Source organism: Meriones unguiculatus, chromosome 9, assembly GCF_030254825.1.
Source record: "Meriones unguiculatus strain TT.TT164.6M chromosome 9, Bangor_MerUng_6.1, whole genome shotgun sequence".
Taxonomy (NCBI): domain Eukaryota; kingdom Metazoa; phylum Chordata; class Mammalia; order Rodentia; family Muridae; genus Meriones; species Meriones unguiculatus.
In genome coordinates this window covers 47,741,228-47,885,406 of record NC_083357.1, presented here as the reverse complement: position 1 = coordinate 47,885,406, position 144,179 = coordinate 47,741,228, and the positions used below count along the sequence as shown (strand labels likewise).

The 144,179-nt window shown below is 42.4% G+C and overlaps 3 protein-coding genes across 8 annotated transcripts; 1 reads left to right on the top strand and 2 right to left on the bottom strand.

Annotated features, from left to right (window-relative positions):
• Window positions 1-31,696: 31,696 nt before the first annotated feature.
• LOC110540329 (uncharacterized) lies at window positions 31,697-47,645 on the bottom strand. Its single transcript, XM_060390625.1, has 4 exons — window positions 47,179-47,645; window positions 44,757-44,891; window positions 33,107-33,187; window positions 31,697-32,316 (listed from the first exon to the last, which is right to left on the bottom strand). The coding sequence occupies exons 1-4, from the start codon at window positions 47,643-47,645 to the stop codon at window positions 32,295-32,297; spliced, it is 705 nt and encodes a 234-aa protein (XP_060246608.1). The 3' UTR covers window positions 31,697-32,294.
• Window positions 47,646-81,975: 34,330 nt separating this feature from the next.
• Window positions 81,976-117,469, top strand: Rcbtb1 (RCC1 and BTB domain containing protein 1). 5 transcript variants are annotated; one of them, XM_060391102.1, is made up of 13 exons: window positions 81,976-81,999; window positions 91,051-91,111; window positions 91,229-91,395; window positions 91,737-91,887; window positions 97,069-97,235; window positions 100,171-100,329; window positions 104,639-104,746; window positions 105,130-105,272; window positions 106,542-106,732; window positions 108,458-108,584; window positions 109,997-110,148; window positions 110,540-110,670; window positions 115,479-117,469. In XM_060391102.1, the coding sequence occupies exons 3-13, from the start codon at window positions 91,270-91,272 to the stop codon at window positions 115,617-115,619; spliced, it is 1,596 nt and encodes a 531-aa protein (XP_060247085.1). In that variant the 5' UTR covers window positions 81,976-81,999; window positions 91,051-91,111; window positions 91,229-91,269; the 3' UTR covers window positions 115,620-117,469. The 5 variants fall into 5 exon arrangements, with proteins under 5 accessions (XP_060247085.1, XP_021482795.1, XP_021482794.1 ...); XM_021627120.2 differs by lacking the exon at window positions 81,976-81,999 and adding an exon at window positions 82,244-82,376; XM_021627119.2 differs by lacking the exon at window positions 81,976-81,999 and adding an exon at window positions 82,483-82,605.
• A 2,262-nt stretch (window positions 117,470-119,731) lies between these two features.
• LOC110541819 (PHD finger protein 11-like) lies at window positions 119,732-141,787 on the bottom strand. 2 transcript variants are annotated; one of them, XM_060391110.1, is made up of 10 exons: window positions 141,552-141,779; window positions 137,764-137,885; window positions 132,760-132,867; window positions 127,400-127,533; window positions 126,611-126,660; window positions 125,315-125,382; window positions 124,325-124,388; window positions 123,644-123,775; window positions 122,190-122,261; window positions 119,732-120,378 (listed from the first exon to the last, which is right to left on the bottom strand). In XM_060391110.1, exons 1-10 carry the CDS (start codon window positions 141,592-141,594, stop codon window positions 120,167-120,169), a joined length of 1,005 nt encoding a protein of 334 aa, XP_060247093.1. In that variant the 5' UTR covers window positions 141,595-141,779; the 3' UTR covers window positions 119,732-120,166. The 2 variants fall into 2 exon arrangements, with proteins under 2 accessions (XP_060247093.1, XP_060247094.1); XM_060391111.1 differs by lacking the exon at window positions 132,760-132,867 and having other exon boundaries at window positions 141,552-141,787.
• Window positions 141,788-144,179: the final 2,392 nt, after the last annotated feature.

Genomic DNA, 144,179 nt, shown 5'->3' with positions numbered 1-144,179 from the left:
AGGACAGGTCAACTAAACAGAAATTAAACAAAGAAACAATATCTCTAACAGAGGTCATGAATCAAATGGACCTAACAGACATTTACAGAACCTTACACCCAAACACAAAAGAATTTACCTTCTTCTCAGCACCTCATGGAACCTTCTCCAAAATAGACCACATAGTTGGTCACAAAACAAGCCTCAACAAATACAAGAAGATTGAAATAATCCCTTGTATCCTGTCTGATCATCATGGAATAAAGCTGGACCTCAGTAACAACAGAAATAGCAAAAAGCCTACACATACATGGGAACTGAACAACTTGCTACTAAATGACAGCTGGGTCAGGGAAGAAATAAAGAAAGAAATTAAAGTCTTCCTAGAACTCAATGAAAATGAAGACACAACATACCCAAACTTGTGGGACACAATGAAAGCAGTGCTAAGAGGAAAGTTCATAGCACTAAGTGCCTTCAAGAAGAAATTTGAGACAGCGCATTCAAGCAACTTAATGGCTCACTTAAAAACCCTAGAAAAGAAGCAGACACACCAAGAAGGAGCAGACGGCTGGAAATAAACTCAGGGCTGAAATCAATCAATTAGAAACAAATAAAACAATTCAAAGAATCAATGAAACCAAGAGCTGGTTCTTTGAGAAAATCAACAAGATAGACAAACCCTTAGCCAAGCTAACTAAAAGGCAGTGAGACACCATCCAAATCAACAAAATCAGAAATGAAAAGGGGACATAACTACAGACACTGAGGAAATCCAAGCAATCATTAGGACTTACTTCAAAAGTCTATACGGAACAAAATTTGAAAATTTAAATGAAATGGATAATTTTCTTGATTGATTCCACTTACCAAAGCTAAATGAGGACCAGGTAAATCAATTAAATAGTCCTATATCACCCAAGGAAATAGAAGCAGTCATCGAAAGTCTCCCATCCAAAAAAAGCCCAGGACCTGATGGTTTCAGCGCAGAATTCTACCAGACATTCAAAAAAGAGCTAACTCCAGTTCTCTTCAAACTATTCCACAAAATCGAAACAGAAGCAACATTACCAAAGTCATTCTATGAAGCCACAGTCACCTTGGTACCTAAACCTCACAAAGACCCAAACAAAAAAAAGAACTTCAGGCCAATCTCCCTTATGAACATTGATGCAAAAATACTCAACAAAATACTCGCAAACCGTATACAAGAACACATCAAAGATATCATCCACCATGACCAAGTAGGCTTCATCCCAGGTATGCAGGGGTGGTTCAATATACAGAAATCCATCAATGTGATCCACCATATTAACAAATTGAAAGAAAAAAACCACATGATAATCTCCCTAGATGCTGAAAAAGCCTTTGACAAAATCCAACATCCATTCATGTTTAAAGTATTGGAGAGATCAGGGATACAAGGCACATATCTAAACATAGTAAAGACAATATACAGCAAACCTATAGCCAACATCAAACTGAACGGAGAGAAACTTAAAGCAATCCCACTGAAATCAGGGACAAGACAAGGCTGCCCACTCTCTCCATATCTCTTCAACATAGTTCTGGAAGTCCTTGCTAGAGCAATAAGACAGTTGAAGGAGATCAAGGGGATATAGATTGGAAAGGAAGAAGTCAAACTATTTGTAGATGCTATGATAGTATATGTGAGTGACCCCAAAAACTCTACCAGGGAACTCCTACAGCTGATAAAGACCTTCAGCAAAGTGGCTGGATACAAAATGAACTCAAAAAAATCAGTAGCCCTCTTCTATACAAAAGACAAAAGGGCTGAGAAAGAAATTTGGGAAACAATACCCTTCACAATAGCCACAAATGATGTAAGGTACCTTGGTGTGACCCTAACCAAGCAAGTCAAAGAATTGTATGAAAAAAATTTCAAATCTCTGAAGAAAGAACTAGAAGAAGATATGAGAAGATGGAAAGATCTCCCATGCTCATGGCTTGGCAGGATTAACATAGTAAAAATGGCCATCTTACCAAAAGCAATCTACAGATTCAATGCAATTCCCATCAAATTACCACCACAATTCTTTACAGACCTGGAAAGAAAAATTCTCAACTTCATATGGAATAACAAGAAACCCAGAATTGCTAAAACAATCCTCTACAATAAAAGATCTTCTGGAGGTATCTCCATTCCTGATCTCAAGCTGTACTATAGAGCAACAGTTTTAAAAACTGCATGGTACTGGCATAGAAACAGAATGGTGGATCAATGGAACCGAACAGAGGACCCAGAAATAAACCCACACACTTATGGACACCTGATATTTGACAAAGACGCCAAAACCATAAAATGGAAAAAATGATAGCATCTTCAACAAATGGTGCTGGTCCAACTGGATGTCTACATGTAGAAAAATGAAAATAGATCCATACTTATCACCCTGCACAAACTGAAGTCCAAGTGGATCAAAGACCTCAACATAAAACCAGACACATTAAATCGGCTTGAAAAAAAAAAGTGGGGAATACCCTAGAACTCATTGGTACAGGGGAAAACTTCCTGAACAGAACACCAACAGCACAGGCTCTAAGAGCAACAATCAATAAATGGGACCTCATGAAACTGAAAAGCTTCTGTAAAGCAAAGGACACAGTCATCAAAACAAAGCGACTGCCTAAAGATAGGAAAAGAATCTTCACCAACCCTTTATCTGACAGAGGACTCATATCCAGTATATATAAAGAACTAATGAAGCTGAAAAGCAGCAAACCACGTAATCCACTTAAAAAATGGGGAACAGAGCTAAACAGAGAATTCTCTGGAGAGGAATACCGAATGGCAGAGAAGCACTTAAAGAAATGCTCAACCTCACTAGCCATTAGGGAAATGCAAATCAAAACAACCCTGAGATTTCACCTTACACCCATCAGAATGGCCAAGATCAAAAACTCAAGTGACAACACATGCTGGAGAGGTTGTGGAGAAAGGGGAACAAGGCCTTCTCCACTGCTGGTGGGAATGTAAACTTGTACAACGACTCTGGAAATCAATCGGGTGTTTTCTCAGACAACTAGGAATAGTGCTTCCCCATGATCCAGCCATACCACTCCTAGGCATATATCCAAAAGAGGCTCAAGCACACAAAAAGAAAATTTGCTCAACCATGTTTGTAGCAGCTTTATTTGTAACAGCCAGAAGCTGGAAAAAGCCCCTCAACTGAAGAATGGATGCAGAAATTGTGGTACATCTACACAATGGAATATTACTCAGCAATGAAAAGCAAGGAAATCATGAAATTTGCAGGTAAATGGTGGGATCTGGAAAGGATCATCCTGAGTGAGTTGTCCCAGAAGCAAAAAGACACACATGGTATATACTGACTCCTATAGACATACAATATAGGACAAACCCACTAAAACCTGTGCATCTAAAGAATCTAAGCAAGAGAGAGGACCCTAACTAAAATGTCCAACCCCCATCCTGAAAGTCAAAGAGGATGGACATCAGAAGAAAAAGAAAACAGGAAACAACCTAGGAACCTACCACAGAGGGCCTCTGAAAGCCTCTGCCTTACAGACTATCAAAGCAGATGCTGAGCCTGATAGGCAACTGTCGGGCAGAGTGAATGGAATTTTATGTAAGAACTGGGAAATAGTAAGAGCTGGAGAGGACAGGGTCTCCACAAGGAGAGGAACAGAACAAGAAAATTTGAACACAGGGAACTTCCCAGAGACTCATACTCCATCCAAGGTCTATTCATAGAGATAACCCAGAACCCCTGCACAGATGTAGCCCAGGGCAGTTCAGAGTCCAATTGGGTTACATAGTAATGTGAAGAGGGACTGCCTCTGACATAATCTGATTGGCCTGCTCTTTAATCACCTCCCCCTGGGGGGAGCAGCCTTACCAGGCCATAGTAGAGGACAATGCAGCCACTTTTGATGTGAACTGATGGACTAAGATCAGAAAGGAGAGGAGAACCTCCCCTATCAGTGGACTTGGAGAGTGGCATGCATGCAGAGGGAGGAGGGAGGGTGGGACTAGGAGGGGTGGAGGGAGGGGCTTATGGGGGGATGCAGAATGAATAAAGTGTAATTGATGAAAAATTAAAAAAAAAAAGGGAAAAAATAATTTAAGAACCTTAAATGACTTTCCAAAGTGGAGGAAAACATGGAGTTAGTCAATTTACATGGAGCACGTCTCGCCCCTGGGGGCAATGGTCTCCTGAACCTACTCAGACCTCGGACACCACCACTGCTAGTTCTAGAATTGATGCAGGATGTTCCAACGAGGGGGTTAAGGCTTCCCATAATATTTCCTATAAGCCCACACCTGTTTGTTTATATCCCCCATTTTTATTCATTATTAGCCAGATAGAGCCAAGTAATTGTGGTAATGATACTTGCTTTTTTGCCCAATGCTGCAATGCTAGTAAATTTACTAGCTGGTTACTCGCATGCCTCGCTGGGTGCCTGTGCCCGTTGATGCCCCTCACGCTATGACTCTCTTCAGACAGAAAAGGGATCTTGGAATTATAGCCGCCATTGTTACTGCCATCTCATTGGCGGCTGTTGGAGCTACCACCGTGGCATTAGCCATGAGTCATACTGTGCAGACTGCTCAGACCCCGAATAATCTTTTAGCCAATGTAGCTCATGCCTTAGATGTACAAAAAGAAATTAATGCTCAACTAAAAGGAGGCTTGATGGTGTTCAATCAGAGGATTGACCTCGTGCAGGAGCAAATTGATACCCTATGGCAAATCGCTCAACTTGGCTGCCAATGAAAGTATGCTGGACTTTGAGTCACTAGCATACAACATGAGAATTTTTCCTGTGCTGCAAATCTGTCTAAACAATTGTCTAGCTATATTTTAGGTAATTGGATTGGAGAATTCAGTACTACGATGGAGCAGCTGAGAGTGGCCATTGTCATGGTAAATTCTACCAAAGTGGATGCAGGACTAGCCACAGGATTATCATCATGGATTGCTGCAGCCATGAATCATCTGAAGGAATGGGCGGGCATGGGAGCGTCAGCAGGCCTTCTGGTGTTGGTCTCCTTGGTTTTCCTTTGGTATATATGAATGATAAGAGTCTCAAAACAGCGTAATGCAGCCATGACCATTCAGGCCTTTACAGCCATTGAAGCAGGACAGTCTCCCCAAGCATGGTTGGCTACCATAAAAAGCTAAAATGTTACGCTCAGGATGCGAGGCTAAGCACTGCACTCAGGGTCAGCCACTTTGGACCCAGAGAAGAGCATGTCTGATTGCATGCGGGTTGATGCCCCAGGTCCCGCCTCTGAGAAAAAGGTATCGGACGGGTCTGATGCTTTTTGGGTGGATGACACCTAAATGAACATCAGTACAAAGTCCCAATTTATTTCTAATATCAGAGATCAGACCTCTACTCTTGCCTGATGCATCTAAAACAAAAAAGGGGAACTGCAGAGAGCTGCATAATGCCGCGCCTTAAAGATGGAGCTGGTTTCTGCCTTCTACCTTCCCGATGGTGAGTGCTCTCTGTCATGAACAACTCCACATTTGGCTAAGGCCAAGGATCTGGCTTGCTTCCATGTATGTGGACCTATCTGCATTGCCCACATGGCACGCTGGGGTTGGCTACCCAGAGGCTATTTAAGCTGTGGGCTGGCTTTCCCCAGGGTCAGATAATTGTTCAATGTTCCTGAATAAACTGCATTAAAAAAAATAAAAAGAAAAAAAAAAAGAAAATAACCCCAAACACCTAAGATAGCCCAATGGGTAGAGGCCAGCGTAAAAGCTCAACCAACAAAAGACAGAGCAATATGGTATCTCCAGAACCCAATTGCCCAGGGGCAGGTAGCCCTGGACACCCCATCATAACTGAAATCCAAGAAGATGACCTAACAACTATGCTCATGAAGATGATAACAGAGGAAACAAATAAGATACGTAAAGACATAGAGGAAGATAAACTAGAATAAACAGATAAACTAGATAAAACAGAATATTGCCATCCATAAAGAAATAGAGGAAGTTGCAGCCAAACAGTTTGTGGCCTTTAGAAAGGAAATGCTTAAAGCACTGAATGAAATAAAAGAAACAGAGGTTGGTTCAAACAAACAGCTGAAAGAAGTGATGGAAAAACAGGAAAATACAGTCAGACCGGTGAAGGAAATCAACAAAATGGCTCAAGATCTGAAGATAGAATTGGAAAAATTAAAGAAAACACAAATGGAGGAAATTGCAGAGAGAAAGAACTTAGGGAAGAAAACAGGAACTACAGAGGTTAGCATAACCAATAGACTACGAGAAATGGAAGAAAGAATCTCATGTGTGGAAGATACAAAGAAAGAAACCGATGTATCTGTCAAAGAAAATGTTAAATCCAAACAATTCTTAACACAGACCATCCAAGAAATCCAAGACAATATGAAAAGACAAAACCTAAGAATAATAGGTATAGAGGAAAAAGAAGACTCACTTCTCCAAGGCCCAGAAAATATTTTCAACAAAATCATTGAAGAAAATTTCCCCAACTTAAAGGAGATGCCAGTAATAATACATGAGGACTACAGAACACCCAACAAATTTGAACAGAAAAGAAAATCCTCCCGCCACATAATAATCAAAACAGTAAGTATACAGAACAAAGAAAAAATACTAAAAGCTGCGAGGGAAAAAGGCCATTAACATATAATAGCAAACCCATTAGAATCACACCTGACTTTTCAACAGAGACTATGAAAGCCAGAAGGGCCTGGACAGATATCATGCAGACCCTAAGAAAACACAGATGTCAGCCCAGGCTACTATACCCTGCAAAACTCTCAGTCCTCGTAGATGGAGAAAACAAGATATTCAATGACAAAAACAAATTTCAACAATACCTACACACAAATCCAGCATTACAGAAGACACTGGAAGGGAAAATACAACCCAAGAAAATTAGCTTCTTTCAAGAAAACACAGAAAATAATTAACCCTACTACAGTAAAACAAAAAGCAACCAAGCACACAACCTTATGACCACAGCCAACATCAAAATCAGAGGATCTAACAGCCACTGGTCATTAATCTCTCTCAACATCAATGGACTCAACTCTCCAGTAAAAAGACACAGATTAACAAAATGGATACATAAACAAAACCCAGCAATCTGTTGCATACAAGAAACACACCTAAGTCACAAAGATAGACATTACCTGAGGGTAAAAGGTTGGAAGACAACTTTCCAAGCAAATGGACCCAAGAAACAAGCAGGAATACCCTTCTAATATCTGATAAAATAGACTTTCAACCAAAATTAATCAAAAGAGATGGGGAAGGACACTTCACACTCATCAAGAAAAAATTCCACCAGGAAGACATCATAAGCCTGAACATCTATGCCCCAAATACAAGAGCACCCACATTTGTTAAAGAAACATTGATAAAATTTAAACCATATATAGATCCCCACACATTAATAGTGGGAGACTTCAACAAAGGACAGGTCAACTAAACAGAAATTAAACAAAGAAACAATGTTTCTAACAGAGGTCATGAATCAAATGGACCTAACAGACATTTACAGAACTTTACACCCAAACACAAAAGATTTTACCTTCTTCTTAGCAACTCATAGAACCTTCTCCAAAATAGACCACATAGTTGGTCACAAAACAAGCCTCAACAGATACAAGAAGATTGAAATAATCCCTTGTATCTTGTCTGATCACCATGGAATAAAGCTGGACCTCAATAACAACGGGAAAAGCAAAAAGCCTACACATACATGGGAACTGAACAACTTGTTACTAAATGACAGCTGGGTCAGGGAAGAAATAAAGAAAGAAATTAAAGTCTTCCTAGAACTCAATGAAAATGAAGACACAACATATCCAAACTTGTGGGACACAATGAAAGCAGTGCTAAGAGGAAAGTTCATAGCACTAAGTGCCTTCAAGAAGAAATTTGAGACAGCGCATTCAAGCAACTTAATGGCTCACTTAAAAACCCTAGAAAAAGAAGAAGCAGACACACCAAGAAGGAGTAGATGGCTGGAAATAATCAAACTCAGGGCTGAAATCAATCAATTAGAAACAAATAAAACAATTCAAAGAATCAATGAAACCAAGAGCTGGTTCTTTGAGAAAATCAACAAGATAGACAAACCCTTAGCCAAGCTAACTAAAAGGCAGAGAGACACCACCCAAATCAACAAAATCAGAAATGAAAAGGGGGACATAACTACAGACACTGAGGAAATCCAAGCAATCATTAGGACTTACTTCAAAAGACTATATGCCACAAAATTTGAAAATCTAAATGAAATGGACAATTTTCTTGATCGATTTCACTTACCAAAGCTGAATCAGGACCAGGTAAATAAACTAAATAGTCCTATGTCCCCCAAAGAAATAGAAGCGGTCATCAAAAGTCTCCCATCCAAAAAAAGCCCAGGACCAGATGGCTTCAGCGCAGAATTCTACCAGACCTTCAAAGAAGAGCTAACTCCAATTCTCTTCAAACTATTCCACAAAATAGAAACAGAAGAAACATTAACAAATTCATTCTATGAAGCCACAGTCACCTTGGTACCTAAACCTCACAAAGACTCAACAAAGAAAGAGAATTTCAGGCCAATCTCCCTTATGACCATTGATGAAAAAATACTTAACAAAATACTCACAAACCGAATACAAGAACACATCAAAGATATTATCCACTATGACCAAGTAGGCTTCATCCCAGGTATGCAGGGGTGGTTCAATATACAGAAATCCATCAATGTGATCCACCATATTAACAAATTGAAAGAAACAAAAAACACATGATAATCTCCCTAGACCCTGAAAAAGCATTTGACAAAATCCAACATCCATTCATGTTTAAAGTATTGGAGAGATCAGGGATACAAGGCACATAACTAAACATAGTAAAGGTGATATACAGCAAGCCTATAGCCAACATCAAACTGAACGGAGAGAAACTTAAAGCAATCCCACTGAAATCAGGGACAAGACAAGGCTGCCCACTCTCTTCATATCTCTTCAACATACTGCTGGAAGTCCTTGCTAGAGCAATAAGACAGTTGAAGGAGATCAAGGGGATATAGATTGGAAAGGAAGAAGTCAAAGTATCACTATTTGCAGATGATATGATAGTATATGTGAGTGACCCCAAAAACTCTACCAGGGAACTCCTACAGCTGATAAAGACCTTCAGCAAAGTGGCTGGATACAAAATGAACTCAAAAAAATCAGTAGCACTCCTGTATACAAAAGACAAAAGGGCTGAGAAAGAAATTTGGGAAACAACACCTTTCACAATAGCCACAAATGACATAAGGTACCTTGGTGTAACCCTAACCAAGCAAGTCAAAGACTTGTATGAAAAAAATTTCAAATCTCTGAAGAAAGAACTAGAAGAAGATATGAGAAGATGGAAAGATCTCCCATGCTCATGGCTTGGCAGGATTAACATAGTAAAAATGGCCATCTTACCAAAAGCAATCTACAGATTTAATGCAATTCCCATCAAATTGCCAACACAATTCTTTACAGACCTGGAAAGAAAAATTCTCAACTTTGTATGGAATAACAAGAAACCGAGAATTGCTAAAACAATCCTCTACAATAAAAGATCTTCTGGAGGTATCTCCATTCCTGATCTCAAGCTGTACTATAGAGCAACAGTTTTAAAAACTGCATGGTACTGGCATAGAAACAGAATGGTGGATCAATGGAACCGAACAGAAGACCCAGAAATAAACCCACACACTTATGGACACCTGATCTTTGACAAAGATGCCAAAACCATACAATGGAAAATAGATAGCATCTTCAACAAATGGTGCTGGTCCAACTGGATGTCTACATGTAGAAAAATGAAAATAGATCCATACTTATCACCCTGCACAAAACTGAAGTCCAAGTGGATCAAAGACCTCAACATAAAACCAGACACATTAAATCGGCTAGAAAAAAAAGTGGGGAATACCCTAGAACTCATTGGTACAGGAGAAAACTTCCTGAACAGAACACCAACAGCACAGGCTCTAAGAGCAACAATCAATACATGGGACTTCATGAAATCGAAAAGCTTCTGTAAAAAGCAAAGGACACAGTCATCAAAACAAAGCGACTGCCTACAGATTGGAAAAGAATCATCACCAACCCTTTATTTGACAGAGGACTCATATCCAGTGTATATAAAGAACTAAAGAAGCTTAAAAGCAGCAAACCAAGTAATCCACTTAAAAAATGGGGAACAGAGCTAAACTCTCTGTAGAGGAATACCGAATGGCAGAGAAGCACTTAAAGAAATGCTCAACCTCATTAGCCATTAGGGAAATGCAAATCATAACATCCCTGAGATTTCACCTTACACCCATCAGAATGGCCAAGATCAAAAACTCAAGTGACAACACATGCTGGAGAGGTTGTGGAGAAAGGGGAACAAGGCCTTCTCCACTGCTGGTGGGAATGTAAATTTGTACAACCACTCTGGAAATCAATCTGGTGCTTTCTCAGACAACTAGGAATAGCGCTTCCTCAAGATCCAGCCATACCACACCTAGGCATATACCCAAAAGGGGCTCAAGTACACAAAAAGGACATTTGCTCAACCGTGTTTGTAGCAACTTTATTTGAAATAGCCAGAAGCTGGAAACAGCCCAGATGCCCCTCAACTGAAGAATGGATGCAGAAACTGTGGTACATCTATACAATGGAGTATTACTCAGCAATGAAAAATAAGGAAATCATGAAATCTTCAGGTAAATGGTGGGACCTGGAAAGGATCATCCTGAGGGAGTTGTCCCAGAAGCAAAAAGACACACATGTCATATACTCACTCATATAAACATACAACATAGAATAAACCCACTAAAATCTGTACATCTAATCATACTAAGCAAAATAGAGGAGCCTAAATAAAATTCTCAATCCCCATCCTGAAAGTCAAAGAGGATAGACATCAGAAGAAGAAGAAAACAAGAAATAACCTAGGAACCTGCCACAGAGGGCCTCTGAAAGCCTCTGCCCTGCAGACTATCAAAGCAGATGCTGAGCCTGATGGCCAACTGTCGGGCAGAGTAATGGAATTTTATGTAATAAGTGGGAAATAGCAAGAGCTGTAGAGGACAGGAACTCCACAAGGAGAGCAACAGAACAAGAAAATTTGAACACAAGGAACTTCCCAGAGACTCATACTCCAACCAAGGACTATTCATGGAGATAACCTAGAACCCCTGCACAGATGTAGCCCATGGCAGTTCAGTGTCCAAGTGGGTTACATAGTAATGGGAAGATGGACTGCCTCTGACATAATCTGATTGGCCTGCTCTTTGATCAACTCCCCCTGAGGGGGAAGCAGCCTTACCAGGGCACAGAAGATGACAATGCAGCAACTTCTGATGAGAACTGATAGACTAAGATCAGAAAGAAGGAGAGATGGACCTCCCCTATCAGTGTACTTGGGGAGGGGCATGCATGCAGAAAGGGGAGGGAGGGGCTTATGGGGGGATACAAAATGAATAAAATGTAATTAATAAAAGTTAAATAAAAAATTTGAAAAAATGGGGAACAGAGCTAAACAGAGAATTCTCAATAGAGGAATATCGAATGGCAGAGAAACACTTAAAGAAATGCTCAACCTCATTAGCCATCAGAGAAATGCAAATCAAAACGACCCTAAGATCAAGAGACAACACATCCTTGAGAGGTTGTGGAGAAAGGGAAACCCTCATCCACTGCTGGTGGGAATGTAAACTTGTACAACCACTCTGGAAAGCAATCTGGCACTTTCTCAGATAACTAGGAATAGCACTTCCTCAAGGTCCAGCTATACCACTCCTAGGCATATACCCAAAAGAGTCTCAAGTACACAATAAGGACATTTGCTCAACCATGTTTGTAGCAGCCTTATATGTAATAGCCAGAAGCTGGAAACATCCCACATGCCCCTCAGTGGAGGAATGGATGCACAAATTGTGGTATATCTACACAATGGAATATTACTCAGCAATAAAAAACAAGGAAATCATGAAATTTGCAGGTAAATGGTGGGGTCTGGAAAAGATCATCCTGAGTGAGCTATCCCAGAAGCAGAAAGATACACACGGTAGGTATATACTCACTCATATAGACATATAATATAGGATAAACCTACTAAAATCTGTACACCTAAAGAAACTAATCAAGAGGGAGGACTCTTGCAAAAATGCTCAATTCCTATCCAGAAAGGCAAAGAGGATGGACATCAGAAGAAGGAGAAAAGAGGGAACAAGTCAGGAGCCTGACACAGAGGACCTCTGAAAGGCTCTGCCCTGCAGACTATTAATGCAGATGCTGAGACTTATAGGCAACCTTTGGGCAGAGTGCAGGTAATCTTTGGAAAGAAGTGGGAAACAGTAAGATCTGGAAAGGACAGGAACTCCACAAGGAGAGCGACAGAACCAAAAAATCTGTGCACAGGGGTCTTTCCTGAGACTGATACTCCAACCAAGGACTATGCATGGAGATAACCTAAGACCCCCTGCACAGATGTAGCCCATGGAAGTTCAGTATCCAAGTGGGTTCCATTATAATAGGAACAGGGACTGCTTCTGACATGAACTGATTGGCCTACTCTTTAATTACCTCCCCTTGAGGGGGAAGTAGCATTACCAGGCCACAGAAGAAGATAAGGCAGCCACTCCTGATGAGACCTAATTGACTAGGATCAGAAGGAAGGAAAAGAAGACCTCCCCTATCAGTGGACTTGGGGAAGGACATACATGCAGAGGTTGGAGGAAGGGAGGGATTGGGAAAGGAGGAGGGAGGGAACCACAGGGGGGATACAAAATGAATAAAATGTAATTAATAAGCAAATTTAAAAAAGAAGCTAAGCAAGAAGGAGGATCCTGCATAAGATGCTCAATCCTCACTCAGAAAGGCAAACAGGATGGACATCAGAAGAGGGAGAAAACAGAGAACAGGACAGGAGCCTATCACAGAGGACCTCTGAAAGACTCTACCCATCAGGGTATTAACACAGATGCTGAGACTCAGCCAAACTTTGGGCAGAGTGCAGGGAATCTTATGAAAGAAGGGGAGATAGAAAAACCTGGAGGGGACAGGAGTTCCACAAGGAGAACAACAGAATCAAAATATCTGGGCCCAGGGGTCTTTTCTAAGACTGATACTCCAACCAAGGACCATTCATGGAGATAACCTAGAACCCCTGCACAGACGTAGCCCATGGCAGCTCAGTGTCTAGGTGGGTTTCCTATTAGGGAACAGGAACTGTCTCTGACATAAACTCAATAGTTGGCTTTTTGATCACCTCCCCCTGAAGTGGGTCAGCCTTACCAGGCCACAGAGGGAGACAATGCAGCCAGTCCTGAGGAGACTAGTGTCAGGGTAGGGGTCAGATGGAAGAGGAACTGTCAGTGAACTGGGGAAGGGTCATGGGAAGAGCTGAGGGAGGGAGGGCAGGATAGGGTAGGGACAAGGGAGGGGTACATCTGGGATGAGAAGTGAATAAAGCGTAATAAAAATAATATTTAAAAAACAATTTCCACTGCTTAAGGAGGCATAATTACATCAAAACTCAACTTGAAGTACATATGATTTCTTCCAAGAAGATGGGCTTTAGAGATAGGCTACCTGTGTTATCTGCATGGCCTAAGGAAGAATCCGGTGTGGTCGTGGTCATATAGATAGCATAGACATCATTTGGGCTATTAGTCATCTCTGGTCCTGGTTGTGGAGTTTGACATGGCCTGGCCCAACAGACAACACAGATCACAAGGCTGTGAATCACCTCCAAGCCCCAGCCTTCTAGGTGGAAAAACAGGTTATAAATCCTTCCCTTTGAGAGGACAGTCTTGTGTGCTTAACATTGCTAGTCCCTGGAGACCTGGGGGGCAGGGTGTAAGGACTTTCACCCTCCCAACAGAGATGAAACTTCTCCAATTTCACTTCTCCATGACATAAGCAAGTAGTGTCTTCAACAATAAGGACTTATAATCTGGTTGTGGCTAGCAAACATTAGCCTTGGAAGTTGCCTGTGATGTCTGGGGAATGGGTTTCAGAGGATCTCTTTGGTCAATTACTCAACTTCATGTAACCCATTCCTGGCACTGGATGTTGTAGTGGGTAGCATAAGATACCTAGGTGGAGCACCGTCTCCCATTTTTAAGTTGTTTACACAGATGTATATATTTTAGGAAGCCTCTACAGTAGTAGGTTTGCCTAAGACTTTTAAAGGGTCTTTAGTGTTAATTGCCCCCCGATTCCCTCCTTTACCTTGCTTTTCATCCCCTTCCTTATTAATGCCTCTCATTCTGTTTTATTTCTTTATAACACTATATTCTATTTCCCCCTTCTCAGAAGATCCTTTACTCCTCCAAGTCCTTTGCTAGCTTCCTAACCTCTGTGTCTCTTCTGCCTGAAACACACAGCTCTAAAGTCTGAAGATTTTACCTCTGCGCATAAGAGAAAGCCTCTTTTGGCATCTGGGTCACCTCCCTCAGGATAACTGTTTCTACCTCTACCTATTTCCCTGAAATGTTCATTTTTTCCTGAAAACATGAATAATATTCCATTATGTAAATATATCACATTTTCATTATCCAGTCATTATTTGGCAGGCATCTAGGCTGTTTAAAATTTCTGGCTATAATGGATAGAGCAGCAGTGAACATGTATAAGTATCTGTAGTGAGATGTAGAGTTCTTCAGGTATAAGCCCGAGAGTGTTACAGCTGGACCTTGTGCTAGATTGATGTTAAGCTTTTTGAGGAACTTCCACAGTAGCTGTACCAGTTTGTACCCACATCAGCAATGAGTAAGTGTTCCCCTTTCCCTGCCTGTGTTCCCCTTTCTCCTAGACAGCGTGTTGCCATTTGTTTTATTATCCTTGGCCATTCTTACTGGGGTAAGATGAAATCTCAAGGTAGTTATAATTTGCATTCCCTGATGACTAAGGATATTGAATATTGAAATGTTTCTTGGCTATTTGTTCTCATCTTTTTATATCTCTTAATTTAGTTCTACACCCCATCTTTAAATTGAGTTGTTTCCTTGATTTTTTTAAGTTCTTTGCATATTCTAGATACTATGTCATATAGTTTGTGAAGATTTTTTTCCCCATTCTATAGGCTGCCATTGTGCCATTGTGAGGAAATGTTTTAGTTTTACACGATCCTATTTACTAATTGCTGTCAGTGTTCTGTCCAAAGTCCTTTTATGTGCCAATGGGTTCAAGCCCAACTCCAGTTTTCTTTTCTATCAGATTCATGGTGTTTGGTCTTGTGCTGAGGTCCTTGGTCCATTTGGAGATGAGTTTTGTGCATGGTGGTATATATGATGACAGATGCTGTCTTTTCTCTAGTGTCTATTTTTTACTTCCTTATCAAAAGTCAGTGTCCATAGGCGTGTGGAGTCTTCAGTCCTCTTTCATTTATCAGTGTGTCCAGCTTATTATGCAATACCATAATGTTTTTATTACTATAGTTCCATGATAAAATTTGACATCAGGGATAGTGATACCTCCAGCAATGCTTTTATTATTCAGGATTGTTTTAGATACCCCAAGCAGTATTTCCACATGAAGTTGATTTTTTAAAATTTATGTGAAGAATTATGTTGAAATTCTGATGGAGAGTGCATTGAATCAATAGATTGCTTTTAGTATGATGGCCATTTTTACAATATTAATCCTATCAACCCATGGGGCATCCTTTCCATCTTCTGATGTCTTCAATTTCTTCTATATTTTTAAGTTTTTGTTATACAAGTCTTTCACTTGCTTGGTTAGTTATCCCAAGATATATTTGAGACCATTATAACAGGTCACATTTGTCTGACTTCTCTGTCTATCATTTATATATAGGAAGACTACTGATTTGTGTGTGTGTGTGTGTGTGTGTGTGTGTGTGTGTGTGTGTGCTAGTCCTATATCCTGTTACTTTGTGGAAAGTATTATCATCTGTAGAAGATTCCTGGGAAGTCTTTAGGATCTTTTAGATTAAAAAAATAATTCTTATCATCTGCAAATAAAGATACTGGATCTTCTTCACTTTCTATTTGTGTCCCTTTGATCTCCTTCAGATGTCTTTTTGTTCTAGCTAAGACTGCAAGTACAATATGGAATAGATATAGAGTGGGCATCCTTAGCTTGTTTCTTATTTCAGAGGAAATTCTTGCACCATCTCTCAGTTTAGAATGATCGCTGGCTGTGGACTCACTGTAAATGACCTTTATTATATTGAGGTGTGTCCGTTGTATGCTTAGTCTCTCCAGGACTTTAAAACTTAATTTTCATTTAAATTTTGATCTTTTTCACATCAGTAGCACCCTATTGCCACATAGAGGTGGTAAATTGCTTGAGTTAACCACTGCTTTTCACAGTTTGTTTGTTTGTTTTTTCATTTTGTGAAAACAAAATCACATTTGGTAGTCTCACATCCATGGATACTTTGTCCTAATGAATGTAAGATTTCTATTCCCTTCTCCTGAGATTGTCCTGCCTTGGCTGAGCAGGGTCTTCACTTCAGCAAAACAGTAAGGGAACAGGTTGGCTTCAGATAGACCTCTGTCTACTTCTTTGGTCTCATCTTTTACACACACACACACACACACACACACACACACACCTCTTGCAGTCTTCTGTACTCATTCTCTTCCGTTTAGTTCTTCCATCTTGTTCTTCCCTCATTTGCAGCCCTGTACAGGATGTCCCTGCCATGTCTGTAACTTTAGTCCAACTCACTGTCACATCTTCAGAGATGTTCATTCCAGTCAGTTTATAAAGCATGCTTCTTCCTGACACTCCCGTCTCAACCACTGTTTACCAGATAACTTGGTTATCTGCACATCTGCCAGAAGTAGCTTTTTGTTGTTGTTAGTTTTGTTTTTCAGCTCCCTCCAGTGGAAAACAGTTCCATGCAAATAGGTTTTCTACAGCCACATGGTGGCGCTACCCATCTCTTAACACCCACTGCCTGGACCATAGTCTACTTACATCAGAAGAATCAGTGATGAAACACCTATGTACTCATTCCCAGACTGCTTTCTTTATGATAAGAGCTTGGGGGGAGGGGCATTTAGCTCTGAGTAAATCCTAAAAATCAGAAATCAGAATCACCGTCATCCTTGAGAAAGCCAAAGCATGGTTTATTACATTATGGATGGAAAATGTTCCCACACAGACTCATAGGCTTGAACATTTGTTTGTGACATTTTGAAAAAAAAAAATGCCTTGAAGTGGCTTAAATGTGCTTATATCAGAAGCACAGGTAAACAGGTTTATATCTTTCCCAATGTTAGAATGCTCTGAACAACGTAAATTCATAAGGCTTGGTGATAGCACTGGCAGGTATTTGCCAGATAGACTCAGTCTCCTGATAATGGTGACTGGGCAAACATAGGCCCTTCTGTTATCATCTTAATTACTAAGATTAGCTCTCAGAATCATGCATTACATATCACTTATTATATTTGTGGGCACGAGAATGTGAACATGCCTCTGTGTGTATGTGTGCATGAGAGTGTGTGTGCAAATTACAGAGTGAAAGCAGAGTTTTCTTAAAAAGCAAAAGCTTTATTCCCAATTATCTGAGAAAGAGCCAGATTGATTTCCAAAGTGGTTATACAAGTTTGCACTCCTACTAGCAATGGAGGAGGGTTCTCCTTTCTCCACATCCTCTCCAGCATGTGTTATCACTTGAGTTTTTGATCTTAGTCATTCTGGTGAGTGTAAGGTTGAGTCATTTTGATTTGCATTATGATGGCTAAGGACATTGAGCATTTCTCTTAAGTGTTCCTCTGCCATTCCATAGTCCTCTGTTGAGATTCTCTGCTTAGCCCTGTACCCATTTTTTAAATTGCATTATTTGGTTTGTTGGTGTCTAATTTTTGGAGTTCATTATATATTCTGGATATTAGCCCTCTGTCAGATGTAGGGTTGGTGAAGATCCTTTCCCAGGCTGTAGGCTGTTGTCTGCCTCAAGATCCAGCCATACCACTCCTGGAAATATACGAAAAAGATGCCACACGTTCAACAAGGACATTTGCTCAACTATATTCATAGTAGCTTTATTTGTAATATCCAGAATCTGGAAACATACTAGATGTCTCTTAATGGAGGAATGGATGCAGAAATTGTGGCATAGTTACACAATGGAATTCTACTCTGTTTTAAAAACAAGAAAATCATGAAATTTGCAGGCAAATGGATGGAACTAGAAGAGATTGTCCTGAGTGAGATAAGCCAGAAACAGAAAGACAGTCATGGTATACACTCACTAATAAGAGGATATTAGCAATATAAGACAGGACAGCCATCTACAGACCTTAAGAAGCTAAACACTAGGGCAGACCCTAGGAAGGATGCTTAAATCTCATTCTGAATGGTAAACAGGATAGATCCCAAAAGTGGTGGAAAAGAGGAAACAGGATGGGAGCCTACTATAGAGGAGCCTCTGAAAGGATTCACCCTTCAGGGGATCAAAGCAGATGTTAAGACTCAGGGCCAAACTTTGGGCAGAGCACAGAGAGTCTTATGGAGAAAGAAGGGGGTGGAATTAGGGGAACATGGAGGGGACAGGAGCCCCACAAGGAGACCGACAAAACTAAAAAATCTGAGCCCAGAGGGTCCTGCAGAGACTGATTCACCAATGGAGGACCATGCATGGAGAAGACGTAGACCCCCTGCTCAGATGTGGCAAATTGGCAGCTCAGTCTCCATGTGGCTCTCTGAGAGGAGGGAGGCAGGGGCTGCCTCTATCATGAACCTAGTTGACTGCTTTCTGATCACTCTCCCCTGATGATGCAGCCTTACCAGGCCATGGAGGAAGAGGATTCAAGCAGTCCTGATGAGACTTAACAAGCTATGGGCAGATGGCAATAGTGGAGAACTCCCCTTTTCAGTGGACCAGGGAAAGGGGATGAGAGGAAGAGGAATGAGGCTTCAATCAGGATATATAATGAATAAGTTGTGAAAAAGATAAAAATTTAAAAAGCAAGAGTTAAAAAAAAGAATGAGACACAAAAGCTGGAAAACCCAGTAGAGATGAGTTGGTAGGGAGGAAGCCACTATGAGTCTCAGGTTCTAAAGGGAAGGTGCAGAGTTCGGTCCAGCTACAGAGGGAAGAGAACAGCCGGTCCAGATGGGCAGAAAGGAGGACAAACAGACAATAGTTAAGGAACCCACATGGACAGCAGGGGTGGAGCAGAGCTGAAGATCTCAGGACACTGGGTAGCCTTCTCCCACGGGCCCTGGACATGCACAGTGGTTCAGTGGCAGCTGCCACCATCACAGCACTGGGGGATCACCACCCCACGGAGTTTAGATGAGTTACACCCTTTCCTGGATTTGCCGGGTCCGTTAAGTTTTCGGCTCTGGCTTCTCCGATAAGATTTGATCACAGGTATGCACACTTATGTTCTCAGTTCACCCTGGTAAATTAGTAGAGGAGCACCCTTCTGCTTCTGGGACTTACGGTAGTGTCCACCCTGGTAAATTAGTAGAGGAGCACCCTTCTGCTTCTGGGACTTACGGTAGTGTCCACCCTGGTAAATTAGTAGAGGAGCACCCTTCTGCTTCTGGGACTTACGGTAGTGTCCACAAATAAGAATTGTAAAAACGTGTATGCTAAAGACAAAGCATTCCAAATTATTAAAGCTAGTCACACCACGTGAGATTATAGCTGTAAGATCAAATGGGAAAAAAAACGTAAAATTAAAAGCATTAAAGATAATAGCCTCCCTCAAATAATCCAAATATGAAACAAAATATCTCATAGAATACAAATAATTGTAAATAATGGGAGAAATACATAGTCAACCTAGTTTTAAAATATTATCATTTTTACTTGTGATATATGTGTCTCCTTTTATCTGCTAACTTCACTAAACCAGACAGTGTTGTTATTTTAATGTTAGATATAATTTCATATTTCATGTTATGTCTAATGCAAATCATCAACAAAAATCAGACCAGGATCATGACAACTGATTTGATATGACCCAGGAGGCTCTTCCTTAATAGCCTTACTAGCTGTTCCTTATTCCTGAAACAGATTTTCTGCCTACTCAGCCTGATCTATATCAGATCCTAGGAAGCAAATCCTGGCAACATAGGCCATCAGCGATATTTAATGAGTAATTATTTAATAAGTAAATATTTAATAATAAGCAATATTTAATTAGTAATAAGTAGCATCAACAAGGCTCTTAGCTATCTAATGTTGTGAAGAGACAGCAAGACCAAGGCAACTCTTACAAAAGAAAGCCTTTAATTGGGGCTGGCTTACAGTTTCAACTAGTTAGTCCAGTGCCATCATGGTGAGAGGTAGACAGGCGTGGTGCTGGAGCAATAGCTGATGGCTTCACACCCCGATCCGATGGCAGCAGGTAGAGAGTGACACTGGGGCTGGTGAGGGCTTTTGAAGCCCCAAAGCATACTCCCAGTGGCACACCTTCTCCAACACAGCCATCCCTCCTAATCCTTCCGAGACAGCTCCACTAAGTGTCAAGCATTCAAACACACAAGCCTGTGGTGTCATTCTAATTGAAAGCATCACAAAGCCTGACTGGTTAGAATTCAGTGATTGTCAAGAGGCTGAAAGATGGTAGGTACAAACTCTAATGATAACCTATCTTGTACACCCCCTTAGCCATTTTCCAACCTCTCTGTCTGACTTAACAATCTTACGATCTTGTCAGAAATGCACTAACTTCACAAACCACCAACTTCCATCATCCAAAGACGAGGGGCGCCCTCAGAGAACATGTGAGGCCTACAATACAGACTCACTTCGCTTCGCTGCTGCCAGCTGCCTTCTGTTTCTCCTGCTTCAATAAATACCTGAGATAAACACTTTTCAAGGAGAAAGTACGTGTCTTGGTTCATATTTTTGGAGGTTTAGTTCCATGGTCAGGAGACCCATTGTTTTGGAGCATGGTGAGTCAGCATAGCATGGCAGGAGCACATGATACAGGAAGAAGCCATTATGTCACTGCAGCCAGGAAGCAGAGGACAGACAGGAAGGGGCAGGGTCTCCATATCCCTTCAAGGACATACCCTTTGTTCTAACTTCCTCTCACCAGGTCTCATTTCCTACAGGTTCCACTACCTCCCGATATCTGCGCAGAATGGCTACCAAGCACTTAATACGCAGACCTTAGAGAGATGCTGTCATAGTTAGGGATTTCTATTGATGTGATGAAACACCATGACCTAAAAGCAAGTTGGGAGGAAAGAATTTATTTATCTTACACTTCCACAGTGGAGTTCATCATTGAAGGAAGTCAGGACAGGAACCCAAACAGGGCAGGAATCTGGAGGCAGAAGGTAATGCAGAGGGGATGGAGGGGTGCTGCTTACTGGCTTGCTCCACGTGGCTTGATCAGCTTGTTTTCTTATAGAACCCAAGACCACCAGCCCAGGGTGACCCCACCCACCATGGGCTGGGCTCTCCACCATCAATCACTAATTATGAAAATACCTTACAGCTGGATATTACGGAGGCATTTTCTCAACTGAGGCTCCTTCCTCTCTGATGACGCCAGCTTGTGTTGAGTTGACACAAAACCAGCCAGTACAGATGCTCCAGATTAAACCTGTGGCATGGCCCAAAGATAAGTCTGTGCTTCATTAGGACAACCGCTTTGCGTATTTCCTGAGGCACAAGTGGACAATGGGAACTCTAAGGTGCACATGTTCCCTCTGTGACTCAGATAATTTTAACACAAAAAAAAATTTAAGTGGGTTGGATTATATTTGGTGCTTTAGCTTAACTTTTGTTTTACATTTTAAAATTTAGATTGTCTCTTTCTTTGTGAGTGTGTGTGTGTTTGTGTGTGTGTCACAGCATGTGAAAGTCAGAGGACAGCTTGCCAGAATTGATTCTCTTCCTACATCTTATATATTCCAGAGATTAAACACAGGTCATCAGGGTTGGCCGCAACATCCTTATCTATTGAGCCATTTTGCCAGCATAGATTTAATAAATGGTTCTTACCATCCTCCAGATAACTCTGACAATTTGGCTGGATTTAATACAGAAAATATTAAAGCAGAGAAAATACATTAAATATTACAGTGTTGGGATTGTATCTTATATTAATTTTTCTTCACACCTTATTTTTCAACATTTCTGCAGTATGTGTATCACAATCATAAATATTGAACCATTATAAAGATCCAAAAAAAGAGACATCATCACATTTCAAAGTGAAGGGATGTTACATTCAAAAGAAAAAAAAATCATCAGATGTGTGAGGTGTATTCTTGACCAAAATACTTTGGCCATTTTTCAGAAGAAAAAAAAATCACAAATAACAAAGAAGAATCCCCCAAAGGCCAAGTTTATGGCCAGTGGCGACAGCCGCATCTCACCGCTTGGAGCCTGTGGTTTCGGAGGCACCGTTCACAGCAGGACACCTATCATTGAGACCTTCTGGCACCTTTTAATCTTATTAATCAGTTAATACAAATCCAGGAAAAATTCCAGGGAGCTGCCTCGTGTCCTCTGGAGTTCAACACAGAAAGCTGTCCAAAGAGCAAAGGAAGCAGGCAAGGGGACTCGGGGACGCCTGCAGAAAAACAGTGTCGACACTCATTCAGTTTGGTGTTGTCTGGGCCACAGATAAAGTTGCATAATAAGTGCAAAGTTGCCTTTGTTTTAGGAAACCTTGACAGAATTTTAAAGGTGGACAACAAAGCCCTTGTACCTGAGTTCTGAACATCAGGAGGATTTTTTTTAACATGGCAGTGATTACAGTAGTGTGCTTTTATTCATGCACACGCCCAATCACGTAGCAAAAATCTCTGCCTAGTATGTGCCAGTCTGCGATGAGACTGGTGGTTCTCCACAGGTTTTAGAAGCAAAGGCAGAGGGGATAGGCCAGCTTGCACAGGGAATATGATCCCAAAGGCACATGTTAAGATTCAGTCCCCAGCTTGGCAACTCACTGTTTGGAGGTTGCGGAGCCTAAGGAGAGGTCTTCAGGTCTCTGATCACTAGAACACCCTAGAAGGCAGCCGCAGGGCTTTTGCCTTTCCCAATGTTGCTCTTGTCCTGGCCTTGAGGTGAGTAGTTTCATGCCTGCACCCACTCCCACCAAAATAGAATGTTCCCGCCTTTCCCACAGGCCCAAAGCAATGGAAGCCAACTGCCCACAAACTGAAGCCTACAAAATCATGAGCCAAAACAACCTTTTACTTGTTATAAAACAATCACCACAAAAATATGCTGGAGTGGCACAAAGCTGGCACGGGAGAACAGTCAGCACACGGAGCCACAACACGTATTGGTGATAAGAATGGAAACTGAGTGTCTGGTCTTTGTTCCTAGATTCCTGGGACACAGCGCTTCAAGCCCTTGGACCTCTCCAGAGGGGGAAGATGGGATCTGATGTGCAGACTAGGTCATCAGTGCCTAGACTGTTTCAAGATGAGGACAATTTACCAGAGAGCTTAAAAGAATGATAGGAGCTTTCAGCTTCAAACCCCAACGTCCTCAGAGAGCAGAGAAACAGAGACTGGTGCCCTCAAGGAGCCTATCAATAATAGCTCAAGTGATGAAGCCTCCATAAAAGCCCTTAGCCAACAAGGGTCAGAGAGTTTTTGTGTCAGTGAGCACACTCATGGGATGGAGAGAGTGTGCTCTCCCCTCTCACGGGAGACGTTTCCTTTGCTTGGGATCCCCTGAGATACCACTCTGTGCCTCACTTGTATGTTTGAGTCTTTCATGACTTTCTTCCTCATGAGCAAGAAGTTGAGAACCTAGGACTCTCCCAAGTTTAGTGAGCTATCAAATTTGAGGAGATCGTGGGAGCCTCTGACTTGGAAACTGAATGGAGAAAAAAAAATATGCGCACTCTGGAGACCTGATACTTGCAAAGGCATCTGAAGGAGCTGAGGGTTAGGAGGAGATGGGCTATGGGAAGGTGTTAGCTAATGGAGATGGTGGATGGAGGTGCTGGTTGGCAGGGGCTGGGAGAACAAGGAGGTCGATTAGCAGAGCTAGAGTGGCAGTAGCATACATTAGTTGCCAGAAACCTTGTGGTAGGAATGTTAGTGTCCTGGGACTTTGTGTGGAGATGTTGTTTATCAGGGCTTGTTGGAGAGAGATGCTGTTTACAAAGGCCTAGATAAGAGATATGGGTCAGGGTTATTTTTGTTTACCAAGGAGTGGGTGGAGGGGGTTGGTGGCCAGGGATCAGATGGGGCAAGCGGTCAGTTGCCAGATACTAGATATGGGAGGGGTGGTTTTGGTTGCCAAGGACTTGTGAGGAGGCTTGTTTACCAGGTCATGGGTCAGGGGAGATTTTCATGACCAGGTATTGCTTGTCAGGACAGGTTGGTCACCAGTGACTGGGTAAGGGGACATTGATTCCTAGGTCCTGGATTAGAGCAAATCTTGCACACTAGGATCTGGGTGGATGGTACTCCTGGTTTCTGAGGACCAGTTTTATAGGGTAATTGAACAAAGGATTGAGTCCAAGTTGGGATGAAAAGGTGGAGAGATATTTGATGAGAGTTAATACTATGTGCAGTGTGCTTTCATATTGCGGGGAGTAGGTTCTGAGTGGGCTTAGCACACACCAACAGTGCCTCCACGTGGGGTAGTTCAGACGTTCAGTAAATTAACTTAGTTATTCTTCCATATAGGGATGAATATACATTCTTCCCTATATGGATGAATATTTTTCCATATGTGGATGAATACATGGATGTTTCACTTTGTATACGATAAACTTGAAGGCTTTGTGATTTAAAACAAACAAACAGGAAAGGAAGCTGGGGAAATGGCTCGGTCAATGCAGTGCCTGCCATACAAGTGTGAGGCCTCCATGCCGAAGACAGGCATGGCAGTGTTGGCCCACAAGCCCAGTGTTGGGAGGGAGAAAGGAGGGAGACACGTGGCTCCCTGAAGCTTATTGGCCAGCCAGTACAGTCAGAGAGAGCTCTAAGGTGGGTGGTCCTATAGACAAGCCTCAGCAATGAAAACGTTAGAGAATTAAGGCAGTACTCAAGAAGAGACGCATCGATGCAAAGTACGACCAAACCACAGACCTGATCACCACCATGGCTGTGTCGAGGCTAGAACGGAGCCCAGAGAGAGAGCGTGTCTCAGGGACTTGTAGAGGGAGTTGTTGGTCAACAAGTCAATCTGGTGTGGATGTTTGGCTACCAGAACAGTCTGTACACCAAAGAGGGAGGGAAAGTACCTCTTTGTGCCCTGTGCCGCCTGGTCACTAGGAAAAAAACTTCTCAGAGGCAGAGGTCCTTTGGACTGAGTCTTAACGGAGGAGCAGAAGTTTCGGGGGTTGGGGGAAGGGACTTAAGGAAAATATGGAGAACCCAGGAAGAAGAGAACAAAGTGTGGTCGGTTAGCTGGGTGATGTGTGGAGAAGTGCTCGTGGAAAAGTTCCACTAACATGCATCGAATGAAGGAAGGAGCACATGGAAAGGACATTCAGTAGCAGAGCAGTAACCTTATATGGCCAGCAAGTGAAGTATAGCTTAATTTTACAGCCAACCACTTCCCGAGAGGTGTGCAGTGAGCAGGGGTGCACACAGGCGGTCCAATATCCTTGCTTGGTGGATTGCTTGCTTGCTTGCTTGCTTGTTTCGAAAGGCTTTTGTACTCATATATGTTAAGAAATGTTGTGTGTGGTCACAAATATTACTATTGTATAGATAGTTCCTAATCCAATTAAGAACAAAAATAAAAAAAAATAAGATGTAGTGACCAAGGAAGATGCCTGACATCACCCTATGTCCTACACATATACAGCATGTGTGTGCTAGCCAGCATGCAACATATGTACAGAAATATGTAACACATGCAACACAAAGAGTGGTTAGAGAGAGAGAACAAAAAAGTAAGTAAAAAATAAGTAAGAAACACCAGCAACAATGGGGTTCATAGTACTAGTTTACAGTTTCTAGAAGTAGCAAGAATTTGCCTGTGAATGCATAAAACTATAGGCAGTGGTGATTGCAATTTGGAAATGAAGCTGTGGCTTTCTTTTTAGTTGTCAGCACAACAAACTCTTTTATTTTCACTCCACCCAGCCCAAGGCTGTAAATTGACAGCATGTGCCAGAAGTGTGCATGCAGATCTTAACAAACTTGTGAAATGACTCTGGTAGCTCTGGGGCCTTTAAAACTGATCTCAGTGTATTGAATAAAAAAAGGCCTTTGTTGTCAGTTCCTAACCTAGTAGCTGCACAAATATATTTTTATCATACTGTAACTTAACGCATTAAAATATGGATGATTAAAGGGTTTCATTTCTTGTAGGAGTTTGGAGCATGCAGCCTTCTTCTCGCTGTCTTAGGATTTGGACGCTGGGTGGCGCTGTTTGCAGACGTTTTTAGGACGTGCAGGAGGTGGCGCTCTCTAGAGGAAGTGAGTCCTTGTGGAGCCAACCTGGAGTTTCTCAAGCGGAAGTGAATGCAAAACTCCCTCTCCGCTAACATTGCCTTCCCTTCCATCCAGGTCCAGTGCTCTCTACCTTCTGCTAAGTCTTCTATGATGGAATGAGTCTTTAGAAACGTAAGCAAGAAATAAATGCTTTCTTCCTTAAGTTTCATGTTATCAAGGACTAGGAGAAAGAAAATCGCAGTAACAGCTGAATGTGTGCTTCAGTCAGCTTACTGGGGATATATTGTGGGCAGACCACGTTGTGGGAGATGGTACTGTCTAGGATCTAGATGGATGGAGAGGTTCGTTACCAGGCTCGAGACTGAGGAGTTGTTGGTTGCCAGGAATGGATGGGGGCTAGAACGGAGCCCAGAGAGACAGCGTGTCTCAGGGACTTGTAGAGGGAGTTGTTGGTCAACAAGTCAATGTGGTGCGGATGTTTGGCTACCAGAACCTCCAAAAGGAGATATCGGTTGCTAACAGCTTGGTTGGGGGAGATCTTGGTGACCAAGAGCTAGTTAGGAGGGTGACACATGTGATCAGGAAGAACCAGGTTGTAAGAGCCTGGTGAGGAGGGAGGTTGTTAAATGAGATTGAGTGGAGAAAGATGCTGGTAACCCAGAAGAGTATGCATGGAGGCACGTGAGGGTCATCAGAAACTGAGTGAGCAAGTTCTTGGTTACCAGGACCTGGAGGTGGGAGACTGGTTTCTAAGGGCAGGGTAGCAGGAGCCGTGTTGGGTGAGAAGAGATGTTTAGCATGGTTTGGGATAGTAAACATCTGACTAAGCAGGAACTGACTGCTGGGAGATGCTGGTGACGAGAACACCTGGGAAGCACATGGTGGTCACTGAGGGTTTAGGGAGTGCAAATGCTGTTACCAGTGACCAGGTAGGGGATGGTGGCCACTAAGGGCAGGGTGATGGGAGATGTTGGTTACCAGGTGCTCTAGTTTGCTTTCTGTTGCTGTGATAAAACACTGGCCAGATTCAACTTGGGAAGGAAAAGGATCATTAGCCTAATAGTCCATCATCAAGGGAAGCCAAGGCGTGAACCTAGAGACAGGAACTGAAGCAGAGACCACAAAGGACCACGACTTCCTGGTTTGCCACCTTTTGCTTGCTCAGCTGGCTTTTACACAGCCCAGGCCCACGTGTCTAAGGACATACCATCACAGTGAGGGGCCTCTAACATCAATTAGTAATCAAGGAAATGCCTTCTAGCCAGGAGGTGGTGGCACACAATCCCAGCCCTCCAGATACAGAGGCAGGCATGTCTCTGAGTATGAAGCCAGACAGAGTTCCAGGACAGCCAAGGATACACAAAGAAACCTTGTCTCTCAAAGAGAGGGTGAAGAGGAAGAGGAGGTGGTGGCAGCAGCAGTGGCAGTGGCAGGGGAGGGGGCGAGGAAGAGGAGGAAAAGCAGCAGCAGCAGCAAGCAGGAGAAGAAGCTGCCAGACACACACTGGGGCAGTCTGGGGGAAACAGTTCTTCAACTGAGATTCTCTCTTTTCAGATGTGTCAAACTTGTGTCAAGTTGACAGAAACCAACCAGTATGCTAGTGATAGGATAAAGGGAGACGGACAGGAAGATGTTGTTTCCCAGGGAGTGTTGATGGAGAAATGTTGATTACTAGGGATTGTTTGAAGAGAGGCCTTGGGTCAGAGAAGGCTGGAGGCCAGGTTTCAGGTCAGGGGAGATTTTACTTACCAGGAAGTGGTTGGTAGAAATGTTGATAGAAACTGGCTCAAGAAAGATCTTGATTCCAAGAGGTAACTAGGAGAATGATACAGGTGACCAGGGACTACATGAGGAGCTCCGGGTTGCAAGGGGCTGGGGGGAAGGAGAGGACACTCAGTAGACACTGAGTGCTGGCAGATGTTGCTTCTGGGGCAATGTCGGAGGCACATGATAGGCATCGGGGCATGAGTGGGTGAGTTCTTAGTTACTGAGGACGAGATGGAGATAACAATTGGTTCCCAGGGTTGGAGATGTAGCGACAGGTATCTCTGCGGATTCATCAGTCCCTGCTCAAATATGGTCAGTTGGGTTTTTTGTTTTGTTTTAATCTTTCTTTATAACATAGCTGTGATCCAACAGCCCAGAAGAAACAACGAGGAGAGAAGAGGGATTGGCTTAGCTCACAGTTTGAGAAGATACAGTCCATCACTCTAGCTGAGGCATAAAACCTGAGTTATTGGCAACTGCTTGTTATGCTACACTCACCAGGAAGCCAGGCACTCATATGAAGCTAGGGCAGGTGTGAGGCCTCTAACCGTGCCTAACTTTATGGGCCAGTTGGGTTCTAAGGACAAACACATCTAACGCTTTCTAATTTTAGCACCAAACATTAAAATATAGCCTGGACAGAGTTTTTCAAATTCAAACCACATCATTTTATCCCTCACCTCCACAAGCTCCTGATACTGCAAAATGCATTCATTCTAACTCACGTTGCCGTATACTTACAGCTTGGATCTGCTTAGGATAGAGGTAAAAGGAAGTTCTGAGACATTATAGAATGGTACAGAGTAACCATTCCCACTCAGTACCGGAGAGAGAGAGAGAGAGAGAGAGAGAGAGAGAGAGAGAGAGAGAGAGAGAATGTGTGTGTGTGTGTGTGTGTGTGGCCAGGCAACCTAAGTATGACACGTACTACTACCAAGGAAGGAATGCACACAGTAAGCTGTGTAGCTCCATCTCACTTTTGGAGCTCTTAGAAGCATCCTGTTTCCAGCACACACAACCTCTTTTTTTTAGTACAACACAACTCAGTACCTATAGTTTTTTCAGAGCAATATCTCATGTTCCTGGCATCCGCAGCATCCTAGCATTGCCGTGGGCATGCAGACTTTCCCTTCACTTCTTCACGCGTAGCCCAATCAGGAGCTCTTTGCAGAGAACCCACGTGTTCCACATACATGCTGGCCCTGGTCATTTTCCACAGCTATAACCAAATTATATCTTCCCAATTTTCTTTATGAATTACTTTTCTCTTACCTGTGGCCAAATAGGTTTTTGACAAGCAACTCAAGATAATAATATTTTAATTTGGTCCAGGGGAACTAGATACATGCTTTATAGATGAGAAGGCATGGTCATAAGAAGAGCTTCTGGGTGTGGGAGCAGTAGACTAGGACCTGCTCATGACATAGTGACAACCAGGAAGCAGCACGTGGAACCTGACTTGACCAGACATGTAAGATATTGACCAATATAGAGATTGGCCAATATTTGCTGGTTGCTCTACCCTGATTATAAGGCTTTGAGGGAAGTTGCTACACCAAGAAATGCCAATTTTCAGACTTAGGCCATCTTTACTATTGAGTCAACCAGGATCTTTTCCTTCTGTGTAACTTTTAGATTGGTTCTCTGTACCCACAAAAGAAACTGCGGATGCCTCTTTCATCCTGAGGCTTTGAGGCTTGGCACAGAGGCACTGTGGACACGTTCTCAGCACAGGTTTTATGCAGCTGGTAACCACTGCTGCACTTAACCACCAAACCATCTCTCCATCCAAGGAATTTTTATTATTTAAGAGTTAACGGCAAAAAACAAACAAAACAACAACAACAACAAAAAAAAACTTAGGTTGATGGGAGCTTTTGGTTTTTCAAGACAGGGTTTCTCTGTGTAGCCTTGGCTGTTCTGGACTCACTTGGTAGATCAGGCTGGCTTCAAACCCACCAAGATCTACCTGCCTCTGCCTCCCCAAGCGCTGAGATTATAGCCATGCACCAGGGTGACCGGCTTGGTGGGAGCTTTTCTATAGCATATGTTTATTATTTTTTAATTTTTATTTCTTTAATTATAGTTTATTCACCTTGTATCCCAGCTGTAGCCCTGTCCCTCTTCCCCTCCCAAATGTACCCTCCCTCCCTCTCTCATCTCCTTCCATGTCCCTCTCCCAGTCTACTGATAGGGGAGGTCCTCCTCCCCTTCCCTCTGACCCTAGCCTATCAGGTCTCATCAGGACTGGCTGCATTGTCTCCCTCTGTGGCCTGGCAAGGCTGCTCCCTCCCCCTCAGGGGGAGATGATCAAAGAGCCAGACACTGAGTTCATGTCTGAGACAGTCCCTGTTCCCCTTACTAGGAAACCCACTTGGACACTAAGCTGTCATGGGCTACATCTGTGCAGGGGTTCTAGGTTATCACCATGCATGGTCCTTGGTTGAAGTATCAGTCTCAGAAAAGACCCCTGTGTCCAGATTCTTTTTTCATTCCTTATGGAGCTCCTGTCCCCTCCAGGTCTTTCTATCTCCCCCTTCTTTCATAAGACTCCCTGCACTCTGCACAAAGTTTGGCTATGAGTCTCAGCATCTGCTTTGATACCCTGCTGGGTAGAGTCTTTCAGAGGCCCTCTGTGGTAGGATTCTGTCCTGTTCCCCATTTTCTTGCTCTTCCAATGTCCGTTTTGCTTGCCATTCTGAGTGAGGATTGAGCATCTTACCCAGGGTCGTCCTTCTTCCTTAGCTTCCTTAGGTATACAGATTTTAGCATGACTACCCTATACTATATATCTGATATCCACTTATAAGTGACTATATACACAATGTGGGTCTTTCTGCTTCTGGGATACCTCACTCAGGATGATCTTTTCTAGTTCTCACCATTTGCCTGAAAATTTCATGATTTCTTTGTTTTTAATTGCTGAGTAGTATTCCATTGTGGAAATGTACCACAATTTCTGTATCCATTCCTCCGTTGCGGGACATCTGGGTTGTTTCCAGGTTCTGGCTATTACGAATAAAGCTGCTACAAACATTGTTGAGCAAATGTCCTTGTATACTTGAGCATATTTTGCATATATGCCTAGGAGTGGTATTACTGGATCTTGAAGCACTATTCCTAATTGTTGGAGAAAGTGCCAGATTGATTTCCAAAGTGGTTGTACAAGTTTACATTCCCATCAGCAATGGAGAAGGGTTCCCCTTTCTCCACATCCTCTCCAGCATGTGTTATCAAATGAGTTTTTTATCTTAGCCATTCTGATGGGTCTCAGGGTCATTTTTAATTGCGTTTCCCTGATGACTAAGGACATTGAGCATTTCTAAGTGTTTCTCTGCCATTTGATATTCCTCTATTGAGAATTCTCTGTTTAGCTTTATACCCCGTTTTTTTAAATTGGATTACTTCATTTGTTGCTGTTCAACTTCTTGAGTTCTTTATATACTCTGGATATTAGCCCTCTGTCAGATACAGGGTTGGTGGAGACAACTTCCTGAACAGAACACCAACAGCACAGGCTCCAAGATCAACAATCAATAAATGGGACCTCATAAAACTGAAAAGCTTCTGTAAAGCAAAGGACACTGTCATTAGAACAAAACGACAGCTTACAGACTGGGAAAGGATCTTTACATATGTTTATTCTTATGCCCAAGAAGAGAACAAAAAACAAAAAGAAGTGATTAAAACAATGAAAGTATAAATGTTTACTATCTATGCAATATTTTTAAAAACAAAATAAAACAATTCAAAGTGATACCAGAATGATTAGAACTCTAGGATACACTCTTACGTTTCTTGGCTTCCAGAGAGTGATCTAAGTAAACCATGTCTAAGTAAACCAGAGCTGTGTGTATGAGAAATTATGTCTCCTGAAAAAAAATGTCTGTGCCTTGCTTTGCCTGTTACCAACTGAGTTGTTTGTTCCTTCACTTTTAGCTCAAGCTTCTTGCTATATCTTAAGTGGGTCCTTTGTCGTATCTGTGAATTGAGTATTTTACCACTGCCCACAGTTGTTTCATGCTCATGATAGCGAGCAGGTATGCAGCATGTATGGACACTTTCTGAGCTGCAGGACTGCAGTTTTCACACGGGGCATGCAGAAGGTCTGAGCCATGTTGCTGTTGAAGTGGCCACTGCTGTGCTTCCTGTGGTATGGAAAGCTGTTGTCAGCTTTGCCGGAAGGTCAGGGATTCCTCCGTCTGCACCATTTCTTCTTCTATACACCAGGCCAACTTTCCCTAGGGAAAGGAGGTAGGGCGAGTTAAATAACTTACAGTGACTGTATTTGCCTGAGTTTCTAGTTAGTGCCTTTATTTCTATCTCCCAGCCTTCCTTCCCTTCTAGTCCTCCTCTTCCATGACCAAGATGATATCATTGGGAAAAAAAATCTGCATAGGTTGTCTCCAGCTGAATTCCAGCTGAGACTGACTGAGGAATTTCATGTTCATCTCAGCATTGTGCAGTTTTAGCACCAGTTCCTCCCAAGTCAAGTCAGCTAAGCCTTCCCCCAGTAACCCTCCAGGTATGGAGCACTTTCCATGACTGTGTATTTTATTTTACATCCTGACCACAGTTCCCCCTGCTTCCCAGTGCCTTCCCCCATCTCTTCTCTCCCCCACCCCCGTCTGCTACTCTTTCAGTTCTCTTCAGAAAAGGGCCAGCCTCTTACGGATACCAACCAGCCACACATAGCATATCAAGTTTCAGTAAGACTAGATACCCCCTCTCCTATTAAGGCTGGAGGAGGCAAACCCAGTAGGAGGAGAGAGTTCCAAAGGAAAATAAAAAGACTCACAGACAGCCCTGCTCCCACTGTTAGGAGTCCCACAAAAAGACCAAAGTGAACAACTGTACCATATGTTCAGAGGGCCTAGGTCACTGCCATGTAGGCTCCCTGGTTGGTTAAGTCTCTGTGAGCCCTTATGAGCCCAGGGTAGTTGACTCTGTGGGTTTTATTGTGGTGTCCTTGACCCCTCTGGCTCCTGAAATCCTTCCTTCCACATTTTTGGAGGATTCCCCGAGCTCTACCTAATGTTTGGCTGTGGATCTCTACATCTGTTTCCATCTTCTGGGTGAAGCCTCCTGATGACAACTGGGCTGGACACCCATCTATGAGTATAACAGAATATCATTAGGAATCATTTCATTGACTTTTTTTTTCTTTTTACATTATAGTGCTCTCTTGGGTGACTCTGCAAAGTAGCTTGTTAGGGACACTAGTTTCTCGCAGACAAATTGGGCTCTTAGTGATGGCCTGATAGAGCAGCACAGGAGAGAAGTGAGTGTCGAAAGGCTCAAGGCTGAGGACTATTTCATCACCCCTGTCTTCCCTGGATCCATCAGGTTAGGCTGCTGCGAGCCCACCATCCTGAAAACTATGCTCTATACCCTTTCCAACTGAGTCTCCCCAGAATGAAATTTGCACCTACCCAGTGTGGCCGTCAGTATCTGCCTTTGTCGTGGGCTTGAGATAAAATCTATGACTTCAGTAGGGCTGTTGGGAGGCGTTAGGGGACCAGGAGAGTTAAGGGAAGGGGAATAAACAATAGGACACCTAGTGGGAATCATGTCTATAGAAGAGGAGGAAGGCATGTGGACCATCAGGGTGGGGAAGATGGAAGTATGCCTTATAGGAGGGAAATAGGTAGGGCGGTAAACAGAAAGGGAATTAATCTTCGCAGCAGATCTAGGGGAAACAACTGACATAGGTAGGAAATGGTAGGAAGTTAGATGAACTGAGGGAGGACAAGGTGGAGGAGGTGGCTTTCGTAGAGAACCCAGAGGTCTACGAAGCTTTTTGGTCATCTTCTCAGAAGACACTTTAAAACACTTGTGAACAACTGAGCTTGTGCCAAACACTATGGTGATTATCTCCTAGGTAGCCAATGACCTCAGGCATGACATAGTGCACATTGTGATGCGTGCATTCTTCTGTGGTACAGTGCACCATTCTAGCCAAACCTGGGTCTAGACAGGCATGGAATGCCAACAATGAGTCTGCTCCTGGGATCACATGGAGATTGGCAATCTGTTTGCCAGGACAGGCATGTCCATGCACTTGGGGCCTTGGGAGCTTTCCTGGACCTTGCAAGCCCCGGAACTGTACAAGCCAGTACCCCACTTTGACTCTGCATTTTTCCAGGGCCTTCTACCTTTTTTGTCATTTGGAAATATGGAAATGTAAGAGGATTTCAGAGGAATTACTTTGTCCATCATGTTAACAGTGCATGCCAGGAGGGAATGATAATAGGCAGGCCTGTTCATAATTTTATCTGATTAATGTATATTCATAAACTTTAGTTCTTATGCCTGTCTCTTTTTATTGAGGATTTCATACTTGAATACACTCTACTTTTATCTTTTCCAACCCTTCTCCATGTCCAGCTTCTCCCTGGTCCCCAAACCACCCCTCTCAAATTCATTACTTCTTATAATTTTATATAAACATACATGCACACATATAATATACTGACTCTAACTCTTATTTAGAGCCAGCCCTTTGGGATCAGAGCTTCTTCCCAGAAAGAGAATGAAAGGAAGAAGGGAAGTGAAAGAGAGAGCGACAGACAGAAAAGCTGGTTCTCCCTCAGTTACTCTTGACTTCCTGTAGATCTTCATCTAGGTGTTGGGCCTTTTGAGATTTTCCTCTGTCCACGTTGGCATGGCACTTGTCTTATTTGGGCAACCATATTCTGAATAGTTGATGGGAGCAACCACTCTGTCCTGTCCAGAAGAAACTGTTACTCAGTAGTCATCTGGTCCTCAGGCTTGTAAAATCTTCTGCTCCCTCTTCATGTTTCCTGAACCTTAGGTGTAGGGTTGTGTTTCATATGTCTCATTTGGACCCAGGCACCCTACAATCACTTATTTCTCTACATTTTGACTCCTCATGGATCACCCTAATAGTGTTCATCTGCTACAAAAGGAAGCACTTTGATGAAAGGTGATATCCACTTTACTCACCTGTGGGTAGGAGAATGAATATTCAAAAAGCAGTTGAAAACCGTAATACTTGAGTAATATGGTGGTACTAGATTACCTCCAAGACCTTTGAACTCTCTAACCATAGGATCTTACCTAGATTTACAATACTATGTGTGAGTTTCTCCCAGTTGACTGGGCTTCAGGTCCAGTGAGGCAGCTAGTGGTTGCCAACTACTGCTGCCCCTGCGATACAAGGGCCACTCGTACACCACTAGGAGATATGTGCATGGGGGTAGTGTCATCTACTGGAGCATGGGAAACCCACCAGTGGTCGCAGCCTCAAAAAAGAGTCTCCAACAGTTATCACCCACCAGTAGCTTCTCAGGAAGGGGCAGGACCTGACAACTACCTTCTCCTCCTATTTTAGCTGGCTTTATCTTGTACAGGTTTATGCAGATTATCACAGCTGGTAGGCATTTATGTTTGGGGGGGGGGCTTGTCTGGAAGACAGCCTCCCACGGCTCTCCTCCACCTTCCAGCTCTTGCATTCTTTTTCCTTTGCCTTGCTGGATGCTCCCTGAGCCTTGGTGGGGCAGAGGCAAGGTGGTGTTGATAGAGCTATCTAATTTAGGGTTTAGGTTAAATCCTTACTTGTTGTACATCTCTGCATTGATCACTACCCATACTGAAAAGACATTCTTCTGACCAGAGTTGAGAACAGCCCAAGTTTATAGGCATAAGCATAATATTTATAGAAAAATTTGACAGCATCACCTCTTGACAAAGGAACATTAGCATATTCTTCTCTAGGGCGTAGGGCTTTGAAAGCCCTGGCTTCTAACCAGGATTACATACAGTACCAGGTGTGAAATTCTCTCCTGTCAAGCAAAATCTGATCACAGGGGTCTTCCTTGAGACTGATACTCCAACTAAGTAGCATGCATGGAGATAACCCAGAACCCCTGCACAGATGTAGCCCATGGCAGTTCAGTCTCCTAGTGGGTTCCATAGTAATGGGAACAGGGTCTGTCTCTGACATGAACTGATTGGCCTGCTCTTTGATCACCTTCCCCTGAAGGGGGAGCAGGCTTACCAGGCCACAGAGGAAGACAATGCAGCCATTCCTGATGAGACCTAACAGAGTAGGGTCAGAAGGAAGGAAAAGAAGACCATCCCTACCAGTGGACTTGGGGAGGGTCATTCGTGGAGGAGGGAAGGAGGGGTTAGGAGGGGAGGAGGGAGGGAACTACAGGGGGGAATACAAAGTAAATAAAGTGTAATTAATTAAAAAATAAAAATAATTCTCTCCAGTCAATCTGCCTTTAAATCCAATTAGAAAGCACTTAGTCCATTATTCTGCTTAATAGTCCTTGCTCCTTGCATTAGTGAGAAGATCTTGACATATGGTGTTCAGCACTGTGTAAGACAATTGCTGTCCTTTCTCCTCCTATGCAGTGTGCATAGCACATTTTGGCACTATGAAATTTAGCCAGCAAGGAAGAGGGGTTCTGGTCAGCTTGAGATTGATTTATCTATGTTGTGTAGCCAAAGTAGGGTCTTACCCTGTAGCTGCGGTGGGTGACTGAGAGAAGTGACCACAGCCTGGGCTGTGTTGGAGGCCTCTGGCTTCCCTGACCAATAACTCATGTTGTGTACTGTGATTTCTTCTGGAGTATTGCTGTTCACCTGAACTACCTGCAAGGTAGTTCTATTCAAACTCTCTTTTAAATGATACTGTGAAATTAGCTTACTAACTAGTTGGTACCCACCAGGCTTTGTCAAACACTCTTAGTTCTGATGAATCCACCCACTACTCCTTCTGTCCCTTCTTCCTACCCTTGACCCCATTTAGTATATTAACCCATGACTGCCCCCTTTCTTTCATATTATTCCTCCAATTATACTTTTTCTTTTATTATTATTATTATTTATTATAATTTATTCAATTTTATCTTGGCTGTGGCCCCCTCCCTCATCTTCTCCCAATACCACCCTTCCTCCCTCTTCTCCCCCTATGCCCCTCCCATAGTCCACTGATAGGGGAGGTCTTCCTCCCTTTCCCTCTGAACCTAGCCTATAAGGTCTCGTCAGGACTGGCTGCATTGTCTTCCTCTGTGGCCTGGCAAGGCTGCTCCTCCCAGGGGGAGGTGATCAGAGAGCCTGCCACTGAGTTCATGCCAGAGACAGCCAATTGTATTTTCATTTGGGTTGTGAGATATTGAGCTTCAGGTGGCTTTTCACATGTTCTTCCTTTGTGTTAGTCCTCCTTCCCATCCCGATTTCCCCCATACTCCCAGCCCTCCTTGTTTAGCCTGTCCACGCCCGGTATTCCACCTTTCCACCTGTCCACTTTTATTTACCTTGTATCTACTCCCTTTCTCCCTTATTGTGCCTTTCTAGCTTCGGGCTCCTACCTGTGCTCAAACTTAAAAACAAACTATTTTAAGGTAGGCTCTCCACATATAAGAGAGCACATGCTTTCTGTCTAGGCCTGAGTTGCCTCACTCAGTATAATATTTTTTCAGTTCCAACATTTATTATAATTTTCATGACTTCATTTTTCTTTACAATGGAGCAATAGTCCATTATGTACATGTACATCCTTTTTTCTTATTCACTCATCTGCTGATGGCCATCTAGAATGATTCCACCTCACAGCTACCAGGAAAACAATGACAAGGAACTGTGCAAGTGTCCGTGAAGAGGACATAGAGTCCTTTGAATATATTCCCACAAGTGGACCATGTGTCAATTCTATTCCTAGTCTTCTGAGAGCCCTCCAAACTGATTTCCAAAGTGTCTGCTCTGGTTTATACTTTGTGAACAGTGTGTAAGAGGTCTCTCTCCCCGAAACCATGCTAGCATTTGTTGACACTTGTATTCCTGGTGATGGCCATTCTGACTGCAGTAAGATGGTCATACATTCTAGTCATCAACCCTCTACCAGATGAGCAGCTGGAAAATGTGTTCTCCCATTCCGTGGACTGCCTGTCTCCTCACTTCTTTTGCTATTCCTCTGCTGTTTAGCTTCATGGGATACCATGTATCCATTGTTGGTCTTGCCACTTGTGCTTCGTCTTGAAGAGCACCCTACTTTTTCCTCTGGTTGTTTTGGATTATCAGGTTTTATGTTAATCCATATGGAGTTGAATTTTGTGCAGGTGCAAGGCAGGGCTCTAGTTTCACTGTCCTACATACTGAAGTCCAGTTTTCCCTGCACCATTTGTTGAAAATGTCCTTTCTTCAGTGTTTATTTTTGGCATCTTTGCCAAAATCAGGTGACTGTCATTACACAGTCTCATATCTGGGTTCTCAATCCTAATCCAATCTATGTGTCAGTTTTTGTGCTATTACCATGCTTACCCCTGAGGAGAGGGCAACCTTACTGGGCCACAGAGGAAGACAACCAGCCAGTCCTGATGAGAACAGATAAACTAGGGTCAGATGGAAGGGGAGGAGGGCCTCCCCTCAGTGGACTGGGGGAGGGGCATGGGAGGAGATGAGGGAGGGAAGGTGGGATCAGGTGGGAACCAGGGAAGGGGCTACAGCTGGGATAAAAAGTGAATAAACTGTAACTAATAAAACAATAAATAAATTTTAAGAGATAATTTATCATTTAATAGTGCTTACCTGGTGTTAAGCTTACCTGCAACCTTCTGATCTTCATGACACCGTTGTTTCTGAGCCTACCTCAGTTTAGAGGAGATTCTTACCCACTATTGCCTCAAGTATTATGCTCATTCCCTTGTCTGGCATTCTCCTGCACTTACACAGGTGTTTTCTAGTTTTCTGATTGATTGTTCTTTGCTATTGTTTTGATTTTTTTCCTGCTAATTCTTCCTCAAACATCGAATTTGGACATTTCATGTAACTTTTTCAGTCTCAGAGAATTTGTCTAATCCATGTGCTGTTTACTCATTGACCCATGAAAAGTTCCTTTCATTTCTAATACGATAGTTGGAAGTTACTTGTGGTGGTTTGTATTATAGAGTTGACAGGATCTAGAATCCCCCATGATACAAAGCCTCTGGGCATATGTATGGGGCATTATCTAGACCTGGGTTAACCTCTACTCATGCCTGTGAAAGAACATGTAATGTAGATTAGGTTAGCTTGTGGACAGACCTAAGTCAAATATTTGGCACGTGCTTTCCAACTGCATTATACACTGAATCCAGATAGTTGATTTATTTTAATATATGCACATTGATAAATAGTGTCCCTTGTGTAATTTTTTCCTAATTTTGTCTTTTCAGAAATAGCTTGTTTTTATATTTATGTTGGCTTAGAGTTAGGCAAATTATTTTTGATAGTCCCTTGTTTTTCTCATTTTTTTCTTAGTTTAGCTAGAAGCCTGTTGGTATGACTAATATTTTCATGTAACTGGCCTGAGTATGTTATTTTTTTCTCTGGCTAAAATTTCATTGGCTACAACTATAATTTGACTTCCTTCTGTTTACTTTCAATTTAATTTATTTTGTAGTATCTTTGGATTTTAATATAAAAGCATAATTGTTTTCCTTTTGTCTACATTACATGTATTAGTTTTCCTCTATGGAATGATTATGCTACACACAAATTCAAATTTCTAATTTAATTTCCTATGGCTTTAGAGCAGCTCTATTTTCAGTTTTTTACGATGTGTTTTGACCTTGACTTTGGCCTGTTTTGTGACCTTGAGAATAATGCATGACCTGCTGTTGCTACAGGAAGTAAATGATTTGGTAGAGCTGTATCCTTGCTGAATTTTGCTATCAACTTCATTCCATCTCTCATAAAGGGAGGGAGTTTGAAATGTCCAACAAAAATAGGAGACACTGCTATTTCTTCATAGTTTTCCCTCAAATTTTTTTGACATATTGTGTTCTTTGAATACAGGTAAAAGGTTAGGCTTTCTTCCTTCAGTACTGACCACCCCAACCCTGCACCAACAGTATAAAATAACTTTCTTCCTCTTAACTTGTTTAAAAATATTTATTCTAAAATTAATTCAATTAGTATCCACTTCATTTTATACATGGGATGGCTATACAAAAAGCATGCCACTTCTGATGACCACCTTGTCCTGGGTGTCATATTTAAGCTTGGTGTAGGCAGTAGCATCATTTTTAGTCCTGGAGTTACTTAGGAATCTTGAGATTCTGCCAGGTTTTCCCTGGAGAGAAGAAAACAGAATCAGATAGAAGCTCATAAGAAGCAAGGATGGTCTAGGTATGAATGATTTGGACCTGGATATGATGGTCTGGATATGATGGTCTGGGCCTGTTTTAAACTGTATCCTTGATCTTTTCTTACTGAATGTTATGGCATCAGAAGTGTAATGAAGTTGAAGGAGAATGTGCTGTGCATACTTGAGTTTCCGTACCTTCCAAATAGAGAGCTAGCTAACTTCAAGAGCAAACCTGAGGGTTCTCTAAGTTGTTAAGAGTTACCTGACACACATGTCTAGGGAATCTAGTGTTATTAGTAATCAATGTCCAGACCGGATGCTTCCAGGTTCTAGGCCAGTTAGTCAAGGAGTTGAAATAACGGTACATACATATTGCAAAAGTAGCAAGGAGACACTGAAAGCAAAATCATAGAACAGGCCAGAAAACACTGCAAGTGAGCCAAGGGCCACAGAGTAAAGTTACGTGGACTTTTGGTGGGCACTTTCTGTGAGATTTGAGAGAAGGTGGCATGTGGCTACTTCATTTGCAATTGGTGGCAGTTAATGGAGAAAATCGTAACTGCTCAAAGTGGCACTTGTAAGAAACCGTGGGGCTCATCTGCAGCATCTATAATTGATTTCCCTTTATCCCAAGAGCAGGAACACTGTGGAAGAGGGTGCAGAAAGAATGGGAGAGCTAAACAGGAGGAGAACTGCCCTACATTTAAGCTGTCCTACATCTAAACTTGGCTGTTTCCTGCATTAACTCAGAGCTGCTATGGTTCCTACACAGACCTTTACAAGACCAAGCAGTCAACACTCCAGCATGAACTGCTGAAGGGCCCCTTTGGCCCCGCCGTTAGTACAGGGTTTCCTAGCTGTTGATGGCTGCTGAGGGAGGGAGAATACCTCTCATTTGGAGGGCATGGCTGCTATTGGCTTGCCCGTGCCACAGGGAGTAGACTCTGCTCTTGGCAACGATTGACTAGCTTGCTCCAGATTCCCGTCTTGACTTTCTTACAATGAAGGAGTGGAACTTACTTGTAAGCCAAATAAACCCACTCTCACTCAGCTGCATTTGCTGGACTATTTATCACACAACAGAATGATCAGGGAATAAAGTGGTGCCAAGGTACCAAGACCGTGTTGTTTTCTAGTAACATGGAAAAGATTCAAACTTCAGGCTACAGAAACCATATTGTACATAGAGCATAATGCCTTTCCAGTGGGAGCTTGGAGTGTAAGAACTCTGAGAGAAATGTGGACAGTAGTGGCCCATCTTATGACATTTCAGAGGCAACAAGACCTCCATGGAGAATTAGCATAGGAGAATTAGGGTAGGGGCAGTTTGTGTAATGTTTTGTCCAAAAATCTGGCTTATTTTCTGCCTGTGTCCTGAGAACCTAAGTGAGGTTGAACTGAGAGAACATTTCATGTCAAGTGCATTCAGGCTGCACTGAGAAGGGGTTGTATTTGCTAAAGAAATCAGTCCGACTGCAGTGATACCTTCCGTGCCACTTTTGGGACAGTAAGTAAGTGTTTCCCCAGGATGGGCACACAGAAGCTAGCAGCATAACTTGGCAGTTTTATAAGCATCATATTACTAGTTTTGGTGACAAAGTTGCAAGATTGAGGGGTTTACATTGGCAGCTAAGGCCAGACACAATATGGTGGTAGGGTTAGAGCCCCTTCAGAGAGCCCCTGAAAGGCCAATACAATAAGCTACAAAGGTGAAACCACCATTGAAATGGAGCCCCCAGGATATTTGCACTGCCAGGATTGTGGCAATGCATTATGTCCTAAGAGTGATGCTCTAGACTACCCAGCCAGCGTGAGTAGTACACCATTGAAGTCACGACTGCCATCCTACTTCTCAGCTTGTTTGTTTAACCTGTCTTTTAGAGAACAATGTAACAATTGACCTTATTTGCCTTAGATTTCCCATATAATTAATGTTTGCAACCTAAGCTAATGCTTGGCTGCAATCTTAACTCTTCCACGCCCTGACCCAGGACAATGCATATGTATCATTTGCTGAAAGCAGCAAATACAGAGGTTGGAAGCAACCCTCTAAAACATAACAAAGGTTTATGAATATTGGTTGATAAACAGTGAAGTTCATTGTCTGGGTCAGTTGGGATGAATTGCAGCCAGTGACGTTATCCTCTGTAAAATTCTGTTAAAGATTTCTGCAATGGATCCCATTCCTCCCCCCCCACACACACACACATGATGCTTTCTGTGCTGTTCAGTAAACACAGAGCAAAACCCTTTGTTAAGGACAGACACAACAGACAGACATACAGGACAGGGACAGACACAAGGACAGATTCACAAGACAGACTTCAGGCAGGCACAGATTAAGCTTTTATACAGCAAATAGAAGTCATGGAACATGTAGTAGAACATTCAAATCTGGACTTGTTTTTTGATAAACAGATCCAAGGGGAAGCACTTTTATTTCTTTCCTTCATGGACACCAGTGCATTACAGGTAACTTCAAGTTAATCACCAATTTGTTTAATCCATGAACCAGGACCATAGAACATATGCTACAAAAAGCTACATATGTAGCATGGAGTGAGTCTACGTCTGGAAGAGATGCCTTATGTGCTGCAGGTAAAGGAGCTGGAGGGAAGAGACCCAGGTCGTCCCCACTAGTGGATGTGGGGTTTGAAGACTTGGTGCTTGCTCTGATGGATTTTGGTTTCATTCTGATCAGGTTGTTCCTTGTGATGCCCCAACTCTGTGCCGTTGTATATGGTGGAAGTATGAAAGTTGATTTTTATTTTATAGGAACTCAGAGTTAACAGACTTTGGATTTTTTTTAAATCATTAAAATTTTTAAAGACTATGGAGCTTTTAAAGTCGGACTGTATTTTACCAGATTGTATCAGGGGCCTTGAGGATGTAGAAGGTTATGGCTAACAGTGATGGGTTTGTGTGTCAACTTGATATGGAGTGGTGAATAATTTTAATTGTTGACAATATGATCTAGAATCAACTGGGGGATTATCTAGATCAGGTTTGCCTGGTGCCACATCTATAGGAAATTAATTGTCTTGATTACTCTAATTTTATGTGCTAAGAGTCTGCTTAAGAGTGGGTGGCACCATTCCATTCCCCGGGATTAGATTCTGACATGTATAAATGATGGTAAACAAGCACGTATACATGCATTAATTTTCTTCTCTTCTTGACTGTGTGTATAATATGCCTGTGAAAGGCATATTTCAGTTTCTGCTTTGGCTTTCCATAATGATGGATTTATAATCTGGATTATTAATTCAAATAAACCTTATCTTTCTTTAGTTGCTCTTCATCAGGGTGTTTTATAACAAAAGAAATGCAACTAGAATGGGGATTCTCCCTAAAATTTTACTTGAGATTACAGTTTTGCTTTACTATACATACACCCCAAACCAGTTCAAGCTAGATTATCCCTGCTACCTTTGAAGGGAAATGTATCCGGGATACATATGACTGGGAACTTTCAACTTCAACAGTCTTTAAGGAGAGGAGGAACTTAATCCACCGTGACAGAATGGCATCTGCCCACACAGTACATGTTGATAAGGGTCTCAGGTGCTAAGTACATTATTAGAAGAGGGCTGTGTGCACAGCCCAAACCGAGTAGACTCCCAGGCAACTGAGCTCTTCTTTCTGACATGAGGCAGAGTTTCCCATTGAGTGCGACTTTCTCTTTCCCTATATTGAAGAATCTAAGGGCAAAGAATCCCATGTTGGGGATAGTCAAGTCTCTTTTGGCAATAGCCACATCATTCTGGAACTCCAGATTAATTACTTCTTAAAGGTCTAGAGCACTTGGACCTACTCTCTCTAGGGGAAGGATGCTCACTAACATGAGCATTGTCCCCAGTTTCATAGTGATGAACAAGCATGTGGAATCTGTTGATCATCTGTAGCTGGAAAGAGGGTAGCCTCTGATCTAAAAGGTGCACAAGTGGCTGAGCTATGTTCCCAGCCAGGACAGCTGCCCCAGTGGTCCTAGTCTTGATGAATTTGCTATGGAATGCCCTGGCAGATCCAAGTTGCAGCCCTTTGACAGGCTAGTCTCTATCTGTGCACACCAGATTATTTTCTGTGAAAGGGAAAGGAGTGTGAGGGTCTATGTTTCCTGACTTACTAATGGGGTGAGCTTTTTTTTTCAATCTTATCCTCTCTTCTCCATCCCAAAACTGTTATTTGATAAAACTTGTGTTATTGACTAAAGACAATTCGCTATCCTGAGTTTTCAAACAGACCTGATTTTTTTCAGACTTTCATCTTTATCTTTATATAAACCGATATTAGTCATGTAAACTCCAATCCTCAAGCACAAGCCTACATTTCCTGAGGCCTTCTATTATGATGGGCACACTTGAGAGAAATCACCAAGGCTACTTATTTGCCCCTCTTAATCTGCTCCAAACTGCTGTCAAGTCACCAGTTCTGATAGGATTGCTGAGTCATCACACTGGTTCACAGCCAAACCAACATCACCAAGTGGTAAACTGAGTCCAAATTCAAACCCCAGCAAGATTGGATCTCTGCCCTGTCTTTTTAGGTGGTCCCTCCATTGCTGTTGTACTTGCCAATACTTACTCAATGATGGAGCTAAGCTTAACCAGGACTTGAGCATTTTTCACTTCAAAGTTCCTAGTCTGTGCCTCTGGCTGCTTCTTCCCTGGTACCTGAGGAAACAGTGAATGAGATTCATGGCCAGTTCTAAACCACTCAGTTTATCAGGGAAGAGCTAGACCACTATCCTGACAGGTGGCAGTAAAATCTCTAGTTCCACTCCTGTCTCTGGGATGTTTTTCAGGAATGTCCAGATAGAGAGAAGAGGCCACTGAGGAAATGGATTCACTGAGTAAAGTGATGCTCCAGGCAGCATGCCAACTATGTCACCTTCCCCCCATGCACACCAGGTCAGTCTGTTTGGAAAGCACAGCTCTGGCACTACTGAACTGCAGGTGTGGCAGGTAAACCTTCCCACGGAGGAAGAGCGGCTCCTTCATTTTGATGGAGGGCAGCTGGCTTTGTGCTGGGGATAAGAGAATAGAGGACCTTGAACTGAAATATTAGGAGAAGTTGGGTCCAGTTGTGAAGGGGACAATGTGAACAGGGTGCTCAGAGAAAAGTCTGGAAAAGAAGAAGAGCCAGGCATGAAGATATGGTGGGATAATGGAGAAAGTGTGGATCAGAGTGGGGAGGGAAGGACAGAAAAAAAGGACAGAATAGGCTGAGGAACAGGCTGCAGGCTCCAGAGCTGACCAAACAGGACAGGGGTAAAGGCAGGTAGAATAAGTACAGAGAGAAAGAGTGGAAGTGGGAAATTGAATTTAATATTAAAAATGCTAGAAGCCCTTTTGTCTTTTCAGAAGGCTCTTCAGTAAAAGCAGAGAGTGACCTTGTGTGTACTGGCTCAGCTGAGGCAGCCCCTCCCAGGTCACCTCATGACCTTGTGTGTACTGGCCCAGCTGAGGCAGCCCCTCCCAGGTCACCTCTTCCTGTCAGGACTGACAGGCACTGTAAAGCACCATTGTGTCTCCCTCTTGGCCCAGTGCCTCAGCCCGAGCAACCAGGCAACGGGCGCCTACATCTAGTTGGCACGTAGCAAATAAAGGAATAGAGCTGTACCATTCATGTGTGCTTCTGTGACAACACAGGCATCTTCCCTTCAGATGGCAAGAGCATGGGACAGAGGCAGCTTGCTGGAACCTCGGGAGCTTGCCTGAACCAGGCTAGGAAAAGAGTCAGTGCCACATGAGTGCATCTTGCAAGGGCCACTCACACCATTACAGCACTTGTGGCATGTGGCAATTTAGAAGAAATGCTTCTTCCTTCTTGTCAAGCAGGAGGAATTTGTGGACCAGCCCAGGAGGACAGGCTCCTCAGAAGGCACCAGCCTTTTATTTTAAACATAAATGTGTCTCTAATCAAACAGGTTTTCCCAGGGATAAGCAATAAGTGTCTTATTATTATTTTTTTTGTTCCAGGAGGCCATTTCAGTCATTTGACTGATGAATACAAATATGTCATGTAACTTTTGGATTCTTGTCTGCCATCCATGACATTGTTTACCGTTTTGTTCCTATGATGTGAAGAGCTCTTGTCAACAGAGGCTGTTTCCCAGATCTACGCGAGTGTTTGATATGAAGCATTTTTCTCCCCTAGCAATTATGCCTCCTTTGTAAACTTTTTTCAGGTTGCCTTAGATCTATAATCCTGATACACTACATTACATGTAGCATTACATTCCTCTTGAGACAACATAGGATAACTGCAAAATGTTGTTCTGATTGAAAGTTTTACATCATTAACTTATGTGACAGTAAAGCTTGTCTCTGTAACCTGTGTGTGATGTATTGTGTGCGTGTGAGGTACGTGTGTGCGTCAAGTGCTCTAATTTAATACTTACTCCCTCATTGCCTGGCTTTTCCTTTCCCTCTTGTGAACTCTTCTAAGCACTTACTCATGTCCTCTCACAATTGCTAGCACTTGTTCTTACATCCCTGACCACTGTGAAAAAGGATTTACTTCACAGCATCTCCATTTCATGGTAAGAAAGCTGAGTCATAAAACAACTTAAGAATATTCTCTATTCCTAAACCAAACCCATGGTCCAGACTCGGGCCAGGCTAGCTCCTGTTCTGCCCAGTTGTCACCTACAGCGCTGCTGAGCTTCCTGGTGCTCACTAAGCCATGCTTACCAAGGGTGTGAGGTCACATCTGTTTCTACCAATTTCAGGCTCCTTGTCTGGAGAATTCTTCCTCAGTCCCTGAAAGATATGCTGAAGTACATTCAGAAACCACAAATAAAGGCTTTCTGGTGACTGTGAATACCTTCTTAGGGCACTCATTTCTCTACAATCTCTAGGCTGCTTTTCAGTTGCAGCCAGATTCAGTGAGAGGAGAGGAGAGCAGAGGAGAGGGGAGGGGAGGGGAGGAGAGGATAGAAACCCAGGGATAATGAGCTCCAGACTGTCTGTTGGCTCCATCAACCTGTGTTTCCTGTGTTCACCACATTAGGTGGCTAGGAAAACAATCATGGCATTTCTGAAGTAAACCCTCTGCAAGAATTTCTTGTTTAAGGTTTTTACTTACCCAGGCTGTCCGAAGGTATTTAGCTTCCTGGTGGGAAAGGGAGTCTAGGCAACTATCCAGTGATGTTGCTTGAGCAGAGGTGCTCATGAGGGTAGAGCAACAGGAATTAGGAGTTAAAAAAGAAGGGGACTTAGAGCAGAGTTTGTCTATACAGGAGGAACTGGGCATAGCAACCATTAAGGTGGGGAAGTAGGAAGTGTTCTTCAGAGGAGGAAAAGAGGTAGGATAGAAAACAGAGAGAGGGTTGGTAGGAGAAGAAGGCTGAGGGGATAATGACTGAGATGGGAAGAGGTGAGTGCCATTTGGACACATAGAAGGCGGAGAAGTCTGAGGGGGAAGAGGATTACGAAGACTTCCCAAAATTCTTGGCTGCTTTCTTCCCATCTTCCCAGAACCCTGCAGAGTCCTCACTTTCCTAATAGCACTCAGTGACTGAGCTTGGCCAGACCTGCTGTGGGCAGTTATGTCACAGGTCAGCCCTCACCTCATTCCATGACAGAATGCCCATTGTGAAGTACACATACTATCCCTCTGTTCCAGACTCACCAACCAGAGAAATGGGCTCACACTCTATTTGAGGTACCCTTCTGGTTGAGGTTGCAGTTCTTGCCTGGACCAAGGCAGAACTCCCTCCCCTTGGTGCTGTCACCTGCTCTCTGCCTGACTTCATCTGGAGAGTGTCTTTAGACACAGACTCCCCACTTGAAGTACGGCCTAGACAAAGCGCCCTACTAACTTTCCCCTCCCTGTGTCTATATGTTAATTAGGTACTGAGACGCTATTCCTATGATAGAAAACTGCTGTATAATGCAAATCAAGCATCCTTGAACTGCCTAGTTCTAACCAATTATGTACACCTAATTTTGGAACCTCCCCCCATTCCCCTAAAGTTATATAACCTTTGTTCTCTGGAATTAAAGTCAGCAAGTCAGCTGCTGTACGGTTCTCTCCTGCCATTCCAGGCTTGCTTGCCCCTCCTGACTTCATGGCCTGCTGGGTGGCAGCTCCCAGGCAGGAGGAGAATCAACAAGGCTCTAGGGTGTAAGAGTGACCATGGCAATGAGCACTGAGCAGTGGGGCTGTCACATGAGCGTCTGCCATTGGATAAAGCTTTCCTTTCATTGATGAAGACTGGTCAGACATGGCTAGGTCCATGTGCTGTCCTGGGGCAGCAGCCCTAACACAGGAACTGGGGAAATGTGTGGAAGTCAGCTTAAGTGCCTTTTTCAAGGGTTTTCATGTTACATAGCAGGACAGTGATCATGACTGGAGATATTGTAGGCTCTTCGTGTAGTCCCTCTGTCATGGCAGCAGCAATCACAGCAACCAGGCGGCCTGCTGGTTTGACAGCTGCCTTGACAGCCAAGAATCAGAGGGCCCCACTGCCCACCCCAGTCATAGCAGCCATAGTGGCTCGCTGGTTCTCCAGCCACAACACCTTTAGCTCTTGAGCAGCGGGCCACTAAAGCTGCCAGCCCCTCCTCCAGCCCTGGAGCTCTGGAAACAGGAGCTCACGCCAGCTGCTCAGCAGGAGCTGTCCATGGTAACTTTTCCTGCCTCAGCCTACTGCTGTAATGGGAGCACATTTCTTTCCTGCCTCAGAACGCCTTCTGCGGCCATGGAGCTGTCCATGATGATAACCTTTCCTACTTCAGCCTGCTGCCTTCATTAGAGCTGCCACAATGGCAGCACCTCTGCTCCAGTCTCTTTCAGCTATTCATGCTGCGGAGAAAGGCTTCCCTGCTGTGGACTCTGTATATTTTGTATACTTTGTAAACTTTATAACCCCTCAAGGCAGAAAAGTGGCCAGACCCCTGCCTGAGAAAGCTCTGGGTCTCTGCATCTGTTCCCATCAGTTGCTGGGATGAAGCCTCTCTGGTGATGATTATTCTAGGCTCCCGTTTACAAGTAGTGTAGCAGAATATGACTAGGAATCATTTCCTTTTTTCTTTTCCTGTTATGTTTGTAGGCTCTACCCTAGGTCTCTGGGATATCCAGGCTCTGGTTTCTGGCACTCAAGGCAGTGTCAAGGGGTGGCCTCCCTCTCATGGCATGAGTATCAAGATGGACCAGTCATTGGTTGGCTACTCTCACTATTTCTGCACCACCTTTATTATAGCACACCTTGTAGTCAGTACAAATTATAGGTCGAAGGTTTTGTGGCATGGTTTGTATCCAAGTTCCTCCACTGGAAGACTTGTCTGGTCACAGGAGATGACTTGTTCAGGCTCTGTGTCCTCCATTACGAGGAGTCTTAGCTAGGGTCACCCTATTAGATTCCCAGGAGTTTCCATTACACTAGGGTTCTAACCTGCCCCTGAAATATCCCCCAGCTCCACTAGTCTTTCCCAGTACTCTCTCCTTCCATCTTCCCCCACATCCTTACCTCTGCCTAGTCCACCTACAATAACTATTCTAGTTCTCCTTCCCAGGAAAATTCATTTCCCCTCGCCCCGACCCTGTTTACTTAGATTCTCTGGGTCTGTGGATTGTAGTATGGTTATCCTTTATTTTACAGCTTATATCCACTTATAAATACATACCAAGTTTGTCTTTCTGGGTCTGTGTTACCTTACTCGGGATGATTGTTTTTTCTAGTTCTATCCATTTGCCTGCAAATTTCATGATGTTTTTTTTTGAAAGTCAAGTAATACATTGTGTAAATGTGCCACACGTTGTTTCACCATTCCTCTGTTGAGGGACATGTGATTGTTTCCAGTTTCTGGCTCTTATGCCTAAAGCTGCTATAAAAATAGCTGAGCAAGTGTCTCTGTGGTAGGATGGAGTATCCTTTGGGTATATACTGAAAAGTGATATATTCCTAGCTTTTCTCTTACCAGGATTCCCTTAGTTTGTGTTTTCCCTATGACTTTTACTTCTGTTTTCAGGTCTTGAACAGTTTTATTCTTTTCTTTCAGTGAGGCAACCCAGAAAGGCATGCATGGTATGTATTCATTTATAATTGGATATTAGTCATAGAGTACAAGATAACCAATCCACAGACCCAAAGAAGCCAAGGAGGACCCAAGGGAAGATGCTTGAATCTCACTCAGAGGGGAAATAAAATAGACATCTGAAGTAGATGGAGGCAGGGAACTGGGTGGGAGAGGGGGTGGAAATCAGGTGTGCACAGAGCTGTGGTACAAGTGGGGGGCCAGGAAAGAGGATGGAAATCAGTAGGGGAAAGCAGCTTTGGGAAAGGGGAGGTTCCTAGGAGTCTGTGGGAGTAACCCTAGCTGAGACTCCTATATGGAGTCTGAAATGGCCACCTTCTATAGCCAGATGGGGCTTAGAGTGGAAGGAGGGGGACACCAATCCATCTATAAAACCTTCAACCCCAAATTTGCCTTGCCTACAAGAAGTGTAGGAATACAAATGGAGCAGAGATTGGGGGAATGCCAAATCAATGACTGGCCCAACTTAAGTCCCACCCCATGGGAGAAAGCCCACCACTGACTCTACTAAGGATACTCTGCCATGCTTGCATACAGGAGCCTAGCATAACTGTCTTCTGAGAGACTTCTTCCAGCAGTTGATAGAAACCACAAACCACCGCCAAACAATAGGCTGATCTCTGAGAGTCTTGTGGAAAAAAATGGGAGGAAAGATTGAGGGAGCCAGAGGGGTCAAGAACACCACAAGAAGACCTACAGAGTAAACCAACCTGGGCCCATGGGGGCTCATGGAGTCTGAACCACCAACCAAAGGACATGCATAGGCTGGACCTAGACTCCCTGCACATGTGTAGAAGATGTGCTACTTGGTCAACATATGGGTCCCCTAAAAATGGGAGTATGGGCTGTTTATGACTCTATTTCCTGCCTTTGGATTTCTTTCCCCAAAATGGGCTGCCTTGTCTGGCCTAAGTAGGAGAGGGTGCACTGAGTCCTATGGGACTTGGGGTGCCAGGGTGGGTTGGTACCCCTTGGGAGCCTCTCCTTCTATGAGAAGAAGAAGAAACAGGGCCTGGGGGAGAGGGATTTGAGGGAGGATAGGAGGGAAGGAGCTGGGATCAGGCTGTAAATGACTAAATAAGTAAATAAATAAAAATGGGGGAGGACAGCAGTAACTCGGCATTAACACTGCTTTCATAATACCAACTACCATGCAACAGCAGCTTCTTCCCAGGTTTATGAATCGTACATAAGAACTGGGAAATAGTAAGAGCTGGAGAGGACAGGGTCTCCACAAGGAGAGCAACAGAACAAGAAAATTTGAACACAGGGAACTTCCCAGAGACTCATACTCCAACCAAGGACTATTCATGGAGATAACCCAGAACCCCTGCACAGATGTAGCCCAGGGCAGTTCAGAGTCCAATTGGGTTACATAGTAATGTGAAGAGGGACTGCCTCTGACATAATCTGATTGGCCTGCTCTTTGATCACCTCCCCCTGGGGGGGAGCAGCCTTACCAGGCCATAGTAGAGGACAATGCAGCCACTTTTGATGTGAACTGATGGACTAAGATCAGAAAGGAGAGGAGAACCTCCCCTATTAGTGGACTTGGGGAGTGGCATGCAAGCAGAGGGAGGAGGGAGGGTGGGTTTGGGAGGGGAAGAGGGAGGGGCTTATGGGGGGAATGAATAAAGTGTAATTGATGGAAAAAAATATCAAAAAAAAAAAGAACCAACTGAGTCTGAAAGACTCCCAAGAGCCTATCTAGACGGGGAGACCCCGCTTCCCAAGGAACAGCGAGACCAGCCTTCGGATGCAAGCCGCAAGAGGTTTATTTTGATACACGGGTACCTGGGGCGACCAAGCCTATCGGAGGACTTGCGCGCCTCTTGGTTGGGGTGACGGGTTTTTATAGGGCTCGGGAGCAGGAGGCGCGGTTAGAGAAGCGAGAAGCATAGTTACAGGGGTCTGATTGGGTGGTTTGAACAAAGCTGTAGTTAAGTCACGTACCCGGAACCGGGAAGGCGGGAAGGCAGATTGTGAGCCAAGTCACGTACCCACCTGGAACCGGGAAGGTGGGAAAGAATGCAGGAAAGAATGCAGCGAGGTAGCTCTCCCCTCAGGGAACTTACTGCTATACCGCGCCTACTCTACATAGTGTTAACAATCGCTGCTTATCTTTTGGTCTCTCAAGTCTATTTGAGGTAAATTTTAATTTTGCTTGTTGACAAACATCGTATCACGACTGTGTATTTTTCTATGTCTCTCAGGTATTATTCCAGGCTAGTGAGACTACGGTTCTTAGCAGAGGACCTACTACCACCACGGTACTAGACTAATAGAATCCTAACTAATCTAAATATTTACTCTTACTCTTACAAATAAGGATAGGTATTTCTCCTGTCACCCCACATCAAAGAAGCTCCTTTCCCCCTCCACCCCCCTAGAAAATGGAGAGCATTACATAAAGGCACACTTGATGGTTAGACGCCCAGCCTCAAATGACACATTTACTACACAAACCCCCACACCTAAAGCTTGGGGAACATATAGGAAGAGAGGGACAGGAAGTCTGTGAAGTTTCATCCATGATACCCAAACAATATGGCCACCTAAAGACCTGAACAGTTACATCACCATTAGACACACCAAAATGGAAGGGGAAACTTAATGGGGCTCCACCTCTAGAAAATGAGCGATGGATGAAAAATGACTGATGAGAGAGGAAACATTAGCTTTCCCCAAAGATGAGCACCCCCATTGGTGCTCTGAAATCACATACATACCGGCAACACCAAAACAGATTCAGCAGGTTAGACTCATATTTATTTTATATATGACACATTGAAAATTAAAGAAAATGAAGCCATTAATTTGAGAAGAGAAGGCATTGGAGGGGTTGGAGAGAGGAAAAGGAAGGGGAAAGATTTTTTTTAAGTGTTAATCCCTTTCTTTTTTTAAATTTTTTATTAATTACACTTTATTCATTTTGTATACCCCCATAAGCCCCTCCCTCCTCCCCTTTCTGCATGCATGCCCCTCCCCAAGTCCACTGCTAGGGGAGGTTCTCTTCTTCTTTCTGATCTTAGTCTATCAGTTCTCATCAAAAATGGCTGCATTATTCTCTACTGTGGCCTGGTAAGGCTGCTCCCTCCTCAGGGGGAGGTGATCAAAGAGCAGGCCAATCAGATTATGTCAGAGGCAGTTCCTCTTCCCATTACTATGTAACCCACTTGGACACTGAACTGCCTTGGGCTACATCTGTGAAAGAGATTGTTTGAGAAATTCAAATTCATGACTTCATTGGTCCACACGTTTGCTTATCTTAAGAAAGGTATTACTCATTTCAGAAGTAAATTCATAGTTCCTCATTATTGAAATTCCACAAGAAACAATATTATAATCCTTTCAAAAATTTTTACTTAAAAATTTACTACACCCTTTTAAGCAAATTTAAAGCAATATGAAATCAGCTTGTTTTCTTATTTTTAGATTTTAATCAAGAATTTTGTATTTTATACTTCCAAAACTTTTTATAAATTTGATATTTCTTCATTGCTATGTGATTATTTAAAATGACTTTGCCACATAGTTCTTTTATGATTAACTATTCCTTGGTGAATATTGGTGATTTAGAGAGCACAAACAGTAAATAATATAAGAATGGAAAAATAAACACAAAATGAGCTCCGTGAAGATAACTAACGTTGATCCTCTCAGCCCTATCTGTAGAAATGCATTACAGTTATGCACGTATAATCTTGATTTTAATGTCAACTTACCACAAATCTGAATCACCTGAGAAGAAAGCCTCACAGGAAGAACTGTCCTGATTGCCTTCTGTGGGAAGATCCAGCCTTGCTGTGAGCGCCACCTTCTCCTGGTAGCAGCCTGATGTTGGCTTTAGTGGGAATGTTTGAATGCTTCATCCACAGTTGACCATGGGGCTTTTGAAGTTGGACTAAGTGCATTCTGCATTAAGATACCAACACAAGCCTATGGTACCAGAAAGTGGAATGTGGTCATTTGAATGATAATGCCCACATAGGCTCATATGTCTGAATACTTTGTTCCAAGTTGGTGGCATTGTTTGGGAAGGATTAGGAAGTGTCTATTGGAGGACATGTGTGACTTGACATGGGCTCTGAGGTTTCGAATGACTTAAATACGAGTTGTCCGCTGCTGTACTTTTGCTCTGCTGTCATGGACTCTTCACTGTCTGAAACTGTAAGCTCAATTAAAAGTTTTCGAAAGGTGTTTTTGGTCATGGTGTTTTGTTGAAACAATAGAAAACTAACTATGATATGTCCAGATAAAAAGGAGTACATCAAAAGGAAGATGCTCTTCTTTATTTGATTGGCTTTTGCTTTTGCCACTGAATATTTTTCTCTGTTGTAGTTACTGTTGCTGATTGAACCAGCATTTCCAAGCATTTATCATGGACTAGGACCCTCCTGGAAGCTTATAACATTCAGGTGCCATATTAGTTCTACTGAGGAAGCCCTCTTTTGGATTATGTAACTACCTTCTGTTCAGGTATGCCGCCTCAAGGACCAGACTAAGTAATCACGGGGTTCTGAGTTTCTCAGGTGTGATTCAGCTATTGTTACTATTTTGTAGCTGACTTAATAAAATTATATATATTATATATGAATATATGTATATATTCAGATTTTAAGTCAGCTATAGTATACACTATGATATATAACTTATATATTGTATTATATATTAATAATTCTATATAACCTACATAGTATCTATATTATATAAGCATATATATTACATATATTATTTATATAACAAATAATTATATATTTATATGTGTGATATACACATTGTATATATATTTATGAATATACATATTCAGATTTTATTAATAAAATTTATAATATATATATGATCTTAATCCTTGTCTTAGTTTACTTTTTTTTTTAGCTGTGAAGAGACACCATGACCAAGTCAACTTCTAAAAAAAATTATTCAATTGAGGCCTTGCTTATAATTTCTTTCTTTTCTTTTTCTTTTTCTTTTTTTGGTCTTTTGGGTTTCCCTTTTTTATTTTATTTATATATTTATTTATTACAATTTATTCACTTTGTATCTCCACTGCAGCCCCCTCCCTTGTCTCCTCTCAGTCCCACACAGCCTCCCTCTTCTTCCCATATGCCCTTTCCCTAGTCCGCTCGAAGACCTCCTCCCCCTTCTATCTACCCTAGCTTATCAGGTCTCATCAAGGCTGGCTGCATCATCTTCCTCTGTGGCCTGGCAAGGCTGCACCCCCCAGGGCTAGGTGATCAAAGAGCCAACCACTGAGTTCATGTCAGAGACAGCCCCTGTATCCCTTACTAGGGAACCCCCTTGAGAACTGAGCAGCCAGTAGGCTTGTCTTAGTTTACTTTTTTTTTTTTTTTGGTTGGTTGGTTAGTTGGTTTTGCTGTGAAAAGACACCATGACCAAGGCAACTTCTAAAAGAAATTATTTAATTGAGGCTTTGTTTATATTTTCAGAGAACAAGTCCATGACTTTGATGACAGGAACAATGGTAGCAGATAGACAGACACTACACTGAAATGGTAGCTGAGAACTCACATTCTGAATTGAAAGTGCCTTTGAAAACCTGAAAGCCCACCCCTAATGACACTCTTCTGATAAGACCACACTTCTTAATCTTTCCTAAACAGTTCTACCAACCTAATATAAAATAGTGGTTGAATGAGCCTTTGGGAACCATTAATCATTCAAACTACTACAATCCTATCGGTTCTGTTTCTCTAGAGAACTATGATTAAAACAGTAAGGTGTTTCTGAACTTCATAATTACATAAGGAGAACAAAACTAAGAGTCTAAAATTTGACAGCATCCATTTATGCAAAACAAGTAATAAACAAAACAGTACAAGATGGTTTTTATTGATTCTGAGTAACACAAATGTGATCTGAAGACTTATTTACCAAGGCCTGAGTTGTGACAGATTTTGGATGCCAGGTGGATGGTAATCTTGGTTACCAGGGACTTATTTGGCAGGGTTGTTGGTCAAAGGATTTGGTTTGAGCTGGGATGAATAAAGGCCAGAGATCTCTCATTACTACTTAACAACATGGGATTGTATGCTTTCTTTCATAAAGCCAGGGTGGATTACAAGTGTTCTTACTACACATCAAAAACAACAGCTATGTGAAGCAATTCTTATGTTGGCTAAGGCAACAGAGCTATTTTCTTAACTTTTATTTATGTTATGTATATGGGTGTTCTGCCTGCATGTATGTCTGTGAGGGCACTGGATCCCCTGGGAATGGAATTACAGATGGTGATGACCCACCCAGAAGATGCTGGGTTGAACCTGGGCCTTCTGAAGGAGCAGCAAATGCTCTTAACCACTGAGCCTTCTCTCAAGCCCATTGAGATGTTATCTTGAGAGAGACACATTTCAAAACATCATCTTATATGTGACAAATACTCAATTGTATTAAATAAAATTTGAGTGTGGCCTAGGGAGGTGGCTCAGTGTGTAGATCATTTGCCACACAGGATAAAGAGCCTTGGTTCCAATCCCCAGCCCCCATTCAAGTCAGGCAAGACTGTGCTCATCTACAAGTTCGGTGCTGTGAATGACAAGGAAACAAGACAAAAGGATTCCTAGATCATGGTGGCCAGCCAGTGTAGACAAGTTGAGTTCCTGCTTCCGTGGGAGATTTTTGTCTCAAAAATAAGAACAATTGCAGAAGATACCAGGTATCAACACTTGTCCTCTACACACGTGTGCACGTGCAAACTCATACATACCCACAGAAGCACATACACCACACACAAAAATGAAAACATGATCCAAAAACACAGCGTACACAGAGCTGCTGCAGGGCTTCTCCAGAAATAAAAGACTTTACTTCTTATTTTACTTGAGAACATTACAGAAAATGGGGATTGAGATTTAGACACGAAGTTGACATTTTATTTCAGTTTTCAGTACAAGAAACCCCTTGATTTTCACTCCATGGCTATATAAATAACTTTGTCAGCTTGTAGGTAAATGATGGCTTCATTCTCACAGTAGCAGCATGGGGTTATAAAAACAACAATGTATGGCATCTTAATAATTATTGTGATGTCATCAGTCCATAACTTTAAAACCCATGTCAATGTTGAACAAAAATCTTACTGCCAGTTGCAATATATTAGCTAACCTAACAGGTTTTTTAGAACACTGCAACCTAAGTGCTAAACATTTCTATGATAAAAGGGTTGAATTCTTTCAGAGAACTGGGTAGTATAGCTTTTTTTCCTCTATTAGAACACTTGGTGGTGCTGTTTGAAAAACAAAAATTGGAACCTTTAGCAAGTGGCTCCTGGATGGAAAAAGTGAGTTTTGAGGTGGCCCTTGACACTTTACAGTCCCAGTCTTCTAGCTGTTTACTCTCTGCTACTGAAGTGGACATGCCAGGGAGGCTGCAGCACCTCCTACCATGCTAACACTCCTTTCCTGCCAGCTGCATCTTAGGTTGTTGCCAGATCTTCCATACAGTGGTGGAATGATCTCCTGAAAGGGTCAGAGAGTAAATGCTTCCCTTCCTTGAAGTGTTTAAGATGTCAAGGAACAGGTGGGGAAAATCATGGATGCAGAGATGGTAGGGTACCCAGTTTATCCCATGTTGGCGAAGATATTGGTTTCCAGGAATGAAATAGATGTAGATGCTAGATGTCATGGAAGAGGTTTTGGGGAAGGAAATATTGGTTGTTAAGGATTGGGTAGGGGAGGGTGTTATGGATATAAGCATATTTTTCTTTTAATCCCAGGTGTGAGATGTGGGACTGATTCAGATGGTTCATAGCAGCAAATTATTTGCCTCAGGCCATTTCTGAGAGGGGCTCTTTGCCAGCTGCAGATAGTTTAAATCTAAGGAGTCTGTTTTTTTTGTTTTGTTTTTGTTTTTTTTGTTTGTTTGTTTTTTTTTTTTCAATGCAGTTTATTCAGGAACCTTGAACCATCTTCTGACCCTGGGGAAAGCCAGCCCACAGCTTAAATAGCCTCTGGGTAGCCAACCCCAGCGTGCCACGTGGGCAATGCAGATAGGTCCACATAAATGGAAGCAAGCCAGATCCTCAGCCTTAGCCAAATATGGAGTTTGTGACAGAGAGCACTCACCATCGGGAAGGTGGAAGGCGGAAACCAGCTCCATCTTTAAGGCGCGGCATTACGCAGCTCTCTACAGTTCCCCCTTTTTGTTTTAGACACATCAGGCAAGAGTAGAGGTCTGGAGAGGGAATAAATACCAGAACCCAGAGAGTGTTGGGGAGCTCCAAAAAGAACAAGGCTGCTGCTGCTTCTCCCCTGTATCTCCTGTTGCTGTTGTGAGAGCTTCTGAAATGAAGATTGGGCTGGCTCCAAGGAACCCAATGACCCCAGCCAGCAGGAAGCAGCCAAGAGAACTGCGCACCCTCACCCACTAACTCATTCTCTCTCCTACCTAGTGTTGGAATGTTTGGGAGAGATTGGGGCGGAGTAGGGTAAAAGGAATATGAAAAATATAAATAAGAGTTTTGTTGTTGGGTTTTATTTTGTTTTTTAGCATGACAACAGGAAGGTGTTATATGCTAGAGACTCAGTGTGGAGACTCTAGACAGGTTGAAGTGAATAAAATTATTTTATTCCTGTCAGCATAGATGTGCTTTTCATTTGTTTATTTGAAATGAACTATTGCTCTCCTGGGCCATGTATCTTTTGGGTACTCCATAGAAGGTCTCTGCCTCAATGCTGCTTAAGACTGTCACCAACCATCTCTATATTTTAGCTTTATATTCAGGGTGTCATGGACTTCTTTATCTAGAGATGCCTGCTAAGTGAAGCACGAGAAACCGTCCTGTAGGGTTGGCCAGGTGGCTGATCTGGTTAAGGTGCTTGTGCTGAAGTCTGTGACCAGAGTTCGATCCAGGAGACCCCAGCTGGTGAAGAGTGAATGGGGTCTCATAAATTATCTTCAGATCTCACGCACACATGGTTTCCTGCATGAAAAGACACATGCATGTACATATGCACAAATACACACACACACTTGAACACACACAGACACACACAGTTGAAATCACTTGTAAAAATTTTTAAATTAATTTATTCACTTTACATCCTGATTGTAGCCCTCTCCCTCCTCTCCTCCCAGTTCCACCTTCCTTTCCCCATACCCCTCCTTTGTTCCTCAGAAAAAGGGGAGCCACCCATCCAGCCCAGCTCATCAAGCCACATGAGGACTGAGTTTGTTGATTAATAAATGGGACCTCTTGATATTGAAAAGCTTCTGTAAGGCAAAGGACAAAACTGAAGTCTACAGATTGGGAAAAGATCTTCAGCAATTCTATACTTGACAAAGGGTTAATATCCAAAATATATAAAGAAAAACACCAACAAACAAAATAACTCAATAAAAAAAAAATAGGGCACAGAGCTAAACAGAGAATTCTCAACAGAGGAATCGCAAATAGCCAAGAAGCACTTAAAAAAGAAATGGCCAATTGTTGGTATAATGTTCTTTTGGAATGTATACACTTTACCCTTGTTCATTCAAATCCTGATTTCTCTCCCCCACTCTCTGGTTTCAATCCGGACATTGCATTGTGATACTTATTCTAATCATCACCTGTCTCAACTTTGTGTAAACATGCCAAAATAAAGCAACCAGCCAATGTTAAGCAATGGAAAGGAAGTAGGATGAGAGGGAGGAGCCAGAGGAGAGGAAAGTGTGGGAGGAGAGGAGGAGAGAAGGGAAGGAGAGAGCTGGGAGAGCAAAGCTGGAGGGATGTCTTAGAATGACACATAGAGTGAACCAGACCTAAGATTTCACAAAAAGCAAGTATAATGGGTGAATCTAAATGTTAGGAAACTATGAGGGCTTGGAGGTTTAGGATGGAGTAACTATTGCCCAGCATTGTGTTCTAGGTTAACTAAATAAATCATAGTCTCTGTGTGGTGATTTCAGTATACAGCTGTTTAGGATTAATCACAGCTTTACTAATATATATATATATATATATATATATATATATATATATATATAATCTTAAATATTAATGATCTAAATACAATAGTTAATGTAAAAACTTTTGTGAAAGAAAGAAGCTAGTATCTTGTAGGGAGATTAGAAGAGCTGGGTTTCAATATTTGGGACTTGGCTTTAAATCAAGCCAGAGCAGTTGTTTCTCCTTGCCCCACCTTGCTGAAGAGACTGAGATGCCAGGATGAAATGGCATCTAAAGTGTGAGGAAGGGAGTATGGTAGGACCCTACATGGAGGGAAGTGCATCATCAGCCTAATTGGAACCCTAGACAAGGACAAAATCGGTTCATACTGGACAATCATATGTTTCTTAATTCTGGGTAACTTCCATTATTCCAACCCTCATTCCCTCTCAAAACTCTGCTGTGGAAGGCTCTCTTGTGTCTGTACGGAAAGTATCACATGTCAATATGAAGCTAATGTCCTATTAGATGAGTCAGGGAAAAAGGAGGTGGGAGTTCTAGAGAGAGAGGAACTCTAAGAGATAGAGGTGAAAAGATTTGCCCCATGGACTCTGAGAAGGAAGGATGCATGAAACTGAGGAAAGGTAACCAACCATGTGGCACACATAGTACAGAACAAATGGTTAATTTAAGTTAAAAGTTAGTCAGGGAGCGAGCCAAAGTATATGGCCCAGGCATTTATTCATAAGTAACGAAGTCTCAGAGTCATTATTTTGGGAACTGGGTGTGGGAGGAACACCATGTTGTTACACTTTGCATTTATTGCTTTGAAATATTTTCTAACTGACATTAGAAATTTAGTGTTCACCTCTGCATTATCCAATTTCAGTATGTACCTTTTTAAGTCAGGTAAGTCTGCCCATCCCCCACAAAGTCTAGCACTTTTGAGCACTTTCCATATGACAAAGTATTTTAAAAATTTTTTACTGAACACTGGAAGAAATGGTGATGGTCGAACTGAATGTCAGCATACAGAAGGATCCAAGTAGATTCATACTTATCCTGCACAAAACTCAACTTCAAATGGGTCAAAGATCTCAACATTACTCTAGATGCTATGAACCTGATAGAAGAGAAAGTGGGGAATTTGCACAGGAAAATATTTTCTGAACACAACACTAATAGCACAGGCGTTGAGATCAACAAATAATTAACAGGACCTCATGAAACTGAAAAGCTTCTGCAAGGCAAAGGACAATATCATTTGAACAAAATCACAGTCTACAGAATGAGAAAAGTTTTTTACTAAACATGCATCTCTTAAAGGGCTAATATACAAAATATATAAAGAACTCAAGAAACTAGATATCAAGAAAACAATGCAATTAAAAATTGGGATACAGGTCTAAATAGAGAATTCTCAGTAAGGGAAACTCAAATGGCTGAGAAACACTTAAAGCAATGTTCACCATCCTTAGCAACAGGGAAATGCAAATCAAAACTACTTTGAGATTTTATCTTACATCTGTCATAATGGCTAACATGAATAAAACAAGTGACAGCTGATACTGGCGAGGATATGATGCAAGGGGAGCACTCCTCCATTGCTAATCTGAGTGAAAACTTGTACAGCCATTTTGGAAATCATTGTTGTATTTCCTCAGGAAGATGGAAACTGATATACCTTAAGATCCAGCTATACTATTCTTGAGCATATATCCAAAGGTTGCTTCGTCCTACCACAAAGACACTTTCCTCAACCATGTACACTGCTACTCTTTTCATAATAACTAGAAATTGGAAAAATTATAAACCTAGTTCTCCCTTAGCAGAAGGGATAAAGAAAACGTGGTACATTTACACAATGGAATGTTATTGAACTGTTTAAAAACTATCATCATGAAATTTGCTGGTAAGTAGATGGAACTAGAAAAAAAAATCCATTCTGAATAAGGTAAGCCAGACCCAGAAAGACAAATATAGTTTTTCACTTAAATGTAGATATTAGTTGTTATGTCAATGATACAATGATACCACAGATGTTAGGTATAGAATAAGGGACTAGGTGGAGACAAATAGATCTCCCTAGGAAAGAAAAATAGAATAGTTCTGGATGGAGGTAGGTTGTAATGGGAGAATCCAGTGGGGAGAAAGAAGGAAGAGGGGAAGAAAGGAGGGAGTTCAGGGAAAGAAGCTAAAATTAAGGGCTTTTGAGAGGTAGTATGAAAACCTAATACAATAGAAACTTTGTAAAATATATACATACATGTATGAAAACAATATAAATGAAATTGTCAAATAATGGGGAAAACAGAGCCCCAAATGTCCATCTCTTGTCACTAAATGAAGCTTCTAGTCCCAGGACTGGGTTACATCTAATTGAGTTGTTGGCTAGAGGAGTCCCATGGGAATGTCTGAACAACCCAGACTGTTGCCAAGACTATAGGTTGTTCTCCACAAACTGTCAACAAGGCAATATTACTGAAGACAACACTTACAGAACTCAATGAACATGGTGAAGTTGGACAGCTGCCTACAGAGAGACTTCACCCCTTATGAGCCAGCATTTTTGGTGCAGGAAGGTGCTCTGCATGCTACCAAAGAAGGAAAGTAAACACCAACCCAACTACAAACTCTTTGATCAGCAATAGTGTCCTGTTGCAATATGCTAATGAAATGGTGGCACAAAGCTTGTGAGTATAACCAACCACTATCTGATTTGACTTAGAGCCCATTTCCTGAGATGAAACCTGTATCTGACACTGCTTGGATGACCAAGAACCTGAAACTAGATATCCCAGGAACCTAGAGAAAAACCAAGTACTACTGTTCTGAAAATGAAACAAAAAAGTAGCAATAAAATTACTCCTAATGGCATTTTGCTATACTCATATATCAGCGGCTTGCTCAGCTATTATTAGAGAAGCTTCCTTCTGCAGCAGATAGGGACGAATACAGGGACCCACATTAAGGAAAGAGTGAGACACCTTGGAACACTCAGCCCTAAATGGTATGTCTCCATTAAATCTCTTCCCTCAGGGCTCAGGGAACCTCACTGAAAGAGGTGGAAAGAATATAAGACTCAGCAAGCATGGAGACCAAGCAAACAGATTCCTCCAAATCAACATGATCAAAGCATATATAAACCCAGAGACTGAGTTCTGAGTCTGCATGTGTCTGCCTCAGTTGGGGACTAGAGCTGAAAGGAGAAGTGGACACATGCCCACATCCCTAACGCAGAAGCCATCACCAATTGATAACCACTTGCAAATGAAATTTTATTTTTCTCCAAGGGATTCCAACTGGAGAAACAAACTTTCTTAAGGGTAGGTTGCGCGTCCAGTTGGTGACGGCCAACAGAACATGAACTCAAAGGCATCTTTGGAGGATCCTGGCCTCATAATGTCATGTCAGGACTACTCCTTTTTCATTTTATCCTGTTTTTAATTTTTATTTTATTCATGTTTTTCTTCTCTCTTTTTTACCTTACCTTTGTGTATGTATCATGGCTTCCAGTTTAGTGTTTTTATGGATTCCTGACTGCAAAATAGTGGAATTCGCTGGGCCTCTTATTCTTCTGTTTGTTTTGTCCAATCCCACTCTGTTAGTTTTTATCTTTTATATTATATATCATATTATTTTATATTGTATTACTGTCTTCCCATAGAAGCTCATTTGTTTTAAGGCAGGGCCCAGATGGGAGAGGAAGTTGGGGTAACAGTAATCAAAGTATGCCAATGTGAAGGGGAAATTTTTCTATTTTACATAAAAGGAAAAATTTTATGCAATACATTCTGATCACATTTTCCCCTTCCTCACCTCTTCCCAGACCTTCCTTGGCCTCCCCATTCACCTAACTTCATGCCTTCTTTCTCTTCCTCTTTAGAAAACAAGCAGACAAATAAAAACAAACCGAAATAATAATAGTAGTAATAATAATATAATGGCATAAGAAACATACAGACATACACAAAAGCAAAATCCATTAAAACACAAAATTGGAAACCATAACATACAAGCAAAATTGCTACTAATATAAAAAATACCCAATGTAATATGAAACAAAAAAATCTACAAAAACACCATTGAGTTCATTTTGTGACACAGCATTTTAAGTACACTGCCTTTCTGACCTCATTTACTCCAACACATGATACTTGTCTTAAGCAAAATCCCTTGAAGGACAACTGGGGAAGGTGGTGGGAGTCAGTGCCCAGTATGAGAGAGTGCATTTCTCAAAGGCCTTGCCCCTCATGTCTATCACCCAGGCAGAGGTGGTCAGAGTTGATCTTTCAACAGCACTGCACCATGGGAGGGAGACTGGCAAGAGCAGCCCATCCTTTTATACTAAATGCAATAGTGGTGATGTTTAAACTTTGATATTCATAGACAACAAAATCAAAATTTCTGTTGTACCTTCCTATGGCATTCCTTTTGTGGGTAATTTTAAAAGTGAATTTAAGGTAATCACTGCTCTTACATGGATGTATGACAATGCAATTTTATGTAACAGTGGGCCCAGTAGTCTTTAAATTTTAATTATCAGATGCTTTTAATCTCCAGGGAGATAAGTTTCCTTGTAACACATCCTTTGACCCTCTTCCCTGACTTATAAAGTATTCTTAACTTGCCTCCTTCCTGCTACAGTGTCATTCTCATCTCCTTGAGCTTCCATTTGTATGCTTATCCTCATTTTTTTTCAATTACTGCATTCATAGGCATGTAGAAGAAATATTTTTTTGGCTACTGTTTGGGACAAAATTTTTATGAGATCTAATTTTTGAACTGTATTTCACTCATTTATTATCTTGTCATTTTTTTTGTCATTCTGAAATTTTGAATTGCATCATCTTTATTGTAACATTTCTTACTCAACTCATTGAAGAGCAGTGAATGCAGGTACTCATGGCTGATCAGCCCTCAATGGGATCTCTCTCTTTCTCTCTCTCTCTCACACACACACACCTTTTTAAGGCTTGTGGAAAAATCAGAAAGAATTAAGTGGAAAACAAGGGAGAAGAATCCTGAAATGCTGTCTTCCAAGGGAAACACACAGCTCGTCAAAACATGCTCTTACAGCACCTGAGATTGTCTGCATTAGACCTGTACAAGACTGAGCCTGTCTACAGCCAATCACATGTTTGAATCCAGGGCAGGCTCCTGGTGTTCTCCTGTCTGCTAAATTGTGCACTACTGATGGATTCTAGGGGAGAAACAGCTGTATACCCAACAGTGAGCCTACCAGTCACTTCCAAATCCCTGCTTACACACATGGCCCTGGTTAAAATCACTGCAATACAAAACAAAACAGAACAACCATGAATATTGGAAAGGGGCTTCTACAAGAAGGAAAGGTGAGATAAGATTGTTTATTCAAGCAGTGAGAACACATTATGTTCATATATGAAACTGTCCAAGAACAAAATCATTTTTTAATCATGAGAAGACTCAGCCATTAAAAAAGTGTGTGTGGTTGGGTTTGTAACAAAAGCACTTTTCATCGATGAAAAAGGACAGTCTTAAGAACCATAAGATTGTTGTATGAAAATTCCAGAACCAATCTGGGCTACTTCCCTGTAGGTTGTCAGCCAAAGAGACTCCCTCAGTCTCAAAAAGTATTTCTACTGCTATTGTTTGTAAATGCAAACTCTGTGCCAGTTTTGTTGAAGATGCTGCAGCTGTGGTTTCAGAGTGTGGAGAAGCAAAACTGAGAGGTAAATGTGAAGCTTCCCCTCTGCTGGCCACCTTCAGTGTCAGTAGCAGGACACTTGTCTGGGGCAGTTCTTTATCCTGGAGCTGCAGAATACCACACTGTCATACACACTGAAATCCCCGGTCGCCCGCAAATTAATCTCTCCTGGGAACACCCCACAACAAATGAATGTGGGTTGTTTTATAAATATCCTACTTTTCAACTCCTGGGTGAGGTAAGTAAAATGTCCTCTCCTTTAGTGGAAACAAACTTTTCCAGGTAATGACTGACATAATTCCATTAACCTACATAGATCTATTCAAAGTGTTTCTTATTTTGTGTAAATTTACCTAGTTTAATTACTTCAGAAATTGTCTAATTTTTATCTTAAAATCCAGACAAATTTATACAATTTTTTTGCTTTAACAAATTCTCTACATGTATGTGTGTGTCCCTGGATGTATATATGTGAGACATGCCCAGGAGGACAGAAGAAGGCATCAGATCCCCTGGAACCGACTTACCAGATAGCTGTGAGCTGTGGGTGCTGGGAACTGAACTCGTGTCCTCTGCAAGAGCTAAGCCACTTCTCTAGCCCACAATCTTTAATGGCATTTGCTTTAAATGTCATTTTTCCCAATTATGTTAATTAAATTCCTCTTAATTCTTTTTTTTCTCCTTTATCCTACATAGAAGAATTCACCTCTAAGTACTGAGTAAATTCTTATCTCTTGGTGCTGATTTCTAGTTTAATACCTAAATGGACTGAGAGCTGAAACTTTGATTTCTATTCTTTTCAACTTTTAAAAGATGTGCTTTGATACCTGCCACTATGCGGCACAGACATACTGAAGATACCCAGATGCGCCACTACTGTAGGCAAATGTGTGGTGAAAAGATGTGAGGGAAAGAGAAGGGAACAATGTGTACACTATGAAGAGGTAGAACTGGAGATGCCAGGTTGCTGAGGATCAAGCCTGATGCAAGTAGTCAGCACTGCCATCTGAGGCCATGGTGAAGCCCTGGCCCATACTGCTACTGAACCATGCCTGAGTCCATGGCCCCGCAACGGTGGGGGTCTGTGATGATGCCCATGCCCATGTTACCAGCACAGGTTATGCAGACACCCTGGTCTAGGCTGCCTCCTGTAGCCATTGTTTGGCAGCTGCTCAGAGTTGGCTCCACCCTTTGCCACCTGCAACAGGTGGGAGAACTGACCCTATCCCCTTGCCTGGGCAGCTTGGGAGAGATGACCGAGAGCCTGAGAGTGAGAGAGCTAGCCCCACCCCTCACCAGCTCTGCACTGTGACTGGGCAACAGAGTAGAGCTTGCCTTAATGGTGTGGGATAGCACCAAGGGTATGAAAGCAGGAGAGCTGGCCCTGCTACCTACCTGAGTAACGTGGGAGAGCTTGCCCTGGTGACATGGGCTCAGGAGAGCTGGTGGGCTGAACAACAGAGCTACCACCCCGGCTCAGATTCAGGGCTTTGAGTTGGCCTACCCCAACATCTACCACATTTATGAACTTTTGGGGCATAAAAAGAGGCCAGTCCTATAGATCCAAAGCTGCAAAATCTCCATGACACAGGACAACAATAAGATATCCAAAAGGAGTTCTGGTGAGGATCCAGTATTGATAGTGTAGCAGAAGCCAGAGCAATGAACATTTCCAAGTAGCTGTTTGAGCAAAAGGGTATACAGTGTGACAAAGCAAGATTGGATCTCTGCCCTGTCTTTTTAGGTGGTCCCTCCATTGCTGTTGTACTTGCCAGTACTTACTCAATGATGGAGCTAAGCTTAACCAGGACTTGAGCATTTTTCACTTCAAAGTTCCTAGTCTGTGCCTCTGGCTGCTTCTTCCCTGGTACCTGAGGAAACAGTGAATGAGATTCATGGCCAGTTCTAAACCACTCAGTTTATCAGGGAAGAGCTAGACCACTATCCTGACAGGTGGCAGTAAAATCTTTAGGGCTCTAGTTCCACTCCTGTCTCTGGGATGTTTTTCAGGAATGTCCAGATAGAGAGAAGAGGCCAATGAGGAAATGGATTCACTGAGTAAAGTGATGCTCCAGGCAGCATGCCAACTATGTCACCTTCCCCCCATGCACACCAGGTCAGTCTGTTTGGAAAGCACAGCTCTGGCACTACTGAACTGCAGGTGTGGCAGGTAAACCTTCCCACGGAGGAAGAGCGGCTCCTTCATTTTGATGGAGGGCAGCTGGCTTTGTGCTGGGGATAAGAGAATAGAGGACCCTGAACTGAAATATTAGGAGAAGTTGGGTCCAGTTGTGAAGGGGACAATGTGAACAGGGTGCTCAGAGAAAAGTCTGGAAAAGAGGAAGAGCCAGGCATGAAGATATGGTGGGATAATGGGGAAAGTGTGGATCAGAGTGGGGAGGGAAGGACAGAAAAAAAGGACAGAATAGGCTGAGGAACAGGCTGCAAACAAATGATCCAATTTAAAATGGGGTACAGATATAAACAGAATTCTCAATAGAGGGAACGCAAATGACTGAGAAACACTTAAAGATATGCTAGGCACCCTTAGCTATCAGGGAAATGGAAATCTAATCTAATTTGGTATTTCATCTTACACCTGTCAGAATAGCTAACATCAATAAAACAAATGATAGCTCATGCTGGTGAGGATGTGGAGCAAAAGGAAAACCCATTTATTGCTGGTGGGAATGCAGACTTTTATAGCCACTATGGAAATTTTGTGGCAGTTCTTCAAAAGATGAGGTTCCATATTCCTCTTGGTCCAGCTATACTATTCTTGGGAATATACCCAAAGGTCACTTCATCCTACCGCAGAGACACTTCCTCAACAATGTTCATTGGTGCTTTATTTATAATAGCCAGAAATTGGAAGCATCCTAGATGTTCTTCAACAGAAGAATGAACAAAGAAAATGTGGATTGCTGAAGTCATGAAATTCACAAATAAATGGCTGGAACTAGAAAAAAATGTGAATGACTCACCCAAAACCAGAAAGAAAAATCTGTTAGGTTTTCATGTATATGTGACTATTAGTTGTTAAGTCAATGATAAACAATTTGTAGAACCTAATATACAGAGTTGCTATATATTACGTACAGTGTGAGGGACTAGAAGGGAGAGATAGATATACCTAGGAACAGGAAATAGGTTATATATTTATGGATGGAATGAGGGATAGGGACCAGCAATATCAACTGGAAAGGGAGAAGAAAGAATGGGAGTAGGGAGGGAATATGGGGAGAATAACAAAAATCAAGGGTCATGTGAGAGACAGTATAGAAACCTAACACAGTAGAAGCTTCCTAATATATATGCATATATGAAGGTGATCTAAAGTAAATTGCCAAATAATGGGGAAGACTGAGCCCCAACTGTCCATCTCTTATCACCAAATGAAGCTTCCAGTTCTAGGAAGCTTGAATATAATTGAGTTGTTGGCCAGAGGGGTCTCCCTGGGAACCCCCAAACCACCCAGCCTGTTTCCAAGACTTATAGTTTGCTCTCCACAAACTGACAATAAGGCCCCATTGCTGAAGACAACACTTTCACTACTCAACATGGAGAAGTCCAGCTGGTGCCTACATCCAGTCTTCACTCCTTTGTGCTAGTGCTAGTACCTAACTTTGGTACAGTTAGGTACTGTGCATGCTGACAAAGGAGAAACAAACACCAGCCTCGCCACAAACTCTTTGATCTACAGTGAAGTCCTGCCTTCAAGACCTGCTAGGGCAATGGTGACACAAAGTCTGTGGGAGGAACCAACCAGTATCATATTTGATTGAAGGCCCACTCCATGAGATGGAACCCGTACCTAACACTGCTTGGGTGACCCAGAACTTGAGACTAGATAGTCCAGGAACTTAGGGGAGAATCAAATGCTGCGGTCTAGAAAAAGAAAAAAGACAGTAATAAAATAACTCCTACTGAGTTACACTCATTCATCAGTGGCTTGCTCAGCCATCATCGGAGAAGCTTCCTCCTTCTCTGATGGAAACACATACAGACTTGTGCACAGCAAGACTTTATACAGACAATAAGAGATCTGAGAACACTCATCCCTAAATACAATGTCTCCAACAAATACTCCTTCAGGACTCTGGGAACCTCATGAAAGAGGCGGTGAAAAGACTGTAAGAGCCAGAGGGGATGGAAGACACCAAGAAAACCAGTCCTTCTAAGCCAACATGCGTGAACTCACAGAGGCCTCAGTAGCATGCATAGGCCTAGTCTGCAGGAGACGGGGACCTAGAGCTGAAAGGAATGAACATGTGCCCCCATCCCTATCCCAGAGCAATCTCCAGTTGCTAACCAATTGAAATGAAAATTTAATTTCCTCCAAGGGGGGGGCATCACTGGGAAAACAAACCACCTTTAAGGGTAGGCCAGATACCCAGCAGTAGTTGACAGAAAATGAATTCAAAGACATCTTTAGAGGTTCCTTGTCTCATGATGTCATGTCCAGTTCTTTTTAAAATTTGTAGTTTTTACCCTATTGGTTTGTTTTCTCTCTTCACCCTACCTCCCTCTGTGTGTTTGTGTCTACCTGGCTTCCAGTTTAGTATTTTTATGGAATTCCTGAGCGTGTAAATGAAGTGGGTCTCTGTTTCTTCTGCCTACTCTTGGGCTCTTTTCCTTCTGTTTGTTTTGTCCAATTCCAATGTATTAGTTTTGTTTTATCTCATATTTTATTTTATTAATGTCACATATGAGCCCATTTCCTTTCTAGTGAGAGAAAGAAAAGGTGTGGGTATGCATGGGGGAGGGGCATGTGGAGATGAACAGGTAGAGTAGAGGGAGGAGATACTGTACAGGATATTATATGAGGGAAAGGAGGAAAAAAGAATTTCCACACAATTTAACCTACTCCTAAGATGAACCCAGAACCCTACTTGGGCCAGGCTGGCTCTTAGTCCACTGAGCTGTCATCAGCATCACTGCTGTGTTTCCTGGTGCTCACTAAGCCATGTGTACTAAGGGTGTGAGGTCACATCTGTTTCTACCAATTTCAGGCTCTGTGTCTAGAGAATTCTTCAGAAGCCAGATGTGAATCCTACCTCCCCTTGCCCCCAAAAGGCTTTCTGGTTCTGACTTCTTTTCTATCTTTTCTCAGCTAGAGCCAGGATCAGCCAGAGAAAAGATCATGGGAGAAGTGAAGCATCTTCAACGAAGCCACTCCTTGTTTGAGGTTTTAGACTTACCAGAAGGCAGCTAGCTTCCTGGTGGAAAGGAGGGACTAGGCATCTATCTGGTGGCACTCTCTGAGGAGAGGCTGTCATGAGGGCAGACAAATAGGAATGGGGGGTGAAAAAAGCAGGGCGCTTGGAGGAAACTTTGGATAGACAAGAGGAGCTGGGCATGGCCATCATTAAGGTGGGGAAGTAGGAAGTGTTCCTCAGAGGAGTGAAAGTGGTAGGGTAGAAAACGGAAAGGGGATGGACATAAACAGCAGGATGAAGGCTGGAAGGCTGAGAAGGGAGGAGGTGAACACTGGCAGGAAAAAAATACAGAGGAGATGTCTGAGGGAGAAGAGGATTGCGTAGACTTCCCAAAATTCTTGGCTGCTTTCTTCCCATCTTCCCAGAACCCTGCAGAGCCCTTGCTTTCCTAATGGCAGTTAGTGACTGAGCTTGGCTAGACCTGCTGTGGCAGTTATGTCACAGGTCAGCCCTCACCTCATTCCATGACAGAATGTTCACTGTGGAGTGCACACACCCTCCCTCTTCTCCAGACTCACCTCCCAGAGAAATGGGCTCAGGCTCTAGGTGTAAGAGTGACCATGGCAATGAGCACTGAGCAGAGGGGCTGTCACATGAGTGTCTGCCATTGGATAAAGCTTTCCTTTTATTGATGGAGACTGGTCAGACATGGCTAGGTCCATGTGCCTGTTCCTGGGGCAGCAGCCCTAAAACAGGAACTGGGGAAATGCTTGGAAGTCAGCTTAAGTGCCCATTTCAAGGGTTTTCATGTTACCTAGAGGGATAAAGATTGGACATCTTTTAATTTTTTTAATCTCTTTTTAAAGCATACTTCTGCTTCTGCCTCATGTCTGTGGTTTAGATGTAGGCTCCTAGCTACTGCTCCAGCATCATGTCTGCCTGCCTGATGCCATGCTACCCACCATGATGGTCATGGACTCAACCTCTGGCACTATACACTCATTAACCTCTTTCTGCTGTAAGTGGCCTTTCTCATGGAGTCTTTTACCAGTAAATTAAACAGAGATTATTACCATAGAGAGCTGGTGGCAGGCCTGAGCATGCTGGGTTTTGGAACAATAAGAAGACTTTAGGAAATAGGTACTTTCAGAAAAAGGTTATGCATTGTAATTAGGGCTTAAAGGCCATCCTAGTAGGAACTTGGAAGACAATATTGCTGAGTAGTATGGACTATAGAGCTCAAGAGGTTTCAGAGGGAAACACATTTGCAACAGGGCCAGAGACCACTCTTGTGATATTTTGACAAAGAATGTGGCTGCTATCTCCCCTTGTCCTGCAACTCTACCTAAGGCTAAATTGAAGAGCTTTAGACTCATTTCTTTGGTAGAGAATATTCTAATATTGACCGTGGAATGCGGATATTAGTGATAATCCTTATGCAGATCTATAGTGAAAAATAATAAATGGGAAAAAAGGAAATACAAAATGTATAGTTTGGGGGAAAGGGAGCAGAAGGAAACTTAATGTTAGAGCTAGGGCTTGTGCTAAAAAGGATGAGGAGAAATGGAATAGAGTCTTGCCCTCAAGCTCACCCTCAAGGTCAGTCCCCATTCAGCTAATCGTGCACAATATGAAGTGAAAGGCCTTAGGAATCATCTGCTCTAGAAAGCAACAACAAATCACAGCTTATACAATGTAACTGAAGGGCGTCAGGTCCATTCCAAGCAGGGAGCAGTACTTGACAGCATCGCAGCCTGGTTCTAGCTTTCGAGTCATGAAGGATACACAAATAAAGAGGTTGTGGAATCTTCCTCCCTTTGAAAGGATAGCCTCCGAGTCCTGGCATGTGGCAGGAGACTCCCTGCATGGAGACCATTTTGTGAAGCCATGAAAGTGGAACTTGGATTAGGCTGAAGACCCCAAGACCTTGGAGATGGCAGAGGTGAGGGGTATTTGCCAAAGAGTGATGCATACAGGAGTGTGGCCTGCGCAAGGGAGATGTGTGTTGCAGTCATCAAAGCTGACAGTGAAGAGCTATCTAAACCAGGCATGGATTACAAGAGTTGGAATTTTCTCTGCTGGTTTTCAGCCTTCCTTTGGTCCAATGTTTCTTTACTATGCTCCTTTTCCTTCTTTTTTAGATGATATGTATATTCTGTGTCATTGTATGTTGGAAGTATGTAATTGGTTTTTGGTTTTACATGAGGTTACAATAAAAAAAATGCCTTGAGTCCCTGAATAGACTAAACTTTTAAATTATTGAGGCTGAAAGAATATGGGGACTTTTGAAGTTAAACAAAATGCATTTTGAATTATGGGTATATAGGTATGGGGGCCAGGGAATGAGATGTGGTTGTATGGATGGAAATGGCTCCTATAGGCTCATATGTCTCAATACCAAGTTTTCTGTTAGTGGAACTGCTTGGGAAAGATAAGACCTATGCCCTTACTGAAGAAAGTGTATTGGTAAGTGGCAAGTTTTAAAGTTTCAAAAGGCCCAGTTAGCAGTTAGCACCCCTACCTCTGCTTAGGTCTAGTGGATCAGATGTAAGCTCTCAGCTACTGCTCCAGTGCCATGCTGGCCTGCCTGTTGCCATGTTGCCTGCCATAATGGTCATAGACTCTAACCCTCTGGCATTGTACCTCATTACACACTTTTTCTAGAAAATAAAACAATAAATTAAAAAACATACTTTTAGATTGGAAGCTTCCCACAGTTATGAGCCATGAATTCACACAGCTAAGTTAACTACTTTCAAAGACTATGTGTGTGTGTGTAACTTAGTATACTTCTACACACAGTTAGAGCAGCCATGCAGAATAGAAGCTATAAATCCATAAGAAGTAATATATTCTTTTAAAAATTATGAACTAAAACCTTCTTTACTGCTATATAGTTCCTTACAATAATTATTTTCAATGTATCTTTATGATTAAAGCCTCACATGGTGCCTCATGCTTTAGTCTCAGCACACAGGAGACAGAGGCAGGAATATTTCTTTTACTCCAGGCCAGCCTAGTCCACATAGTGAAAAATCCTTTCTCCCTCCCCCCCAAAAATTCCTGTAGAAATATTGGTGCCATAGATACCAAATAGAACACTTAAGGATAAATAAAATATAAGTTAAGGAAAGATAGAGTTGGGATAAATGCATATATGGTTTTTATTATTATAATGTTATTCACATGCAAAACATGTGAACTGAAGATTATTTTTATATGAAATTTCACATAAAATTGAGAGTTAATTTTTAAGGGAATACTGTGAGATAGTATTCATGAAGAATGTAAGGTTAGTGTGGATCTGAGTTGCCTTTTCTGTTCCTTTTCAGACTTTTGACTATTGACTCTGAAAAAGTTGGCCAAGATAATACTTGTGGTATAAATGTGAAATGGTTCACCCACAGGCTTGCCTGTTTGAACACTTTTGCTTCCCAGCGGGTGGTGCTGTTTGGGAAGGTTGTGGGACTTTTAGGAGGTGGAGGCTCTCTGTAGGAAGTGAGTCACTGAGGCTGGCCTTAGACATTATAGCCAGGCCCCGCTTCCTTTCAGACTCTGCTTCCTGAGCATGCCTATATGCAAAGACTACACTTCCCATCCCCCACCCCACCCAATGCTCTGTCTTGCCACCAGCTGCTGGTCTTTTCTGGCAGCTGCCATGTGGTGTCAGCCATGATGGGATGACCCCTAGCAAGATGAGCCAGGGTAAAGACTACTTTCTATAGGTCAAGTATTTCATCACAATGAAGAAAAAAGTAATATACTTTTCAATTAAGTACTTCCAAATCTATTGAACCTACTTCAATTATAAACAAAATATTACTTGATAGGAAGCATCTGAAAAATGTCTCAGAAGAGCAAAGTCATGGGAGGTATTTTCAATTACTCTAGGGTCACACTGCCTGAACTGATTTTTAAAAACCTTTGGTTTAATTCAGGAGTGTAATGGAAGTTTTAGTTTCTTTAAAAACTCAGTTATATTATGTAAATGTGATTTTGTTTTAATCCAAGTATGGGGTTTTAGTTTGGGCTTTAGTGTGTCCACAGCTGATAACTGCCTCCTTTGGGGTGTGGTCTTTGCCAGCTGGTGACGGCCTGCCTCATACAGCACTGAGAGGGGCATAGTCTAGGACTCTGAGAGATACAAAGATGAAAGCCCAGAAAGAGAAGGTGTGGCAGTTTGAGAGACCAGAGACGGATGGTGTGGAGGCTTGGAGGAGACAGATGAAGTGGAACATTTCAACGCAGAGGTGTGGAGGAAACTACTTGCTGCATTTGGTGCTGATGGAAATTGGTGTAGCCCCAAAAGAACCCATCTATCCTAAACAGTCGGCAGAAATAAAGGGGTCCAGGCCCTCTTTCCCCTCTAACATTCTCTTTCCTAGTATTAAAGGGTTGATGGAAGGGAGGTAGAGGCTTAAATACCACAAATAAAATAGAGTTTAAAAACAAGGCAACAGAGTAGATTTGTGGTATAGGTAGTTGCAGAATAGAAAGAAGCCTGTGATTAAGCATGCCTAGTGAGTTAGCTACTCTGTAAATATCACTGAGATGAGGGATCCATTATGTGAGAACTTTGAACACATATGTTCTCATTTTTTATATCCATTTATAATTCTACTCTGTAAATATCACTGAGATGAGGGATCCATTATGTGAGAACTTTGAACACATATGTTCTCATTTTTATATCCATTTATAATTCTCATTTTTTATATCCATTTATAATCAAAACGTCATTGAGTCTATCTGTGTCAGAAGGTAGCTAAAACTTATTTCCAAAAGGACAAGAACTTACCTAGTGAGGTGTGACATGATAGAAAGCTTTGGACTTTTGTGATAGCTTTGTGACGGACCTGTAATCATCACCTAAGATGGCTTCAGAGGTTGAGTTGTGCTCATATATCACATTTAAGTCACTCATTTCTCTACATCAGCACTGAAGGTAAAGCAAATTGTGTTCAAATCCATCAGTCACTTCATAGTGTGTTATTTTGTCAACATGTAAGCAAAATGCAGCTCTGTAGTGATTACAAAGTATCTATATGATAGTGCAGTCCATTTGACAAATGGAGAATTCAGAAATTAATTTCCTTAGTTATTTTTCTATTTCTATGGCAAAACACCATGGCCAAGTTAACTTATAAAAATCATTTAATTAGAAGCTTGCTCACAGTTTCAGAGGGTTAGTCCATGACCGTCATGGCCAGAAACATGGCAGCAGGCAGGAAGGCAAGATACTGGAGCAGTAGCTGAGAGCTCTCATCTTGGGGCAACACCCATGAGGCAGAGAGAGCCTACTGGAATGGCTTTTGAAACCTCAAAGTCCATCCCCAGTGACACATCTTCTCCAAAAGTCTATACCTCAAATCCTTCCCATACAGTTTTACCAACTGAAGACCAAGCATACAACATTTGATCCCAATGGAGCCATTCTCTTTCCACCACTACATTAATTAATGTTCCTGAGCTTTGAAACAGAAGGAAACTGTGCACTACCAGATGAACCAAGAAACTTACAGGATAAACAACAAAACACCTTGAAAATGTATAGAATGAAGACAAGACATCCCAAACCATATTGGATACATATGTATTATGGTAAAGAGGAAGTTTCTAGTTTGAATAGCTGTATTTAAAAAGAAACACGGTCTCCTGCAAATAACCTAGTCTTGCACTTTCACATTCTGAAATGGGAATTAAACATAAAGTTAGCAGAATGAAAGAGCTAATACATTCAGATGAAAAACGAATATATTAGAAAAAAAAAAACAGAACAGAGTAAACAGGATGAAAAATGATTCTTGAATAAGATTGTCAAACTTTTTAGTTAGACTGAGAAAAACACAGACTCAAATAATTAAATCACTTTCTGTAGACATCAGCATAGATTTTATAAGAATTTATAAAAAATCATATAAAGAATCATGAAGAACTTTATGAATCAATGTAGGCCAATGAGTTAGATGACTTAGATAAATGTGAATTTTTAGTTTGAAACCAGGTGTCACTATGTTTTAGCACAGCAATAGAAAGCAAACTAAGACACTCTAAGATTAGAAGAAAGGCAAGGATGCTCACTTTCCCTCTATACATATTTCCTGGTATGTTCTAGGCAGAGCAAGCAGGTTAAACAGAAATCTAATAGAGGAAGTAAAACCATATCTCTAGGTTACATGAGAATCACATAGACAATCCTAAGGAAATTTCCTAAGCATAAGTAAGACTTTTCAATGAAACCATAGAATGCAATAAACTGAACAATATATAACTATGCTTCAGAACTTGCAGATACATCACATTGTGTGACAAAATTTATATGTGAGTAAAGATCTTATGATGGAATTATTACTCTGGATTATCAACTAGGTCTACTATATAAAAACCGACTTTAGCCAGGCATGATAACTTTAATCCCAGCACTTGAGAGAAGGCACAGATAGGTGTATCTCAGTTTCAGGTCAACTCGGACTATGTGGTAAGACACTGTCTCAACGTAAATATGTCAGTGGACTTCATAAAAATAAATGCATGGACTTTATACATACAAACAACAGACAAAATAAAGGAGCTCCCAAAGACACCATTCATCTACCTATATGTGAACATACAAATATAAATATACATATATTCAATGTATACACACAATTAGACAGATAGACACATTTTTAGATGAAGCAAGTGGCCTCAACAAATGTTTAATTCTGTCTTGGGTTTTTATACTCTCTAATACAAAGGTTCTTTATGTATGGAAAAAATTACATTATTTAAACACATACAATTGTTACATAAAAGGGGAGTTACAGGAGGACTATGGATCCTAGTATCTACCTAGATACTTTGTTTATTATCTTTAAAGCAGTGTTTTTTTTAATCTATGTGCTCATTATGAGTTCAAAGCAGCAGTCTTATCTTCTCATTTCAAATGTATATTATTTTTCAAAGTAAGTTTTTATGTCAAGGTTTTTCTAAGAAACAGGTGTCTCTCGTACCATTTATTCTTTGTTTCTATATTCATATGGTCTTACTTGTTGTGGTGTACACCTGGGCCTTATTCTTGGACTAAACCTAGAATGAATGTATTTCCTTGATTATTAATTTGTTTCAATCTTGTTTTCTCTCTTAGTATAAATCAAGTGCTTGACATATGGAGGTTCATTGAGCTCCTAGCAGTTTTCACTACACTGCAGGAGGGCCTTTAAATGACTTGAATCAAGTCAGAAATTCTTTAAAATCATCATCAGGGGTTATGAAATCATCAATTCATTTAAACAGCACTATGTCATAAAGGTACATCTTCAAAATAATCTGCACAAAATCTGCCCACAGAATTAAGCAATAAACAGTGAGGTAGGTCTCTCCCATGCCAGATGTATGAAACAAGCATGGAAAGGCAGTATTGCAACACTAAGCAGTCTTGGGGCAAAACTGTGGGGCCTTGCCTAAAGCAGGGATATACACATTGTCGGCCGTACAAAAATGAGTGGGCTGCCTCCAGGAAGCTCACTTGCTAGTTTCTGCCAGTCCAGCATGAACTCACTCCCAGCACTGACTAAAATGACATGTTCCCTAAGTGGACACTGGGGTTGATGAAAAGGAGGGCTACTGCCACTCTCATGCTTCTGTACCCTCACTCCCCCAGTATGCTCTTTTGGGGGTAACACCAGGCAGTCAATGAATTGGGACCCCACTGCCCCTGCAGGCAGTGCTGTATCTGCACAGCCCGTCAAGGCCAAGCTGCCATGCTAGGCAGCTGCCAGCTGCTCCATTGATAACGAGGTCAGTGCATTCCAGGCGGTGTTCCGTGTGACAGCTCCAGCAGATTCTATGGAAATGTGAGCGAGGTTATGTCTCTTTTGCTGTTAAGCAGGTTCCTTGTTCTGATGGAATGATGTAGAATCCTGCATTGATGGACCACATATAACATACATTGATGAGATTGTTCAAGCCTAATGACCAAATTCAATCCCTGGATTCTGTTGTTGAAAGAGAACCAGCTCTGGAAAGTGGTCCTCTTACCTCTACACACACACACACACACACACACATTGTATGTGTATATATGTACATACATACACAATAATAAAACTTGTGCATAAAAATTTTTTATATTTAAAAAATAAATATAAAAAAGAAGCCCTTGGATAGTTATATTGGCTGAGATCCTGAAGTTAAACTCATAAAGCATATACCTGCCTATCCTCTAAAAAATAAATGGCTCCACTTTCCTGAGTGTTAAGAGTCCAGTATGGTCAACTTACCAACTGGCTGGTTGCATTTTCAAGCGTTACCTCCTTGCTTTATCCTATGCTGGATCGTGGCCATGGTTTCTGTTGGGGACAGTTTGCAGTTGCTGGATTAACACGGGTGAGTAAGAGATTGTGAAGGAGGCCTATACGTAATTACTCTCTTCGTAACTGTGTCACCCTGTTCCTGAATAGTGCGAGGATGGATGATGAAAGACAGCATCAGACCTGACAGACCACCAAAATGGTTCAGCTGCCAAGCCTGATGGCCTGAGTTCAATACCCAGGATTCACAGTGGAAGGAAAAACATGGACTCCGACAAACTGCCCTCTGACCTCCACACCTGTGCTAAGACATCTACCTGCCTGCACATTTGCATGTGCTCATGTACAGACACACGAGAGAGAGAGAGAGAGAGAGAGAGAGAGAGAGAGAGAGACAAAGAGAGAGAGAGAGGTCTGAGTCTGGGGGCACCTGCCAAGGTTCCAGGTTTTTGTTTCCTAGTACAAAATTGGTCCAGGACACCAGAATATTAGGGAAATAGACTTTTATAACAGAAGAGAGAGGCTCTCCTCAGGAAGAGAGGAGTCTAGAGAGGTGGGCCAGGACCGAGTCTCAAATGCCTTCCCTCCCCAATGCCATGAATAAACAACCTTTGTGAGTTTAAATAGCTCCAGTCTTTTCTCACATTCAGATGGTCATTCCGGAGGCTTTTCTCTAGCATGCTCTGTTTTGTTTCGTGCAACCTCCTGGAGGGGTTTCCAGACTTTTGGCCAACTGGCTTCTTTCATGTTAATCTTAATGCTTTTTTTTTTTTGTAATCCCCACCATATTTTGAATTGTTATAATTGAATATAATCGATGTTGGTGGTGTCTTAAGTTGCATCTCAAAAGGCTCCTAAGGAATATAAAGAGGCTACAGTGAAATCAACCCAGAGGTACACTGGATAGAATTACAGCTGGTAGGTAAAAAAAAAAAACAAAAAAAACAAAAACAAACAAACAAAAAAAAAAAACACAAAATCTAAGGGCTGGAGAGATGCCTCAGAGGTTGCTCTTCCAAAGGTCCTGAGTTCAAGTCCCAGCAACCACATGGTGGCTCACAACCATCTAGAATGAGATCTGGTGCCCTCTTCTGGCCTGCAGGCTCACATGCAGACAGAACACTGTATAATCAATAAATCTTTAAAAGAAAATGAAAAAAAAGTCAAAACAAAATTTAAATCACAAGGAATGTTGTATGTTTTCAATTTTTACAGAAGCTAATACTTCATGAGAATCCTACAAAATATGTGGGAAAGGAGGAAGATAGTATTTAAGGTCAGATACACTCAGGTCTTATAGTTCATTGGTATTTTAACATTTTTATTGAAAATATTTTTATATAAAAGGAACAGTTTCTCTTCATAGGCAATCTTCGGTGCAAACATTAACAGTACTCAATTCTCAGTTGCCAAAAGGCTTCAGAAAGACTGAAGTAAAGGATTACTGTAGCTTGTGTTTGCTACAAGGACTTTATGGGTTCCTCTTTCTTCCACCCTTGTCCACCCCTTTTCTTCTTCTATTTTAACCCCCTAACACTAGATAGGAAAAAGAAAAGGATAGAGGGGAAAGGGGGTGACTTTATCCTTAGACTACTTCCTATTGATTAGGGGCATGGAGTTCTTTTGGTTAAGTTTGATCTTTGGTGTCAGGATACATAATTTCTTGTTGTTGTTTCTTCTTTGCACAGGACTGCTTAACCTATGTACCCAACCACCAGTCAGCCTAGCAGGGCTCTAGCATTTATACATCCTCTGAAAAGTCCCCCAGAATGCCAAACATCACACACTCGCAGAAACTATCTGCAGCTGGCAAAACCATGCCTCTACTAAAGTATTAGGCAAACCATTGTCAGCTGTTGTAATCAGCCCCATGTCCCCACACATGGGATTTAAACATCATATTCTTGTAATATTTCTGTGTTTTTAAAGAAACCAAAACTCTCACTACAGACTCTTCCCTAGCCCCCATAATTTTCCTTTTCTATCCTCCATTCTTTTGATGGAGCCATTCTTTTGGTGGAGCGACTCCATTGGCAGGTAGTGAGTGGGAGTCTAGCCAACTGTCAGTTATTACAGGAAATGCATACGGTACTCTTACGAACGTTTGAGCTCGGGTGACAACAGGTACTTAATCTCTTAGAGGAAATGCACAGTTCACACTTTTCGCTGCATTGTAAAATCCCTGTTTTGAACATGCAGTGTTACGGAAAGCAGTAGTTGCATCTGAGGCTGTCTGAATGAACTACACTAATTGAAGATGTTGAGTCTGCAAATAGGAAGAGTGGGTGGGGCTTCACCTCAGTTTTGAAAGATGAGAGGAGACCAATGAGTATTTTGGGAGTTTGATAAAAATGGGTTTTACTCGTGAACTAGTACAACAGGGGAAGTGACATCAGAATATAGAACAGGGCTCAAAAGCTATATTGCAATAATTTCTAAGTAAAGTCTATTTTTAACCTCTTCATTACCTGGCTTTTTTCTCCTCCTCCTGTTTTGCTTCAAGGAAGGAGGTGGTGATTTTGAACACTTGAGATCCAGGCAAAAGAATGAACTAACCCAGAGAAGCCTACAGCAATTTAAAAAGGGGGGAGGGGTAATGTAATCCATGGAAAGTTTAAATCCTCAGTAGAAACAGAAAGCAGTGTTGAAGTAGGGGAAGTATCTGGCTGATGGAAAGGTATCTGTAGGAACAGAACTGCTTAGTGGTACACAGAAAACGGGATTTGTATTCACTACCGGGAGCTCAAGAGGGAAAGGTGAGTCTGAACAAGATTGCTTGAATGCCGGTGCCAAGATGTTTGGACTTTGTCCTCTAGTGCCAACCGGGAGTTAGGGGACTTAACAGCTGATGCTGTTCTGACAAGACTTGTGCTGCACAGAGCAGCCGCTCCTTTCCAGACCTCAGCTTACCGGCTTAGCACGAGAAACGTGTGGAGCAGCCAGCTTTCCGGACCCGGGACTCAGCCTGCTTGGCCTGGGTGTCCAGCGCTTCCGCAGGTGCTTTCGGGGCAGGGCGGGGCGCGCGAACACGCGTTCTGAGCACCAGCGGCCCGGACTGGGCCGGGCGGGAGGAAGCGCGCGGTCCGCCGCCATCCCGGGAAGCGGCCTTCGCGTTCCGGCTCTCCGAAGAGACGTAAGTCCGGGCCGGGACGACTCGTGCTTTCCCGACCCTGCGCCGAGCCTCGGGCCCGGCCTGCAACAAAACGCGAGCGGGAGCCGGAGCGGCGGGCGGGCGGGCGCTCGCCGCCGGGTGTCACGTGACGGGAGCCGGCCACGTGACCGGCGGCCGGGCGCTCGCACTGGCACCGGGGCTGCGGGCGGAACCGGCCAAGGCGGCGACCTGAGGACCCTGGGCCCCGCAGGTATAGCGCTGCAGGCCGGGCGGAGGCGGGCGGGCCGGGCGGCTTCTTGCGCGGCTGCGGGGCCGAGGGCGGGCGAGCGCGCGACTCCCGGGGCCGCGGGCTGCTCGCACCCGGACTCTGTCTTGCAGGGACTTCGCCCAGGTGTGCGGTGAGCGGAGCGAGTGGCGCCGCGCGCGGCCTGCCTCTACCGGGGCGCGCACGCAGGCGGGCGGTGGGAAGCTGGCGGCTGCAGAGCTAGAGGCGCAGGGTTGCAGTTTTAAAAGACAATACTTCTCGGTGTTAAAAACGGCCGTGGTCCCTCTTGCCTTTGCCCCGTTAACTACGAGAATTAGAGCCCGTAGGGGCCAAAAATCTGAGTTTCTGAGACTGGCGTGCGCTGTAGCATCGAAAGCAAGAAAATCTGGCACCAGAAGATGCTTGGACCCTTATGGGAGTTTACAGTCTGTTTTAAATGCCAACTCTAGTTTAAATCACAATTGTAGTTAGCGTCTTTTCATCCGTGGGCCGGCGTTTACCCTATTATATGAATACCAATGAATTTATTAGTACTTCTGGGCGTGTCTTTTTCTTTTACCCTCTCAATTTGTACCACTTGAAGAGGAAGTGATGCTGATAATCTTGAAGTGTTTCTTCTGCAAGTGACTTTTTTTTTTTAAGTGTTACGGTCCAAAGGGTTAAGTTCCACGAATTTCAGAAAACATAGAAAATCAAAGCTATGAAGCTTGGAGCTTAAATTTTACATTGAGTGCCTGTGTGTTCCAGGAGCTGAGAAGCCTGGGATCTCTATCTGAGAGTCCTGAAATTGAAAGGCTCCTGTATCAGGAACTAAAAGAAGCACTGGAAACAAGGGTTGGGCCTTTCATGACTAGATGCCAAGTGAGGCCTTGAGACACTTTTTTTTTTTCTTACTAGGATCTATGGTTAAATTCTTAAACATTACCTTTTATGTATTGAGGAATGTAATGAGAATTGCTGAACTTTAACTAGAATAGATTTCCTAGGATGTCAGTTAATAATTATCTACTATGTATTTGACTCACAGTATTGACACAAATTTTAAAGCTCTCAGGAATATCTAGGTCACAATATACGCTTTGCAAGAAGACTACAGAGCAAGTTCCGGGATAGAGAAACCCTGTCTCGAAAACAAAAGTTTAAAAGCAAAGAAGGGAGAAAACTTTAGAAAATGCAGTAAATATAAAGAAGGATGTATGTCATCTGTAATTTTACTGCCTGGAGAAAACATTTTGTATCTTAGGGTGTGAGTTTGATTGACTTGGGGCATTCAAGACTTCACATGGTAAGATTTCAGATTGTAGGAGAAAGCCACTAGCAAGCGCTGGGCATTGAAGCTACGAACATCTACTTGATTGTAGAATTTAGATAGTTTGAGTAGCACGTCAAATAACGAGGCTACTTTTGTAATTTGGAGGTAGTAGATACACTTTTAAAAATATGATCATACTCAGATCTGCATAGTACCAGATGGCAAGGTGTGTCCAGCAGTTAGCTGGAGTAACTTTCTGATGCACAAGAAAAAAGTTGTGTTTGCAGAGATGAAGTCTGTTCTCTCCTGGACTCAATATGGCAGCATCATTTAGAGGTGCCTAGAGCAGCCTCCCAGCCAGCAGCTGTCCAGCATGTGGAGGGTGTTTTCTCTACCTCATTTGTGTCTAGGCAGCCTTTGAAGGACGATCTGCCCGTTCCGGGTGGAATCCTTGAGGGGTGTGTGTGGCTGTGTTAGCTTTCACTGTCATGAAGTTAGTCTGTAGGCCAGCTCTAGTGTGCTAATTTACTTACCCAGAGATAACCCACGGCTGTCTCAAGCTGGGAAGTGAGGTCCTATCTCTTTAAAACAAAATAATAGTTGAAACAGCATAATCTCCTATACCTTAAACCCCTCAGTATCAATCTAGACCACATATAACTGAGTTTCAAGATTTAACTGAATCTCAGGATTGAACCCTAGGCGCAGAACTGCCATCAACGTGTCTAGGAGCATGCTTTGGTGATAAGGCTTTACATTTTATTCTATGTCACAAAGAAATATACTGAATTAAAGTGAAGTCAACATCATGCTTGTAGTTTAAATTCTTGTTTTTAGAAGACTTTAGATCTTCCATGAACACATATGGGAGAAGGAATCTTAAGTGAACTGTCATTTCCAATGTGTTTGTCACTTTAGAAATGACCTTCGAGCAAACAAAATGTTAGTTTTCTTAGGAGTACTTTTGTCTCTGCCTTTGAGAAAAATATCTGAGCACCTTCCTGTTCCACTTTAGACTAGAGCTTAAAAAAGGAGGAGAGGCAGGAAGAAAAACCTCTTTCCTCCTTTCCTGAAGGAGAAAATTCTGAGATCAGAATGTACCTTTTAGACCATAGAATCTATACTGTGGTGTCCAATTTCTGGGCCGTGCCTTACTTTTGTGTTTTGTTTTGCTTGCTTGTTTATTTGTTTTTAGGACAAAGTCTCATTATGTAGCCTTGGCCAGCCTGTAACTGGCTGTGTAGAACAGACTGGCCTTGACGTCAGAGATCCTCCTGAGTGCTGGGATTAAAGAAAAGTATCCTTTATCATAGTCCACTTCACAGAGTATGTTTTCTCCTACTAATCCTATAGCTGCTTGGGTGGTTTGTTTTCCAACTAGAGCACATGATTTCAGTATTATTTCTTCACTCAGCAGTCAGCTGTCAGAGCCTCTGTCCTAGAATTGCCAGAAGCTTTTGGGCAGTGAAATAAAGGCAGCCCCTGGGTGACAGGGTTGAAGAAGTGTTTCCAGGGGCCATTACTGCAGGTTGTGCTTCAAGTCAAATAAATTCTGGCTCTTGGGAAGGACAGCTATAGGACTTTCCATTGTCATCTTAAACGGATGATGAACTCGACACCGCCAGTGTTGGGAAATTCTAGGATACCGTCCTTACTTGAAGGCGGGAGGTGTGATCATCAGTGACCTCTGTAAGTGGCCTTAGCTGTATCTGATGAAGAGAGAATGCTGTATTCACAGGCATCACGTCTTGTTCAGATTCAGGCCATGCTCTTCCTTTTGTTCTCCCAGTTCTGTAAGCTGTGCTAGCAGCTGGGGTAGTCCAAGACTTAGTGTCTCAGCAAATTTTTGAAACTGTATTTTATTTGTAGCCCTTATAAACATTGAATGAATGAAGTTCTGAGGTGTGTTTCGAGGCTAAAAAGTTTGAGGCTGATCTATCTTAGAGGCTTGTCTGGACCTGGGAACTGTACTGCGTATCTAATCAGGGTTAGCATCTCCATGCCCAGAAGCCCACAGCAGTAAGTATGGGAGGAGTTGCTACAGGTAGCATTTGGCTCTGTGGCAAACCGAAAGATTTCTTGATCTTTCGTTGTCACATAAATGGATGATAGTTGCAAAAACTTTGTCCCAAACCCTAGGACCCCTTTATTTGAAGGTTTTCCTAGAATACAGATACAGTGAACTAAAAAATAGAGAGGGTGTCCATATTCTTAAATCTTTTATGCACAAATGGGCACATAGATCTGGGTAGGGTAGCACATTCCATCATCCCAATATGGACAAGGCTGAAATAAGAGGAAGAAAGTTAAAGATGCTTGCTCTGGAACAAATATGATGGTTTTTATTAAAGACTTGCCTATTCTTTATCATTGCTAGAACACTGAGCATCTGAGCTCTAGAATTTCACACGACAGCTTTTCTGTAGTAAGTAATATTCATATACTTGTCACTATTTTGCAGACTTAGCACATGATGGTGTCTCATGGACTGTGTACTTGCATTTTGTCTCCCATCAGTGCTTGGTCCGGTATGGTTTTGCATTTAAGGTTTCCACTTGGGATCAGAATCCCTATCAGGCCTTTTGACCTTCAGAGGGCAGGGGACATGACTGTATTACCCTTTACAGTGTCCCTAGAATTACTGGTATCTATGGTAATTGCAGAGCAATTAGTTAGCTATACTAGCAGTTTGGTTCACATTATTTTTTACTGTGTCTTTTGTGAAGTATCTTAGACTTTATAGTTCATAAACTGCAAAAAGAGCTGAGCTGTGAGGCAGCTTAGCTTCTTAAACCCACGACTAAAGTCAGATCCCATCCAATTTACAAAAGGCATTGCTGTATTGCTGTAGGTATCTTCAATGTGTGTGTGTGTTTGTGTGCATGCACTTAATTAGACACAATTTAAAATTTACAAGTTCTGTGTATTTGACATTGCGGCTTCTAATAGAGTGAGTCTGGCTATGTTGAGCAGATGGCTGAGGACTATTCAGCTCTGGACTCTGTGCTCTCACTGCTGAGGCATCTCCATGCTAGAGAATGCCGCAGACTCCTTCCTGCTCATAGTCACACCAGAGTGGTTAGAATTTTGGTGCTGGACTGCTTTGAAGGGTTGCTTTCTTTATTCTCTTTAAGTAGCTTTCAGGTCAGCAAAAGAGCTGTTCAGGACATCCTGTTGATGACATCATTCCCTTTGTTCCAGATACATTCTGGCTAGTCTGGGAGAGAAGCCCTGAGGTCTTTTAAAGACACACACTTAGGACAACTGTAAATTCTTCGTATTTTGTAATATTGAGACTATTAATCATCACAAACTTTCTTGTACTATTGATCTCGATTTCCTGTTTTTCAAACTCTCTAAACACATTTAAAAAATTTTTTGGGGGGGCAGGTCAATAAAATAAAATTTTTCTCATCTCTCCTTAACACTTGGTTCCTAGGGGAAAGCAAAATAAATGGGCTCTTAAGAGGGCTGCTCCTCCAGCCATCTAGTTCTAAATTTGGCAGGTCTGTGTTTGTATACCCTGAATTTACCTTTGAGAGTATAAATAATCTTTCCTCTGTATGCCACAAGCTGGCTGAGAGACAGTGGCATAGCTAGAAAAAGCCTTGCTGGGGAGCAGGTTATTGATCTGCGGTGCTAATGGGCAGAGAGGATGCAGCGTCTGGTCTTAGTGCCAAAGAACTGAGTGGCTGAAATGTGTTGGAACTCCTACTTCTGCTTGCCATTCCTCTTTTCCTCCCTTTGCTTATTATCTCCAACAAACAAACAACGACAAAAATGACAATTCAGGCTGAGCATGGTAATGCTGTTGGTGAAAAAAATATTTTTTCTAGAGCAGATTGTGGCAGTGTTGGTCTGTGAGCCTAGTGCTGAGGTGGAAACAGGTGGATCATAGAGGCTTGCTCCAGACAGTCTAGCCAGTCAGTGAATTGCAGGTTCCTTGAGAGACAGACAGAAAATAAGATAGAGGAAGACACCAGACCTTGACTTCTGGCCACCATTCCACGTACACACGCATGATGTCTGCACCTGCATATACATGCTCACTTAGCACATACTTCAGTAGGTAAATTAATATGTTTATGATTGTATGATTGCATAATTGAGAACCCACACTAACAGCAAATCTGTTAGTACTTGTGTTTCTTGTTTGGGCCGGCCTGACTAACATTGCTCTCTCTCTCTATCGTAGACAATGCTACTGTTAGCCAAGCTCTTCTAAAGACAGAGTCTGTCTGGCCAGGATTAATACTGACTTTCATGCATTCAAGAAATCCCCCAGAGTGTCTTCTTTGCATGTTGAACACAAATTACATACTTTTCAAGCTGGAACAGATTTTTAAGAAATCAAGGCCGAGAAAAGATAAAAACATGTCCCATTGACTAGCTGAAACTAAATGTGGCCTAAAGCACGGGCCTCACTCGCTGCATTGTGTCCCTGCTGCTCCACCACGCTGGCACTTCCACCACTCTGGCACTTCCACCACACTGGCACTGCTGTGTGTGGATGGGATTTACCTGTGGAGGTGTTGGAGCAGTTTCTTACATTGACTCTAAATTACCAGCCTTGGCGTAGATGCCTTGTAAAAGAAAGCTTCACTAATTTAGCCACATATAAACTCAGCTCATAAAATTAGCCCTCCTTTGAAAGGTGAGCTTGATCTTGAAGGAAGTTGTCAAGCCCTGAGGGAATGGTTACCTGTCTCAGTAACTGTACCATTGGAAGTAGTGTGGTTTTGAATGGCAATATTCCTTTGTGTTTTGAATCAGTCTCTCTTTTTGGCATACCTGCATGAGGAGAGAGAGAGAGCTATTCCAGGTTGGTCTCAAAATCACTGCATAGGTGAAGATAATTTTAAATTTGTGAATCTGCTTTCATTTCTGTAGTGTTAGGATAACGGGGACTGAAATTGGGGCTTTGTACCTGCTATGAAAACACTGTATCAACTATTTACAGCCCACGGTCCATGAATCTTGCATTTAACTCTTTAAATTACATTTTTATTTATTTTGTGTGACGTTCTGTGTGTGTTGATGTGAATGTGCCATGGTGTGGATATGGAGAGCATAAGGCAGTTTCTGGAGGTTGGTGCTGTCCTTCTACCATGTGTGTCTTGTGGGTTGAATTCAGGTCCTTGCGCTTTTTAAGAGGGGGCCTAATTTGACCAGTTATTGACCAATTTTGCTGGCCCTGAATCTTACGGTTTCAGTGAATCCTATATGTAAAAAGTTGAATGATAAAGACTATTTCTGTATGGCTTGTGCTACAGAAGGAAAAGGTGCTTCTGAATTTTCTTAAAACAACAACCTGCTTAGCGGCATTTCCATCATGCATGGCTTCTGCCTCAGAGGTGCAGACCTGACATTTTGGGGACATTGCTTCCTTCTCCTCTCCTTGCTTTCCTTCTACCGTCCTCTTTCCTCCACCCTGCTCTGTCTCTGTCTTTTGAGGTAATAATATGACCCTACTTATAAATCAAAGGTAAAATAGTTATTAGATCTGGGCCAGCAATTTCATTTTTAGAAATTTATTTTAGAAACTTAGGTATAGAATAAGGCATTGACTCAGTATTGCATGCAAGCAGTGCTTTCAGTGTTCCAGAATAAAGCTGCAAATCACTTTACTAGTGAGAGGCAGGAACTTGTTACAGCAGCGTAGTGGGCTGCTAGTGATGTAGCTCTCCTGGTGCTGATGGGGGCAATTCCCACTACAGAGAAGCGAGTAAGGCTTCCAGTAGTGTTTCGTTCTAAAACACAGGTATGCTAGGCACACACATGCAGATCCCACACGTGCACTTACACACTCACTTGGGTATTTGCTACCCCTGAAAGGATTTATAAACCACTGATTACACTGATTGCTTTAAACAAAGCGGGAAACTTTTCAGTGTTCTTCAGTACCATGTGAAACGGTTTTTAACACCCCCCCTCCCCAATATCCTTAAGAATGTTGAAGTATCACTAGAGGTTTCTGGTTGCAGGACAGACAGGCACATCTAGTGATGTTCCCTGGTATTCACTCCTCATTGAATGTGTGATAGGATGTTTAGGGCTAGTAAGCCTCTGATCCGTATACAGGTTGGTGCTGTTGGGAGCAGTCTCTGGATGGTAGGAACTGAGGCACTGACTGGCGTGCTGAAGCCCCAAATCACTCTCATGGTATGTGCTAACTGTGAGGAAGGAGAGGTTAGAGCAGAAAGAACTCCTTTGCTGGCTGATTTTAAAGAGCAAAGGGTGAGTAAGTGGGAGCTTCAACAGTCTAGGTCCTCATTAGGAAGGCCTAGTTTCGTTTGCAGAACTGAGAGCTGGAGTGGAAATTCACTGGCATTATAGGGTTTTGTGTTTGTATGGGCTCCTGGAATTCCCACTACTTCTTTTCAGCATTACAGAAATTGGAGCCTCACCTAGGATTCTTTGTATAGACCTCCATAACCAGAAGTTGTTCGGAGTTCTGGGAAAATTTATACATATGTCTTTCCAGTAGGGTACCATTTAAGTTAAACCAAGCCTGGCCTGAAGTCCAGTTATCAGCTTAACAGCCAGCTTGGAGTAAACCATATTATCTTTGTAAATGGGTGTCTGTATGTAGACCGTTGCTCTTGCTGCTTCACCTGCTCTCGGCTTTCTGAGGGATACCACATTCTTGTCGTGAAGCAGCGGCTCTGTATGGCAGGGTTTTGTTTTTTTTTTTTTTTTTTTTCTACACAGAATGAGTTTTTCAGGTGTCCTGGCTTTGGGCATGGGTGAGCATGGACGCAGAGATACTGCTTCTGAATTCTCTAATTACTCCCATCCCCATCCTGGGCTAGGAACGGACAGACAAATGAGGATTGTAATGTTTTAGTGTTTGTTTTGTTTTGAGACAAAAATCTCTCTGTTATATAGCTCCAGCTATAGTAGAACTCGCTATACAAACCAGGCTAACCTCAAATTCAGAGAAATCACCCTGGCCCTACCTCCAGAGTTCTGGGATTAAAGGCGTGCACCACCATACCTGGTTTAGTGTTGTAATTTTTATCTGAATCCCTGAGTGAAATATCCCTAGGAGAGGCCAGATCCATGTAGGCAGCCAGGCTTTTCTGTTGGATACTAGCATTGCATGTTCCGAACAGGTAACTCTGCTAGCGTGTGGCAAGAGGAATACCTGGCTCAAGTATGTCGCGTTCTCATTTCAGGAAACAGCCTGGTTTTGAAGATTTGGCACACTGGAGAAGCGAGTGATCCATTTCACTACCGGTAGGTAAATTTTTCTGGAATTATCTTTTCGTGGCTTTTATTAATAAAAGAACTCTTGTTAAAGTTAGCAGGGTGTATATTAATTTTTCTTGAAATACTTTTCACTTCTTGCTGCAGAGATGCCAGCTTATTTATAGGACTCACCCAAAGCCAGCGTCATGGTGGATGTAGGAAAGTGGCCAATCTTCACACTGCTCTCACCCCAGGAAACTGCATCTGTCAGGAAAGCGTGTGTCTTTGGGACCTCGGCCAACGAGGCGATCTATGTCACTGACAATGACGAGGTAAGGCTGGAAGCTGGGGGTTAGTGTGGGGCCATTTGGAGGTTGGACTTAAACCCAGTAGTCTGAAGGGTGAGAATAGGTTTGGGATAAAGAGAACCTAAAATTCAGGAAGAGGACCTTGATGTGTTTTTCAGTTTTGTGTTTTAATACCTTCCACTCTGTAGTGTAGCCCAGTACTGCAAAGCCTGAGTATTATCATCAGAGGCTGCTTATTTCTTAGTATCAGTCTCTTCTCGCCTCCTGGGCTTTCAATCTAGACTTGAGTATATCTTATTTTCTGAGCAGGAAAAGGCACTGTGACTTCAGGTCAGACGACTTAGGCAAAGGTATTTGTTTTCTAGGTCTTCGTGTTTGGACTGAACTATAGTAACTGTCTAGGAACTGGAGATAACCAGAGCACTCTGGTGCCCAAGAAACTGGAAGCTTTGTGTGGAAAAAAGATCAAAAGCCTTAGTTACGGGAATGGCCCCCATGTCCTCCTCAGCACTGAAGGTAAAGAGGGAAAGCTGTGGCTTTCTGGTTTGTGGATAATTCACTTAGTTCTGAGCCAAAGAAAGGGAATGCTGTATTAAAATCACCTTACTTTGGATTGTCCTTACTTCTGGGGAAGTATACAAAGAAGGTATAATTTTTAGACACTCGAGGCCAGCTCTGCAATAGTAGCAGTGTATCTTGTACATGGACAGTCTCGAGGGATCTTAGATTTTCAGTGTAAACTGCAGAACGCTGGACAGGGTGTAGTTCATCTAGTCTGTTTTTTCAGTGAGTGTGAGAACCTAAGGTAACTTTGAGAGGGTTTCTTTAATATATATTTAAATTCATTTTTATTAGTATTTGAAATATATGTGTGTGCAGTGTGGGGGATGTCCACATTAGTACAGGGCCTGCAGAGGCCAGAGGTGTTAGATCCACATGGAGTTGAGTTACAGGTAGTTGTGAGCCATTTGAGCTAGGTACTGGGAATTGAACTTGGATCCTCTGGAAGAGCAGTACATGCTCTTAACCACTGAGCTATCTCTCCAGCCCTCTTTGGTATATGTTTATAAACAAACATAATGTGGGTTCTTTCCTCTGTGTAGTTGCTGAATCTTGAGTCAGGATCTCTTAGTTTATTCTGGAGAACATATCTGTGGGTGCCATGTTGAGGCGTAGGAGAAGTGGACAGATTCTTGTCCTTGGACTGTACCTCACCGAGGTCACCAGAGAAGCCTGTCTACTCTCCTTTGGTGGTTGTCTGTACACTGGGCAAACAGCACTCTGAAAGTTGTCACATGTAACTTCTTCCTTTGGGTTTTTGGTCTTTTGTCCCTTGCAGAGGTCCTTCAGTTTAGTTAGATGCCCTGTAGAGAGCCTTTGGGAGGCAGATTGCATCTCTGCTTTTGTGTCAGGGCTAGGGAACCACAGCTTCCATGGGTGTTGTCTCAGCCTCTGTGTCTACCTTGGTGTCTGACTTCCAGTGCCTCAAGTCTGAATCTGCTCCACATTCTCTGCCTCTTTGTTGGAGGCTGTGAGAGCCGATCCAGGAGTCTGACTGGGTGTGAGCAAAGTGAGACTGCTCTGTCACAATTGCTCTACCTCATCATTTGACTGCCACCACTCTGGCCCTTTCAGCTGCTGTTCTACCAGCTAGTTCACTATTACCTATCGGGGGCAATAGTGAAGTTTTCCAAACAATAACCAGTTCTTAATATCTGTCCTAAGTCCTGGTGAATGTTGCAAACACACTAAAAGACATACTTTCAAATTACTGACTTTCTTCAAAGCTGTGACTTTTGGAAACTATCACGATCCTTTTGGATTTGTGTTTGAGTCTAGACAATCTATTTTTTTAAAGTATCTTGAGTGTTAAGTTTAGTATACCAATAATTAGGGTTTGCTGAGAAATATCTTCTGTGTTTAATTTCTTTATAGTGTATACACACATACTAAGTATACATTGTGTGCCTTATGTATGATCAATTACTATATCTATATTTTCTTATAACCACTTAAATAGTTTTAAAAATTGTGTGTGTGTGTGTGTGTGTATGTATGTATGTTTACATGTGTGTTCATGTTTGAGTACGGGTAGGTGTGTAGGGTGTTTGTCACAGTGCACATGAGCCAAAGAACCTCAGGCATTGGCCCTCGCCATTCACCTTGTTTAGCACAAGGCCTCTTCATTGTCTGAAGCTGTGTATGAGTGGCCCTGAGCCTCTTGGGATTCTCCTGGGGTTACAGACAGGTACTGTCTTAGGATTCTCCTGGGTTACAGACATGTACTGTCTAGGGATTCTCCTGGGTTATAGACATGCACTGTCTAGGGATTCTCCTGGGTTACAGACATGTACTGTCTTGGGATTCTCCTGGGTTACAGACATGTACTGTCTAGGGATTCTCCTGGGTTATAGACATGCACTGTCTAGGGATTCTCCTGGGTTACAGACATGTACTGTCTAGGGATTCTCCTGGGTTACAGACATGCACTGTCTTAGGATTCTCCTGGGTTACAGACATGCACTGTCTAGGGATTCTCCTGGGTTATAGACATGCACTGTCTAGGGATTCTCCTGGGTTACAGATGTGCACTGTCTTAGGATTCTCCTGGGTTATAGACATGTACTGTCTAGGGATTCTCCTGGGTTACAGACATGCACTGTCTTGCCCGGTTTTAAACCAGTTCCCGGGATCCCTACTTAGACCTTCACTTTTTCGCGGCGAGTACTCTACCCAGTGAGATATCACCCCAGTCCGCAAGGAGTTCTAAAAACAGTTTACCACTTTGAGCGGAGGTGGGGGTTGTATCTCAGTTGATAACAATACTTTTGTAGTATGTGTAAAGCCTTGGATTCTATCTCCAGCACCACATAAAACCAGACATAGTGGTATGTGCCTGTGTTCCCAGCACCAGGAGGTGAAAGTACCAGGACTAGAAATTCAAGGCCACCTTCTGTTTGGGGCCTTGCTGTTCTACCAGCTAGTTTGGGGCCACCCTGGGGTTAATGAGACTGTCTCAAAACACAAGCGAAGGGCTGTGGAGAAGCACAGTTGGTAAAGTGCCTGCTGCTGAGGTATGCAAACCAGATTCCCAGCACCCCTGCAAAAAGCTGGGTGTGTCGGTGCTTGCCTCTGTCTCCAGTGCAGGAGGAATGGAAGAGAAGCAGATCCCTGGAGCTTGGGAATAAACTGTCCTAGCCAATGGTGAGCTCCAGGTTCATTGAGAGACTTCAAAAAATAACACAGAATGGCAGAGGAAAACACCAGCTGTCCACCTCTGGCATCCACATGCATACAGAATACACACATACACGTGCCTCTCTTACTGGCGTGTGTGTTGGAGTGGATACTGAGATTGAACACTATTTAGAAGGAACCACTTTAACTCTTCAGATGTTTCTTTGGGAATGTGATCTCATATTTATTATTTTGTTTTTATGTGAGTGTGAACACGTGCATGCATAGGAGTTCAGAGGACAGCTCTTGGAGTTGATTTTCTCTTGGGCTTGCATCTTCGGATGGCAAGTACCTTTGCCCACTGAGCCATCTTGCTGGCACTGCTGTGTACTCCAGGCAGCTAGGCTTCTGGGAGATTCTCCTGTTGCTGTCTTCCGTCTCCCTGTAGTGCTGAGATTACAGCTATGTGCTGTCACATCCAGCTTTTTTTACTGTGGGTTTTGGGGGTTGCATAGCGCGGTCTTTTACCACTGAAAAACATTTTGCCAGCCTGTTTTCTCTGGCATGATGCTTGTCTTCTATGTCTGAGTTTTCAATTTTGGGTATCATCTTTTAACTTTATATTATGGCAGGTAGAATTTAGCTCTTTGTCCTGTTTCTTGCTCTTATCCTTTAAACACATGGATACTACCATTTCAGTTAAATTAGTATTGCTGTTTTCATTATTGGGAACTGTCTAAGTATTATTTATGGCTGAGCCTTTGCTTCTGTGCCTGTTCCTGCTCTCACTTCCCAGGGTTGATAACTGCTTTGAGACTGGTTGACACATCAATGCATACATCATTAGCATGTGTCCAGCTCCTTTACAGATCTGCTCTGAACCTCCGGCTGTCCTCAGAGCTGTGGAACTTGACTGGCTACCTCTGAGGCTGCCTGCATAGCTGCAGCCCAAAACTTTCCTTCACTGTCATCCTCAAAAGTATCTTCACTTCATCCTTTAGCTTCCCTATTTGTGTGTGTGTCTGATGTCATCCTCCTTGAATTTGACCCATGTCTGGTGAAACACATTCAAGAAACTTTCCAAGACAGGAATATGAGAGAAATTCATGAGTCTGTCTTAGGATGTCATTATTTCACTCTTACTAATGTGACTCAGTGGTTTGGCTGACCTCAGGATTCTAGGGTGGGATACTGTTTTCTCATAATTTTTAACTCATGGCACTTTTTAAGATTTGGTATTGACACCGATTCGTTCTGACTTCCACTCTTCCTATGTGCACTCGAGTGCATGCCTGTGCGTGCACGTGTGGAGGCTGGCTGGCAGAGTCACTCTGCGCCTTTCCACCTGCATCTGCACAGACACGGTCTCTCAGTGAACCTGGAGCTCAGCCACGACCTGATGGCTTGGCCAGTGAGCCCCCTGGGTCCCCATTTCTGCCTCCCAGCTCTGAGATGGCTACATGCTGTCAGGCCCTTTTTACGCATGTGCTGGAGGTTTGAACCCAGCTCCTCACGCTTGTGCTGCAGGCACTTGACCCACAGAGCCATCTCCCCAGCCCCACTTTTACTCCTGTGTGTGACTGTTTCTTCCTCTTCACAACTTCAGAGAGAGAGATCATTTTCTTTATTCCAGGTATTTGGAAAGAGTCATGACTGCTCTAGAGTGGGTACTTTTTAGCTTACTGATAATTTATAGGCCTTGCCTTCATTTCTACAAAAGATTTCTACAACTATTCATGGATAATTTCTTTTTTTGTTTTTTTTCTCTGTCCTTTTTGAAATTTTTCTTATATAGACATGAATCTGACCTGATTTTCTTACATTTTTCCTTCCTATATATTTTCTGGAAAATTACTAAACTTACTAAAACCATGTGTAAATAAATTTTAGTTGAAACTATGTGCATGGTGTGTGCGTGTGTGCATGTGCACACGTTAAGTATGAGTACCCCAGGTCCTCACCCAGTTCTTGAACACTATACGATCCTGTCCCAACAGTGATATCAGAAGCAACACAAAGAGGACACAGCTTGTCCTTGCTGTGAATCGTCATACCTAATGGCACACTTTCTTTGAAATCTAGGGCTGGAATTGGCTCCCTGCGCACTTCCCCTTCTGCAGATGTTGATCGATATTTTTTCTGGTTTCCTTTGTTAGTTACAATATCTGTCTGTTTTCCAAAGTTTTGTGTCATGGAACCAAGGCTGGCCTCAAATGAATTGTGTAGCCAAGGGTGACTTTGAACGCCACATCCTCCTGTCCCACTGACTGCAAGAGTTCACTCTAGAGAAGCCTATTTTTATACATAAACTTTGACTTTGACCACAAAGCTGATCTTGTATGCAAGTGCCAAGGCCTTTCATGAGAGGTTTGCTTCTGTCTTCCCTGTTGTCTCTCTAGCTCCCTGACTCCCTACTAGTGGTTATCTTGCAGAGAGGAAGGCACAAATGCTAGAGCAGTGAAGGTGCAGGAGGTTACCAGTTCCTGTTGGAGATAGTGTTTTGTGTGTTTCTCTGTTTAGATGGAGTCGTCTACGCCTGGGGCCACAATGGATACAGCCAGCTGGGGAATGGGACCACCAACCAAGGCATTGCTCCTGTCCAAGTCTGTACCAATCTCTTGATCAAGCAGGTGGTTGAGGTCGCTTGTGGTTCACATCATTCAATGGCTTTAGCAGCTGATGGAGAGGTAGGTGTGCCTTTTGATTCCTCTTAAAGAACTGTCATGAACTGTATGATACAGGGCTTATTATCATAAGCATGTTGAGTGCAGTGCCCAGTAGCATTAAGCAGTCACATTGTTTGGTCTCTTCACTCACAGATCTCTTTCTTCTTAAAAAGCTGAAGCCCCAAAACTGTTAAATGTCAGTTTTCCTTGACACTGTAACTGTGACCACTCCAGATACTGCTTGTATATAGAATCAAATAATACCTGTCATTTGGTGACCAATTTCACTTAGCATAGTGTCCTCAAGGTTCGTTCATTTCTATGGTGTGTGACAATTTCATACACGTTTGTACACTGTATCTGATCCTTTCCACCTCACTCCCTGACTCATCCAGCATGGTCCTTCTACCTCTGTGTCCCTTTGGGGGGGTTGGGAGGCAAGGGATAACCCACTGAGTTAGTGCTGCTGGACTATTAACTGATCTTGTTGAATTAATCCTATGCAAGTAACCATAACTGCAGTGAGTTAATTAGTGCAAAAGTCATGTCGTGTCCAGAAGACAGCATTTCACAGCGCCCCTTCAAGTGTGTGTGTGTGTGTGTGTGTGTGTGTGTGTGTGTGTGAATGTATTACATTGGGGATGGGGGTGGGGGATATTGGGAATTGAACCTGTGGTCTCATACATGCTAGGCAAGTACTCTACCCTAGGCCCATTTCATTCATCTTACTATTAAGTTGTTTTTAAAAATATCTCCTGCCTTACTAGTTATATCTTGTAGCTAAAAACAACCAAACAATAAAACCTCTATGAATACATTCTTTCTCTAATAATATTTGTGTCATATACTAGAATCACCGTTAGCTAGGCTTGTTGTGTACATATCCATTGTCCTAGCACCAAAGACTTGAAAGCAGGATGGAGATTTCTAGGCTAGCCTGTACTACAGAGGAAGAGTTTGTCTCAACAAATGAAAAAAAAAAAAAAAAACTAACAAAAACTTTTAAATAAAAATTTTTAATTGCATTTATGTATTTATTTTTTTTATTGTGTGCATGTAGGGGTCAAAGGACAACTTGTGGGAGTCAGTTCTCTCCTTTACTATGTTTATCTGGGGATGGAATTCAAGTGCCTTTGCCTGCTTGTGTCTTGTGATCTCAGAAAACCCTTTTGAGGGGAGAACTCAGTGTTCAGGTTCATATTCTTCATGCTTTTTGCCATGACTACAAATCAGATTCTCAGTTTCCCACTCCAGGTCCTCTACATGCTTCCTAACACATCTCCTGCCTTCACCCACTCCTTCTTAATAAGCCATCCAGACCAGTTAGTGCTGGGCGTATGTGCATGTGTGTGGGCTCACTGGAAAACTGGCTCAGGAATATCATGAACGAAGAAATGGAAAAGAGAAAGAGCTGGGGCTGTGGAGGAGTGCTGTAAAATACTGTTTTCTGGATATATAACATGGCCAGCATACTCAGAAACTCCCAGCATCTGTGGCTACCCACCTAAGAGTAGCCATATTCCCACAGTGGGTGGGGAGATAGCTCCAGGCTCCACTTCCTTCTGAGAGCTGCTGTGGGAGAACTAGGGAGAGTCACAGTTTTTTGTTTGTTTTCCTTTTTTCAGGGTGTGGCCATTGACAGAGCATTATTTTTGTTTCTCATATTTGTTTCTGGTTTTGACTAGCATAGAAACCTGCTTTTGCATCTCCAATGAAAATCTAGTGGTCAGATTGTGGTAGTTAATAGCAAAAGTAGGTTGACAGGTAGCAAGTGAGAACTCAAATACTTAGAGCAGCAATATAATAACCGATGGTATTTCTGTAGGTTGATGGTTGTTGTACGTGTACTGTGTCAGACATAGGCGAGCATGTGTGTGTTCACATAATGCCAGCATTGATTGAGTACAGCTGCTTTCGTAGCAGTTTCTCTAGTAGCCCTGCTTTCTCTGGTAGCCCTGGCTAAAAATGATTTATTCCATCTTAAAATTCCAATCTCAGTTACTCATATTAACTCTCAGAGTACATATTATGTATACTCTGCTGTGTTATGTGTCTGTCTGTGTGTGTGCACATGCGTGTATGTATGTCTGCTTGTGTGTCTGTGTGTGTAACATGAATATTACAAAGGGGTTAAACAGGCCACAGCAGAGCTACAGGGGTTTCAAAGACACTTGAGAGGTAGAAGCTGGTAAAGGTACAAAGAGAGACTCTGTGGGAGTAAGTAAGATGATGGGGTAGAGTCAGAACTAAGCTTCAGAAGCCAGGTGAAGTAGAGGCTCTAGAGGTAAGGGTTAGGATTGGGTCCAAGGGGATGAATGGACACATGGATGGACATTATGTCCAGACAGATGCATAGTAAATTGACTTGGCCTTGTAATCAGGGTATCCATGTTGAGCCAAAGCGCCTAGGACAGTTGGGAATTCTCTGCTTCCTATACACAGTGGTCAGATGAAAATTCTGTGGGGTCATCACCACTGCAGAATTAGATGTCCTCTTTATGTGGTGGAGTTAAGAGTATTGTCCCTTTCCTTAGTCTCTGTATCTCATAAGTTCTTGTGCTTGTTTTTTTCTGGTGTAATTTTAATGTGCTGGTGGGTTCCTACAATCCCAGTTTATAATGATGAATTTATACACCACCCTTATTAATCAATCTGTGTCTTTTAGGTGGTGCCAAGCAGATGGTGCTATTTCCTTGACCACTAAGTGCAGAGTCATTCTCCATAGCAGGATAAAAAAGCTATTTATAAGAGGGACCCTCACAGGGCAAGGCACAGTCTGAAAACCATTTTACACAGTGTGAAATAACTTTGAACAGGGCTCATCCTGGGGGCTAGAATACTTACCCCGGGGCTACTGTATGAAATTACAGGGAAGGTAGGTAGGTAAGCGCACTTAGAGCATTCTGAACCATGCCAAAGGTGTGACAATGGGTTTTCCTTGTTCTTTCTCTTGTAGCTGTTTGCATGGGGCTATAACAACTGTGGTCAGGTGGGATCAGGATCGACAGCAAACCAGCCAACTCCTCGGAAAGTTACAAACTGTTTACATACCAAGAGAGTGGTCAGTATTGCCTGTGGTCAGACCTCATCCATGGCTGTTCTGGACAGTGGTGAGGTTTGTGCTCTTCATTTTCTTTTCTGCTCCAGCTTTATTTCAAAGGTGCCAGCATGGAGAGGAGAGCCTATCTTGGATACTGACCCCTACCGGAGGACTAGCTAGCAGGTGTTCAATCCTCAGAATGACTCCAAATCTGAAGACTAGAAGTAAACATGCTGATGTGTCTTGATTTTTGCTTGCTTGTTTTTCAAGATTCCTGTAGCCATATGATAAAGGCAGAGGGCAGAGTAAATGTTAATCCTTTTAGGTATTTGGGTTTAAAGCTATGCACTAAGAAAGAACTACCTTTCTTCCAGAGGAAGAAGCATCTGTACATTTTTTTAATGTGACAATGAATTTTTTTTTAAATTCAGCCAATGAATTTTTCATACAACCACCCACAGCATCTCAGATGTTTTATTGCAGGAAGCATCTTAGTGTTGATCATTGCGAGCTACTTTTATAAATGTACCCTCTGCTACCCTGTACCATAGACAGTTTTGGGCTGATGGTTATATCTGTGAAATTACTGGTGCAGCTTCTACAGACCACTTACCACCTATGCTTTTTGGTGTGTGGAAATTATAGTCTTTGTATATGGCATCCTACAGTGAGTACATGTTACTGAGTCCTAAGTTGACTTTTTTTTTTTATTCAACCCTTCTATCATCCCTGAATACTTCAGAATTCTTTGGTAGTCAGCTAATATCCTCTGTTTCATTGTTCTTCATGCTTTTATTTTTTAAGATTTTCATGATATATATATATGTGTGTGTGTGTGTGTCTCTGTATGTGTACATGCATGTAGTGTGCCTGTGGAGTCCAGAAGAAGCAGTCAGATCTGCTACAGATGGGATTGCAGGCTGTTGGGAACCCTCAGAACTGGGAACCGAACTGGCCATCTGCAAGAGCAGTACCACTCTTAACTGCTGAGCCATCTTTCTAAGCCTAGTATTTTTTAATATTTTTAAATTTTATCTATATTTTTTAATAAGTTAACCTCAAATGATTATTATGTGGATACTTTTGCAAGAGGGAGGCAATAAAAACATACAAATTTATACACATACATTTGCATGCAACTTTAAATAGCTTTTTCCTAATTTTGTTAATGGTTTCATGTGTGTCCTTGTGTACTTTTCTTTATAAGCAATTATCTACAGATGAGTTTCGTTACCTTTTTAAACAAGTGTGACAATTATATACTGCTGCTGCTTTCTGTCATTCTTTAGCTTTCTGTTCCCTGTTCCACTTGGCAGCTCGTGCCTTGTCTCTGTGGTGTCTCAGAGTATCTCTGTACCATTTATCATAAAGCTGCTTAGTTTTGCTCCTGTGGGCAACGTGCACCTGGAACTTTGCTGAAGAGCTTTTCACTTGTTTCTAATTTTTTTGCTGTTGTGAACAATGGTGCACAGATTTTTTGATATTGCATGTACATCATGATACTTTATGCAGGTATTTGTGTAGAATAAATTCCCCAGCATAGGGCTTTTTTCTAGGTCAAGAAGTATGCCACTAAGAATATAGATAGCTTTTGCCAAATTTCTCTCCAGAACGCCAATGCCTGTTATAATTTTAGCTTTGATGAAATCATTTTTTTATATTAGTTACATTTTATTAACTCTGTATCCCACTCCCTCTTTCCCTTCCAATCCCACCCTCCCTCCCTCATCTCCTCCCTGCCCCTTTCCAAGTCCACTGATAGGGAAGGACCTCCTCGCCTTTCATCTGACCCTGTTTTATCAGGTATCTTCAGGACTGGCTGCAAAGTCCTCCTCTGTGGCCTAGCAGGACTGCTCCTCCCTTGGGAGGTGGGCACGTCAAAGAGCCCGCCATTGAGTTCATGTCAGAAATAGTCCCTCTTTGCCTTACTAGGGAACACACTTGGATACTGAACTACCGTGGGCTATGTCTGAGCAGAGGTTCTAGGTTATATTCATACATGGTCCTTGGTTGGAGAATCAGTCTCATATAAGACCCCTGTGCCAGATATATTTGGTCCTTGTGGATCTCCTGTGCTCTCCAGGTCATATTAACTCCCGCTTCTTTCATATGATTCCCTGCACTTTGCCGAAGGTTTGGTTATGAGTCTTAGTATCTGCTTTGATACACTGCTAGGTAGAGTCCTTCAGAGGCCCTCTGTGGTAGGCCCCTCTCCTGTTACTTGTTTTCTCCTACATCCAATGTCCATCCCATTTGTCTTTCTAAGTGAGGATTGATCATCTTATCCTGGGTCCTCTTTCTTGTTTATCTTCTTTAGGTGTGTAGATTTCATTATGTTTATCATATCTTTTAGGTCTAAATAAGTGAGTATATACCATCTGTGTCTTTCTGCTTCTGGGATACCTCACTCAGAATGATCTTTTCTAGATCCTACCATTAGCCTGCAAATTTCATGATTTCTTCGTTTTTAATTGCTGAGTAGTATTCCATTGTGTAAAAATACCACAATTTCTGTATCCATTCCTCTGTTGAGGAACATCTGGGTTGTTTCCAGGTTCTGGCTATTACAGATAAAGCTATTACAAACATGGTTGAGCAAATGTCCTTGTTGCGTGCTTGAGCCTCTTTTGGATATATGCCTAGGAGTGGTATAGCTGGGTCTTGAGGAAGCACTATTCCTAATTGTTGGAGAAAGCACCAGATTGATTTCCAAAGTGGTTGTACCAGTTTACATTCCCACCAGCAATGGAAGAGGGTTCCCCTTTCTCCACAACCTCTCCAGTATGTGTTGTCATTTGAGTTTTAGCCATTTTGATGGGTGAAAGGTGAAATCTCAGGGTCGTTTTGATTTGCATCTCTCTGATGGCTAAGGATGTTGAGCATCTCTTTAAGTGTTTTTCTGCCATTTGATATTCCTCTACAGAGAAGTCTCTGTTTAGCTTCATACCCCATTTTTTAATTGGATTGCTTGATTTATTGCTTTTTAACTTGTTTAGTTCTTATATATTCTGGATATCAGCCCTCTGTCAGATATAGGGTTGGTGAAGATCCTTTCCCAGTCTATAGGCTGTTGTTTTGTTCTGACAACAGTGTCTTTTGCTTTACAGAAGCTTTTCAGTTTCATGAGGTCCCATTTATTGATTGTTGCTCTTTATTGATGAAGACACCTCTCACCCTCTGCCCCTTTCTATTTTATCCTGAAAGCTCCACTGTGCATTTACCTGCATTGATGTGGGGCTTGGTGCCACCAGAGTTATAGGCTTAACCTTTTAAAATCTGCTCTTTGTTAGACTTTATTACAATGGCCCTTACTGGCTGTTCCAAACCATCAACCCTCCTGACTAGCTTGTTCCAGCTGCTACTTCAGCAGATGGTGCATGCCACTTGAAACTCGGAGGGACCACCCAATTCTGTGGTTCCTCTGTCCAACTCCTTTCTCACCCACTCCCTCTCTTGGTTTCCTGTCACTTTTTAGCTCAGAGCCTTATATGGGTGCAAGTGTTTACTGATGGGACATGAAATTACCTACTAAATTGTTTTTCTGCCTGTCACCCATTTACCCTTCTCTCTGTGATCTTTTAAAAATGAAAATTTAATCTCTATTTTAAAATTCTTAGATGTATTCCCTTTCTTTTGTTTTTTTTTTTTTGTTTTTTTTTTTTTTTTTTTTTTTTTTTGTTTGCCTCTCTTTTTGAGATGGTGTCTCGCTGTGTAGTCCTTAATGGTCTGGTGCTTGATATGTTAGCCCAGGCTGGTCTTGAATTTATGGCAGTCTCCTGCCTCAAAATCCTTAGACCTGTTATTAAGGCATGTATGAATGCCTGGCTTCGTTTTTTGTTTATTTTTAACCATTTTATAATCTGACTCATCTTTTCTTCTACCATTTTTCTACCTACTTTTTCTATCTACAGAATACCTGTGGCATTCTGTGTGCCTTCTGCCTAGAATGCCATCATCTAATGCTGCTCAGCGTTCCACCTTCTAAAGCCTTCCCTAACATTTCTTCTCAGAAAGAAATGTTCTTCTCACTGTTCCCACAGTGCTTGATGGTCTCTGTTTGTGGCTCTTACTGCCTGCTCACCAAGTGTGCACACAGCCTTTGCCTGTGTTGAAACTTGGCTAAAGACTCCTTCTCAGTGCCTTTTACTGTGTAGGACATGTGGTTGGTGCTTCTAGTCATTAATGACCCTCATCTTCCTCATTTGTGAAGTTACAAATGGGAATAGATTGTAAATTCAGTCATCTTCACCTTCAGAACTTCTGAGTTCTGTTTGTAGGATCACATAATATACAGTACAGATTTTGGGGTATCTGATTTGTGTGGGACAGAACTTATCTTCCCATTGGCAGTTTCTATAGCTTGTCCTCTCTTCTCTCCACTCAGGTGTATGGCTGGGGCTACAATGGCAATGGACAGCTGGGCTTGGGAAACAATGGCAACCAGTTGACCCCAGTGAGAGTGGCCGCTCTGCAGAGTGTGTGTGTGAACCAGGTACACCTTGCATTTTCTTGCCAGCCCCAACCACCTTCCCTGCTCTGATGGCAGATGTACTAGAGGTTAATTCTTTTGTCATTCAGTTCTGGCAACTCTTCATGCCTTTCCCTTTCACATTTAATGTTTAAGCCTTCCTTTTTTTTCTGTGAGGAAAGGGAAGCCCATGGTATTGGCCATGCTCTTCTTCACAAGGTAAAGAAGTTGATGAAGAAGTCTAGTGGTCAAAGGGTGGGCTTCCCTGATGATTCTGACTATTCCAGCAAACACCAGTGCACAGGTGCAGCTCACCTGGCATTCTGCAGGGCCAGGCTGTGCTCTAAGCAGTTGGTGCCCTGTCCTGCCTGTCTTCTAGTGTGGTAACCATTTGTGTTTACTTTCAGATTGTCTGCGGCTATGCACATACATTAGCATTAACTGATGAGGGCTTGCTGTATGCCTGGGGAGCTAACACATATGGGCAGCTGGGAAATGGAAGTAAAAATAACCTGCTAAGTCCGGCACAAATCATGGTGGAAAAAGAAAGGTAAATAGGCCACACCATGTTTTAGAGACTGTGTGTGTGGCCTTGGGGCCGTGAGGGCTTTGGTATTTGGCTTGTGACTCTTGATTATAACATTCTTGTTTTGATCAAAATTGTTTGTGAGTCAGAATGAACATATGTGACCTTGCCCTGTCTCCTGAGGCACCCCCCTGTGATGGGTAGGAAGTAAGGCATCTTTGAAAGGCTACTGGGATAGATACTTAGTATCTGTTAATCAAACTGAGGTTTTGACACAGTGAGTTTGTTTGGGACCCTGCCATAGGAGCACTTTGAGAAATGAAGAAAGCCTGGCTTGGTGTTTTGGTTTGGAAATCCTAATGAAGGTGCTAAACCCTAGGTAGAGATGAGTAAGGGGATGTCTCTGTAAGGAAATGCTGTGTTGAAGATATGAGGGGTGTGGTGGAAAAGAGAGAGAGAGTGCTTGTAAGTACCTGAGCTTGATCTTAAAAAGCCAGTTGTGCTGTGTACGTGTAACCCCAGCACTGAGAAGGTGGAGACAGGTAGGCGCCTGGGGCTCAGCCTGCCCTGTGTGCCAGGTAGAGACCCTCTCTCAATGAAAAGCTTCACAGCATCTGGAACTGATACCTGAGGTTGTCTTCTGCCCTCGACACACATGTGCACTCCATCCTCACCCTCACACACCAAATAAGTTTTTGAAAGATTATTTTTAAAATTTTAATGTATATGTATGAGAGTTTTTGCTGTATGTATGTGTATGCATACGTATGTATGTATGTGTGTGTCTGTTATCTGTGGAATTCGAAGAGTGTCCTGGATCTTCAAGAACTGGAATTGCAGATGGTTGTGAACCAACATGTTGTTGTTGTAACCCAAACAAAAAGTGTTCTTAAGCTCTGAGTCATCTCTTCAGCCCCAGTATTTTTTGTTCATTTGCTGTTTATAATCCCAGAACAGTGAAGACATTATGTCATTGTCCACCATCCTCACTGATGTTAATTTCTGGTCTCTTCCCAAGTTTGCCTCAACGGTATTATTATTTATATATTCCTTCTTCAAGATGAACTTAGGTGAGAAGTGAGGCCCTCAGAGAGAGACAGAGAGGGGAGGTATGTGTCGGGGGCTGACATATGTTTTTTCCTGAAATGGTTCTTTAGGCAGGATTTGTTGCTTATATCACTGACCTTTGGCTGATATGTGAGCTGTTCAAGCGTGAACTTCTCAGTTATTTTGTGGGGTGTGCTGGGCACTAATGAACAAGGAGGTAAATGAGTTTTTCTTTAAATTGTTCAGGGTCGTAGAGATTGCAGCCTGTCACTCCACTCACACATCTGCTGCGAAGACCCAGGGCGGGCACGTGTACATGTGGGGCCAGTGCCGGGGCCAGTCGGTGATCCTCCCCCACCTCACCCACTTTTCCTGCACTGATGACGTGTTCGCCTGCTTTGGCACCCCTGCTGTCTCATGGCGCCTCCTGTCTGTGGGTAAGTCACTTATGCCTGCCTCCACCCAGGGTAACCAGATCCCATTCCTACATATCTGGCTTTTGTGAGCTGTTTGAGTTCTAGAGTGTTTTTTGTATGATAGTATTAATACTTTTCCTGAATAATAATCAGATTTATTCATAAGTCATGAAACACTTCCAGGGGATTATTTTTTTCCTCCCTAAGTACTTCTATTTTAGTTGAGTTCATATTTAATAACAAATTAACCAATGTAGTCTAGTGGCATTTAGTTCTGTCATAATGCTTTGCACCCACTTTGCACCATATTAAGCTCCAAGTGTTTTTATTACTTCAAAAGACAGCCCCACCTCACTGACCAGCCCCACTCCACCTTCATCCCTTTTTTTGTGAAGAAAAGAGGATGTTTAGGAAGAATTAAGATGCTACTGAACTTAAGGAAAAATGAGCTTTTTTACAGTATAATTTGATGTATATTTGCAATAAATACAATGACAAAAAAACAAAACATTTGTTTCAGTTAGTGGAACCATTTTATTGTAATCACGTTTATGTTAAGCACACAGAGCCAAATAGGTCAGTGCAGCATAGCCTGAGATTTCCATTACTCCTCCAGCTGGCCTAATTATGAAAGGCCTCCCCAGGTTCTTGTATCTTAAATGTCTTTTTCAGAACAGTATTTAATACTGCTTGGAGGAGGCAAAACTAGCCACTGACCTTATCTCATGAATGGCTTCTTTGCTTCCAGCCACTAAAGGTCAGAAGGATTGTACTAGTCATCATAGACAAAGGGAAAAGTTTGTTTCTGTTCTATGTTGACATACTGAGGCACCCATAAAAACCTTTGTTTTGTGTGAGTGCTTAGCCACCATTCATATCCTGGACAATGTCCACCTTAGTCATTCCCTTTCTTTTTTCTGCGTGCTCTAGTCTAAGGGATGAATGGAGACTGGTCCTCAATGTAAGTCCCTACTTTTTCAAAGCCAGCTATGCAGTCTTTCTTCTCAGCCCAGGGCAGTGGAGAGGTATCTGCTTTGGCTCAGTACCCAGCCTTTGGGTAGACCTTTTTAAATGTCATTTGTTATTTTTGTTCCTCCATACATACAAAGTATCGGATGGATTTGTACTGGATCTCTGACTTCCTTCACAGTAACACCATGCTCCTTAGTACACTCATCACAGCAGCTCATGCAGCCCTTACAGGGAAAGCTGGCTGTTTCTAGATCGCTTTACCATTAACTTTCAGGTCTAAACGCAATGTTTAGATTACAGATAGCTAAAAAGTTTCTCTGCTTAAGAACTGCTTTGCATGGTAAGATGTTCTGGGTTTTTTTTACCTTGGTTTGAACATCCAACCCTGAAACTAACTACCCAAATCAGAGCCAAAATATTCTCATTGTTTTGGTCAAGGGAAGTTGGTAAGCAGTTTGAGCCAGAAGAGAAACTGCTCAGATCATGAGAGGTCTGTCGTATCTCCTCATACAACTGCAGACTACCTGTGAGGTTTATTTCCCGTGCATATTTTCATGTTTAATTACACATGAAGACTGTTATCTGACTTTTCCTGATATTCATTTTGTTTTGTTGTTAGTTTATAGATGAATTACGTTAATGCTGTGAAGTTGATTTGTCAGCTGAGACATAAGCTTTCTTGACCAGAAATAGAGTGGAATTATATACCATAATTATCTTTCTGAAGTCATTTATGCCTGAGCTTTGTGTTAACAGTGTGTCTGTTGCCTTCAGAGCATGAAGACTTTTTAACAGTTGCACAGTCACTGAAGAAAGAATTTGATAGTCCAGAAACTGCTGATCTGAAGTTTCGAATTGATGGGAAATATATTCATGTCCATAAAGCTGTTTTGAAAATCAGGTATTTTTGCATAAGTTTAGAGCAACATTTTTTTCTGTTTCTGCTTGCTTGCTACAATACAAAATAGTCACTAAGAAGAAATACCTATGGCAGTACACAGAAGTATGACATCAATTTTTGGCAGACAGTTATCAAATCCGCTTGTTATATAAGAGTATTTTGACTTGTGTTCATGCAAATTTTAGGGAGTGGGAGAGTATAAGTATTTATGTTGTTTTTTTTTTTTCATACTAGGCAAGTACCCTAGGTACTGGGCTAGGGAGATAGCTTGGTAGTACAGCACTTATCTAGCATGATGCCTGAGTTTGATTCCACAACAGTAAAAATAAATCAATTAATAAATTATAAACAGCTTTTGTAGATACTTTTTACATTTAAATATCAATAAATGTCAGTATTCCTCTTCTATTAACGATTATTTTTTCTCCAAACAGAAAACTCTTGTAATTAGGAATGCAAACTAAAGAAGAGTCGCCAACTAAAGCAAAGTTGTTTAACTAGAACAAGTGGCAGGCATTCCTAAGTAAATGTGCGGGGACTGAACATTAATTAGTAATGGTTAAATGATTATTTACTTAGATTGCCACCTCAGAGAAAACACACAGAACTCAAACCATTGAACTGACTGTTTATGTCTTCATGGGTATTCGGTTAAAAATCTTGTTTGTGGATGGAGGTACAGCTCAATTGGTAGAGCGTTCACCCACCTTGCAAGAAGCCCTAGATCCTTTGCACTGCAGAAATTGGAGCATCCCAGCATTTTGTGGGTAGAAGCAGCAGAATAATAAATTTTAAGACAACTGCAAAGCCATATGTCATTAATTACTTGGAACAATAACTGTATGAACCACAGAAGCAGATGAAAAACAATTAGACATGTTTTGCCTATGACTCTTGTCAACTCAGTGTGTGTGTGTATCTTTCTTGTATAGCTATTCTAACCCATTCATTAAGCCTTGCTTAGAAATATTGTGTTACATCTCAAGAGTAATTACCCTGAAACCATGATTTTTAGAACTCTGAATGGATATTATGTATTTCTGTACCTTATCTCACTCTGCCACTAGGCTACATCCCAGCCCCCACTGTGTTGTTTAAAATGCATTTCTGTGTATGTAAAACCAAAAACAAATGTTCCAAACACTTGCTTAGAATGGAGGACTGCTGGAGGCAGAGTTACTGGCCTACTGGATACTTCTGGGCTATCTAGCTAATTGATACTGTTCAATGGTGGTGTCAAGATAAACCTGATTTTTATCTGCAGTGCACATAAAAGTCCATGCATAGCAAATACTTTTGGTGCTGTTGTGTAGTGATCACTGTTTGTGGCAGCACAGGAAGTAAAGGGCCCCTCTAATATCTGTTTATTTTATCTCAGCCCTTGCATTAAGTTGTTTTGGTTTTTGTTGTAGGTGTGAGCACTTTCGGTCCATGTTTCAGTCCTATTGGAATGAGGACATGAAGGAGGTGATCGAGATAGACCAGTTTTCTTACCCAGTGTACCGTGCCTTTCTCCAGTACCTCTACACAGACACCGTGGATCTGCCACCTCAGGATGCCATAGGTAGTGCATTCGCACCGGCCACGCTGTATGCCGTGCCTCTCTCTTGTTCTTAGAGCAGTAACTAATAGTAATTCACAGGTATATTGACTTATATATACTTAAAAATATCACTTCAAGTAAACACCTCTAAGATGTTACTTTGTTTAAAATTATGGGCATAGTTTATAAATTTAGTTTTAGTACAAAAGCGTAAGTTTCTAATGCATTTAGCCTTTTAGAAACAAAATAAGGAAGAGAATTTTTTTACCTTTTTACTATGGAAAAAATTATATAAAGTAAATATTGGACAGGTATAGTTTTTAGGTGTGAGATTTACTCAGATTCAGAATAACGAAGCTGTTATCAGTTAGTGTACAGACTTTGAGCTGCTCAGACCTTTCCTACCTTTTAGGCCTTCTGGACTTGGCGACGTCGTACTGTGAAAACAGACTGAAGAGGCTTTGTCAGCACATCATCAAGCGAGGAATTACTGTGGAGAATGCTTTTTCCTTGTTCTCTGCTGCAGTCAGATATGACGCAGAGGTAACACAGAAGTGTCCCAGCTCCCTCACTGTCAGCCCACTTCCTCTCTCCTGTGACACAAGGAGCATGGCTACCTTCACCTCCTTTAGTGACTCAGTGACAAGCCTCTGATGAAATCTGCCCTGCTTCTTTACATCTCTGTTCAAAGTTCAGGATCAGTGTTTTTCTGCTTCTGCTTTTAACTAATTGGCTGAAGACTGCATAGTGGGAGTATAAAGTGCCGGGCGCTGGGCTGACAGGCAGCATGCTTTACTTCCAGTCTTCGGGGATCAGTGTGTCTATCTTCAGACCCACTTTGCTGAGTCCACCCTGTCAGAAGCCCAGGGTGCCGTGGGCTTTCCATCTGTGGGTCCGGGATTCTATCACGGTCATGTAGCTCAATCATTCCTCTGTGAAGAATTTACTGTGTACTACCGCTTTTTTTAATTTAGTGTGTGTGCATTCATGCCTGTGTGTGTTCATGCATGCTTGCATGTGCGTGTGTACATGTCTGGAGACAAGAGGACAACTCTAGGGAGTCATTTCTCTTCTTCCACCTTTAAAGAGACTCCAAGGATTACAGACAGTTGTTAGGCTTATACAGCAAGTGTCCCTACCCACTGAGCCATCTCTGTCCCCACTGTGATTGTTTTATATTTAGTTGGGTTCCAAATCTGGGACTCTCAGATTTTTGGATTCCTTGAGTGGCGTTCGCGAGTATGTATGCCACTGAACTTTCCTCAAGTCAGGCCGAGCCCCAGGTTGTAGACTCCTCATGAGCAGAAGCTGCCCGACTCTCCGTGTGCTGCAGCGCCCAGCGCAAATGCTGAACATGGCAGAGATGCTGCAGTAGACATAGCTAGTGAACTCAGAGCCGACCTGGTTGGTTTTACAGAATTGTGAAAAATGAAAGGTTCAAAATGGCTGGCTTTGCCCGGCTTTGACCAGGATGAGCCTCTGATAACCGGAATGTACAAAAGGTGCATATTGTGGCTCTTGGGGTGACAGAGGACAGACTTCCTGTCACACTAGGGATTGAGCTCACCATTATGTCTTTTATTTTCAAACTGTATCCTGTTTCTGTTTGAGGTTCTTTTCTGGTAATAAATATTCACACGGTCTAGTGTAGCTGACTTGGGAGTCTGACAACAAATGGAAAGGTGGCTAGAGTGACTTGTATCTCAGCTTCGGGGTAGCAGATACTGTTGGGTCATGGCTGTTGGCAGAAAGGTAAAGGTGGGCTGCTGCTCAGTTAATTGCCTGCTCTGGAGCAGTGACTGACCCATCCATGCTCCTGCCCTCTGAAGTTAATGAACTGAAGAAGCACAGCTTAGCAGCTATACCTTCCAAAGCAAGGCTATGGGGAATGTCTTGAGAATGCATACCATCAGACTTGGTACATTTTACAGAGCTCTTCACTCTTCTCCAGCACAGAGCAGGGAGGAACTAGAGCTCTGCCTCAGCATAGCAGGGGGAACTCTTGAGGGGACTCAGGAATTTCAGGAGCCTGTTTTGCATGTGAACGTTGGAAAGCTTAATACCAGAGCTAAATGGTCAGCATTTTTATTGTTATTGTTGTATTGGAGAGGGCTAAATTAAGTTTTCCTTGGCCAGTGAGCCTCAAGATTCTTAGGGTAGCAAGAGAAAGCACCCTTGTTTTTTCCTACATAACACATTTAAATATATTCTGAAAAACAACAGTGGAGATCATAATGGTCTGGAATATTTTGTACTTGGTACACTAAGGTGAACTATCAAGTTTTTGGATTTGACCAAGCTTGGTTGGTGATCTTTGCCATCTGGAATGTGTCTCACTAGTGAGAGTTAACACTGAAAAGCTCGGCTCCCTGGCTGAGTGATCTTCTGAAGAAGGGAGTAGTGTCTCACTCCCAGCACTGTGGAGTTGTGGGCTGGATTAGAAGACTAGGGAATGCTGTTTTAGCATATTGACCCAGAATGGTAGAGCCCAGTATTTTAAGAAAATTTTTAGGCTGGGTAGCAAAGGCAGTTCAAGGCCAGAGAAAAAGGAAATTGGTAGAAAGGGAAAACAATGTTGTTTTCAAATTGCATAATGATTAGAATAATTTCAACGTAGATTTGGAACAAGAACCTGTGAGGTAGCTCAGTGAGGGGTAGAGCTGCCTGCCATCAGGCCTGACGGGGATCCTGCCCAGTTGGAACCCGTACATGTGAAGGGAACACCCACTCCCACAAGTTGTCCTGTGAACTCCATGCTTATACACAAATACAAATACGATTTTAAAAATAACCTTTAAAATTTTTTCCTCCCTGCTAATTACAATAAATCTGACACTAGATTTGCCCCAGATCAACTTTGTAAATTTCTCCACAGATTTGTAAATTTTAGTTTCTCCTATGAAGACTTCTCACTTTTATACCTTCTCCTCCTCCCTGTTTTTTGAAGCTTAAGATTCCTTAGCTCTATTATGTTTGAACTTTTTTCATCTGCTGATGAAATCATCCTTCATCTACTTTGATGTTATTGTGAACTTTTTTTTTAACCTACTGGTAAAATGGTCCTGTTTGGAATTTTTTATATTTGAAGGTTAGCAGCTCTGTGATGGCTGGCCTCTCTCTGTGCACAGATTGTGTTTTCTTGTTATTTCTTGCAAATGAACATGCCCTGTACATTCTTAGAAGGTCTTAGAAGGTGAGGTTGGCCTTATGACATCACAAACAAACTAATTCATGCATCCAGGGTTGATGAGATGGCTCAATGGGCTGAGGAGCCAAGCCTGACAACCTGCATTCCATCCTTGGGACTCACGTGGTAGAAAGAGGGAAGCAACTCCTAGACATTGTTCTCTGACTCACTTGCAGACCCCAAACAGAGTAATTAAAATAGAAATAAAAGAGCAGCTGAGCAGTGGTGGCATGTACCTTTAATCCCAGCACTCCTTGAAAGGGAGAAACAAGCAGCTTTCTGTGAATTTGAGGCCAGCCTGGTCTACAGAGCTAGGTTCCTGGCAGCCGGAGTTACATAGAGAAACACTATCTCAAAAAACAAACAACAAACAAAAAAGCATGGATCTAGTTAGGTGTGGTATACTATAATTCCCCTAAATTGAGGAGGATGAGGCAGAATTTTGAGTTTTATTAGAGTCAGCCTGGGTTACATACTGAGACCTTGTCCTTTTTTTTTTTAACTTATACTTATTTATTACTATTTATTCGCTTTGTATCCCCGCTGCAGCCCCCTCTCTTGTCTCTTCTCAATCCCATCAACCCTCCCTCTTCTTCCCCTATGCCTTTTCCCTAGTCCCTGATAGGGGAGGACCTCCTCCCCTTCCATCTGACCCTAGCCTATCAGGTCTCATCAAGGCTGGCTGCATCATCATCTTCTTTGGCTCTGCAAGGCTGTACCCCGCCTCCCCCCTAGGGGGGTGTGATCAAAGAGCCAACCACTGAGTTCATGTCAGAGATAATCCCTGTAGCCCGTACTAGGGAACCCTCTTGGAAACTGAACAGCCAGTGGGCTTCCTTTGAACAGGGGGTCTAGGTCCTGTCCATGCACGGTCCTTGCTTGGAATATCAGTCCCTGCGGGATGCCTTGGGACTAGGTATTTTGCTCTGTTGTTCTCCTGTGCAGTTCCTGTCCCCTCCAGGTCTTTCTGTCTCCTTGTTCTTCCATAAGGATTCCAGGACTCTTGTCTTTACAGTTACTTTTAAACTATGCAATTTTTAAAAAGCTCCCCCCTTCAAAAAAAAAAACAACAACCCTGGATCAGGATTGTGCTAATATTGAAAATATACTTTAATTAATTGTATGGAAAATAAAACTTTTCATTAGCTGGCTGAGGCAACTTAGTTTCTCTTTTAGTGGTTATTTATTTGTGTGAGTTTTCTTAAACTAGGATGTTTTTCATTCTGGGACAGAGAATCCTACATTAAGGACACAGAAGTATTCATAGGAGTCTGCTTCAGTACAGAAAAGGGAACTCTGGTTCCGTGCTCTGCTTGCATTGAGTCTTCTCTGCGCTGTAGAATTCACACCTCAGCTAGAAACAGGGAGTCAAGACCCTTCAGCTTAAAGGTTGTAGAGTTCCTTATAACTTGCCAGCTGGCCAATTTACCACAAAGGAAAAAAAGGAAAAGCTTTTTTATACTGTTGTTTGCTTTACTACATTGGAGTACTCTCTACATACCAATTTAAGTTATATGTTTATGTTTGTGCTTCTGACTTAAAAGATGTTACTAGGGCTGTCAGGGTAAATGGATGTGGTAACAGGCACCATTTCTGTATGATGTTTCACCGCTTAATGCTGGTAGTTGAGAGCTCTGATCTGTCTAGGGTTGACCAGGAGATTATTAAAAGCATGCTTCAAGATGCAGTATATTATTTGGGGCTTTAAAAAGGAAGTCATTTTTATTAAGAAACCTTGAAAGTCATGTTTGGAGGATTTTTTTTTAAATATTATTTCAGATAAGCCACAGATTTTCATCTGTTTCCAGCCGCCTTCTATTCTTTAATCTACATCATCATTCTTTTCTGGCTTCTTAAATGCAACAAAACATGTATGGACTAAAGTGACATTGGGCTTTGCACATTGTCTCAAGATCCTTGCAGTATGAGGCAGCTATGGGCCCTGGAGGAGTGTGTGTCACACTTAAGTTAGGGAAGCCTTGCGTTTACTCTGCGAGCTGGTTTTCTCGTAACATGTGGCCATCTTGCCTACCTGATTTGAGGTAATCTGGTCTCAAATATCTCTTCTGGGAAGGGTGAGAGTTGGGAGGGATTTGTAGAGAAATAGTTCACAGTTAATAAACAAAGGCCTCTTCCTGTTCTTGTTTTTGTTGTGTGTGTCCAGGATTTAGAAGAATTCTGCTTTAAGTTTTGCATCAATCATTTGACAGAAGTTACCCAGACTGCGGCGTTCTGGCAAATGGATGGCCCCCTGCTAAAGGAGTTCATTGCTAAAGCCAGTAAATGCGGAGCTTTTAAGAACTGAAGCCCAGCTGCTGGGCTAGGTGAGAGTGCACTGGGGCACTGTGAGGTGTGACTGCAGGTAAAAGCAACCCCACACCAGAGGCAGCACTCTGTAGGGATACATGACGGACATTTGCTTCATGAGCCTGTTTCTCACAACTCTTGTTTCTGGAGATGTATATTTTAAATGTAATTTTCTAACATTTGGCTGAACTATGGGGAGGGATGAAAATTTAGTTGTTTTGGCTCTTTTAATTTTGATCAGAACTTGTGAACTTGGATTAAGGAGGTTGGTAAATATCCTGGAGCCTTTGGCCACAAACCTTTCCACACTGCCTGTGAAGGACAGGTCCTGCCCGGTGGTCCCTGAGTGCTGTTCTCTGTCACCACCTTCCTGTGGGGACACCAGCACTGTGGGAGGCTCCTAAGGAATACTCCTGAATACTCATCAAACCCACTTAAACAGGCAGGAACTATTAGATTTGCTCTGATGCTCTGAAGATGAAGGTGCCTAGGGCTGGAAAGATGGCTCAGCAGGTAAAGGCTCTTATCCTAAGCCTGGTGAGTTAGGCTCAGTCCCAAGGACCCACATGGTGGTAAGAGAGAGCACATTTAATAAGGTGTCCTCTGACAGCTACACAGGTCCCAGCACTACAGACATGATCATAATAAAGACAAATAATAAAACATAGAAGACTTGGGTTCTTAAAGAGAAACAGCTAGAAGTACCTGTGAGAAGCTGGAGATAAAAGGAGCCTTGTGTGAGAAAGGAGAGTGGTTGAGAAATTAGTCTCCACTGATGACCCAGCAGTGCTCCAGTAGGGCTGCATTCGAGACAGCACGGCACACTTCCACCTGTCCCTGTTGTCACTCAAAACACACTGCACATCTGCTCCTTTCTGACATGATGTGGTGGTTAAAACCATCCTTCTTACAGGACCCCATAGAGTGTTCTCTTTTGTTGGGGGTGGGTGGGATCTGGACCAAATTCCATCAAAACATAATTGGAGCCACCTTTCCAGTTTCAGTGTTTTTCTTTCTTTAATTGTGTTAGGAATACTTTTTGGTGTACTTTAGCCCTGAGATAGGGTTCCCAAGTCACAGTTTTGTAAAGAGTTCATTTTTTTAAGACTTTATATCAGGATAGAGTGGTGAGTGAGGCTCCAGTGATAGGAGTCGTTGACAGACAGAATACAAACCTAGAAGTCAAAGACCGTTCTTGATCATGTGACAAGTGTTACCTGGGACATTGGGAAATGAGAACTGGCTTACTGGACACTGGAAATGAGAGTTTTCCTGACTGGGGTAAAGAGTGGACATTAATTTAATCTGCTGTAAAAGGCCGTCTGCATAGCCACAGTCCTGTAGACTTAGGGTCTCAAAGCAGTAACTTCAGTATGTTTACTGTTGCTCTTACTTGAAAAACCTCTCTAGAGAAAAGCACAAATTACAGCTTCAAATCCATATCTGTAGATAGTTCACCTAAACAAAAAGCTGAGTTCCAGTTACAACTGAAGACACACTTTAATCTTACTGAATAGAGAGAGGGAGGGAATGTGAGTGTGTGTGTGTGTTTATGTGTGTGTGTGTGTGTGGTAGTGAAAGACAAGTCCTTTAAAAAGTGTTTTGAGTATTTTTGTTAATGCAATCATTTTATTTTTCTACTTGGTTTTGTTTCTAATCATAGAGAACTAAACACTATTCTTGGAATTAATGTTTTTCTTCTGTTGTAATAATGGAAGCCAGAGAAGTCACATTTTTAAAAATAGCCCAGACTGTATTCTTGAACATACTAGAACAATATTTGATATTTAGGATACAGTCATGTAATGTTTTGAACGACATACAAATAAACAGTCTCGTAAGCGGGCATGTCTTGAAGCTGTGGTTGTTTTTCCCTTTGGAATATAGTACTACACAGCCTGAAAATGGAACTTGTTGTTTTGGTGCAACATGGATTAATTTGTGGACTTTGGTGAGAAAGAGAAAAAACAAAGTCAGCCACAAAAAGACATGTAGTATGTGGTTTAGGTCCTAAGGATAGAAAGAAAGTGGCTACCAGGAGCTGGGAGAGGAGAGAGATGTGAAATTTTCCTTTTGCAAGATGAAGAGATTTTTGGATGAGTAATAATTTTTGTCTATATTTGATGCAACTAAACAATATATTTTAAAATGGTTGAGGTGATAAATTTTGTTATATACACTGTATCACAATCTTAAAAATTAACAATGTTAGAATAAAAGTAAGATAACACTGATTGTATTACTTCTCAACTACGTCACCAATCCAAAGATCTTACTTCTGTTAAACAGAGTACACTTGAACCATCAGAGTGGAAAATGCATTTGAGTTGAGAAAACTTAAAAATGAAAAGTAGCAGCCACTATCCTTGTGAGACATATTGGTTATTAGGGGAAAGTGGAGATTGGCTTGACAACCAATAATGTCCTGGGATATGCTGGAAGGATCCTGCTGTTTGACAATCTGTCCCAGTCTGGGTAGCCATTCTGAACTCCACTTTGTGGTGCAGGAAGCAGGACGCCATCTCTGCAGGGCCTCTTGCTCTCTGCCTGACTTCACCTAGGGAGTGTCTCTAGATGCTGATGCCCCTAACTACATTTGATATGTGGCCTTTTGCTGGCTCTCTCCTCCCTGCGCCTGTATGATAATTAGGTACTATATTTCTGTTCATAGGCTAAGAGTATGCTATTTAATGTAAATCAAGCATCCTTGAAGTGCCTAGTTTCAACCAATTCTGTCCACCTATCCTTGGAGACTCCCACCCACTCCCCAAGGGGTCTACAGCCTTTGTGCTCTGAATTAAAGTTGAACTAGCTCCCTGCAGTGGTTCCCAGGGTGTGTGATCTCTACAGCGATTCCTGCCATTCCAGCCTTGCACCTCATCTTGTGCCCCTCCTGACTTTGTGGGCTGGGGGGAGACAGCACCACCCCCACCCCCACCCCCACCACCCCATGCCGGAGCAGAACCATAGAGATATTTGTAAAGTCTTTAATGTTAATTTTGAACAAAGGGGACTTGATGTACCATGGCATTCTTGTGGAGGGAAGAGGGCAACTTTTAGAACTCAGTTCTGCTGTGTGGGCTCCTGGTGTTGAACGCAGGCCATCAGGTGTGGTGGCTAGTGCTAAACCATCTCACCAGTACATTTACATATATAATGGAACCAAATAGAGTTGACCTGAGAAAGCGACTGTTCTGAAGATGTTTTATATAGAAAAGGGAAAAACTATACAGTATTATTTTTAGCTCATCCATAAAACAGTAAATTAAACATGGGTGATAATGAGCCTTCAAATAGATCTTTAAAACCTGAAGCATTGAATAAAGGAATATGTGTGGAAAATCCCTAACATTTCCATATGCTGTGTCCTGAGCCTCCATACATTTTATTACATAGAAATGATGGTTGTGAGTATTTGCTCATTTTTCAGTAATAACACAGCAGGCTTGTTTTAGCTGATTACCCAATAAATGCCTACTTTGTGAACCCAGAACGAGTGGCGCTCCTTTGTGCCCTATAATTTCCTGTGGTGGACAAATTAAAGTTGGATGTAAAGCCGAGAGGAAAGCTGACACAGTGACCCAGCAGACTATCATGTGTGGGCAGACTGCAGTCACTTAGTTGGTCCTTCCTGAAGTGACTGAGGCCCTGGTCACCACAGTATCGCACCAGGAATGACTCCTTCACGAGTGTGTTTGAGCGCGCATTACAAACTAGACACGATGCTGGTCCCCAGCTCAATCCCACTCTGAGAGGTGGCGTCATTGTGGACCTGAGGATCATGGGAGGAAATTAGAAATGTGAGTGTGAAAGGAGTCAAGGGTCAAGGAATGTGTGCACACAGGTCTGAATTGCATATTGTCAGGTGCAAAAAGTCTTAATTTGTCTGCATTCCATATTCCCAATAATGCTCTTATTCAAAGAGCTGAGTTTTAAGTGCTGGTGTTTGTCTTCAAGATGACACATGCCTTTGTAAGGACTATGGCAAAAAGACACCTCTAAAACGACTCTGATGGGGATCACAAAATCGGGAAAGCAGGACACTGCATTCTACATTGCTACAGCCCAGCACTGCTGGGGCTGCATTAAGTAAACAGTCCACACTTCCAGTGTATTTTACAAGCATTTATTGATGTGCTAAGAGTTAGAAATGTGGTAGTGAACAGAAAGCCAGGGTAACAGTGAGCAAGCCACAGGAATGCGTTCTGCTCTATTCTGATGGAGTTATTCATCCTGAGAGGAGGCCTTTATGAGACCTACTGGAGGAGCAGCAGAGGCAGGAGAAGGTTCTAAGATTCCCCAGAAGGCCATGCAAAGGCTCTGGTGTTGCTGCACTTGACTGGGGCGGGTAGGGAAGGTGGGAAGTCTTCCTCGCTGCTTGAGAAAGATGGGGAGCCTGATGCAGTTGACCAAAGGAACCGTTTTTACTGGCAGGAAAAAGCAGGACAAGTGAGATGACAAGAGAGGAGACAGGAAACACCCCATCAGGTATGAAGCATCGATGAGCAGTAGCAGGTCAGAGAGAACTGGGGACCTAAGCGTGTGTCACAGGCTGTCTGATGAGCCTGCACTCATCTCAGCAAACTCCTGCCACTTGAACTGGTGGTCCTCCAAGGATCTTGAAGTAGAACTCGAGTGGTCCTGGTCTACATTTTCTTGAAATGAGCAGAAGGTTTCCTTTAGGTCTATAAGTGCCTCAAGCTGCTGCTTCAGATGTCTCTGCCTTTCTTCATGTTCATAGGCTTTATTCCTTATTACTTTAAAAGAAATAAAAGTGGCTTCAGTTTATGCAGTAATTTGATTAGAAATAATGTACTGTCTCTAGTCTGGACCAATTCAAATAGACACTCCACAGTAATTGTGCCTGAAATGAGAAGACAGAGTGGTCTGAGCAGAAACTGCTCCTTCCACGTCTTTGCTGCCTTTTCCCACTCAGGATGGAACATGGCATTTATCACTTGGTTGTGCACATCTTTATGGTAGAACAAGGTTGCACAGTATTCATTCAGAGACTAGAGCATGTGGCTTGTCTCAGTGACAACTTTTTCATGAGCACATCTCTGGCTCTAAGGATATTTTTTCATCACAGCTTTGGGTATGACTTAGGAACTGAAACGGTTTATTGTAGAAGTCTAGCAAGGTCATTTTGGTTAGGTTTAGATGCCTCGCAATTGCACTTTTAAATTCATAGTCAGAATGACCGCATGCCTGCAGCCAGCTTGAACTCCTGGGCTGCAACGGCTAGAATAGAATGGCGCTGCATAGAGGCTAGCCTTTCCCACTGGTTCTCACGTGGCCCCGATTAGGGTCTTGAGGTGTCCCACAGCATATGCTGTGTGACATGTTCCAGACATGTAACTTTCATACTAACTGTTACATGGAAGTATCATAGGAAATACAAGTTTTTGAAGGCTGGATTTTTAAGCTTTTCTCATTCATAAATACTCTCAAGTGACCTTTAAGGTAATTTTTTTGCTGACTAAAACTGAAGATTGCAGAATTCAAACAGGAATGAGGAAACAGAAAATCAAAATGAGAGGCTGTGTGTGTTGGGGTGACACAGACACTGTCTTCTCCACAGGGAAAACCTGCTGTCCTATTTACTGACAGGCACATCAGTAGCAAAGAACAATAGGGCAGTGTGTTAAGCAATGAGGAGGAGGTCCTCATACCAAGCCTGTGTGAATCTGGCCCCCACCCATGTCCAGAGGTGCAGCACATAGAAGTATTTCATACTGAAAGAGTTCATAAAAAATGCATGCTTCCCACGTTTTTCAACAAGGTTTCACTATGTAGCTTAAGCTGGCAATCCTCCTGCCTCATTTTAAACACTTGGAATTACAGGTATGTACTACAACACCCAACTAAATGCATCACTTTATTGAAAGCCTAGGTCTCCCTATTCCTGTCTGCACACTACCCTTAAGCACACAAAACAACCAAGTCTTTCTTGATTTTTTTTTTTTTTTTTTTGCTTTTTTCATGAGGAATTTTAGAATTCCTCATGAAAAAAAGGAATTATAGTACACACTGCTTCAAGCTAATGAGCTTGAAGACAAACCTTAGGAAAAGAACTTGGCATCTCTTCAAACAAGAGGAGGTAAGCTGCAGGATGGGTCACTGCTGACACCACCTTGCTGCCTGGAGGCAGAGAAGCTGCAGGAAGCCTGAGCTCCAGCCTGTGCCTGTCTATGCATGGGTCAAAATACTCTGCAGTTTTAGAGTCAAAACCTTTGGTTGTTTCTGCCTTGTCAACAGTGTTTCTGTACACAAAAGTACTTGTGGGTCTACCTGGAAAACTAAGTTCTGTAATCGAATCACCTACAAAGAACTGCATTTTCTATAGACTGGGCTGCCTGTCTGTCTATGCATCATCCATGTCTGTATGTGTACAACTCTGTTTTTTGCATGTTTTTCTCCTATTTGTGTTGCGCTGTTTTTGTAATGAACTTTCTTCATTTGATAAAAACTGTCTTCTAGAAGTATGTCCATTGTTTTGTCACCTATCATTTTGATGTGAATGATAAATGTCTAACCCACCCTGTTCATTATTTAATGAGTCACCTACCTTCTTGAAATTTTATTAATGTGTCTTCAAACAATCTACTGGTAAACAGTAAGGTTGCAAACTCTTCATACTCTAGAGGGAGAAGCAGTTGAATGAGTCACACGGGGAGAAACAGAAAATCACCCCCAATATGTAGGCATCACCAGCAGAGGAGGCAGCTCAATGCACAGGCCCAGCAGGGACCCCGTAGAAGCACCAGCTTAATATCTCTGTGCAGCTGGAATTTCTGGGGAGGGAACAGCTGTGTTTCAGGGAGCCCCCAGGTGTTTATGAGGTACCCACAAATTTCAGTTCTTCATCTTGAGAAAATAATAAAATTTTGTAACAAATGGGCTCTTGGAAATGTTTGCTCATAATTTATCTTTTGGTTTTGCCGTAGAGAAAACCCTTTTAAGTCCTGATTTTGCATTGTCCCTTACAGTATTAAGTGCCCAGATTCCCCTAACAAGGAACTATGAAGGTTTTAGCTCCTGCAGGTTACAGGAAGGCACAGGAGCCACACACTTGCACAAGGTGGGCCTTTTTCTCTTCTAGGAGCTCATTCAGACAGAAACTGCTGCTACTGAGGTGATATAAACTAGTCCATGGCCTGGCAAGGTGGCTCAGCAGGTAGGGTGATGGCTCCTACCTGATGACTTAAGTCCATCCCAGAGCCCACGTGGTGGAAGGAGACCTGACTCCTATGACTTGTCCTCTGCCCTGCACGTGTGTGCTGTGGCAGGTGCACAGTGCAATGTTTGAGAAAAGATTTATATGTTTGTGTGAGTATGTGTACATGGACTAGGTGTCTTCAAGCTGATTTATTAAGGAATAGAAATTGAGGAACATCAGAAGTATAACGTAGGGCCTGGTCCCCAGCTCCCACGTTGTGTGGCTTACAACTTCCTGTAACAAAACTAGCTCCAGGAGATCAGAGAGTTCTGTCCTCTGTGGGCACTTGGACTCCGACATCCACCTGCTACACACACACACAAACTCACGCACTTAAAAATAATAAAGGTATGTCTTAAAACAGCCGCTGCAGCAAACAAAACCAGGCAAACTAGCACAACACAGTCTCAGTGATGTCCCATCCATCTGTGTGTACCTCTGGGAAACAACCCTCCAGGCCTCAGTGCATTTTAGCCGCTATGTAAAGAATTTTTAAGATTTATTCATTATTTTGTGTATGAATGAATGACTGCATTTACACATGTGTACCATGTGATTGCCTAGAAAATGCAGAGGAGAGAAGAGGGTGTTGGGCTCCCCACAAACTGGAGCTACAGTTGGGAGCCACTGTGCAGATGCTGGGATCTGACCTTGGGTCCTCTGCAAGAGTCACAAGTGCTCTTGACCACTGTGCTGTCTGTCCAGCCCACAAGGAGTGTTCTGAAAGAACAGGGTAAGGAAGGGAGGGAAGCGTGGGAAGGTGGTGTGTTCTGGTATTCGTTTACATTTAGCCAGTTCAGTACCTGATTCTGAAGCTCTCTCATCAATGAGTCTTCCATGAATTGAATCTATTTTTCCTAGTATCCCTTCAAATAATTCGTTAAGAAGTCCTGCTTCCTTGCATTTCTTTAGAAAAGGAACTCTGAAAATTTCACCTAAGAACAAAGGGTGCATATTTAGTACGAATTGAGCAGTTATTTGCGTGGTGATCACTTTATGCTTTACCAGTTGATGGGTCGGCATACATTTCTGTGCAGCTCAAGAGGTAAATGGTACAAAAGGTGAAAACATTTCTCTGCTTTACGAATTAATGTGACTTTGTAACATTTAATTTCAAATGTTTGAGATGACAGCCCCTCATTTTGGTCACAGATACTGTGTTGGAAGGGCATTCCCGTTATAGAACAAGAGCCACCTGTCACCCTGAGTGTAGCACACCACTGGGTTCAGCCATCAGGCAAAAAGACCTGCCTTTTTAATGTGTCTCCTCAGACAGAGAAGAAAGGGGCCCTTCTAGCTCAACTTTGATAGGGGATGGGTTCTAGTAGAGTGCATAAGCATAATGAAGCCGTATGTTCTTGTTGGTACCCGAATCCCTGAGGAATAAAGACCAAAGCATGATACTAGGTTTAAATTATACGGGTCAATGGATTTATAACTATGTGGAGGTCACCATGGTTGTACAACCCTCACTGAGAACAAACCTGTGGTGCTGAGGAGCTTTTCTGTTATGTAGATTTTGGATCCACCGAATTTCATCTTTGTTGGCTAGAAGAGAAAAGCAAGATTATAAAGACTTTTCATGTTGGCCTGGAATACCACATTAAATAAACATGTTTTGCTACATAATTAAATATATTAATCAAATAATGACAAAAATATATTAGACAAACGTTTTTTAAAGTGTGGTCTTGATAAACACCTGGATATAAATGGTACTCTCAAATAGCTGAGACCTATGAGGTATGCTGTTTGTGGCTTGAAAAACAACTCTTGTATAAACAATAAGAGGAAAAAAGTTTGCTGTCTTATAATAATTTAGTTTCTAGGATATGATAGAAATCCTGTTTCAATTTCTCCAAAATCTTTTGCCTTTAATATCTACTAGTCCAGAAAATTGTAAGTTAGAAATTAGGTCAGGTGCTGAAGAGATGGCTCAGCTAGGTTAAGAGCTCTGACTGCTCTTCCAGAGGACCTGGGTTCAAATCCCAGCACCTACAGGGCAGTTCACAATTGTTTGTATCTCTAAGATGTGACACCCTCAAAACATTCATGCCAAACACCAATGCCCATGAAATTAGGTCACTGAAGACCGTGGAGCAGGGAAACACTTGCTAAGAATGAATACTTTTCTGTACTCTCGGGCTGTTTAGGACCAAGTAACCTGTAGGGGCAGATGTTTTCACTAGTGTGGTGCCAAGGGATGCTTGATAGAAGCTGCAGGAATGAAGCCACTCCCATCCCCTGAGCTTCTGGCCTCATGACACTCTCTAGATGATCTAAGCACTTTCTGATTGCAGGAGTCTCCCCAAGATCCCACCCTAAGAGGAGCTCCAGCTCCATCCAGGTAGAGAACACACGTGAAGGATAACGTACAAATGCCAACTCCTCCAGTGATTTGAAAAGTAGGAGTCTCTGGCATTCAGAATTCTAAGGACTTTATGTGAAGAAATTAGATCTATAAGTCAAATTACCTGTGCAGGAGCACCTGATAAGAAGCGTTTCTTCCTTCCTTTCTTTCTCTTCACCCTTGGGTAGTAGGCTAAAATAGAAACCATTTAAAAGTTAGAATGTAGGCTGGAGAGATGGCTCAGAGGTTAGGAGTGCCGGCTGCTCCTCCAGAGGTCCTGAGTTCAATTCCCAGCAGCCATGGTAGCTCCCAACCATCTAGAGTGAGATCTGACACCTTCTGGCATGCAGGTGTACATGCAGCAGAACACTGTATACACAATAAATAAATAAATGTTTAAAAAAAAAAGTTAGAATGTATAAAAGCAAAAAAAAAAAAACTTCCAGGTGGTTGTGTTGCATGACTTTAATCCCAGCATTTGAGAGGCAGAGGCAGAAGGATCTCTGAGTTCACGGACAGCCTGGTCTAGAGAGTGAGTTCCAGAACAACCAGGGCTACATAAACCCTGTCTCAAATATGTGTATGTATCAAATGACTAATATTTGCAAAAATGAAAATATCTGCTAAGTTGTTACAAAACCGGCTGACTGGGCAAAGTCTGACCTAAGCATGTGCAACTTACAACAGAGGGTTTATTTTAATTATAGGCTCAAAAGCAGACATGAAATTGAAAAACAGAAGATTGTATTTCATTAAACAGAAGAGTCAACTCAGGCCATAGGTGATGGCTGAAAGGTGCCAGAATAACACGTTTCACATATCAGGCTGATGTGCTGTCTCTAATGCTTGCAGAGATTTGCAGCCCTCTTCTCCTGGTCTAGAGTGGGGTTTTAAAGATAATTAGCCAGCGCTTGCTTATCCAGAGATTTATATTCTTTAACCCAGTGATTTTTTTCTCAAAGCCATCATACTTAACAGTATAGTTATAAAGTGGAACAAAGTTTTATAGAGAATAATTCTGTTTTGATATAGTATCTAACTATATAGCCCAGGCTAGCTTTGAACTAACTCGTGTGTGTGTGTGTGTGTGTGTGTGTGTGTGTCAGTGTGTCAGTGTATACACAAATTATCATCATTCCCTGTCGGCATACAGTGATGAGAAGCAACTGCAAATGGTACTTTCCTATGAGTTAAAAACTATTGACTATGGCTAGGGAAGGCTCAGTGGTTAAGAGCACTTGCTGCTCTTCCAGGAGAACCAGGTTTGGTTCCAAGCACCACATGGTAGCTCACGACCATCTATAACATACAGTATCCACACAAACAGGTGCACAGAAGAAATCACAACTGAAAAAGAAATGCATCATTTCATGTTTAATCTAAATAATTAACTTTCTTTAAACCCGTTTTAGAAACTTACTACTTGGAGCGGGCTCTTCTTGTTCTGGAGCATGCTGTTCACAAAATAACCTGGAAATACAGAATTTCAAAGAATCACTGAATGTTTTAACTTGTAGAGATCCACCTGCCTCTGCCTCCCCAGTGCTGAGCTTAAAGGCACTACAGTGACTAAAGTATTTATTTTGTAAAAGAAATGTATTTAAGTCTGTGTAAAAGTATTAACCCACATCCAGTGTGGGTGAGCCTGGCCATTATCTTTGTATGTGACAACCTGAGTTCTACATCTGCTTCAAATACAGGAAGCAGAGAGCTCATTCCCACAAGGTGAGAATATAGACACACATGACACAGTGGATGTGTAAATCAAGGAAGTTTCTTCTGTTGCAAAAAAGAGCAGGCTTGAACTGCACCTTTGCAACAATCAACCGTGGCCTGAGTTGACTCTTCAATGAAACACAGTTGGTGTTTTTGGTTTGTTTGTTTGTTTTTTCCATTTTACATCTGTTTTGAGCTTATAACCAAAATTAACCCTTTGTTGTAAGTTACACATGCTTAAGTCATGTATGGTGCCATTACAAGTGAGGCTCTCCCAGGAAGAAGAGAGTGCAGAGAAAGTTTAGAAAGTCAAACAAGCCCTTGTGTAGTTCTTCTTCCTGTCAAGGGCAGACATGCTGTGAAGCTGAGTTCCTGATGGGTGTCCCATAAGAACTGTTCTCCAGTGAAAACCATTTGCATAAACTAAGCTTGAGAAGTGTGTCACAATCTAACCAGCCCCCCTCCACCATGTAGTTTAAAGCTATTTGATTACTTGTAGGTTCCGTGAACTCCATCAACTTGCAGAACTGCCTTGTCCTTCTTGCCACAGAGTAAGTGATATTTCTTGGCACAGGATGCTACATCACATCCCACGGTGGCTCCTTTCTTTTTACAAAGTGAGCATTTCTACAGAAGAATAGATCACACTGACTAAGTACCTGTTTCTTTGCTAAACAGGATGTCATTAAATGTTATTTAAGCCACCAACCCTGCATTTTTGTCCTGGCTATCACTGGTGTGTCCCAGCCTCCATGCCCACACTAAATATGACTTAGATTGGATAACTCATGAGGAAGTTTGAGGAAAACTGTAGCCAGCTGGAACAGAAGACCTGCCACACACAGTTGCATCATGATCTATGTAAATATATATATATAGAGAGAGAGAGTAGATGGTTTGCAAAAACAGTTTTTCCTTTTTAATAGAGATTTCTTAAAAGCAAAGATGGCAGGTAGTTTTCTATCTCTAGGCTGGTAGTTCATTGGGGAACTTTGAGCCTCAAGGCCATAGGAGCTCCTTGAGCTGTTACTAAGAGATGTGTGGTCTCAGCTGGCACTTGTTACGACTTCTTTTTAGACAGTCCTGTCTGGGATGGTGGTTCCTGCTCTACAGTAGTGCTGATGAAGAGAATATAACATGAAAAGGACAACTAAACATTAAAAACACAACTGAAAATATCATATTTCTTTGTCCTTTGTTTTTCTTTTTCTATCTGGATTTATATAGAGGTGGTGTAGACATGGTCAGGTACTGTGTTGTTTTATTTCCCTATCTGGTTTTATATAGAGGTGGTGTAGACGTGGTTAGGGTTGTGTTGTTTTATTTCCCTATCTGGTTTTATATAGAGGTGGTGTAGATGTGGTTAGGGTTGTGTTGTTTTATTTCCCTATCTGGATTTATATAAAGGTGGTGTGGACATGGTTAGGGTTGTGTTGTTTTATTTCCCTATCTGGATTTATATAAAGGTGGTGTGGACATGGTTAGGGTTGTGTTGTTTTATTTCCCTATCTGGATTTATATAAAGGTGGTGTAGACGTGGTTAGGGTTGTGTTGTTTTATTTCCCTATCTGGTTTTATGTAGACGTGGTTAGGGTTGTGTGGCTCCAGGAAGCCTTTTGAGCAGTACTAGAGTCTCATGCTATGATGAGGGGCAAGCCAAGCCATGGACCAAGGATGACTGACACCATCCTCTGGATGAATAAGGTACAAGCACAATGAGGCCACTCTATAAAGCAAGAGACAGCACTCAGGGAATCTCAGGTAAGGATACCATGACAATACGTAAGGACACACACAAGGAAAATTTAAATGTAGGTGTAAAAGAAGATTAAGACATATATAGAGGACTAAACCAAAGCATGCAAGTGAGGTTATTTAACTGTGGAGGAGCAATGCAGCTGCAAGTGCAGGAAAAACATGATCCTGCTACCTCACGGTACACCAGCTGACAGTGCTGCAGTGAGGGTTAGTCTTCCAAGAGGAGAGGACCGCAACTGAGGAAATGCCCCTGGAAGACCAGGCTGTGGGTAAGCCTGTGGGCATTTACTAGATAAATGAAGGCGGGCCCAGCCTGTGGAAGGTACAGCCATCCTTTGCTGGTGGTCCTGGGTTCTATAAGACATAAAGGAGAGTAAACCAGAGAGTAAACCATGGGGAGCAAACCAGTAAGCATCACTCCTCCATGGCCTCTGCATCAGTTGCCGCCTGCAGGGTCCTGCCCTGTTTTGAGTTCCTATCCTGACTTCACTCAGTATGGACTATGAGGTACAAGTGTAAACCGGATAAACCCTTTCCTCCCCAACTTGCTTTAGTACTGGTGTTTCACCAGAGTAATGACATCCATAACTAAGACAGTTCCCTTGCGAAATTTCTTACCTTTCTTTTCCACACTTTGAAAGTGTTCAAAGTGCTCTACGAGGAGACTTCGTGTGAGGATAGGGCTGATCCCTCCTACAGCACATACACAGCTGTTCTGTTACTCCCTGGCCTCTCTGCCCATGTAGTCTGTACTAAGCATTTGTCCAGATTCCAAGGTTCCAGAAACACTTGTCAGTGAGAGGGTATTCCTCACTTTACATGACTTCTCATTCTTTTCTCTGTTATGCTTCCCTTCTAATGCATCGCAGAGTTTCCAATTATGAAAGTCTATGAAAACTCTCAAGTATAACAACCTCTTTCTCAGTATTCTGTTTACTTAACTGTCTTCATTCTGCATGAGGGTGTTTAGCTCAACCCATCTCCAAACAGTATCTGGACAGCTGGAGCTCATTAATCTCAGTGTTGCTATAATGTTCTTGTGGAATGTATACAATTTACCCTTGATCATTCAGATGCCGATTTCTCTGCCCCACTATCTGGTTTCAATCCAGACACTGCATTGTGATGCTTAGAATAAGCATCACCTGTCTCAAGTTTGTATAAAAATGCTACCATTTGTTCTCTGTATTGCCAATAAAAACAACCAGCCAATGGTGAGCAATGGAGAGAGTAGGGTGGGACATCCTGGTCCACAGGGAAGGAGAAAGGTGAGTGGGAGGATAGATCCTAGAAGAATGGACTACGAGACATCAGGAGAAATAAATTGGACCTAAGATTTGACTAAAAAGCAAGTATAATGTGGAAAATCTGAATGGGAGAAAGCTATGTAGGCTTGGGGGTTTAGAATGGAGTAATTATTGCCCAGCATTGGGCTCTATGTTAATTAAATAAATCATAGTCTCTGTGTGATGATTCGGGTATACAGCTGTAGTAGGAATAACCGCTGTTTAACCAAAAGATAAGTCAATATTAAATATTAATAATCATTAACACCTCAGGGGGGAAAAACAATAGTGGGGTGGTAGATTTGGGGACTTCCCCTTGTGAAAGGAGGGCCCCCAGGCTCCTGAGGAGTCCAGTTGTTCCCAAGGATCATATATCTGAGAAGAGCCATGGGAAAGTCCCTGAGAACTATTCCAAGACCATTACCACCTGTCAGAGAAGGGCTTCTACAGGAACAACCAGCTTCCTTCCCAGGGCTCTTCCTGCACCCCCAAGAATTCCAAGAGGCAACAGAATTTACCAGCCAATGCCAGAGACAACCAGATAGCTAAAGGCCAACATAAAAACAATCAGCAAAAGCCAGAGCAATATGGCATCCCCAGAGCCCGATTATCCCACTGCAAGCAATCCTGGATACCATAACACAACTGAAATACAAGAAAATGACATTAAATATTTGCTTATGAAAATTATAATGAAGGAAGCAAATAAAATCCTTTAATAAATACAGGAAAATACAGTCAAACAGTTTAGAGAAGAAATGAATAAATCAAATACAGGAAAATACAAACACTTGAAGGAAATCTATAAAATGGTTCAAGATCTGAAGATAGAAGCAAAGAAAGCACAAACTGAGTAAATCCTGGACAGGGAAAACTTAGGAAAGAAAACAGGAACTAAAGGGGTAAACATCACCAATAGAATACAAGAGATGGAAGAAAGCATCTCAGGTAGAGAAGACACAATGGAAGAAAGTTATGCATCTGCCAAAGAAAATGTTAAATCTAAAAAATTCCTGACAGGAAATATCTAAGAAATCAAAACACCATGAAAAGATGAAACCTAAGAATAATAGGAATAGAAGAAAGAAAAGATTCCCAGCTCAAAGGCTCAGAAAATATTTTCAACAAAATCATAGAGAAAATTTCCCCAATTAAAAAAAAAAAAGATATACGTATAAGCCTGTAAGCATATAGGAGGCCTACAGAACACCAAATGGATTAGACCAGAAAAGGAAGTTCCCCCACTAAATGTATACAACAAAGAAAAATATTAAAAGCTCCAAGGGGAAAAGGCCAAGAAACATAATGGCAACCCTATCCGATCACACCTGACTTTTCAGCAGACACCCTTTAGCCAGAAGGACTGGGGCAGATGTCTTGCAAACCCTAAGAGACAACAGATGCCAGTCTAGACTACTATACTCAGAAAAACTTGCAATCACCATAAATGGAAAAAGAGGTATTCGATGACAGAACCAAATTCAAACAATATCTATGCCAAACCTAGCCCTACAGAAGATACTAAAAGGAAACTCCCACTGAGAAAGTTAGTTACACCCAAGAAAACACAGGATATAAATAACTTGACCACATCAAAACCAAAAGTAGACAAGCACACAAACACACTACCACAACCAACATCAAACTAAAAGGAACTAAGAGTCACTGGTCATTAATTGCTCTCAACATCAGTGGACTCAACTCTCCAATAAAAAGACATGGACTAACAGAATGGGTGTGTAAACAGGACCCATCATTCTGCTGCATACAAGAAACATACCTCAGGCACAAAGAAATTACCTGAGAGTAAAGGGGTGGAAAAAGGTTTTCTAAGCAAATGGACCCAAGAAGGAACCTGGAGAAGTCATTCTAATATCTAATAAAATAGATTTTCAACCAAAATTAGTCAAAAGAGATGAGGAAGGAAAATTTCACTAAGATGACTTCTCAATTCTGAACATCTATGCTCCAAATTCAAGGGCACCCACATTTGTATAAACAACAACAAAACCCATTAATAAAGATTAAACCACACATCAATCCCCACACATTAACAATGGGAGACTTCGGCACCCCGCTTTCGCCAAAGGACAGGTCAAGGAAACAGAAACTAAACAGAAATAATGACACTAACAGTGATAACACTCCAACAACTGGTGCAGAAAAACGTGGCCACAGTAGACATTCAGAAGGCATCTTCCTCCATGTGAAGCATGAACCCTGGATTCTGCTTGCTGCCTTCACCTTTGTGGCAGCAAGAGGACCAGCCATCTGCTTTGGGGCAGGAGGGCAGAAGGAAGCATCTAGATGGTGCTGTTGAGCTGCCCAAGTTGGCATTTGCTCTGGTGAAATGGCAGTAAGGACTTGATAAAGCCTGTCTGATGGGAGTGTTTTCCCTCAGACAGAAGCATCTTGAGCCTGCTTTCCTGGGGTGTGGGATAGTCGGTTGTAACCAGATAGTGCTCGGCTGAGGTAGTTTCTCACAGTCCTCCAGCTCTCTTGGATGTTGCTCTAACTTTGCTTTACCAATACACTTTTTAAGTAAGAGATTTGTGTTTACTTTTGTGTATGTGTGTCTGAGAGAGTATGTAAGTACAGGTGCTTGTGGCTGGCAGACAGCATGTCAGATGCCCTGGATGTGGACTTACAAGCAGTTGTGAGTTGCCATTTGATTGCTGAGAACCAAACTCGGGTCTTCTGGGAGGGCAGCAAGCATTCTTAACCTCTGAACCATCTTTCTAGACCTGCCCCCACAATAGACTGTCCTTCAAATGTAGCCCCCAAGAATGATAAAAACATGTCAACTTACCAATCTGTTTCCTCTCTTGATCTCTTTATTTACTGATTTCACATCAAAGTTTCTACCTGTATTACTCTGATCATGAGTCTCACATTCCACCAGTCCTGATGAATACAGCTGCAGGTTGGAGAAAAAATACAGAGCTGACATGAAGCAGGAGTGCAAAGAGTGGGCAATGGCTCACAGCCTTGGCCCCTTTGTAGGTAGATGAGCAGACAGGAACCATGTAACTTCTGTGAGTGATCTCAGTCTGCAGACTTGGGTTGTACATTGTAACTATCTCCATGGACTCTCTGGACCCAGGCAGACAAAGGCTGTGACACCACTGTTCTCTAGCTTAGGAATGTACAGCAGGCTCTAGTGAGGACTACAGCCATGCAGGCAGAGAAGTCAAAGCAAGGGCCAGAGGCCCTTCCTGATGGCTTTCCTGGCCTCACTTCTTAACCTCAAGAACTATGTCTCTACAATCTACTGCAACCCTTCCCTTTTGCTGAGACAGGGTCTCACTGTAGCCTGGCTGGCCTGGGATGCACTCACACAGGTCCAGCTGTCTGTGCTGCCCGGTGCTGGGACTAAAGGCATCCACTGCACACCTTGCACTTAGGATGTTTTTAAAGATAGGCTCTTGCTATCCATCCCAGCTGCCTGGACCTTGGCCTCTTGCTCAGCCTGTGAGCACTGGAAATGCAGGTGTGACCACAGCTAGCCAGAATCCCCTTGTGTGCCTTAACTGTGACCAGTTTCTTTACTCTTCAGAGTTTTAGGGATGGAGAGATGGCCCAGTGGTTCAGCACATGAACACTGCTTGTCAAGTGTCCAGAGAACCTGTATTCAGCTCCCAGCACACAGGTCAAACTGACTGCATGTTAAAATCTTTTTACGTTGTAATAAGTTTGTGTCTGAGAGAGAGAGAGAGAGAGAGAGAGAGAGAGAGAGAGAGAGTAATGTGTGTGTATGCCTAGGACAGAGATTTGCTTTGACTGTCTTTTTCTACTGCTCTTTAGCCTTTTTTTCTAAGACTTTTGTTAATGACTATGAATATTTTGCCTGTATTGCATGTATGTTCACCACATGTGCACTGGTTCAAGCACAGGTCAGAAGAAGGTATTGGATCCCTGGAACTGGAGTTATGAATGGTTATGAGCTCACCTCTGGGAGCTGGGAACAAAACCTGGGTCCTCTGCAAGACCAGCTAAACCACTGATCCATCTCTACAGCTCCTCTACTTTATTTTGTGAGATAGTCTCTCCCTGAACATGGAGAGCTCACAAATTTAGCTCAATTGGCTGGCCAGCAAGCTCCTAGCATCCTCCTGTCTGTGTTCCCCAACATGAGATTACAGACACACAGAGCAGTGTCCAGCTTTTTGCACGGGTCAGGTCCTCGTGTTCTTGTTTCCAGCACTTTACTAATTGAGCCACCTGCTCTCTTGCTCCAGAAAGGTGAACTTTCAGGTAGGTGAATCACATGACACCTAAACAATCTGCCTGCCTTTAATAGAAGGTTCATGTCAGATGAACTCAAAAAAAGCAAAGAGCATGAAAAACATTAGAAAAGATTTGTGGCACATAGGGAGATTTTGTATGAAGAATTAGAAATCAGTGATAATGTTAATACTTGCATATAGATGTCATTGAACAACTTTGGGAGTTAGTTCTCTCATTCCACCTCATTTTGAAGGTAGAGTTGTTATGTTTCTGCTGCTCTGCTCCAGTTGCAAGCTTAGCGCATTAATATGTTGTACTTTATCGGGATTGAAAGTTACTCTCTGAAAGATGCTGAGAGGGAACAGGTGGGCAAATAAGGTGGCCCGTCAAGAAAAATCACTTGCTGCCCCCTGCTGACCTGAGGCTAGCACTGCCTCTCACATCATGGAGGGGAGAACTGACTCCTGAAAGTTATCCTCTGACCTCACCTGCATGCTGTGCTACATGCTTACAGACATAAACAGATGCAATTTTAAAAAGGTGAGCCAGAAAATAGGAAAAAACACAAAATGTGAATCTCATCAGAGGCTTGTCTCTAGAATGCAGGAAAACCTTACAACTCAATAAGACAACTCAACTTGACATGGACAAAGGGTAGGAGCCAGAGAAAAGCCTCAGCGAGTAAAGGCATTTGCTGAGCAAGCCTGACAATATGAGCTCAATTCCTGAAAGCCCTGTAGAAGGCGAGAGCTGTGGCTCACGTCACGCATAGGTAGTCCTGGGATCCTGTAAAGGCAGAGGACACAGTCAGAAGCCCGTGTCTGCAGCACGGTAGCAGGAATGAGACTACCCAACAAGAAGGTGGAAGGAGAGCACCAGCTCCTGAGAGAGCTGTCTTCTGACCTCCACACGCAAGCTGTGGCACCATGTGTTCACACACAGACAAACCTTATTACTACTATTATTATTATTATTATTATTATTACTATTATTATTATTATTGGTCAACAAGGGTTGAGGTTGTCGCTCAATGATAAAGCATTTCCTTATTATTTTCAGGTATTGGATTTGATCCCCAGCATCACCAAAAAGCAAGGGAGGAGCATAAATTCAAATGGATACTTCGAAGTGGTAAAAGATACCCACAATAACTAACCCTCACACAAATTAAAATCATGGAGCTACCAGCATGCAAGCACCCAATAGACTGGGCTTGAAGTGATAAACATTTAGATGTTAAATATACACTTGCTTTACAATGGTAAATTCTTTTAGTTGTTTGCCCAAGAATAAAAGCACATAAAAAACAAAGGGTCATACACAGATGTTCGTCACAAGTTTGCTAGCACCTCAGACTGGAAAGAATTCATGTGTTGGTGGACAGATGAATAGAGTGTGACATATCCATTTAATAAGATAATATTAAACAAGGAAGCAAATACTGATACATCCACTTGCTATTCTCAAGGGACCTCCTTTGGAGTGCTCAAAGTCTCCTATAGAAGGGTGTTACATAAGTATGGAGCCTGTCCTGGCTAGTTTTATGTCAACTTGACTCAAGCTAGAGCTATCTGAAAACAGGGAACCTCAACTGGGAAAACACCTGTATTAGAACTGGCAATAGAATTATATTTAAAAATAAAAAATAGAACTGGCAATAGGACACTTCCATAACTAGGAATTAATGTGGGAGTGTCCATCCCTTTGTAGGTGGTGCCATCCCTGGACTGGTGGTCCTGTGTTCTAAAAGAAAGCAGAGAACCGTAAGAACAAACCAATAAACAGCACTTTCCATGGCTTCTGCATTAACTCCCACATCCAGGTTCCTGCCCTGTTTGAGTTCCAGTTCTGAATTTTTTTCTGCGATGAACAGCGATATGCAAGTGCTGCCAAATAAACCCTTTCCTCCCCAGTTTGCATTTTGGTCATGGTGTTTTGTCACAGCAGCAGAAACCCTCATTGAGAGACAGCCTCTGCATGCTTAAATCTCTGAGATAACGCAGTGTAAATGCTATGGAAATGTCTGCTATAATTGTTAAGACAGCACAGTAAAAAAAAAAAGTAAGTGTATATTCAGTACAAGTTTTTTTTTTTTTTTTTTTTTTTTTTTTTTCTGAATATTTTGGCTGAGTACATAGACGTAGAATCCAAAGAGGGACAAATGCACACACAGCAGAGGAGAATCTCCAAAACACCACATAACATTGGAATCCACACACTAGAGTCCATGCTACAGCAGCCCTGTCATGTGATCTCTGAGAAAAGATAATCCAGAGGGACTTGGATTAGGTGGGGCTGACTGCAAGGAGACACGGGGGAATGTTCTGGGGTCCCGGGAGCTCTCTGAATAGTGATAGTGATCACATGGGGGCAAGCATGTCTCACAACTCAACTGTACACTGTAGTCAGCTGCATTTTTAATGAAATGTGTATCAATAAAGTTTACTAAAACCATTGGCCAGTTAGAAGTCCATCAGAAAAGATTTAACAACAGGAAAAAATGTAAGTACACAACAGTTTAAAGGAAAAGGCTTAAGGGATGAAAGCTTCCTGCAACCCATGTGCTTCAACCCTTTGTCGTGTTGTTAGGATAACAGGTGAAAGCTCAAGTTTGGGGAGTAGGTGGTACTGTAGACACAGTGCCAATGTCTGGTTGTGATGGTTAAATTGTACTATGTGAGAAAGGTCCCTAGAGATACACACTCAATGCACAGGACAGATGATACATGGTTTTAACAGATGTGGCAGCTGGCTGGGGTAGCACATACCCTTAGTCTTGCACTCAGGAGGCAGAGGTAGGTGGATCTCTTGTGAGTTTGAGGACAGCTTGGTGTACATATTGAATTCCATCTTGGCTAGCCATGGAGTCCTTGTCTCAAAACACAAAAACAAACCAAGACAAAACCTGAAATAAAGTATCCAGCCCTGGTGGTGGCGAGAAGATTAAAAATAAACTTGAAATATCATTGAAATAACTGAAGATAATTTTTAAACTTTTAATATGCCAATTTTTAATAAAAATAAGGAAAATATAACAACTGGTAGAATTGGTAAAAGTACATGCAAGTTTAGATAGAACATTAAAAACGTACATACTGGTAGAAGTAAGCCAAGGCTGTCTGTTTTAACTGTTCTTAATTATTAGTATGAAAATTCAATAAACAGAAGCAATAATTTAAGTGCTCTTAAACTTGTAGCTAGGGTGGTGGCTCAGGGGGTAGAGTATCTTTGAGGTGAAATGACTCATTTAGGTGTTCTGTCTTGGCTTTTGTTTTGTTTGTTTAAGGTTCTTTCTGTATAACCCTGGCTGTCCTTTAATTCACTCTGTAGACCAGGGTGGCCTTGAACTCACAGATCCTCCTAGCTGTGCTTCTAGAATGCTGGGATTATAGGCGTGGGCACCACCTACTGGCCGTGTTTGGCTTTTTATTCTTTATCTTATGTATGTTGTGGCGCATGTGTTCCAGGTGCCCTCGCAGTCCAGATCAAAAAGCTTCACATAACCTGGGACAGGGGTGATGGGTGGGTGAGGCACCGTGCGGGAATGGAACTTGGGTCCTCTAGAAGATACTTATAAGTGACTTACCAAACAATTTTCATGAGCAGCTATCTTCTCTGATGGTGCAATGTATATCACACTCCACTCATGGCCTTCAGGGCAGAGGGCACACGTCCATTTTTCCATCTTTTCTGTAACCTGACTGACACCTATAAATAACATCAAGGTTAAGAACAGAAAACCATTTTGTGGCAATTTTAAAGAAGATAGAGTCTTAACTCCTGGAAAAAAACAACAAATCAGCAATCTAAGTGGGGAAAATAGCATTTCTTGTGTGGTACAGCCAGTGTTCAGTGTTCTAGACCAGTGCTATCCACAGAAAAGGAACAAGCCACAAAGGTGGACTGTGGTGTCACTCAAAACTTTCTAAGAGTCCTACGGAAATGCATAAAATACACAAAGCAATTCTCTGATGACTCCTGAGAGCTGCACTTCTCTATGGGCAGAGATGAGACTTTAGAGTCAAGATTGATACAGTGTCTATGTATCAAAAATAGTAGTAGTAGGCTTAGTTCAGGGTTCCAGTGCTCCTTATCATGGGTTCTTGGTCAAATTTAAAGTGCCAGGTATGTGTTTCCTCCTGCTGGGCTTTAATGCAATTAGAAATCAGTTGGTTACCCCTCTAATATTTGTGTCACTACTGTACATATGAACATATCCTCCCATGCGGGTTGTTTACAGCTGTGTAACATTGATTACTTTTCTTCTCCAACAGTCTACATGGCACCTTCCAGTATCACAAAAGCTAGCCAACAGGGAAGACCTTTCTGGCAATTGCTTAAATTCTGTGTGTCCTGTGACTAAAAAGTGTGCTGTCCTTAGTTCTCAAATAGTCAAAATGCAGAGAATAACTGTCTGTGGAATGCTCAGCCATGAGACAATTAAAATCACCCCCACTCTCCTCATGGCTCAGGGAACATTGCAGAAGAAGGGATGGAAACATTTTAAGATCCATAGAAACAGTATCTTCTAGACATAACAGAAATGCTATAATCATAAACTCAGAGCAGCTGTGTTTGAAGCTGTGGTTCCCTGCAAAAGGTTTGTGTAAGATCAAACCAGTTAAAATTCTAGTTGACGTGGTTGGGTAGAAGGTAGAGAAGCAGGACTCAGTAGCATCTACCCCTAACTGAGAAGATCTTGTCAGTTGATGGTTTGTAGGGGAGCGAGTGTTAGATTTCCTTTAGGGTGTGGCCCCTGTTAGTTTTACCATACTTCAGGGGTTGGCCACACACAGGGGTATGTGGTCAGCACAATCTGGAGATAGTAAAGCAGTCCAGATGGAGAACAGACCAAAGGAAGATTTGTGAAACCAAGGCAAAAGACTGTCAGCAAGGGAGGAGTGTGATGAAGATCCCAATAGATGTAGCAGAATGCCTCATGTCTGGACCAAAGGCTCAGATGTACAAAAATGGCAATGCTATACAACCTCCTCCTCCTAATACATTATTAGGCTTAATGTAATTTCAACCCAAATTCCAATGTTAAAGAATTTGAAAAAACAATTATTAGGAACACTCCATGGGCACAGATAGTGAGGACACTTTGGAGAAAATGAGACAGGGCCTCATACCTGCTTGATGGTTCATGGAACCACTTGGGCAGATGGCTAGATGAAGATGTCAAAGAACAGACAATACAGGCACAAGTGGGTCACACTTCACATTTTTTAATTCATTGGATGACACAGTGGTGCTTGCATTTCTTCCCTAGCAGCAATGCCCAAGCCCAATTTTTCTATTGAATTATTAGTCTTACTGATTTACAAGAGCTTGTCACTTGTTCACAATGTTATCACTTTGTTATTCAATCAAAGTTTGGTAAGAGCAGGACCCCTGGTATCCTCCTCTGGCCTCTGCACACACAGCAGTGCGCACACATACATAATATATAAATATCAAAAGTCTATGTCTTCTATGTGACAGTAAAACTACAGTTTCTACTCTTAGGTAAGAGGGATCTACTTAGAAAACTAGATAACACTTGTTTCTATAATATTAATGTGGAGTTTATTTTTAAGTACACGGTGAGCATATAATTTGTCATAATGTTTAGACATGGTTATTTTTGGTTCTGTAGCTTCTATTTTGCTCCACTGACCTCCTATTAATATTATGCTTACTTATTTCATTAAAACAATTATATGAGTCGTTTGCCAACATGTATGTGGGCACCACAGGAGTGCCGAGTGCCAATGGAGGCTAGGAAAGGGCACAGGATCCCATGGAACTGGAGTTGCAGATGTTATGTGCCATTCCATGGGCCCTGGGAACCCAACCTGGGTTCTCCACAAGAGCATCCAGTGCTCTTCCCTGCAGAGCCATCTTTCAGGCCAACTATTCAATCTATTCAATAGAAAAACATCAGAATAATAGTTCTTTTGAGGACCATCCCATATTACTTTTCTGGAACATGGGCTGGAGCCTCATCTCTCCTGCTTCTCACCCTGCACTCCACACATGGATTACTGCATGAAATAGTTGACCAGATGGCTCATGGTGTCATGTGTTTGATTTCTGCCATCCTCTCTGCCTGGAACAACATTTCACTTTTTCTATGTATAAAATAGGAGCTAGAGAGAAAGAATTTTTACTGTTCTTCCTGAGGACCCACATTGTGTCCCCAGCACTCTTGTTGGGAAAGCTTACAAACAATTGTAACTCCAGTTCCACGATCTCCACACACATGGGCACACACATTAAATACACACATACATACGTACCGGGAATTACAATGATTGCTCAATAGTCAGGAGCTCTGGTTGCTCTCAAAATGACCCAGGCTTCCTTCCTAGCAGCTATATGGTGACCTAAAACCATCCCTAACTCTAGTTCCAGGAGGAAATAATATATTATGTTCTTATAAACAGCTCAGGCATCAAGTACATGTGTGGTACTCAACATTTACGCAGGCAAGCTAATCATACACAAAATAAATCTCAAAAAGTACTAGTTGGGAGGGAGGGTTGCAGGCTGGAAAAGACCACTAGTCTCTAACAGTTTGGCTGTAAACATCTCTACCAAGTGAGTGAGGATCATTATCATTAGTATTGCCTGGATTAAGTATCCTCAATGGAAGCTGCTGTGCTGAAACTAGCGCCTTCACGTGGGCAGCGATCATTGCAGTCACTCGGGATTGAAAGGGTTGAAAGGCTTGGCGTCAGTGCCTTCCCACTGTGTCTGTCTTTTCCTGCTTTAACCTTAGGGTCAGATTGCTACTGGAGAGACGGGATTGGGGGCACTGTACTTGCTTGGCATCATGAGATTTTGTTTTATTGCTTCATTCCTCTATTATTTGTTTCCTGTCCCAGAGAGGACTTCATTTGTCTTTTAGAGTTCATATTTTTCTAGGAATATTCCAGGAACCTGACAAAATCCTGCATCTCCCTGCCCTTAAGATAAGAGAAAACCGTTTCAAGGAGTCTGACCCTGAAACATGAGCCTGCACAACTCGAGCTTCTCCGAAACTGATGGCTGTTTGCAACCTCCCTTCTTCAATCTGGTCCTGGGGATTCTCCAATTTCCCCAAAGTGGGGCCTCCTTTCCAGGCTGCCAGCAGCCACAATAAAGTCTACCCTCCCTTCCCAACAGCTTGTATTCAGTATTAACCTTAAAGTACAGAACTCCCAGTCCTGGGAAGCGAGGACGCAAGAGAATGGAACTAGCCAGCCCAGCAGTTTTAAGTTCCTGAAGTCCCCAGCGCCTAAGCTCTCCCAGCTGCTTAAGTCCAGCTCTGCCCTCAGCAGTGCCCCCGCAGTCTCCCTGAGAGAAAGTGGGGTGTGGCACCTTCCTCTTGGCCATCACCCAAGTACTCACCATTAGGGACTGGGCCGTCGGACGCTGATATCTCTTGTGCCATCACTGGGCATCTGCACTCCAGGAAGTGACACTCTTAAGTTTCTTGTTTCTGATTTCTACTTTCTAGTTTCGTTTCTCTAAATCTGGGCGGGGCTGGAAGCAGCAGCCTGGAAGGAAGTCCAAGATTGGTTGCAGATTTTCAACTCTGAATAGTCGTCTAAAAAGTTTTCCAGTTTGGTTTCTCTGCCGGTGTGATGAACAGCATGGCCCAATGTAACTCACCGGAGGAAAGGGTTTATTTGGCTAACCGGTTAGTCATCATCCAGGGGAAACAGGGAAGGAAGGAGCAGCAATGCTTTCTGGCTTGCTTCCCTTGGCTCTCTAAACCTGCTGTGCAGCACAACCCACAGCCACCTGCTCAGTGGTGGTGCTGCCCACAGTGGCCTGTGCCTTCCTCCATCAACTAGCAACCAGGAAAATGCCCCACAGGCCAATCTGGCGGAGGCAAGTCTGTTGTTCCTCTTCCAGGTGTGTCAGGCACAACCACAGTAGCCCTCAAACAGCTTAAGAGAAACCTCACCAGGCTCCACTACCTGCCTGAGCTCAGCTGAAGGAAGAAAAGGTCTCCACTTCTGAAAATTCAACCACACCCTCTGGCCTATACAGGAGCATCTTTAACCAACTCAAAATGAACAGGTCCTAGACCCCTCTGCCAGTAAGGAGTCTTTATTCAGCACCATGGGCTACAAAGCACCACAGAAATGCAGAGATTTCAGACCCTGTGACAAAATTATTGATAGAGGCACCAACATACAGAAATTCTTATTTTAAAAGTTCAGTGCTTTGCTGGGAATCAAATATAAACTCCAGGAAGGCCTGCACTCTGAGAGGATGAAGTACAGACTGGGCCTAGCAGAAGGAAGGACAACTAAAGAAGACAATGTGCACAGCCTGGGCAAAATGAAAGGTCCTAGCACAGGATGACAAGTGCCTGGGGTTGGTCCTGGAGAAGTCCTTTCTCACTCTTCAGTAAGAGTAGATGAAGACTTGTGATTCTGAGGAAAGCCTCTAACTTCAAAGATAAAGCCAGGGGAGGTGTGCGGTGGGGGGACACAAGTGGGAGGACAGAGGCCTTGAAGGGAAATATCACATGACTGCACGTGTATGCATTTACACACACATACTCATTGAAATGGTATACTAAGCTTTTATTGCACATTATTTTGTGTGTGCTCCAGTGTGTGCGCATATGTGCCATGACACACACGGCACACTTCAGCTTACAGCACAACCCACAGCCTTCAAAGAATTACTTCAGCTTGCAGTAATTCTTTCCTATCACGTGGGTCCCAGTTTCTGAGGTCAGGCTGTCATGCTTGGCAGAGTGTGCCTTTATCTGCTCAGCCATCAATTTGGCCCACAGCTAATATCTTAAAAGACAAACAACTATTACAGCCATGGACCAAAACAGAATTCTTTCAAGCATTCTCCCTGGGCATGGTGGCTCACACCTTTAACTTTAGGACCTGGGAGACAGAGTCAGGGTCATCTCTATCTGGTCTAAGGCCAGGGCTAAATAGTGAGACCCTGCCTCAAACAAACAACAAAAGAATCCTCAGAGAAGAAAAAAAAAAACACTCTTACACATCAAAGTAACAGGGGCTGGAGACATGGATAAGTAGGTAGAGCGCTGGCTGTATAGACACAAGGATCTGAGTTCTCCACTCCTCAGCCCTCCATAAAGTCATGAGTGGGGTGAGCACCAGTAATCTCAGGACCTCAGGGGACAGGGGCAGGCGGACCACTGGGCGTGCTAGCCACCCAGTCTAGGTGAGATGACAAGCTAGGTTCAGTGCAGACTGTCTCAAGGGGACAAGAAGAAGTTTGATAAGGTAGAATATCCCATGACCATACTCACTTAAAACAATTAAAAAAAAAAAAAAGACCAGAAAAATACAGTGCAATACATAGGCAGACACAGGTTCAGTCAGAAAATGGAAGACACAGGGAACATGAAAGTAGAAACTGAATCTGGACTCACTCGCAGTAAAATGATTCGAGGGCAAGTGCTTTTATTTCTTGCCTTTAATGTGACATCTATGTGTTATCAGCAACTCACATTACTTCCTAATGTGCCTGTCTAATAAACACAGTAGCCAACAGCCCTTTAATTGGTCATAAGGCCTGCTCAACAAGAAGGAGATCATTCTTGGTCCTGAAATCTAGCCAAGTACTTAGGTATAGCAAAGTCATGGATCTTGTAGGAGAACTCACAACTACCACCTTACTAAACCAGCACAATCCCCTAACCGCATTATAAGTATGTGTTCTTGTACCCATAGATAAGTATGGCTCTTGCCCTTCATCAAAGAAAAATCTCTGCGAAAACAGACGGAGACTTACAGAAAACCACAGCTGAGCAAAATGCAGTGCAGAGCCCAGCCCCAAGTAATACACCAACACATCTCCCACACCCAAGCATCAGTGAGAAGGAGGCAGAAAGACTGCAGGAGTCACAGGAAGTCTGCTGTGAGACTGTGTCTATAGAAATGACAGAGAAGCTACAGCCACGAAGTCTCACCAACACCGCTGCCTAATCATGAACTGAACATGGATGACACCCAAAATCATGCTAACATAGAAGTC

Coding starts and splice junctions, on each gene's coding strand:
- LOC110540329 (XM_060390625.1), bottom strand. CDS start 47,645: ATGGGAAGAAAGCAGCCAAGAATTTTGGGAAGTCTTCGTAATCCTCTT. Junction 44,892..47,178: donor TTTCCTAGCCACCTAATGTG/GTGAACACAGGA, acceptor TCCCTGATAAAC/TGAGTGGTTTAGAACTGGCC. Junction 33,188..44,756: donor AAGCTTAGCTCCATCATTGA/GTAAGTATTGGC, acceptor TTATACTCATAG/ATGGGTGTCCAGCCCAGTTG.
- Rcbtb1 (XM_060391102.1), top strand. CDS start 91,270: ATGGTGGATGTAGGAAAGTGGCCAATCTTCACACTGCTCTCACCCCAG. Junction 91,396..91,736: donor ATGTCACTGACAATGACGAG/GTAAGGCTGGAA, acceptor TTTGTTTTCTAG/GTCTTCGTGTTTGGACTGAA. Junction 104,747..105,129: donor AGAGTGTGTGTGTGAACCAG/GTACACCTTGCA, acceptor GTTTACTTTCAG/ATTGTCTGCGGCTATGCACA.
- LOC110541819 (XM_060391110.1), bottom strand. CDS start 141,594: ATGGCACAAGAGATATCAGCGTCCGACGGCCCAGTCCCTAATG. Junction 123,776..124,324: donor AAAGCTCCTCAGCACCACAG/GTTTGTTCTCAG, acceptor CTTTGTTCTTAG/GTGAAATTTTCAGAGTTCCT. Junction 120,379..122,189: donor ATTAATAAAATTTCAAGAAG/GTAGGTGACTCA, acceptor TTTCTTTTAAAG/TAATAAGGAATAAAGCCTAT.